Source organism: Rattus rattus, chromosome 1 (genome assembly GCF_011064425.1).
Source record: "Rattus rattus isolate New Zealand chromosome 1, Rrattus_CSIRO_v1, whole genome shotgun sequence".
Lineage (NCBI taxonomy): Eukaryota > Metazoa > Chordata > Mammalia > Rodentia > Muridae > Rattus > Rattus rattus.
Window position 1 is genome coordinate 2,893,461 of NC_046154.1, and position 121,896 is coordinate 3,015,356.

At 50.1% G+C, this 121,896-nt stretch overlaps 10 protein-coding genes across 18 annotated transcripts; 6 read left to right on the forward strand and 4 right to left on the reverse strand.

Annotated features, from left to right (window-relative positions):
• Window positions 1-19,604: 19,604 nt before the first annotated feature.
• On the forward strand, window positions 19,605-20,667 carry Msmp (microseminoprotein, prostate associated). Its single transcript, XM_032891694.1, has 3 exons — window positions 19,605-19,734; window positions 19,952-20,060; window positions 20,380-20,667. Exons 1-3 carry the CDS (start codon window positions 19,605-19,607, stop codon window positions 20,558-20,560), a joined length of 420 nt encoding a protein of 139 aa, XP_032747585.1. The 3' UTR covers window positions 20,561-20,667.
• A 62-nt stretch (window positions 20,668-20,729) lies between these two features.
• On the reverse strand, window positions 20,730-25,027 carry Rgp1 (RGP1 homolog, RAB6A GEF complex partner 1). Its single transcript, XM_032891672.1, has 9 exons — window positions 24,914-25,027; window positions 24,420-24,554; window positions 23,910-24,046; window positions 23,575-23,658; window positions 23,328-23,477; window positions 22,955-23,101; window positions 22,640-22,767; window positions 22,276-22,465; window positions 20,730-20,996 (listed from the first exon to the last, which is right to left on the reverse strand). The coding sequence occupies exons 2-9, from the start codon at window positions 24,533-24,535 to the stop codon at window positions 20,773-20,775; spliced, it is 1,176 nt and encodes a 391-aa protein (XP_032747563.1). The 5' UTR covers window positions 24,536-24,554; window positions 24,914-25,027; the 3' UTR covers window positions 20,730-20,772.
• A 37-nt stretch (window positions 25,028-25,064) lies between these two features.
• Window positions 25,065-36,686, forward strand: Gba2 (glucosylceramidase beta 2). The gene is made up of 17 exons (XM_032891660.1): window positions 25,065-25,906; window positions 29,523-29,614; window positions 29,768-29,883; window positions 32,233-32,451; window positions 32,723-32,962; window positions 33,142-33,244; window positions 33,409-33,562; window positions 33,638-33,763; window positions 33,946-34,118; window positions 34,320-34,424; window positions 34,581-34,688; window positions 34,789-34,940; window positions 35,058-35,164; window positions 35,283-35,425; window positions 35,505-35,620; window positions 35,704-35,895; window positions 36,143-36,686. Exons 1-17 carry the CDS (start codon window positions 25,554-25,556, stop codon window positions 36,377-36,379), a joined length of 2,736 nt encoding a protein of 911 aa, XP_032747551.1. The 5' UTR covers window positions 25,065-25,553; the 3' UTR covers window positions 36,380-36,686.
• Creb3 (cAMP responsive element binding protein 3) lies at window positions 36,618-41,157 on the reverse strand. The gene is made up of 9 exons (XM_032891683.1): window positions 40,792-41,157; window positions 40,550-40,706; window positions 40,405-40,475; window positions 40,210-40,299; window positions 38,243-38,349; window positions 38,076-38,144; window positions 37,390-37,474; window positions 37,219-37,303; window positions 36,618-37,132 (listed from the first exon to the last, which is right to left on the reverse strand). The coding sequence occupies exons 1-9, from the start codon at window positions 40,966-40,968 to the stop codon at window positions 36,810-36,812; spliced, it is 1,164 nt and encodes a 387-aa protein (XP_032747574.1). The 5' UTR covers window positions 40,969-41,157; the 3' UTR covers window positions 36,618-36,809.
• Window positions 41,158-41,224: 67 nt separating this feature from the next.
• Window positions 41,225-71,261, forward strand: Tln1 (talin 1). 2 transcript variants are annotated; one of them, XM_032891647.1, is made up of 56 exons: window positions 47,007-47,169; window positions 47,380-47,477; window positions 47,785-47,914; window positions 48,014-48,166; window positions 48,354-48,496; window positions 48,585-48,712; window positions 49,384-49,444; window positions 50,168-50,272; window positions 50,589-50,744; window positions 52,546-52,647; window positions 52,795-52,871; window positions 53,608-53,788; window positions 53,934-54,047; window positions 54,138-54,246; window positions 54,367-54,575; window positions 54,712-54,810; window positions 55,768-55,935; window positions 56,108-56,402; window positions 56,936-57,102; window positions 57,841-57,969; window positions 58,124-58,240; window positions 58,325-58,438; window positions 58,628-58,762; window positions 58,906-59,034; window positions 59,203-59,305; window positions 59,408-59,616; window positions 59,953-60,072; window positions 60,233-60,430; window positions 60,550-60,689; window positions 60,847-60,940; window positions 61,039-61,128; window positions 61,239-61,361; window positions 62,152-62,295; window positions 62,822-62,983; window positions 63,184-63,324; window positions 63,412-63,593; window positions 63,757-63,889; window positions 64,182-64,283; window positions 64,474-64,644; window positions 64,730-64,879; window positions 64,984-65,085; window positions 65,165-65,284; window positions 66,229-66,375; window positions 66,493-66,659; window positions 66,749-66,932; window positions 67,021-67,146; window positions 67,243-67,359; window positions 68,107-68,292; window positions 68,376-68,483; window positions 68,856-68,961; window positions 69,136-69,260; window positions 69,376-69,501; window positions 69,613-69,675; window positions 69,787-69,969; window positions 70,464-70,592; window positions 70,699-71,261. In XM_032891647.1, the coding sequence occupies exons 1-56, from the start codon at window positions 47,040-47,042 to the stop codon at window positions 70,822-70,824; spliced, it is 7,626 nt and encodes a 2,541-aa protein (XP_032747538.1). In that variant the 5' UTR covers window positions 47,007-47,039; the 3' UTR covers window positions 70,825-71,261. The 2 variants fall into 2 exon arrangements, with proteins under 2 accessions (XP_032747531.1, XP_032747538.1); XM_032891640.1 differs by lacking the exons at window positions 70,464-70,592; window positions 70,699-71,261 and adding an exon at window positions 41,225-41,637 and having other exon boundaries at window positions 69,787-69,981.
• An 8,046-nt stretch (window positions 71,262-79,307) lies between these two features.
• On the forward strand, window positions 79,308-88,629 carry Tpm2 (tropomyosin 2). Of its 4 annotated transcripts, none has more exons than XM_032891739.1 (9): window positions 79,308-79,650; window positions 80,120-80,245; window positions 83,204-83,337; window positions 83,441-83,558; window positions 83,650-83,720; window positions 83,875-83,950; window positions 84,493-84,555; window positions 84,675-84,744; window positions 88,470-88,629. In XM_032891739.1, exons 1-9 carry the CDS (start codon window positions 79,537-79,539, stop codon window positions 88,550-88,552), a joined length of 855 nt encoding a protein of 284 aa, XP_032747630.1. In that variant the 5' UTR covers window positions 79,308-79,536; the 3' UTR covers window positions 88,553-88,629. The 4 variants fall into 4 exon arrangements, with proteins under 4 accessions (XP_032747630.1, XP_032747614.1, XP_032747622.1 ...); XM_032891723.1 differs by lacking the exon at window positions 83,875-83,950 and adding an exon at window positions 84,242-84,317 and having other exon boundaries at window positions 79,309-79,650; XM_032891731.1 differs by lacking the exon at window positions 88,470-88,629 and adding an exon at window positions 87,199-87,519 and having other exon boundaries at window positions 79,309-79,650.
• Window positions 88,630-90,174: 1,545 nt separating this feature from the next.
• On the reverse strand, window positions 90,175-96,182 carry Ca9 (carbonic anhydrase 9). The gene is made up of 10 exons (XM_032891794.1): window positions 95,570-96,182; window positions 94,677-94,706; window positions 94,259-94,429; window positions 94,014-94,156; window positions 93,839-93,931; window positions 92,729-92,795; window positions 91,325-91,482; window positions 90,894-91,188; window positions 90,395-90,476; window positions 90,175-90,293 (listed from the first exon to the last, which is right to left on the reverse strand). Exons 1-10 carry the CDS (start codon window positions 95,958-95,960, stop codon window positions 90,227-90,229), a joined length of 1,497 nt encoding a protein of 498 aa, XP_032747685.1. The 5' UTR covers window positions 95,961-96,182; the 3' UTR covers window positions 90,175-90,226.
• Ccdc107 (coiled-coil domain containing 107) lies at window positions 92,971-110,910 on the reverse strand. 5 transcript variants are annotated; one of them, XM_032891758.1, is made up of 7 exons: window positions 110,686-110,910; window positions 110,469-110,620; window positions 108,974-109,031; window positions 108,803-108,893; window positions 108,613-108,725; window positions 108,318-108,532; window positions 92,971-93,019 (listed from the first exon to the last, which is right to left on the reverse strand). In XM_032891758.1, the coding sequence occupies exons 1-6, from the start codon at window positions 110,795-110,797 to the stop codon at window positions 108,333-108,335; spliced, it is 726 nt and encodes a 241-aa protein (XP_032747649.1). In that variant the 5' UTR covers window positions 110,798-110,910; the 3' UTR covers window positions 92,971-93,019; window positions 108,318-108,332. The 5 variants fall into 5 exon arrangements, with proteins under 5 accessions (XP_032747649.1, XP_032747643.1, XP_032747659.1 ...); XM_032891752.1 differs by having other exon boundaries at window positions 108,974-109,034; XM_032891768.1 differs by having other exon boundaries at window positions 108,974-109,034; window positions 110,692-110,909.
• On the forward strand, window positions 104,418-108,057 carry Arhgef39 (Rho guanine nucleotide exchange factor 39). The gene is made up of 9 exons (XM_032891704.1): window positions 104,418-104,640; window positions 104,785-104,879; window positions 105,089-105,209; window positions 105,398-105,516; window positions 106,070-106,140; window positions 106,383-106,511; window positions 106,785-107,014; window positions 107,225-107,313; window positions 107,435-108,057. The coding sequence occupies exons 1-9, from the start codon at window positions 104,503-104,505 to the stop codon at window positions 107,475-107,477; spliced, it is 1,035 nt and encodes a 344-aa protein (XP_032747595.1). The 5' UTR covers window positions 104,418-104,502; the 3' UTR covers window positions 107,478-108,057.
• A 7,308-nt stretch (window positions 110,911-118,218) lies between the features above and the next one.
• Window positions 118,219-119,618, forward strand: Sit1 (signaling threshold regulating transmembrane adaptor 1). The gene is made up of 5 exons (XM_032887224.1): window positions 118,219-118,626; window positions 118,749-118,887; window positions 118,975-119,033; window positions 119,157-119,218; window positions 119,309-119,618. The coding sequence occupies exons 1-5, from the start codon at window positions 118,584-118,586 to the stop codon at window positions 119,540-119,542; spliced, it is 537 nt and encodes a 178-aa protein (XP_032743115.1). The 5' UTR covers window positions 118,219-118,583; the 3' UTR covers window positions 119,543-119,618.
• The last annotated feature ends 2,278 nt before the right edge of the window (window positions 119,619-121,896 follow it).

A 121,896-nucleotide genomic window follows, 5' to 3' on the forward strand; every position in this document is an offset into this window, starting at 1 on the left:
CCAGTGGAGGGAGGGGGACACCACTCCACTCACAAAACCTTCAATCCAAAATGTGTCCTGCCTACAAGATGTGCAGGGATCAAGACTGAGCAGAGATTGAGGGAATGGCTGACCAATGACTAGCCCAACTTGAGACTCATCCCAGTTGGAGAGAGCCAACCCCTGACACTATTAATGAGACTCTGCTATGCTTGCAGACAGGAATCTAGCATGTCTTCTGAGAGGCTTCATCCAGTATCTGATGGAAACAGATGCAGAGACCCACAGCCAAACATCAGGCAGAGCTCAGGGAATCGTGTGGAAGAGTGGGATAGGATTGAGCGAGCTGGAGGGGTCAAGGACACCACAAGAAGACCTATGGAGTCAACTAACCTGGGTCCATGGGGCTTTCAGAGACTGAACCACCAACCAAAGAGCATGCAGGGACTGAACCTAGGCCCCCTACACATCTCAGCAGATGTGCAGTTTGGCCTTCATGGGTCCCCAGACAATTGAAGCAGGGGCTGTCTCTGACTCTGTTGCCTGCCACTGGATCCCTTTCCCCGAGCTGGACTGCCTAGTCTGGCCTCAGTGGGAGAAGGTGTGCCATACCCTGCTGTGACTTGATGTGTCAGGGTGCTTTGGTACCCACGGGGCGGGGGGGGCTGTGATCAGGATGTAAAGTGAATTTTAACGAAAAACCATTAACAGTCAATAATAAGGACTAAACATTCATGTTTATAACGCGGAAAATATTCAGGCTTGAGTTTCTCAAGTATAAGGTTCTGGTAGTGAATAGGCATGTGGAAAGATGTATCACTGACCACTTAGGAAAGTCACAAAGCAATGCCTGCAGTGTGTTCAGTCCCTTGCTAAAACAACGTTTAACAACAGACAAACCTGATTAACACTGTGTTGAGGCACAGAGTGACGACCCTACCAAGCACTGGGTTGCACAGCCACCCCAAAAGAACAGCAAGTTATTCTGTCTGTTTGTTTTGTTCTGTTTTTGAAAAGCAGACTCTCCATGTAGCCCTGGCTGGCCTGGAAACTGATATACAGACCAGGTTGACCATGAGTTTGTGGAGAGCCTCTTGCCTCTGTCTCCTGAGTGCTGGGATCATGTGTGTGTGCCACCAATAATTCTGTCACACACACACACACACACACACACACACACACACACACACACACACAAAACACAGTCTCATATAGCCTAGACTGTCTTTCAAGCATGTGATATAGCCTAAGGCTGGCCCTCCTGCATCTTACTATCCTAGGCTATCCCAAGTACTGGAATCCTCTATTCTTTTTCAAATAAAACACCTCCAACACTTTCTACAAGAATGTGTACACACAAAGACTCTTCTGCAAATGTCGAAAGCAGCTTCCAGAGAGTAGAAATGATCCAAACCACCACAGAGAGATGAGAGGAGAAACAAATCATGGAGAAGTACATTCTCACAATCTAACACTGCCCATCAACATGAAGAGAAGCTACTGATATTCACAAAGCCTTGAGGAAACATGAAAACATAGTGTTCTGAGTTAAAGAAGCCAAAAGCAGGTTAGATCAGCGTGACTCCTTGGATACGAAGGTCAACAACAGGAAGAACAACCGTAGGAATGTAAATCAGGAGAGTGGGGGGTGAGTGGATGTCTGGGTTCCGATGGAAGAGGATGACTCTGAAGGTGAGTATGCACACACCTGTAGTCCCAGACATGAAAAAGGTTGAGGCAGGAGGAATGCCTGAGTTTGGGCAACATCAAGATCCAATCACACACACAAAAGGGAAGGCTGGGACTGCTCTTACAGAGCACAAGTTCAGTTTCAAACACTCACGTTGGACAGTTCCCAACTGCTTGCAACTCCAGGGCATATGATACCTTCTTCAGGCCTCCATAAAAACCTGAACCCACGTGCTCACACCCACACACAGGTGCACACATAATTAAAGATAAATTAATCTTCTAAAGAGCAGGAGAGCTGGACAGTGGTGGCACAGGCCTTTAATCCCAGTATGCAGAGGCAAGAGAATCTCTGAGTTCAAGGCCAGCCTGGTCTACAGAGTGAGTTCCAGGACTGCCAGGGTTACACAGTAAAAGTCTTGAAAGACCAAATATATATTTTAATTTAAAAAAAAGAAAAAGGAAAAGGAGGAAGAGGACTATTCTGTGCCTTTATGGGAGCTAGATGGCCACATAGGCACATAGGCATGCACATCTGTCAGTTTGTCACATCATATATTATAGTACTAGTCATGGTGGCTCATTCCTGCAATCCCAGCACACAGGAGGCTAAGACAGAAGGATTGCTGAGTTTGAGACCAGCCGAGACATATAGTAAATTCCAGGCCAGCCTGGAAGACAGAACGAGATTTTGCCTCAAGCCTCCTACAACTGGCAAAGTGTAAATTGTGTATTGATACAGTTTTTAGAAAAATCATTCTGGGACTGGAGAGATAGCTCAGTGGTTAAGAGCGCCGACTGCTCTTCCAGAGGTCCCGAGTTCAAGTCCCAGCAACCACATGGTGGCTCACAACCATCTGTAATGAGATCTGATGCCTTCTTCTGGTGTGTCTGAAGACAGCTACAGTATACGTATATTAAATAAATATTTTAAAAAATTATTCTGAAGCAGTAAAAGAGTTACTTTTAAGTCATTGCCGTTATCAATCGTGGCTGGCCAAGGAAACCACTGGCAAGGGTTTATCAGGTAATTAGAACATGGTTGGCTTGTTGCTTTGATTATCTCTTCAGTGCACACAATAGGTCAGGGGAGTCGTACGACCCCGATGAGTTAACCTAAACTTTATTCATTTACTTACTTATTTAGACGGAGTTTCACTCTGTAGCTCAGGCTTTCCTGGGACTTCCTACCTAGCCCAGGCTTGCTCTGAACTCAGATCCCATGCTTCATCTTCCAGACTGCTGGCACCACCGGTTTAAGCCCTCACATCGGGATGTTTAAAGACCGTCTCCAAGCTTCAGCGAGTGGCAGGCAGGCATCCTCAGAAGGTTGATGCTTCCAAAGTAAAGACTCCATTACGGCAAACAGAGCATTGTTGACCGTGTAATCTCCCTGGATCCTGAACCTTCCTAGAGAATCACCTGCTAGATGTTAAGGCAGGAGACAGACTTGACTCTGCAGTCAACACGACACAGGGAGGAGTGGTTTGCCATTGGACATGCAGTTGTTAGAACAGCTGGATAGACATGGGATTTCTTTGTAACTTAGCCAACTTTGACTGCCTGACACCGAGAAGACCCAGGAAAGCAAAAACCAAGCTTAAACCCACTCGCTCCCCTACCTGCTCCTCCTGTTGTCCCTTCCCAAGCTGCTCTCAGCCACCAGCGTGTCTTACCACCACACCAGGGGGGTTTCGGCTCGACAAAGGTTTAAAATAGAAAGGCCTAGGGCCAAGGCATTGAGATTAGAAAGGGGAGCTGATGGAATTCAGTGCACTGGACACACCTGCCATTTTGTGTCACAACATACAGGCCACCTTTCTGTGCCCTCCCCGGAAGTCTCCACCTTCTATGTACTAACCTTCTTGGAAGAATAAAATCCTCAGCTGTCTCCCTCCATAGGAACCTGGGGACTCCCTGGGGTTCCTCCCTTCAGTTAGCTGCTTTTAAAAACATCTAGTATTTTTATTTGTGGGTGGGTGGCGAGTATGTGTGTGCTGGTGCCCGCAGATGCTTGAAGAGGGTGTTGGATCCCCTGGAGCTGGGGCTGGAGCTACAGGCAAATGTGAGCAGCTGGTCACAGCGGCCAGATGTGGGTGCTGGGAACTCCGTAAGAGCAGCACATCTTCACCACTTGCCAGCCCTCCCACAAGGGTGGCATCTGACCAGATTACCCACTGGCATTTCAGGCTTCCCCATGATGGAAGAATCGAGGTGAAAGTCAGCAGTGGCAGGAGCCTGGCAGGCCACTAAGTAGTCCTGCTGTCCCGCCTCCCCGTCAGTTCTATGCCTGGTTCCTTGGGTCCTCTCCTTCATGCTTTAGGGTAGTATCATGAATACTTTAGGGCTGGAGACATGGCTCAAAAGTGGAGTGCTTGCCAGGCACTGGGTTCAACTTGTAGTCTGGAAAGACAATGACCTGAGGGCCCTGAGAGATGCCCAGCAGGTTCACCCTGTGAGACTGGCCACCCAAGTGCCATTCCTGAAACCAACTCCACATGGCACTCTGGCATACGATCGTCCCCTGTAAATAACATGGGCCACCTTACACACAGTAACACTAATAAAATACTCTCCAAATCTCCGTCTTGTATCTGCCCCCCACACACACACACATTTTCTTTCTTCAGAATTAATATCTGTATTCGGTTTAATGTGTTTTCTTCCAGATAATTTTCTGTCTCATTCTTGTGTTTTGAAATGATGTATGTTTGATATAAGTAGGGTTATTTATACATGTTGGTATGTAGCCTTTTACAAGCCATGATATTCATTTGCTCGGTTGGGGTTTGAGGCAAGGTCTTGCTAGGTAGCCTTTGCTGGCCTCCTTACTTAGATCAGACTGCCTCTGCCCTTTGCATTCTGGGATCACGGTCATGTACCATCAGATCTGGCCCATGTCCTATCTTCCTATCATGTTAACAAAAACTGCACATTGCACACATGGCTCTGGGGTTAGAGGTCAGTGATAAAGCACTTGTCTAGCATGTGTGAGGCCTGCCCTAGTTAATATCATTACTACACAGCCCATTGATGACTCATACCAGGATGAATTTGGGCTCACACTCAGCCAACAAGGAGCATCCTAAAGAATGCTAAGTAGGAGACGAAGTAGAGGAAACAGTCACCAGACTATATTGTATAAAAGATCATTTTCAATACTAAGAAATACTACGTGGGGTTGGGGATTTAGCTCAGGGGTAGAGCACTTGTCTAGCAAGCGCAAGGCCCTGGGTTCGGTCCCCAGCTCCGAAAAAAAAAAAAAAAAAAAAAAGAAATACTACGTGATCCTAAAGTAAAATGAATTCCTATATGTCAGTGTTTAGGGGGACAGTCAGAAAGCACAGGACCCCACTGCCTCCTTCAACAGCCTAAGGAGTTACACTTGATGCTGGGGGGCCTGGACTCAGGGCAAACTGGGATGTGTGACTTCAATGCAGACAGAAAGCTCAGGACCAGCTAATAGTAGAGCTGGGGGTGGATATCTGTATCTATATCTATATCTATCTATAACCAATCTATATCTACATCTACATGAATATTAGTATCAAATATCAATGTCTATATTGAAATGTCCATAGCTACATATAGATATTGATGAAGGTTTCTCTGTGTAGTCCTGGCTGTTCCGGAACTTGCTCTCTAGACCAGGATGGCCTCAAATTTAGATATCTGCATCCCTGGCCTTAATAAAGATATTTCAATATTGATTTAATCAGAGGGTTAAGAGGAAAGAAGAGAATGTAGAAAGGTAAGCCAGAGCTGTTCAAATAGGTACGGGCTGTGCTGGGTCAAGCACTGTTTCCTACAACAGTCGTATATAGGGTATCGGTGAGGTTTGAAGTTAACATCTCCCATTGAGAAACATAAATGACATCAAGGGGTGCTTCCTGGGGGGGTACCTGTCAGTATTACAATTGATAAGACAAATTCTAGCTCTCAGGGTTAGAGGAAGGTAGGCCATCTGCACTGTAAACAAAGGTAACACTTTTGTTTGAGATGACCAGAAAATGTCTGGGGGAAAAGCCTGAGGCCCAGATCAGATAGAGACCTTAAGCTTGATTCATTGCCAATTTAAAATTAAATTTTGGCTGGTAAGATGGCTTAGTGGGTAAAGACACTTGGTCTCTAAGCCTGACACCATGAGTTTGATCCTGGAACCCACATGATAAAAGGAAAGAACTGACTCCTCCAAGCTGTCTTCTGACCCCCACATGTGCTGTGACTTGAGAATGCACACGAACGCCTGCACACGTAAGACACACACACACACACACACACTCACTCACACACTCTAAACAAATTCATGTGACTTTAAAACTTTTTAAAGAGGGCTGGAGAGATGGCTCAGTGGTTAAGAGCACTGACTGCTCTTCCTTCCCTTTCTATTCTGCCTCGCTATAGACAGTAGACAGTTTTGTTACATTGTATTGTTATTTCTATTATTGTGACTTGCATGGGTGCATGACAGGGACACAATGTACAATGGGTATGGGAAGCAAAGGACTCCCAGGTGAGGCAATGTTTCAAGAGCTGCAACAGTAGCAGAGTAAGGAGCTGCTTCAAAGCATGCAAACAAAGATAGCAGTGGCATATGTAGTACAGAACAAGACCGAGGTTGGATAGCAAGGAGACGGGCTAAACATACGATAGATCAGAAGGAGTGCTATTCTAGATTACAGTGGTGGCCAGCAAACTCATGAGTCATAAGGTAAACTAGTAAAATGAAGGAGGCAATCTCTAATTAGAAGAGTTGAAGACATGGGGACATCGTTTAGTGGCAGAACACGTGACTAGCTATCACCTACACAATCCCACAATCCTCAGCACCACCAAGAAAAAAAAAAATATGGTGAGACTCGAAGGCCACTTCTAAAATTTATTGGCTGTGTGGCTTTTGAGACAGAGTGTCCCTGTTCCTATCTCAGTTTGTCAATAAAATTATATTACAATATCAGAGGCTTTGACTTGTATTTTAACAGCCCCCCTCCTTTTTGGAAAAAAAAAGTCTTGAAAAAAATCTAATTTGTAAAACTAATAGGCCCGGTGAGATGCAAGCTTGGCTCCCTAAATTTGATCCCCAGACCCACAAAGGGCGGGAAAGAACTGACTATATAAAGTCGTCCTCTGACCTCCACTGTGGTTCCCACACCCATACAGCATGCACAGAAGTACACAATAAAAAATAAAATAAAAGCAAGATTGTTCCAGTTGGAAGGAGGGTAAACGCCCCAGAGCTTTCTCCCACGCCTCTCCTCTCTGGCACGTCTAAGGCACACTTGAACCTCCAGGCGGCCAGGGGCAAAGCTTAAGAAATCTCTAAAGATCTTTCCAGCTCTATCATTCAATGGCCCAAGGAGTAAATTTGACAGGGCTACCTAGAAAAAAGTTTATTTGAATGCTATTGCACTGGAATGCTTGAAAATCTCGAATTGAAGCTGGACGTGAGAGCGCATGCCTTTAGTCTCTGCATAATCTCGGCAGAGGCAGAGGCAGGGGGATCTCTGAGTTGGAGGCCAGCCTGGTCTACAGAGTGAATTCCAGGGCAGCCAGGGCTACATAGTGAGACCCTGTCTAAATAAATAAATAAATAAATAAATAAATAAATAAATAAATAAATTTGAATAGTTGATAAAAAGTCATGTAATAGAAAAAACTAATTGAGTTTTGTTAAATTTACCTGACTCCCCTTGTAACAATTTAATGCCCTCCAAATGTCTGAACCTGTGCAAATGCTTAACTTCTATATAAGCCATGATCTAACCAGCATATGTGGTCCACATAATCACTTCCTAGTAATTTTTACTCATTTTTTTTTCTTTTTTTCTGAGCTGGGGACTGAACCCAGGGCCTTGCGCTTGCTAGGCAAGCGCTCTACCACTGAGCTAAATCCCCAACCTCAATTTTTACTCATTTTAACCTAGCATCCTTATTCAGAAAGTCTTCCTTAGCAAGCCAAAATTCCTCCCCATCACTGTCATTCATATACATATACATATACTATACATACATACATACATACATATATGTGTACACACACACACACACGGTCTCTCTTGTTCTACTGTCTGGAGCTAAAACAAGGGAATCCAATCCACCCCACACATCTTCTCCAGAAGAGAGCTGTCACGTCTGCCTCACTACTTCTCTTCTCCCTTGCCCCCTCCTGCCGTGAACAGTCCATGAGGATCACCCTCGTTTCTTCATTTCAGATCTTACAACTCTCCCCTCCCCTACACACACTAGGGTTTTGCTCTAGTCCAGCTGTACTGGGATTCACTGGTTTTGAAGACATCATGATTCTTCTGCCTCACCCTCCTGAGTGAGAGCTGGAATTCCACGCATGAGCTAAACCCGGCTTGACTTCAGCATTTTCAAGTATTTAAGCGCAAGCAGATTTTCATTTACTCGCGGCTTTGAAAGAACCTGAGCTTAAATGACTGGCTCTGATAATGCTACGCAAACGGAAGTCACATTTTATTATCTGCCAACTATTCTTTGTTGGCTGAGCCTTAGCCTCTCTGTGTATCAGAAGTAGGAAGTTAACTCTTGTGTCCAAAGCAAATTATGAAGACATCTGGGCGGGCGGGGGGGGGGGCGCTGAAAAAATGTTCAAGACCCAAGGTCCAATGAAATCCATCACCGTCCCTCACCAAACCAGTTAAGTCCCACCACCTGAGGAAGGCAGGGTGTGGTGAGGGCTGGGGTACCTTCTAGCCTCCGGACTTACGGAGATAAGGTGTAGGAGGCATGGCTTAGTCTCTAAAAAAAAAAAAAGCAAGCAGCTCGGTCATTGGCCTTGATGCCTGTGGGGGTGGGAACCTTTATGGTTTCCTGTGCTTCGGTTGTCTCGGTAACCCGAGGCCTCCCTATTTGCATTGGCACCGGAGGCCAAGAGCGGAAGCAAAGCTGGAGTACCAGGAAGATGTGCAGGAAAAAAAAAATGCAGGCAATGTAACAGTTATGCCACAGGAGGGTCAAGCCTAGGTCAGAAGTACTTGGTTGAGGGTTGAAGGGGGTGTCGTATAAAATTCAGACCTGTGGATTTCACCTCTAGCATTTGATTCATACCAAGTATGTCAAAGACACTGTTTTGTCTTATTTTAGACAGTGTTTGACTATATAACCGTGACAGGTACTTATTATATAGCCTAGGCTGGGTTAAACTGAGGCAACTCTCCTGCCTCAGTCTTCCAAGCTCCGGGATTACAGACAGTGTCCGTCGCTGGCCTGGAGATTATTAAAACCTTCTCTTGAAAAAAAAAATCTCTAGCAATTTCTTTTCATTCCAGATCCTAAAGCTTAGACACACCCTGAAGCTACTTCTGTACACAGTTTTTAGTCTGTTTTGGGATTGTGCATCTTTTTTTTTTTTAATATTTCTTTTTATCTCGTATGCTTGAATGTTTACCTGTGTGTATACATACGCCTTGTCTCTGCGCAGTGCACATGGAGTCCAAGAGGGGATCTGATCCCCTGGAACTGGAGTTACAGATGGCTGTGAGCTGCCACGTGGTATTGGGAACCAAGTCTGGGTCCTTTGCAAGAGCACCCGGTGCTCCTGACTGCTGAGCTGTCTCTTTGGCCCCTACGCTTGCATTCTTCAAGTCTGTTAGAGGTCCATCATCTCATTGCGGGTCTTCTGAGTATAAGTGTGCTCCACCCACTGAGAACACAGCAGTAGTGTCCCTATGTGTCACCTAGTGTCTCGTCCTCCCTTGATTCTTTTTTTTTTTTTTTTCTTTTTTTCAGAGCTGGGGACCGAACCCAGGGCCTTGTGCTTGCTAGGCAAGCGCTCTACCACTGAGCTAAATCCCCAACCTTGATTCTTTATGTGTCACTGTCATTGTCTGACTCCCGTCCCCCACTGTCTGTCCCTCCCATCTGCTTCCCCATCCCTTTGATGAAATTCACAAACAGTCGTTTCCGGGAAGTTGGAGAGATGACTTAATGGCTAAGGGTTCTGGCTGCTCTGCCAGAGAACTCAAATTTGATTCCCAGCACCCACCTGACAGTCATGGCAGTCTCTAACCCAGTCCCAAGGTGTCCCATGCCCTCTTCTGGTCTCGGTGGACACCAGACCTGAGTGTGGTGCACAGTTATACAGTCAGGCAAGAAAAAACCACCTAAACATATGAAATAAAAACTTAAAAATTTAGCTTTGAGAAGTAGTCTCTGAATTGGGAAGACAGCTTAGTGGGTAAAGTGCTTGCTACACAAGTGTGGGGACCCACGTTCAGCTCCCCAGGACCCTTGTAAAAGCCAGATTGATTGTGTGCACCTGTAACCCCAGCCCTGGGGGGATGGGAACAGGTGAATGGATCCAGCCGGTCTCGCAGAAGCGCTTCAGCTGAGAGACGCTGTCTCAAAAGTGAGACAGAGGCCTGGCATAGTGTGCACCTGTAACTATGACCCCAGCACTGGGGAGGCAGGGACGACGAGGAGGCCTGTGAGTTCAAGGCCAGTCTGGCCTGTCTATATAGAGATCTCAGCCTACACTGTGAGACTGTCTCAAAACACAACAAAAAATTACCACAAAAACAAAAACAACCACAGAAGCAGTCATGTTGTAAAAAGAATTCTCCCGAATTGTTTCCAAAAGAACTAAGAGAAAAATGCAGAGATGAGCAAAACCAGACAGACCGGCTCCTCCGTGCAGCAGGAAGCAGCCCGTCCCGTGTAGAAGACAGCCCAGTGAACTGTTACCAGCAATGAAGAGAATCATAAATCAAACAAAAGACTGGAAGCCTTCTTAGGAATCTAGTTTTATATCTTTTTTAAGAAATGGGAGTGGGGTAGATATGGGAGGAGTTAGGGGAGGAGTGGAGGGAAATACATTGTATGCATGTGTGAAATTCTCAAAGAATAAAAATATAATCAATTTACAAGTGTGATCTGCAAACTACAGATTGGGGGAAAAAAATCTTCACTAACCCTGCCTCTGATAGAGGGCTAATATCCAAAATATATAAAGAACTCAAGAAGCTAACCTCCAAAAAACCAAACAACCCAATTTTTTAAATGGGGTATAGAGCTAAACAGAGAATTCACAACAGAGGACTCTCGAATGTCTGAGAAGCACTCAAAGAAATGTTCAAAGTCCTTAGGCATCAGGGAAATGCAAACCAAAACAACCCTGAGATTCCACCTCACACCAATCAGAATGGATAAGATCAAAAACTCAGGTAGTTCCTCAGAAAATCGGAAATAGTTCTACCTAAGTATCCAGCTATACCACTCCTGGGCATATACCCAAAAGATGCTCCAACATATAACAAGGACACATGCTCCATATGTTCATAGCAGCCTTATTTATAATAGCCAGAAGCTGGAAAGAACCCAGATGTCCTTCAACAGAGGAATGGATACAGAAAATGTGGTACATTTACACGATGGAGTGCTACTCAGATATTAACAATGACTTTGCAGGCAAATGGATGGATCTAGAAAATATCCTGAGTGAGGTAACCAAGTCACAGAAGAACACACATGGTATGCACTCACTGATAAGTGGATATTAGCCCCTCCCCCCAAAAAGCTCTGAATACCCACAATACAACTCACAAACCATATGAAACCAAGAAGAACGTAGACCACACCAAAATGTGGATGCTATAGTCCTACTCAGAAGGGGAAAGAAAATAATGCCAGGAAGTAGAGGGAGAGAGGGATCTGGGAGGGAGAGAGGAGGGAGAGGGAAAGAGGAGGCTGGTTCAGATATGGGAGGAGATGGGGGAGAAATACAGAGAGTCAGGAATTTGAAAGGAGGTGGGTAGCAGTCGGGGAGGAACTAGGAGTAGCCACTAGAAAGTCCCAGATGCCAGGGACCCAAGAAGTTCCCAGGACCCAACAGGGAGGACATTAGCCAAAATACCCAACAAAGGGGAGAGAGAACCTGTAGACCATATCCAGTGGATAGGCACGGCTCCCAGTTGAGGGATGGCACAACCACCCACCTAAAAAATAATCCAGAATTCCTTCTGTCAAAAGGAAATACGGAGACAAAGTGTGGAGTAGAGACTGAAGGAAAGGCCATCCAGAGACTGCCCCACCTAGGAATCCATCTCATCTTCAGACACCAAACACAGTCATTATTGCTGCTGACAAGAAGTGCTTGCTGACAGGAGCCTGGTATAGCTGTTCCCTAAGAGGCTCTGCCAGAACCTGACCAATACAGATGTGGATGCACACAGCCAAATATCAGACTGAGTGTGGGGACCCCAATGGAGGAGTTAGGGCAAGGACTGAAGGAGCTGAAGGGGTTTGCAACCCCATAGGAAGAACATTATCAACCAACTCGACCCCCCACAGCTCCCAGGGAGTACACATGGAAAGACCCTTGACTCCAGCAGAGCATGGCCTTATCTGGCATCATTGGTAGGGGAGCCCCTTGGTCCTCTGGAGGCTGGATGCTCCAGTGTAGTGTGATGGCAGGACAGTGAAGTGGGAGTAGGTAGGTGGGTGGGGTAGCACCCTCACAGAGGCAGGGGGAAATGATATGGAATGGGAGAGTTGTGGACAGGAAACAAGGGAGTGGGATGACATTCAAATGTAAATAAATAAAATAACCAAAGAGAGAGAGGGGGAGAGAGAAAAAAACACAAGAAAGAAAGAAAGAAAGAAAGAGAGAGAGAGAGAGAGAGAGAGAGAGAGAGAGAGAAAGAAAGAGAAAAGAAAGATAGATAGACTGGAAATACATCTATCTGAAGACCCAGCTATACCACTCTTGGGCATATACCCAAAAGATGCCCCACCATACACAGGGGCACATGCTCTACTATGTTCATAGCAGCCTTATCTGTGGTAGCCAGAAGCTGGAAACAGCCCAGATGTCCCACAACAGAAGAATGGATACAGAGAATGTGGTTCATTTACACAATGGAGTACTACTCAGCAACTGAGAACTAGGACATCATAAGTTTTGCAGGCGAATGGATGGAACTAGAAAATATCCTGAGTGAGGTAACTCAGACCTAAAACGATATGCATGGTATGTACTCACTGACGAGTGGATATTAGCCAAAAAAGTACAGAATACACAGGATACAATCCACAGAACTCAAGAAAGATTAGTAAGTCAAAGGGCCCAAATGAGGATGTTTCAATCCCACTTGGGAGGGAGAAGAAAGCAATCACTGGGGGTAGAGGGAGGGAGGGATCTGGGGGGAGAGGAGACAGGGAAGGGAAAGGGAGAACATGACCAGGTATTTTGTGTGTGTGTTGGGGAGATAGAGACAGAGAGACAGAGAGACAGAGAGAATGAGAATTAGGGCTGAAGCCCTGAGGTCCAGCAGAAAGAATGGAAAACAGGCCACCTTGGGAAGTAGGAGCTGGGGAACTTCTAGAATGTCCCAGAGACCTGGGAGTAAGAGACTCTCAGGACTCACAGGGAGGAGCCTTAGATAATTGCCCTACAGTGGGGAGAGGGAAATTGTAGAGCCCACCTCCAGTAGATAAACAGGGCATCAAGTGGAGGGATGGGGTTGCCATCCCACAGTCAAAAACTCTGACCCAAAATTGTTTCTGTCTAAAAGAACTGCAGGGACAAAAACGGAGAAGAGGCTGAGGGAAAGGCAGTCCAATGACAGCCCAAATTGGGGTCCAGCTCCAGGGCAGGCTCCAAGGCCTGACACTATTACTGATACTATGGTGCGCTTACAGAAGCGAGCCTAGCATGGCTGTCCTCAAGAGGCCCAACAAGCAGCTGACTGAGACAGACGCAGATACTCACACCCAACCATAGGATTGAAGTTGGGGACCCCTGAGGCTGAATTAGGGAAAAGCTGGAAGAAGCTGAGGAGGAGGGCAATCCCATAGGAAGACCAGCAGCCTCAACTAACACTGATCCCTGAGATCTCTTAGACACTGAGCCACCAACCAGACAGCGTACAGGAGCTGGTCTGAGGTCCTGATACATATACAGTGGAGAACTGCCTGGTCTGGCCTCAGTGAGAGAAGATGCACCTAACCCTCGAGAGACTCAAAGCCCCATGGAGTGGGGCAGCCTTGGGAAGCATCCTCTTGGAGATGGGGGAAAAGGGATGAGAAGAGGGCGGACTGGGAGGGGGACAACAACTGGACTGTAAAAGAGATAAAAGTAATGATGGTGGTGATCATGATGATGGTGATCATGATGATGATGGTGATGGTAGTGGTAATGGTGGTGGCGATGATGATCGTGGTGGTGGTGATGGTGATGATGGTGGTGATCATGATGATAATGATGGTGATGATGGTGGTAGTGATGATGATGGTGATCATGATGGTGATCATGATGGTGGTGGTGGTGATGATCATGATGATGATGATGATGATGATGGTGATGGTGGTGGTGGTGATGATGATGATAAAGAGCCACAAGTGGAATTTTAAGACTTTATTATTACACTCAGATCATGCAGCAGGGTAGAAAGAGAGAGCAGAGATAAGCAGAGAAGCTAATAAGGGTTAATGCTGGTTAGTTATTAGTTATAATTATAATAATCATCATAAACATTAATGGTGATTAATTACCGAGGTAGGGACTAACACAAATGTAATAACTTACAAGCTAAAAATAATGTAAATTCTGATAAGAGGGGCTCCAATGGCTCAGAGACAGGAGGGAAATTTTCATGAGACAGGATCTCACTCTACAGCTCGGGCTGGCTTCAGACTCAGAGCAATCCTCCTGTCTTAGCCCACTCCATGCCCAGCTTTTGCAGTCTGTCAGAACAGCGGGCTGTTTGCAGATAGCGGTATCCATCCTCACAGGTCTGCACCCACCTCCAGGGTGCTTCCTCCACCACAGCCTTAGCAGCCGTGCTCACCCTGAAACTCAGCCTCCTCAGGGACGTTCACACTCCTCTCACCATTTGTCCTCTCACAGTACCAAGGGGCTCGCTGCCACACTTGTAACTATACATTTACCCAGTGTCATCTCCCATGCCCAGACACATTTTGTTTGACTCTAATGTGATATATTAAATAAATTTTTATGTATTTGCTTTGAAGCTTTGTGTATGTGCATATAGCAGCATTCATGCACATATAGGATGGCATTTAGGATCCAACACCATGATTATGGATTCTCTACACAGTGCCGACCACCAAGGCCCATCTTTTAACTGTCACTCATGAGCTTTGCTGTAATTCTGGATGGACACACGGTGTTAACGGGACAGTTTGTAGAGGAAATGGGGGCTCTTAAAATGTCTTTTTTCTCTTGAGACAAGGCTTTACTAACCTAAGCAGCCCTACGGAGATGAGGATGAACTTGAAACACCTGACCACCCGGCCTCCGCCTCCCGAGTGCTGGACTACGGACAAGCACCGTCAGGCCCAGATGACTGGAGCCTGAACGGACCTCGTGCGTGTTAGGCAAGCATGTTGTTAGCAACTGAACTGTGTCTCCAGCCGCTGAGAACTTTTAAAATACAATAAAAAATAAAAAAAATGAAATAAACACCAACACCTTTTACGGTATCTGGAGGAGGAATTTTAATCGCAAGGAGAAGGTAACAGCTGTGGTATTTAGAAATGGTCTAGCATGAAAAAGAAAAAAGGGCGATCGGGGAGGAAGGAAGGCAGAAATGGACCGTGCAGAATAAATAACCAAAGCGTAGCCTTTTGGAGACCAAAGGACACATCAAGGAAAAACAGCATTTCAACGAGGGTGTTAAAGATGGACAGGAGCCAAAGAGGGCCCAGGGCTTTGAGGAAGGAGGGGTAATAAGTAGTGGTGTATGTTGGCAGAAAGAAGTGAAGAGATGAGGAAGGAGAAAATTTATAGCAGAGGAAGTTGGTGTGGAGTTTTCCTCTCAAGAGGTCCAGCAGAGCAAAGGAGAAATAAAAGCGCAGGCCACTGGGAAGGAGGCAGGGTTGGGGCTGGAACATCACGAACAAAGCCACAGGGCCCAAAGCCGGGCATTTTCTTTTTTTCATTAGCTGACCCAGATTTTCTTGTTTGGGACCAAAGACAACTGCAGAATTTAAAGCTCTTTAAACTAAATCACAAAGATCTTAAGCCTTGCAATTGCCTTTGGTGTAAGGAAGCACAAGTCATAAGGCTCGAGATAGAATTCGTGTCCGTTCCCGAGACAGAACAGACAAATCCCGACTTAGAAATCAGAGTGAGTGGCCGTGCTGTACCGTTTGAGTTACTCAGCTCACCTTCCTCTCTTACCAACCACAGAACAAACAGGAGTACATGGTTCCACACCAGCCCACATTAGACAGTCGGGAAGCTAGCGGACACAGCAGGACCTGCTTTCCTTTGCAGACGGGAACCCAATGCCCCCCATCCCAAGAAACCTTTTACTTAGGTCAGGATACACGGGACAGGCTAAAGGCTTGTGGAGCAAAAGTTAAGGTTAAAAATAAAGACAAATAAAGGAAGGAGAAGCAGAAATGTCCTGCTGATAAGAACCGAGACCGACACCAGTGCAGACCAAAGCCCAGGAGCTCAAATCATCAAAGGGAAACACTCCACACCGCAGAGCCAGCTCTCGCTCTCTGAGTCTGCTCCGTTCCAGATGAGCTTCCCACCTCAGCCTCCCACCCCACATGCTGAGTGTACACGAATGAGCCACTATTTTGGCCATATAACCAATCTCTAAAATGTCTTAAGGTTTACTCAGGTGGCTAAGTGTTTACATCTGTGTATCTATGTGTGTACCATGTGTGTGCTCGATGCCCAAAGTCAGGAAAGGTATCAAGACGTCCTGGTACCGGACGGATGGTTAGGGACAGCCACGAGTTTGTAGTTCCAGGGGCACTGCTGGGAATCAAACCCAAGCCTTCTGCAAACACGAGTGCTCTTAGACCCAAAGTCTTCTTTCCAACCCCTATAAAACTAACCATAGCGACCTAAGTTTGGGTTGTAAATCAAACACTTAACACTGATTTTCAATCTTTATTCAAAATTTTAAGGTTTAGTAAGAGCAAATTGTTTTTAAAATAGGGTCTCACTCTGTAGCCCCACCTGGTCCTCATACTCGGGCAACACTCCTGCTTCTCTGTTGGGACAGGTATATGGAAACAGCCCTATCAGTGATAGCCTTCCTTTGGGGGCTTGGGCGAGAGGTAGTAGGTGGCAGGTTGGGTAATGGGAGACACAGGACTTTGTTACTACACCATCCACTATCTTTGTGGTCATAGACCAACATGGTTCCAGTTTACCTGAGAAACCCAAACAACTATTCCAGCACAGAAAGTCTCTTTAGACCCAGGAAGTACTGCAAAGATCCAAATAATCTAACCCCTGACACTCCCTGGAGCCCTTCCTTCACACGGGCCCCTGGCAGACCTAGCCGGGCTGTCATACCCTCTGACTTGCATGGATGGTGAACTCCTTATTCTCAGAGGCCTCCCACCTGCCTCGGCTTCCCTGGATCCTCCACTCCAGCAAGACTCTGGAGGACCTTTCCTCTGCCCTTCCTCTCAAGCCTCCCAGCTCTAACCTGCCTGCCTCACTGCCTACTCAGTTGCGAGCTATGAATTTAGGGGCTCTGCAGTTTGTTGCCAGCTGGGCAGAAAGCAGCCCCTCCCATGATTTCTTTGGGTTCTTGTCCCCAAACCTCCCTGAGCCACCATCTCCAAACACAGTGCTCTGTCCCATTTGGGCAAAGCAAGCTGGGTTGGGATGACTCAGCCCCGGAATGTGCTCACTTCCTTGCCCTGCGTGCGCACCTGCCTGCACTGCTGGAACAGTCTGGCCCAGCGCTGGCGGATGTTTTCCTTGTCCCTGCATAGGTGGCCTGTGCCAACCCTCACCCTGACCCTGTCCTGCCCCTTGCCCCAAAGGCTACTCCCCTGGGACTCAGTGGGCTGGGCTCTAACCACTGATGCCTCTACACACACCACCGCCAGGCCATCAGCCAGTTCCCCACTGCCCTATAACCTCAGGAGGCTAGTCCTCACTGCAGTCTGGTGTGGCTCAGACACTAATGCCCACCAGGTCCCACTTCCAGTACCTCCTCTGCCTCCGGGATCTCTAGCCTCACGTGCACTGTGTCGAGCTACTGCAGAAAATGGTCTATGCTCGGCCTTCAGGTGGGTTCCCCAGGCAGTGGCAGAGCTCACTACTAAGCAGACTGCTAATCCCTTCTCCAGCCAAGACAGCAAGGAGTCGAGACTGTGTTCTCCCCTCCACACTCCCAGGAGCCTACCTGGGTGTCTCCTAAGTTTTCCTTTGTTCTTATCTTGGTATCAATCTGAAAAAAAAAAACCACTTGTTTTCTTCCACTTAATGGGGGGGAGGGTGTTAGGGGTGGAACCTGGGACACTGGATGGTAAACACTGTCACCCAACTACATCCCTAGCCAATGCAAAAGGCATCCCAGAGGTGGGCTGGCGTGACAGTAGCAGTTGAATGAAGAGGTGACAAGTAGGGGGCTCCTGAAAAGGTCTGCCATTAGTAAGATGTATCTGCTGTGCTAGATGAGTAAAGCGAGGGGTGAACGGGACTGCAGGCATGGATGGAAAACCACAACAAACGTCCTAGGAGTAGGAAAGGAAGAACTGAACAACACTGGGGACTCCGGAAGGTAGAACAAAAGAAGTCCAGGGTCACAAAGTAGTCACAAAGGAGACTTGGAGTGCACATGAGGGGATGAGGAGGAAGTCAGAATTCAAATAAGAAAAAGAGAGTCCTAAAGTTAGCTGAAGGGAGGGTACGGCATGATCCCTCTTCCCAAGGTATGGAAACGCAGATTTGTCAACACCACCTTTCAACCCACATGTCAAGGACTGAATCTAAAACACTCCCAGGACTACACAGGTCTTTGAAGGAGGCAGTAGGGATACCTTGGAGCATACATGTGAAGGCAGAAGCTGGACCCGGGAGCCCACACCAGAAGCCCTCAGCTGTACAGAGCTACTTACTGCCGTCCAGAGGAAAGAACATCGTTTTTGCCTGAGCTTTAGCCTCCGTCAGCGGCTATTTTCTGAGGGCCATGGGCCAGCAATGGTGTTAAGAACATCCCACGTGCTATCTATCTCACAAGCCCAAGAGCTGGCACGTCTACTCTCAATACGGCGAGGAAGCGGGGTGGCAGGTGAAGTGCCCTGTGCATGGCCAGACAGCCAGTGGGCAGGCACTGAAGCCCAGCACTCCTGCAGAGCCTGTGGAAACTCGGACGTTAGAAAGCTCCCATCATGAGGAAAGAGGGGGCATCTCTGTGAAGTGGGGTGACATCCGTTAAGGTATTTGGAGATACTTCTCTTGGAGGGGTGCAGAAGCATTGTCAGGAATGGGACGATCTTGCATCTGTTGTCCACTTGGGGTAAAAATGCAAAGTTTGGGGTGCCTATGGATGAACCCCTCTCCTCACAGTGCACCAGGGAAACCCTGCCCTGGGATGTGAAGGAAACTCCATTCCAGATGCCTGCCTGCTCTCCTGGAGACTGGCAGCTGCACCCTTCTGCAGCTCCTTGGTTTGGCTGGGGCACAGGATTCGCCATCCCCAGGAAATGCCTCCCTCCGGTTCAGGCAGGGATCCCAGCACACACGCCTGCTGCTGGTGGAAGGAGGGTTGATGGAATGCTTCCTCTCTGCAGGTCAAGGAGATCTGGGGACCACCTGGGGCCTTCGCCCCTCCCCTCCTGGCTGTATTAGTGCCCAGTCCAGTGCCCCTTGCATGGCTGCCTCCCTCCTCCTAGCTGTGTGGGGGCATGAATCAGCTCTCACAGCTTGTTAAAAGCCGGACCTCTTGTTTTCATGCCCTCACCTCAGGAAACAGAGTTACAGCCTGTCCGGCTCTACTCAGCAGGGGGCCAGGGTCCCCACTTTATAAACATTCCCAGCCTGCAAGAGCAGAGGGCACTGCCATGGTGTGAGTCAGGAGTCCAAGGAGAGAGAAACTCAGGAGGCCAGGAGCAAGGCAAGAAGAGCGAGGGGATAAAACCAGAGGAATCTGAACAGAAGCCAAGGCGGGTCTGAGAGCTGAGCTGCAGGAATGGCTCTAAGGATGCTCTGGGCTGGACAGGCCAAGGGGATCCTGGGAGGCTGGAGGGTCATCTGCTTGGTGGTGTCCCTGGTCCTGCAGCACCCAGGAGTCAACAGCAAGTGCTACTTCCAAGCTCAAGGTAAGGTGGACTGATGCTAAAGGGAAAGGGGAGGGCAGTGGTGAAGGCTTAGAGATGCCCAACCTTGGGTTAGAACATCCAGGCCTTCAACCTGTTAAACAGGAAGGCTGTATGGAGGGTTAGTATGCATGGATTCTCCTCTACCCCAGACCAGAAGAGACTTCTGCCAACACTCCAGTTCTCATCTGCTAACACAGCAGTTCTCATCCTTCCCTAGCTCCCTGCCAGTACGAGGGTAAATATTTCACTCTGGGTGAATCTTGGCTCCGCAAGGACTGCTTCCATTGTACCTGTCTGCATCCTGTTGGTGTGGGCTGCTGTGACACGTGAGTAGCCAAGAGTGGCCAGAGGGAACGCCTCTGGTGTGCCTAAGGGATGGCCAGGGAGTCCTTAGATTTCTGTGAGGCGAGAGTAAACAGAAGGGCATCACGAGATGCAAATGTGAAGGCACCAAGAGGGGAGTCGAGGTAGATCCGCAGGGAAAAGTCCTGCTTGGGAACACTAGAGGGTCCTTATGTGGGAGTAGAGAGCTCAGCTAGGGATGCTGGGACACTGAAGGAGGGTGTGGGAGGATGGCTGAGTGGGAAGGGCAGGCCCCTAAAGGTGGCTTTTTACTGTACTGACTTCCAGTCTTTGGTTCACTAGGTCTCAGCATCCCATTGACTTCCCTGCTGGGTGTGAACTGCTACAGGAGGCCGGAACCTGTCAGTTTTCCCTGGTGCAAAAAGCTGACCCTCGGCTGCCCTGCAAAGGGGGAGGACCTGACTTAGAATGGGGCTCGGCTAACACCCCTGCTCGTGGGGCTCCTGCCCCCCACTCCAGCTAAAGGCTCACCCATCTGCTGACTGCTCACTGCTGCTGCCACTTCCAGGGAAACCACTAGCAGCTGCCAACTTCCTCCAAATAAATAAATTAATGCTACAGCTGTAAGTCCGTTCCTCACTGCCTTGCTACAGGGCCCCAGGTGGGAAAGTGGCCCCACTGGAGTCCAGGTGTCGAGTTCTCAGTTTCTTGCCATGGTGGGCATGCGAGCCAGTTTCAGATAGTTATACTGCTGGTGCTAGGGCCTGGGGCAGCATATGAGACCAGGGTGGGGCTTGTAGGAAGCACTTTGATGGGGAGGTCCCAGCTGAAGGTGTCTACAGGCACCTGTTCAGGCCCTGTCCAGGTCGCAGGCTCGGGCTGCTCCAATGGAGGCAGAAGCACCAATCCTGGTTCTCGGGATGTTACAAATTCAAAATGTAATCGCCACTTCAAGGACACTGTGAAAGAAAAAGACAGGTAGATGCTCTAAAACTGGGGTTCTCACCTGTGGGTCGTAACCCCTGGCAGTCAACCAACATCAGAAAACAGAGATATTTACATTATGATTCATGACAGTAACAAAATTACAGTTATGAAGCAGCTACAAAATAATTTTATGGTTGGGGTCAGCACAACAGGAGGAACTGTATTAAAGGGTCACAGCGTTAGGAAGGTTAAGAACCACTGCTCTAAAAGCCAGAAAAGGGCAGGTTTGGTGGCACACACCTATCCTAGGACTGGCTGAAGGCAGGACCACAAGTTCAAAGTCAGTTTGATGCCAGCAGCGGGGAGGGGGGGGGACTACATATCAAATATATCCCTAATGTCAAAAACCAAACGAACAAAAGACCATCAGCTGGAAGGCAGTAAAAGCCAGTGACAGGAAACTAAACTAAAAAACGGAAAACGCAGAACCATCAAGACAGCTCTGCAGGTTAAAGGACTTGCCACCAAGCGGATGACCTGAATCTGGACCCATATGATATGGTAGAAAGAACCACCTTCAGCGGGCTGTTCTCTGACCTGAATACATGTGGCAATGCATGTGCCCGGATCCACACGGGATAAAATGATTATGTGCATTGTAAATTCTCTGACCAGGAAAAGGAGGCAGAGCAGGTGGGTCTCTGTGAGTTTGAATCCAGCCTGGTTTACATAGGAACTCCAGGCCAGCCAGGGCTACATTCACAGTGAGAGAGCCTGCCTTTAAAACAAACAAATAGGGGTTGGAGATTTAGCTCAGTGGTAGAGCGCTTGCTTAGCAAGCACAAGGCCCTGGGTTCGGTCCCCAGCTCCGAAAAAAAGAAAAGAAAGGAAAACAAACAAACAAACACACAAACCAAAAATACTTCCTAGAAGAATAGATTGTATCCATACAGAAGAGAAGACACAGGTCAGAGAGCTTTGATCAAATCCTTTAAGAAACCTGGTGCTAACCAGAGATGCTACTAAGGATACTAGTTTAACTACCTAGTAACCCAGGATGGGGATGGGCACGACTAAGTAACCTGAAGCGAATGTGCTAAGGGACCAGAGATCAGTGCAACACAGGGGTAAGGAGCTGTATTTAGAGGTCAGCACATCTAAGACACGGGGGTGGGGGTGAGTGGAAAGATGTGAGAAAATGCAGAGGGTGGACTAGATGTGGATGCTTTAGGGATCAAGGCCCACTACACCCTACCAAGGCCCAGCATTTACTTCCCCTACTTCTTTCTCCAGTAGTGGTCAGGTTCTCACCAATGGCAGTGCAGAAGCCAGGGGTAGAGCATAGAGGGATGGGGAGAGAGAAGCTGGTTCTGGTTGTATGTAGGCAGGACTCCTGGTGCTGGGCATGAGTCACATGAGACACAGAAGGGGCAACTCCGGTCCCGCGGCGTCGCTGGTATTCAGGCTGTACCCGCTCTTCAGTTTGTAAGCTTACTGAAAACTGGGAGCAAGCAGGGAGAGATGTAAACCAGCAGACATTTGGAATGCGGACTGCAGGTTAGAGGTAGCCCTGAGGAGCCCCAGTTTCCACTTCTACAATGCACACGTCTTTATGCAGGTCCCTTTTCCACCCTCCCCCTCAGGCTGAACACAATAGAAGCTGCTCCTTTCTCACCTGCAGACAAGCTACAGTTCCTTCCCCTAAGTTTAAGGTCCCCACCACGTCCTCGCCGAGTCTGTACACAGATTTGAAGATACCAAATGTCCCAACTTTCCCTCGGCCATCGCTGATATTATACAGATCTAGGGAGAATGAGATATAGTTCATACTGGGGAACACGTAGGACTGAGTCTCAGAGGCAAAAAAACGAGGCTTTTCTTTGTGATGGGGGTAAAATGTTAGTGGACCCCTGAAGAGATGTGGTAAGACTTCTCAGACAGGAATACACAGAGGGAAGGTTGGTGCAGGGTAATTTGAAAGGGTTCTCACGGAGGCTGCGGCAGGATGTAGCGGCCATGAGGCGCTCGCCCGCTAGCTCAGCCAGCCATGAATCTTTCTTCCCACTGTCGTCCTCCTCTAAGAATGGACTGGATGGAGCCACAGCCTCATCCTGGGGAAAGTGGACATCTTGAAGACCTAGAATGAATGAGCAGGGGTAATGTTGGGAGGAATCAGAGATGTAAACAGACAACTGGTTTTAGTCTCTGCCCTGAGAAAGCTGAAGGGGAGCTGTGACTGAGCTCTGCATCTTAACTTACCTCTCATCCCCAGCACTGTCCCTAAAACCAGGAGTCTCCGAGGGTCCCCCCACAACATGCTTAGTAACCCTCCCCCACCCCATCTCTCCAGGAACCTAACTTACCAGTCAGCACGAGAACTCTCAAAGGGACTCGGAGTAAAGTGATGGGTGAGTTGACACGCTGGCAGCCAATGGTCAATTTGTAGACATACTTGACCGACTGACCCCGAAAGGAAGGTGGCCCCTCTGTGGGCAGCACTTCACTGTAGGAGTCTGGTTGGGAAACAGTAGTCAGGGCAGCTAGAGGCAGCCAGGATCCTCCCTCCAGGAGACTTAGAAGGCAATCTGGGGTGAGGAGACAATCACTCACATGATTTGGACTCTCCAGGGTCTAGCCTCAGGTCACAGAACAGAATTTTTGGTGGAGTAGACAGGATACACTGGCCCCTCTCACCTATGACAAGTCAGAAAGACTGCAATGAGATGACTCCATTATGCATTACTGACCAGGGTCACACAGCAAGTGGAGACAGGGGAAACCGCCAACTCCTGCTGTAATATGGGAAGTCTTATAGCGGCAAATCAAGTCATCTTCCCCTCCACCACTGATAAGTTGGTGAGCATGTCATACAAGAATGACTTAAGTTTACCCTTGGGTGACAATGACATCGCCTCCTTCCATGACAAACAAACACACTCTCTAACCTCGGTGAGGCAGGAAGACAGTCTGGCTGTCAGGCTGGACATCTGGCTGACTAGAGTCAGGGGGTGGCAGTGCTACTCGACTCTCGCTGGCATGGAACTGGCAGTGGATCTGGGCACTGGCCCAGGCCAGAGCCTCACTGTGGAAAAGGGAAACGAAGGAATAAGGAGCTAGTTCCTGACTTTACCAATGCTTTCTCTAGAATATTGTCTGACAAGATCACTGAGGTTAGGCGACTATCTTAGTGACCAGGGAATCCGGGACCCCGAAATAAAACCATTACACAACGGAAAAATACACTGAGTTCAAAAAGGCGCGACAAAGGGAGGAGCAAAGGAGGGTAAGGGGTCTTGTCATCCACATCTTTTGTTTAAATGCCCTTAATTACAATGAGAGCACAATGAACAAGGTGGTGATGGTCGTGTAGTTACAGAACAACCAAAGCTCTGATTTAGAAGGAGTGATACCAGGCTTCCTCCTGGAGGGGTCACCTTCAGTACCAGCATCCCCACCTGGATGCAGAAGTGGCGGTCGGGGGCAGGGGGTTAGTAACAGTCACCACACATTCCAGAGCCTCCCCGGCCAGAAATACAGGACCTCGGCTCAGCTCAGCTACCACTTCAATCATGGCAGCTCCAGAACCAAATCTAGAAGGAAACAGAGTGCCAGAAGTCAGTACAGGGGAATGGAGGAAAGAGTGTTTAAAAACTAGGGTAATGTCTAGACCTGGCTCCCAGGGGTCAAGAAGTAGGGTTTTTTTTCAAGTTTCAGTGAGGGTGGGAACACTAGGATTTGGGGACCTGGACACTGACTCTGTACTGCCTACGGGAAGGCGTCGCTTTAGCTCTAGACCTCGCTGCGCCCAAGGTTAGGGCCCCTTGCGCCGCCTCCCAGGCCTGCCTCTGTCCCCGCTTCCTTCGAGGCTCCATGTCCTAGTCCAGGACAGTGTCGCGCGCCTCGTCTCTGAATCCAAACTCAGACTCTTACACATGGAGGTCGTCCTCACCTGCCCGCCCCTGCGAGACCGGCTCAGAGCTCGGTGGCATCCGCGGAGTCTGTCGCGCGGCAGAGGCGGGACTTCCTTTGTCACATCTCAGAGTTGAGGCGCCTCTTCCGGTCCGACCTGCGGGGCGCTTCCGGCCGGAAAGGGATCGGGTGGTACCAGGGCTGCGGGTCACCTTCCCAGAGGTGGCACCTGAGCGCGGGAGCTGGGGATCCCGGCTGGAGGGACCCGGTACCCAGCCCTGGAGACCCTGGAGCCGCGGCCCGGGGCGGGGCCGAGGGTTGCCGCGAGCTCCCGGGCCGGTCCCAGGGGCGGTGCTTTGCGGGCAGGTAGCGCGGCTCCGCCCCTGTCCGTGGAGCTGGTCGGCCTACAGCCGGGCGTGCTAATCACCGCGGCCCAATGACAACAAGGCCCAACCCTTCCCGCCTAGGATCTAGAGACGCGACCCAAGGAGAGCCCGCGGCGACTTTATTGCTGTAGCCGCTGCCGCTGCAGCAAGAGCTCTCTGACTTTACTCAGATACGAACTTCCGACGGCTTGACCCCATCATCGGGCCCTCCCGGACTGCATCTAACTGCAACTGGCGCCGGCGTTTCGAAACCTCAGAAACTTGTCAGAGGGAACCGAGGCTACCGGGGTCGTGATGACCCAGGATCCCGTGAACATGGTAACCTGCGTACCTGCCTCCGAGCAGATCGGCTGTGCGGAAAGAGATTCACAAATTTATAGTGAAGATACCGGAGGCACTGAGGCTGTGCGGGTTACAGACTGCGGGAGCCCGGAGGACAGTGGACCCCAGAATGAGCCAGGCTACTGCAATTCAGAGGACTCTGGGCAGCTGATGGCCTCCTACGAGGGTAAAGCTAGGGGCTACCAGGTGCCTCCTTTTGGCTGGCGGATTTGCTTGGCTCACGAGTTTGCAGAGAAGAGGAAACCTTTTCAGGCTAACAACGTCTCTCTCAGTAATTTGGTAAAGCATTTCGGTATGGGCTTGAGGTGAGTAGATTCCGTTGCCTAGAATGCCTTGATTCCTTTGTTCCCACTCAGACTCCCTAAGTGAGAAAGGGTAGGCAAGCAGGTGGGCGCCTGGTTCCAGTCAAGTATGCCATATCTTCTGCATTCCTTAGCCCTGCAGTTTTTGAGGGTGGAACTGAAGAACTTTTCCCCCCATCGCTTCTTTCCTAGCATCTTGTCCTTCTGCAGGAAAAAAGCATTTAGTCCTGAAGTCAGTTTTTCCTATTTAGGCACACAGCACCACCACCCCGTGCACTTCCTCTTTCCCAGCCTTCCCTTTGAGATTAACAATACTTTGTGACAAGGTAGGAGAAGTCCAGTCTCTGTTGTGCTTGATACAGTGTTTTCTTTTTTGAGGAGGAGGTTCTCCGGTCTACCTTACCCTCAGCAGCTGAAACATTCTGTGTACCTTATTTAAGCGCGTGCTTCTTTAGTCCCAGAATCCTCCTGCTTCTATCGTCAAGCTCGGGTTTCAGGAATAGTTGATTGTGTCTGGCTGTTGTCAACCCTTAAGAGAGGGTGAGAAGTTCACTCTGTTCTGTGACAGATGGCTTTGATACAAAAAAAGCAAAGTTGGAATTGGTCAAGGTCCTAGAGTGCCACCTACTTGGGAGGCTGAGGCAGGGGGATAATTTGAGCCTAAGAGTTCAGAGCAAACTTAGCTAGGGATATACTGAGCATGCATTCCACCACTGAAATACGTTCCCAGACCTCTAAAGATGACTTCTAGCCAGCAGTGCTTTTTCCGGTCTTCCAGAGCCAGCCTTAGCTTTTCCCCCTATCTCAGAGGTTTCAGACACTCCAGAGCAGGTACTATAGAAGCTTCTGGATTCCCCACTGAGCTGAATGACTAGTGATGAAGAACCATTCCCATTAACAGAAACAGACTGATATAAAGGCAGAGCATCATTCTGAGTCACTTCACATGTAAATACAGTACCGGGGAGGGAAGCATAAGAGTTGCCAAACTCAGCCCCCAAAGCTTCCAAAGTAAGGCACCCTTCTCTGCCTCAGTCAGTGCTGTGGTCCGGTGGTGGGAAGGCCACTTACATAACCCTAGCCCTATGAGGAAGAGGGCCTGGTGCTGCCTGGACATTTGGCTCCTGTGGGTGGCCCATCTCAGAGATCCATCCCTCCAAGGTCTTTATGAAACTAGCTGTCAAAACCAGACAAAAGTAAGTTAAGGAAGAGTTTATTTTGGTGCACAGTTTGAGGGTACGGTCTATCCCATGATAGACCATGATAGAGAAGTAATGGTGGTAGGCACATGGTATCACAGCCAGGAGCAGAGAGCAACGAATGCTAGAGCTTGGCGCTCTTTCTCCTTTCTGTCCAGTCCAGGACTCCAGCCCATGGCATGGCGTCACCCACAGTCAGGTGCATCTTCCGTTTCAATTCATCAAGTAAGCATTCCTCATAGGCAGGCCCAAAGGCTTGTGTCTTTGGTGATTCTAGACCTGGCCAAGTTGTCAGAGTTAACAATCATATTGTTCCAGCCAAACTCTAACTCCAAAAGCCTTTGTGTCAAAGTGGGGTCTAACACTGCTGAGATGGGCACGGTGGATTGCATGTGATCAGGATAAGGTCAAGAACAGGTATGCGTTCATCCCAGCCTCTAAGCCACCAAGTATGAGCTGAGTCACAGAGGCTTCAAGCTCTTGCTCAGCCCCTTGGACCTCGGCTTCCCATACTAGGATAGGGTGGGAATCACCACTCAGAGCTTTGGAAATGGGATGAGGCCCTACACTGCGGAGAAAGCAGAGGCGAGGATTCAGAATGATCATTTTTGGGCTGGAATTGATACTATTGAAAAAAACTGAATATATCAGGAATGACCAGCAGCCAAACTAGAGGAGGAACCCCTCAAGAGTTGAACTGAGGGGCGCCATGATAGGGGTGCTGGCAGGATAGCTGTTGGACTCTTAGCTTGAGTTCAGTTTTGATTGTTCTTCCTTTCGCCAGTTAGTTCACTTAATAAATGTTTACTACGAGAGAGTCCTTTGCTCTGCCCATTTTTGTATCTTGTAATTGGTCTCTGACCCTTTCTGACTTCCCATTGCTGTCCTACTTCCTCTAAACTGGCAGAGGGCCTTCGGCCTTGCTCCCACCCCATCCTTGTCTTCCATACCTTTTGCCCACCCCTAGAATGTGCCATTCCTATTCTTTTTAATGTATTTCTCCCTCCCAGTCCCCGATGCAGTCTGTCTTGCATTGCTCTTTCTGTGTCTACTGTTCGTACATCCATTCACACATAATTCATCGAATACTGTGGGCTGCAGGCCCTGTGCCTTGCCCTGTGCTTAGAGCTGTGGGGAACATTCAACTAGTCTTGGTCATTGTCCCTCTCACGTAAGGAACACTGACATAACAAGGCGATAGTCATACCTGGCACACATATCCCACTTTATGGCTTTCATATCTGTTAGGTTATTTGATCTTTCCATGATTACATGAGGCAGCTACGGCAGAAGTTATTCCAATTTTGTAGATGAGGAAACAAAAGCTTGGCTGACGTAACCTAATTACTTGTTTAGATGTGACTGAGTGTTGGGCATAAAATGATTGGTTAGAGAGGACGGTGGGAAAGACTGGTGGGCAGGGCTTGCCTAGTGACCCATCCTGAATGAGAATAAGGAATAAGGAATACGATTAGAAGGCAGGCTGAGGCAGATGTCCTAGCCTTGATACAGACATCTACTCCTGTGTGACAGTCCTGATCATTTTCCTGTTGGCTACAGAGCAAGGAGCAAGCACAGGAGAACACTGCCTTTTAAGAAAGATTTACTCTAATGGATATTCTGACTTTGTTTTGTTGAGGAGGGCTCTCACTTTGATGCCTAGGTTGTCCTGGAACTCATTACTAGCCCAGGCTAGCCTCAACCCCAAATGTTGGTGTGACAGGTATGAACCATCATAACCAGTTCATTTATTGGGTTCATTTGGAAGAACAAAGTCTGAAAACTGAAAATTAAATGCTGAAGCAAGGATGAGACTTAAGAGGAAATGGTCCAGGATATATAAACACCGGTTATCTCCCACTGAGGTGGTCTCCCTTCACCTGACACATTTTCCAATTTTTCACCTCTCATAATCATAAATGAGATCATTTTTTAAGAGGAAGTCCTTTTGGCAGCCTCTGCTTGTTTGGAAGTTGGGTGGATGTGTGGAGGAGGATGTAGCTAGGGAAGGCAACTGGCCCTCTCAACACAGACAAAAGCTCCTGAGGTTGGAGCTAAAATAGCGGTAGTGGAGTTAAAGAATCACCTCTCTCAGAATAGAGAAACAAGGGCATCCTACACTAGTACTTGGACCACTGGGACAGTAAGGGACCTTGAACTGGCGTAATCAGGAAGACGGTTTGGAAGATAATAGTGATGTGTCCTAGGTTGTTGTCTCACACAGTCTCACCATATAGCCCATGCTGGCCTCAAACTTGTAATCCCTCTGTCTCAGCTTTCAGAATACTAAGATTATAGGAATGTTCATGGAGCCCGACATCCTGGGGACACTGAGTTGGAGATCACAGTGAGGTGACAAGGGAGTGCTTTATAGGAAACAGTTCACTCACCTTACACTCACACAGACACTTGTTCCTCAGGTACTTGAAGTGGTGGTACCGGAAGACGCAGGTGGAAAAGAAGACCCCTTTCATCGACATGTTCAATTCTGTACCCCTGAGACAGATCTACGGTGAGTCTCAGCCCAGCTGCCCTCAGAGAGGTCCGACTGCTGTGCTTCTAGCTTATGCCTGGCTCCATCCCCTAGGGTTTTCGAGCCTGGACAGGAGATGTGGCCTCGCTTTCTTCTTCCAGTTCTCTACCAACTGTCTAGATTTTCTTCTAGGTTGCCCCTTGGGTGGCATTGGAGGAGGCACCATCACCCGGGGCTGGAGAGGCCAGTTCTGTCGTTGGCAGCTTAATCCTGGAATGTACCAGCACCAGACAGTCATTGCAGACCAAGTAAGGAAGAGGGCTGGCAGGCGGAGGAGTGACTCTTGGCTAGCGTAGGATGTGACAGTTAGACATCCACATGGTCCAATTCAATAAATGCTTACAGGAGGCTGTGCCCCGCCCAGGACCAGGATGGACAATAAGTTAAGATGAACACAGAACCCACACTCCTTGAAAGAGTAAACAAACAGCCCTGCTAAGTCTCTCGGAAGTCTCCTGCCTAATCTTCTGAGCACTGACTCAGCCACTACCCACCGAAGACTAGAAATTCCTAAATCGTTTAAACTGGCTAAAAACATTTGGTACTGCGTGGGGTGGTACATCACTAGAATCCTAGTATTTGAGAGGCCGATGTAAAAGGATCAGGAGTTCAAGGCTAGCCTGGGCTACTTCAGGCAAAACAAAGGTGGTGGGCAGTGAGATGGCTCAATAGGTAAAGCCACACAGGTCTGACAGCCTGCATTCCATCCCTGGACCCCCAGGGTAGGAGGAGAGAACCAGGCCCTAAAAATTATCTTCAATGCTTCTTCACGCATAACTTCACTGTTCACTGCGGCATCTGCATGCTGTAGCATCGGTGTGAAGGTCAGAGACAGCCTGTAGGAAGGAGTGGGCTCTCACCTACATGTGGGCTTGGAAGATTAAACTCAGGTTGTTAGGCTTGGTGACAAGTGCCTACACTTGCTGGTGACAAGAGCCATCTGGGCTGGCCCTCAATTTAAAAAGAAAAAGAAAAAAAAAAGAACATTTGAAAAGGCTGGGAGAGAAAAAGTAAAACCTATAAAGTCATGGAGGAGAAAGGAGCACTGTGCTGAGTCTCCTTGCCTAGATTACCACTGTAGCCGGTGGTAGCTCCCCGCGCAGATCTCTGACCGTCTGCCCAGGACTCCCTTTAGCCCTCTCTCCAGCCTTCCTCACTCTTCTAAAGCTTCAGGTTTCTCATTTCTGTTTCCACATCATGTCGGGGCCTTAATTGACAGTATATGACCTGCTTCACCCCTGCTTCACTCAGATGACCTCCCCTCCTGAGTTAGCAAGTTCCCCTTTCCTGAGGGTACCTCCAGCTTATCTCTGAAGGAGAGACGACTGGCAAATCTCAAACCCCTGATGACTGTACCCTTCTCAATTCAAGTCACTGTCCAGTCTCCACCCCAGGCCCAGCCTCGTCTCGTCTGCTTGGAAACATGGGTCTGCGAAACAGGGTGCAGAGGGCATTAGTAACCTGCTCACAGCAGCATGGCAGCCAGTGTTCTCTGTGACAGAGAGTTGGTGGTCTTTTTTTTTCTTTTTTTTTTTTTGGAGCTTGGGACTGAACCCAGGGCCTTGCGCTTGCTAGGCAAGCGCTCTACCACTGAGCTAAATCCCCAACCCCGAGTTGGTGGTCTTAACCATTTGTATTTTACCAGCAACATGAAAAATTATTTTATGGCTGGGCCCATATTTGTAATCCCAGCACTGAGGCAGGAGGATCACCAGCTCAAGGCCAGCCTGAGCTATAAAGCAAGAGCCTATCTCAAAAGAGATAGAAGGAAAGGAAAGAAAACTTTATCAGTAAAAGTACCGAGTGTAGTTTGGAGTAAGGGAAGAGATTAAGCCCTCAGCATTCCTCCTCCCTGGAGCCTAGGGTTTTACTGGAGAAATAAGACTTGGAGAAAATGGAGTCTGCCACCATGAGGTGGGCACAGAGTATACTGAAGGAGCAGACAGTACTACAGAGGCTTTACACACATCCGGCTCTGGGAGGTCCACTTTAGTAAGCTAGAAAGGACCCCTGCCTTCAGAGTGATCCATGGACAACTGGAGACATGGGACAGAAAATACAAATACGGTGACATAATTCACCAAATACTAAAGAGGAATAGAGCATAACAGCATGGTGCCCTGCTGAAGAGGAAGTGTCTGACTCAGGCCCTGAAGGATGAGGGGATCTGACTGGATGGAGATGGGCAGGCGCATGAAGAGGAAGTGAAGGATGTTCATAGGCTGGAGAATATCTGTATTTGTGTGACCAGGTTAGAGTTTAGCGTTCAGCCTGAATGCTATAGGAGTCACTAAAACACGCTAGGCAGGGGTTAGCACATACTGACTTGTTACGTCATTCTCTGCTACCAAGCTAAGAGGCAGGGCTACTGTAGCCTGACTAAGGTACTGAGGTCAGGCATGAAGGGAGGAGGGCTCGGAGCTGGCTGGAGGGGGAGGAAGTGGGTCAAGATGCTGGCTCACTGAGCGGGGAGGAGGGCCTGGAGACAACCTAAGGCTGGTGGTGACAGGGTCTGAAAAGGAGTGCTGTGGGGGAGGGGACCAAGTGTGTGTTGCTTGTGGATTACTTGTTCCAGCCTGTCTGCTCTCTTGATCAAGTTTATAGTATGCTTGCGTCGAGATGGGCGGACTGTGTATCAGCAAGTCCTGTCCTTGGAGCTTCCGAGTGTCCTGCGCAGCTGGAACTGGGGCCTGTGTGGTTATTTTGCTTTCTACCACGCCCTCTATCCCCGAGCCTGGACAGTCTATCAGCTTCCTGGCCAGAATGTCACCCTCACCTGTCGCCAGATCACACCTATCTTGCCTCATGACTACCAGGTGAGGAGTCCTCTGGCTTCCTCCACTCCACTCCCCTCCCCAGATCCAGTGCTGCTAGAAATGTTAGACTTGTGAAGGGAGGGGCTAGAGCTGTAAACATCACGCTGCTTCCCAGACCAGTTCATCCTAGCTGTCTAGACCCCCTGGTAGGCTGCCTTCCTGGGAATGTCTAGTGCAGTAGGGAATGTTTGAGGAGGTTCTCTCTGGCCAACCCGGACGCTCAGAGCCAAGCATGGATACACTGAGACTGAGTCCAATCTCTTATCCCCAGGACAGCAGCCTCCCTGTAGGAGTGTTTGTGTGGGATGTAGAGAATGAAGGAGATGAGACTCTGGATGTGTCCATCATGTTCTCCATGCGGAATGGACTAGGAGGTGAAGATGATGCTGCTGGAGGTTTGTGGAACGAGCCCTTCCGTCTGGAACAGGATGGGACGACTGTACAGGGGCTACTCCTGCATCATCCAACCCCTCCGAACCCCTACACCATGGCTGTGGCTGCACGACACACGGTAAGGGAAGCCCGCTCTTTACCTCTCCCCGTGAGCCCCTGCCCTCACAGCCTGAGCCAAACCTACTTTACTTCTCATGGTCTGCTCCTAGGACTTGGAGGTGACAGTGCAGGGGGTAGATGAGCTAGTCAGGATCCAGTGTGCTTGGACTTCCTTTACAGGCTTTGGCTTCTTAACAGGCAGATACCACGGTAACCTACACCACAGCCTTTGACCCCGACAGCACTGGGCAGCAGGTGTGGCAGGACCTACTTCAAGATGGACAGCTGGACTCCCCTGCTGGTGACGGGGGGCTTGACTGGGAGGGGTTGGGAAGAAAGGCTCTATCCTGTCTTAGGACCAGGGTGGAAGACCTGAAAATAAATAGACCTTCTCTTCAAATTAGGAGTCCCTAGCTTTGGGGCTCAAGACGGTGGTGCCTGTGCTGACTCTTCTGTGCTCCTTAGGCCAGAGCACCCCGACACAGAGAGGAGAGGGTGTCGCTGGGGCTGTATGCGCCTCCAGCAAGCTGCTGCCACGAGGCCGGTGCTGCTTGGAGTTCTCACTGGCTTGGGATATGCCTAGGATCATGTTTGGAGCTAAAGGCCAAGTCCACTACAGGTAAATGCCGGGATCCAAAGGCACAGGGGGCTCTAGCCTAGGGCATCTGTTCTCATGTCTTTCTTTCCATCCCAGGCGGTATACACGGTTCTTTGGTTCAGATGGTGATGTGGCGCCTGCCCTGAGCCACTATGCCCTGTGCCAGTATGCAGGTTGGGAGAACAGAATCTCAGCGTGGCAGAACCCAGTACTGGACGACAGGTACCAGTAGCGCCCTCTTGTAGGTTTTCCCAGGCATTTGCTCCAAAGAGGACCTGACCTGTTTCCCCAGCAGTCAGTGGGGCTGTGCTGGGCTTCACGTAGTGCTCCACTCCTTTCAACTCTACCATCCCTTCTGTCCTGGGAGGCTCATTAACAGCTATTCCCTCCTCTCGGCTTCCCAGATCCTTGCCTGCCTGGTACAAATCTGCACTGTTCAATGAACTATACTTCCTGGCTGATGGAGGCACGGTGTGGCTGGAAGTTCCTGAAGACTCCCTCCCAGAGGAGCTGGGAGGGAGTATGTACCAGCTGCGCCCTATTCTGCAGGACTATGGGCGATTTGGCTATCTCGAAGGTATGGAGTGATGGTGGATTGGCACGTGTCAGGCTAGCTGCTGTTCCACATAACTCGAGATGACAGATTTTGCCTATCCTGAGATGCCGACAGGATAAGGGATGAAATAGTAATACGGAAAGATGACTGTGCCCTACTTGCAACTTTTGAAGAACTACCAAAGCTGGGATTCTGGCAACAGTGTGTCTCTCACCCCTCCAGGCCAGGAGTACCGCATGTACAACACATACGATGTCCACTTCTACGCTTCTTTTGCCCTCGTCATGCTGTGGCCCAAACTTGAGCTCAGTCTTCAGTATGATATGGGTAACTTCTCTTAGCTTTCTCTACCCTTGAACCTTTACCGTCTCTCAGATAATATGTCCTCCCTTCCTCCTGAGCAGGCCTGCATTTTGCTCGTGCCCCGCCCCAGGCCTGCCCATTCCCTGCTTTCCCTCACGTACTCGGTCTCTGCTCCCTCAGCTCTGGCAACTTTCAAGGAGGACCTGACACGGCGACGGTACCTGATGAGTGGAGTAGTGGCGCCTGTGAAAAGGAGGAACGTTATCCCTCATGATATTGGGGATCCAGGTAAGATTCCACTACCCCAAGGCCAACTTCCGTCTGTCAGTCCCTGTACCCTCTGTCCTATCCACTGATGCAGTTAAGCAGGTCCCCTCCCCTCCAACAGATGATGAGCCATGGCTCCGGGTCAACGCATATTTGATCCATGATACTGCTGACTGGAAGGACCTGAACCTGAAGTTTGTGTTGCAAGTTTATCGGGACTATTACCTGACAGGCGATCAAGGCTTCCTGAAGGACATGTGGCCTGTGTGTCTGGTAAGGAACGAGTACATAGTTTCCAGTATACCAGGGGCATGGCTGAGTCTTGGGAGAACCCAGATGGCTAGTATCTTTCTTAGAACCCAGGTCTTCAGTGTCTTCATCCCTCTCTAGGCTGTGATGGAGTCCGAAATGAAGTTTGATAAGGACCAAGATGGACTCATTGAGAATGGAGGCTATGCAGACCAGACCTACGATGGATGGGTCACCACAGGCCCCAGGTTTGGGGATAGGGATCTCCAGGTCTGAGGTGGGGGCCCGGGCATGTTAGGATGGTAGTGCTCATGTGTGGGAGGGACCGGAGCTGCCAGTCTCACCCCAGCTGCTGTCCCTGACCAGTGCTTACTGCGGAGGGCTGTGGCTGGCAGCTGTGGCTGTGATGGTCCAGATGGCCATTCTGTGTGGGGCCCAGGATGTCCAGGATAAGTTTTCTTCCATTCTCTGCCGAGGCCGGGAAGCTTATGAGAGATTGCTCTGGAACGGTGAGTAAAAGCAACCTGGGGCATCTTAAAACCCAACCTCAGGATACAGCAACTTTACTCTGCTCCCTCTCTATTCCAGGACGCTATTACAACTACGACAGCAGCTCCCAGCCACAGTCCCGCAGCGTCATGTCTGACCAGTGTGCCGGGCAGTGGTTCCTGAGGGCCTGCGGCCTGGGAGAAGGAGACACTGAAGTGAGCGAGTAGAAGACCCAGAGAAGTGTGGGTTTCCCTGGAGGTGGGAGGCAAGTCTGACTCTGCCTTTGCTGTTCCTCCAGGTATTCCCTACCCTCCATGTCGTCCGTGCTCTCAAAACCATCTTTGAGCTCAATGTCCAAGCCTTCGCAGGAGGAGCCATGGGGGCTGTGAATGGAATGCAGCCTCATGGTGTCCCTGATAGGTCCAGTGTGCAGTCTGATGAAGTTTGGGTGGGCGTGGTCTATGGGCTGGCAGCCACCATGATCCAAGAGGTAATGTACTTTCTTCCCATCCCCTCACCGTTGTACCTTAGTCCAGAAGACTTCCTCAGCCATTCAGTTTATTCCAAGAACACCTAATGCCATCTTATCCATCCATAGAGCTCCCTCTTCCCGGATATGCCTTCCACCTCTTGCCTTTTAAGTTCTTGCCTTTAGGGCAAACAGCCTACTGCCTTATCTGCTAAGGAAATTGTACTGAGAACTAGCTATTATGTGTGGCTTCTACCTCTCCCCACAGGGCCTGACTTGGGAAGGTTTCCGGACAGCTGAAGGCTGTTACCGCACTGTATGGGAACGCCTGGGCCTGGCTTTCCAGACCCCAGAGGCATACTGCCAGCAGCGAGTGTTCCGCTCCCTGGCCTACATGCGGCCCCTGAGCATCTGGGCCATGCAGCTGGCCCTTCAACAGCAGCAGCATAAAAAGAACAGCAGCCGGCCAGCAGTCACACAAGGCACAGCACCCAGCACAGCCTGAATGCGGACCAAAGAGATCACTGCAAACCTACGTCCAGAGCGATCCCACTGAGCTGTGGAGGCCCAGCCTCCGCACTGGGCTTCCCTGCCTCCTCCCACAAGTCCTGCAGCCCTGAGCCAATAGGACAATCATGCCCCTCCTCTTCCTACCCCGCTGTGCCAGTAAGAAGGGGCTGAGGAACCACTTATTTATTTCTTACCCTTCCCATTCCTTCTGTGGATGAAGTATTCAAGGCCAGTAAATTTCTCCAAATCTATTCATGGGACAACAGATACACATGGGTATAAATAAAATGCTCATACAACTAGTTAGTGTGGTGAGTTCCTGGGCATCCTAACAGGCCCGTGAGCAAAGGCTGGCTCTCCCCTACTCCTTTTTATGTGAATACCGACAGGAGTCCTTGGGCTGAGGACACCCCATATCCTCACACCTAACCTGAATACCTGCCCTGTAAGATGATCGAAGAAGGGCTGTGGGTAGGGAGCCATCCTCCACTTTCTGTAAGATTTGCCTGCAGGAGAAGGTCGGAGCCTGAGAAGGGCATCTCTGAAGAAAGATCAAGGAGTAGCCAGTGTGGGGGCTGCTCTGCTTGAGCCATGTGGTTCAGGCAGGAAACATTGCTGGGGGCCAGGAATGTATGTTCTGAGCTCTCCAACTGGTTTGTGCTGCCCATTGGTAGCTCTGGCTGTAGGGCAGACAGCTTCGGCTGATGCTGGTCCTCGCTGGGCAGGGCACGAAGCTTGCGGTGCAACACTGAAGAGAAAAAGACTGGTCAGGAGACAACACAGAAGAGGCCCTCTACCACAGCCCACGCCTCAAGGTGTCCTCAAGCCTCTTACCAACATACTCAGCGGGCACACTCCCCCTCGCATCAGAGGAGTACATAGCAGGTACCAGAAGAAGGCAGAAGGACAGCAGGAGGACCTAGAACACAGGGAAAGGGAGGTGATGGGCTCTGGGTCATACACCCCGGCCCTGCCAAGGAAAGTGTCTCTTGTCCCCCTCCTCACCAGAACGCAAGTGCTGCCACTGCTGGTTTTGTTTGCTATCTCAGTCACCATGGCCTGAAGTTTTCTCAGCTGATCTAGAAGGGACCTAAGAGAAGAGAGGAAACTGGTGGGCATGCTCCGGCCTAGCGTCCAAGTCACAGTGAAACCCTCCTGTTTAAGCCACCCTCTCCACTGGTGCTGTGGACCCAGCCTCCACTTCCTTGCTCCTTTTTCCCTAAATGACTTTATTGTGCACAGATGCCTGTGATCCCTTAGTGAGACAAAAAGTAAAACTTCTCTGCCCTGACTTAAACAAACTCCACCTCCTGTGTGGACATCTCCACAGGACAAGTGTCCAGCACTTAAAAGCCAGAGTTTTCTTATTTTAAGGTCTCTAATGCCTTAAACTCTGCATGTGATCCTCACCAAGCACTGTGTTCTCTACCCTGGGCCAACACCCCAGAGCTAGTGTCCAGCCAAGCACAAATATGTGTCTTCTCCGAGTCCCATGCCCATGACTGCAACCGCTCTGATGCTGATGACCTGCATTCAGCCTTTTCTTACTTCTTTAACTTGGTACTTACTGCTCCTTAGCTACCTGTAAGTTTATCCTCCATCACTCTGATGTCTGCATTTAGAAGTCGCGTGGACCAGGGGAAAGAGTAAAAAGGCATTAAAGACATGAATGGCTTCAAATGGCCGCTTACAGATTCTGTTCCTCCAGATGCTGCACCTTGTTCTGAAGCTCCTGATTCTGGGCTGTGTATTTCAAGACCCTGGAGGACAACATGGATACAAGGACACATGGATATCCAAATATTGTGTGTCCTCCCTTCGAAACCTTAGGTCTCTAGCTTCCCCCATGCCCATTTACCTGCTCTCTAGCCCCACTACATACACCTTCTTCTTCTTGCGGCTTTCTTGAGCTGCTCTCTTGTTACGAATCTTCCTCCGTACTCGTTTTAGAACTTGTTCCTCCACCTAAAAGAAGATGGGGAAAAGGTCACCCATGGGATATCATTATATGCCTGTATGTCATACCTTTACATATTACATAGGTGTGTTGGATGGCAGCTAACCTTCCCAATGAAATTCTCTCCACAGCTTTTCTGCCAGTAGGCATTCACCTTCTGTGTGGACATCTCCACAGGACAAGTGTCCAGCACTTAAAAGCCAGAGTTTTCTTATTTTTATGTGTATAGGTGTTTTGCCTGCATGTCTGTATAATGTATATGTATAATGTGTGTGCCTGGTGCCCACACAGGCTAGAGGACAATGACAGATCTCCTGGGACTGAAGTTACAGATAATTGTGAGCTGCCATGTGGGTGCTGGGACTCGAACTCACGCCCCACGGAAGAGCAGAAAGTGCTCTAAACCACTAAGCCATCTTTACAGCTGCCAATTAATTTAAAAAGTTCCTCCTAAGCGAGGTGTGGTTGTACATGCCTGTAATATCGGCACTTGGGAGGTAGAGGAAGGAGGTCAGGATTTCAAGACCATCCTTGGTTAGGGAAGTTTTCAGGACAGACTGAGTGAACTACAGTAGACTATGTCTCAGAACTAACAACAACCACCATCCTTATCCTAAACCCACATCAATCTTCTAGTTTCCACCCATTGGATTTTCCTAGGCGCTCTAGAATGATAAAGAACATCTTTATCTTAAGTACTTTAAACTCTTTTTTTCAGAAATTAAAACTGAATAAAGTTAACTCTCATAGTCTCTGATAATGCTTGTCAAACCTGGACAGTCGCCAGGAGTGATGTCATACACTTGTAATCTGGTCCTAGGAAGCTAGAAGCAGGAGAACCAGGAACTCAAAGGCATTCTTTACCTACTACACAGTGTGAGGCCAGCCCAGCCTGGGCTTACAAGACCCCGCCTTACAAACCAGGGCTGGAGGGCGTAGCCAGTGGTAGAGCACTTGGTGAGTATTCCAGAGGTACTATATTCCAATCCCAGGGGTAGGAGAATTATGGTATGCTTTGGCCAGTGTAAAGGAGGACAAGACAGTTACTGTCCTAGGGACGGAGCCACTATTGATAATTCCAAAACTCCATTTTCTTTCCTATTAACTATTATACTGCTCATTCATCTTGTAATGGCAGTAGAGGGATAGGAGAGGGTTTATCATGTGGGCCAGGCTTGCTTAAACTCAACATGAAGCTAAGTCTGGCCTTTAACTCCTGATCCACCTGTCCCAAATAAGTCAATACATACATAACAAAAGAAGTAAGACAATAAAAGGGGCACAAAAACTAGATGCAGTATGCTTTCACTTGGGAAGTGACCTTGAGCGTGGGAGGACCTTCCTGCCTCTGCCTCCAGAGTGCTAGGGTTATGGCAGTGTGAGCCCCTCAAGTCCAGCTTTGTTACAACTTTGTTACAGCTTTGTAACTATTGTTGTTAGACTGCTTCAGCCTCTCCAGCATATCTACTCTACCACTGAGCAAAAGGCTAAGTCCCAAGATAGCAACGAAATCTGTCAAGGCCATCATTTGAAGGCCCTTTCAAGGCTCTGTTCTAAAGTTACTCTACATTTAAAAAATTATCTTTTGTACATGGGGGTCTCTCCTTCCATCACGTGGGTCCTGGGAGTTAAGCAAGGCCTTTTCCTACAAAGCCATACACTGATAATTTTGAAACCAAAATGTATATCAGCGCCACAAGATCAGGATCTACCCTGGTATCTACTTGTCCCAGGTTCCCACTACCAGCAAATCAGCTTCCATTCTGACCTCAGTCCTTTTGTAAGTGATCGATATGAAATAAACTGAGTTTGCCTACTTGGGTTATACAATCCCCCTCCAGCTTTTGCTCTACTAACAGAAGCCTTACCTTAGTGAGAGGAAGTGTTGAGGGCAGAGTGAGCCCCTCCTTCTCCAAAAGCCTTTTCTCTTCCTCCGTCAGTATCAGTGTAGAAAGTTCCTAAGGTTGGAGGAAGAGAGCAGAGTTGCATGGTGATGTCAGAGCAGTATGGGGGATTCTTGGCCGCTGCAAAGTGAGGTAATCCTGAAACACCAAGCCCAGTACCTGCTCTGCTGCTGTCTCCTCCACACGCAATGGATTCATGCGGAACCCCTCCTTTTCAAAGCTCCCAGGATCTGCAAAAGCGAAAGTAGGGCTAGCAAGTTCAGTGAGCTCTCTCTTTCCCCATAACTTAACATTTCACACTCACCTAGATCTATGGAGACGTGCTCCTGTGGAAGGGAATAGTTGTGATCATGGAGAATAGAAGAACTAGAAGAGTTGAGAACATCCGGCGATGACGAGGGACTGAGCAGAGAGCTCAGTAAATCCTCTACCTCCCAGTCGCTCAATTCTTGCACGGAGTTCTAACAAAATCAAAGGCCTTGTTTTATCTCTGTACCTTGGGTCTCAGGGACATCGCTAGCTTCCCCACTCAGAACACCCACCCACCTCGGAAGGCGACAGCTCCAAGTCCAGGGGAGTCTCTATGTCCTGCTCAGTCGCAGCCCACAAATCTCCACTTTCCTCTAGCAGGAAGCCCAGCAGGTCCTGATCACCAGGATCCAAAGCTAGCAGGTCCTGATCACCAGGATCCAAAGCTAGCAGGTCCTGACCACCAGGATCCATTTGGAATATCTATGGATAGAAACTCCTCCGCGCAGATCCAATCTCCGAACCTTAGGCACGACCCCTCAGTCTGTCAAGTCGCATCGACTTAACCTTAGTCACTCCCGGACCAGGGCCTAGCTGTTACTCTATATGCCACACCCGCCTCTCAGCTTCTATTCCCCTCAGCGTCCAACATAACGGAAGTGATGCACATAGTCCCGTGGAATCCTGGGACTTGGAGTTCCCTCCAACTCGGAAGTGGTTTGTGTAGTGCGCCACGTCCCAGGGGCTATGCAAATTATGGGGATGTCCCTTCAGCTTCCCACGCCCCAGGGCGGGGATTCTGAGGATCCGGATCCGCCTTCGCCGCGAGCTATTAAAAAAACCCTAAGAGTCTAAAAGGGAACTCCTGCTTAGTTCTGGCGTTCTCTCCAGTGCTGTGCACCCTCGCTTCCTGCCGGGGAGGGGCGGCCAGGCTTCGCGGGAGCCCGAGCATCGAGAGCTGCGGCCAGAGCAGCTTCCTGCAGTCTCTGCGACCATAGAGCGGACCGCCGGCGGGTGGGGGACGTTTCCAGGACGGAAGTGGACGAGAGTGTGTCGAAGGGAGGGCGAGGCCGGAGCCCCAAAGCGACCGGGAGAACGAGCGGGTAGCGGGCCCAGGGCGGGGCGCAGAGCTGGGCAGCGCAGGTAGGCCGGACGGGCTGGGCTGAGGTTCTAGGTGGGGCTGCCGGATCAGGCCGGCCCGGGAAGCGGCGGGCGGGGCCCCCAATCCTCTAGCATATCCTGTGTCCGGTTGGGGAGGTCAGGGTCCAGTACGTTTCAGTTTAGGTTTGGAATTAAGCCAGCCGTGTTGCGAGAGACAGGCCCCTTTCGCGGGAGTAGACAGTTCTCTGTCTCGGCTAGTTTTTGGGACGGGTAGAAATGGGGTGGCAGTGAGGCATTGGGCGGGGATGGGCTTTGGTGTTAGCTGATAGTGAGTATGTGGTTAGGAAAACTTTGGGTGAGTTTGAGTTAGGTGCGTCGGGTTTAGGAAGCAAGGATCCCATTAGAAGTTAAGAAGCTGGACTACATTTTAAACATGCATGAGTCAAGTCTCTTTCGTGTTTGTGACATTTAAACTGAGGTCATTATTTTCTGGAATGACCAGCATAAGTCAGAGTACAGGATCGGGTTAAGGATCAACAACAGGAATTGGCTTAGAAGCTCGTTTCAGGGATTAAAGGCCATTGTCATGGTCAGTATTAAGAATAAACAGTGAGAAGGTGAATTAAGAATCAAGGTAGAAATGAGCTTTAGGACTGGGGAGAGGGGCAGTATTTAGGGTTAAAGTTAGGGGATTTGGGCCTAAAAATAAAAGGCAGATTAGTATGGTTGTGTGCTAGGAAAGGGGGAAGTGTCAAAATATAGGGAATTAGGATACAAAATAAAGTCAGGGTTAATGTTAGGAATTGGTGATAGCATCAGAGTCAAGGCTGCAGCTACAGCTGAACAAGTAAAATGTAAGAAGTTGGGCAGCAAGTAGCTGCCTTTGTTTTGTAGTGAGCTCTCTTATTCCTGTGTGATCACAGAGGCTCCTTTTATCCAAAGAGATGACAGAGCTCTGGATGTCAGCTAGAACTGCCAGCATCTGGGACTCCACTTTCTTTACTCTCCTGCCTAAGCCCAAGACTTCCAGGGGCCACCATCACTGGGAGACAGGGATTTCTGGACTCTGTTGTTTGCTAGGTGGGAAGTGGGAAATGCAAAGAGACTCAAACAAGGTCCTGAGTGGGGAATGAGAAGATGAGGCCTGTGACTGAGGGGAACTGACCAAGAAAACACTGCCCACCGAATGCTGACAGTTTTACTCCACAGCCTCCCTCATTCTCCACACACTGCCTTCTCTGTCTCTACATTGCACCCCTTTATGCTTCCTTATAGATACTTCCATGGTCTTTAGCTTGCTCTCCCCCTGCTGTTCATCTGAGCCACTTACCATCCTCCTTCCCCATCACTCAAACCTGAGCTTCCCCATCATTGGGAAGCACTTTCTCATGCTTGCACACCACCTGGTCAGCTGCTAAATATCCCCCTCCCCAACGCTCCTCCTACGTGTACCCCCTGGTTTCTGAGCCTCCTTTAACTTCTAGATCCAGTTGTAGATCCCCTTCCCCCACTCCCCAACAGAAAAGAGGAAATGATACCCAAAGAGGAAACTTGGTCTTACTGATCCCACGCCCAGCCAGGCCGCTGACCACACCCCCATGTCACTCCCAGCTTGACCCTGCCACTGACCACAACACTGTCCCTTCCCCAGCCTGTTTCAGCCGCTGGCTCTGCCCCTTGCTGCCTCTCCTCCAGCGTTGTTTAGACGCTGTCAGAGTCCTCTCACTCTCACACCCTAGCCTAATTTAGCTGCTTACCACATCCCCAGCTCTTCTGAAGCTCCTGACCCGGCCTCCGAACCCACTCTGTCATCCCCAGTTTAGTCAGCATGCATGGACTCATGCTTCTCCCTCCCCTCCTGGCTCAGTCGCTCATCATGTGTCAGTTTCCTACCATCACCCTGTCATCCCCAGTCAGCCTGACATTGTCAGTAACCCCACCTCTGTGCCCCTGCCTGTGAATACTTCATATCACATCCCTATCCCTCACAGCTTCATTCCCACATCCTAACTTAATCCCACCCGCTTCCCTGGTTATGTTAAACTGAAGCTGTCTAGTCAGTAAATGGGTACTGGTCATAGAAAGCTAACTTGGGCCTCAGTTTTCTGGGATTTGACAGAAGAGTCTCATATGTCAGTTCCACTTTTCTTCTGAATGGCAACTTCCTCCCGATGCAACTTTAACTCTGGCTTTATTATCTCTTGTACTAATACATTGTCCTCCTAACTTGGCCCCAAAGTTGCCCTAAAACCCAGTTCTGGGGGTGTCGCTGTTTAAAGCTTCCTTGGCCTCCTGTTCCCCTCTAGTCAGTTAGGTTCCTCATATTCTTCTCTCTGCTTTTGCCTTTCCATCTTAACCCTGACTTTCCCACCGCTGCTCCCTTGCAGGTGCCCCGTGCTTCAGCCAGCTTGCCTACTCACTTTCCTGGGCGCTCCTCCACGATTTCCTGCCTCTCCACCTTTGCTAATGCTATTCTCTGTGCCTGGGACGATACCTTTGACTCATCTTCGACTGACCTAATGGAGAGAGCTGGGGCTCTGGAGGCAGAGAGACCTGGGTTTGGATTTTGGCTTCACCCTTATTACTTGGACAAGTACTTTGGAAAAGCATTTAACATTCTGGAGCCTCCCTCGGTTTCCTAATCTGTAAAAACGGAGATAATCACACCTACCTTGCAGGGTTGTTGTAAGGGTTAACTGAAATTATGTGTATACTGCAATTAACGTATAGTCAATAAATGACACATCGCTGTTACTTCTTACTATCTTCATGTTCTTAAAATTCTAACTTCAAATGATAGCTTTCATGGATCCTTCACTCCCCCTTCCCTAGCCTACGGATCCCTTTTCCGAGTGTACACATTTTGGCTCCTTTAACAGCCTGCCTTCTCGGTAGCTCTGTATTTAGCTTTTTCACCCACCTGGAAGGCCGGCAACCTACAGAAAGCAGAGTCTAGATCTTACTCATCTCAACGAGCTTCCTGGCCACTGAAAGTTTGGCCTCCGGCCTTCCCACCATGGGCCGTGCAGAATGCATGGGGGAAAAGGCGCATAATGGAAGTCGAGATGCTGGGAGCTGGGCAGTGGGCCTGGTGCACTGGTGGGGAAGCTGTGTGTGCATGTGCTACCTACAAAAAGATAGATCTTTGTAGGGGCTGTGAAACCAGACAAGATCCGTGTAGACTGCACAGGCAGTTTGAGGGAAGGAGTCAGTCCTGTGTATAAGCTGAGGGGCCTTGGCGAGAATGAGAATGCATGTGTGGATATGAACACAGACCCTGTGTTGAAGGAAGTCAGACCCAGCCCTTCAGCTGCCCGGTCCAGCCCAAAATGAGCCTCCAGCAGCCTGGGGCCGGATATGTCAGTCTCACCCACAAGCCCCTCCCTCCTCCCCTCCCGGCGGTTGAGGACTCAGAGGCCAAATTTGGTAACAGACTGAGTGTTATTCCCCCAACCCTCTTACATTCTGACTCTGACTTCAGCTTTCTCTCTCCATTTGTCCCCTGTAACTCCCTATCTTTCTGTAGAACCCCTTGTAGGTACCTGCACTGGTGATATTCTCCATGTACCCCAAAATTCCTTAGCCCTAGTATACTTGCATTCCATTCCTTGCTGGGATTTGACCTCCTGTCCTCCACACCCCCCCTCCAATTGCCCAACGCCTCTGGAATGCATCTCAGGAATGTATTGAGGGAGGAGGAGTTCTCTGGGAAGGGGACATGGAGGGGGGTGTTGTTGCTCTTGATAAAACATGATAGAAAGGGATCAGGGCTCTCAGATCCAGACAGGAAGCAGGTAGTTTCTACTCCTAGTCCCAGGGTTCTTGTTCTTTGCCACTGCTGGTCCCAACTCAATGTCCAATTCCTTGACTTCCTTCACACTCAATTAGTTGTATAGATAGCTACTCAGCCTGGAGGAGGACAGGCATGACTCAACTCTCTTATCGGGATCTTACCAGAGGAAGAAGTGGGTATCCATATGTCCGGAGGAAATGGGGGCGGAGGGGCACACATGCAGTTTCAGCTTAGGCTGAAGTCCTTCAGTCCTGCTCTGGTTCCTTGGACTCTGCTTCTCTGACCAGCCCTCACTCTCCACAGCCAGGTCTGTCCCACTGCTGGAAAGGTTCCCCTAGGAGCAAGGAGAGGGCAGAGAGGCTGAGGAGGTTGGGAGGTGCTCTCATTGGGGTAAAGATGGGGAGTGCAGGCTATGCTGCTTTTCTTTGTAATCCTGAACTGTGTATATGGTCAGGAATGTCCTCCTAGTCATTGACCCTAGTGTTTCCTACATCTGGATCTGGTTTCTCTTAAGGCTGTCAACTTTCCCACTCCATCTTTCCTAGCCTCTTTTTCTCTGCCCCTTCTTAATTTACCTGATTCTGTATTGTGATACCTGCCTGTTTCCTAGTCTTTCCCTTAGTCCTGCTTTCCCCCTTGGACTAGCCGTTTGTCAGGTGAGGAATGGGGAGGCCACATTCCCTCCTTTTTTAGTTAAGAGGCACCTAGTCCCATACCACACTGGGTCAAGCATCAGGGCAGACCTGTCATCTTGGGGCTGTGTACCACCTGCTACTCATGGTGCTGAAAGGTAGAGGGAAATTTGGCCTTGCAAACACTGAGCTGCGCTGAAAGCATCACCTGGGTACCTAGTTAAGATGGGGGGCAGACTGGGCACAGCTTGATGGAGAAGAGTACAAGAGACTGCAGTAAGGCTTGAGTCTCAGTGTCTGGGCTGTTTGCCCCACTTGCCTTGAAACTTTCTCCTCTCCAAGAAGTATTGACTAGGTCATTTCCGAGGTCTCTGGACAGAGAGTCATAATTGTACCGTGACTGACAGCTTATTGGGAGGCCCTACGTGTACCATTCAGGTTGGAAGAAAGCAGGGATACAAGTAGGTCTCCCTGACATGCTAGCCACAGGAAGTTTGCAGGATTCAGGAGCCCCTGGGATGCTGCATTTTGCCAAGAAGAAGGCAAAAACTGTAAGAGGGAAGGTCACATGAGGTCAGCGTCGTGCTCTGAAATCCCAGGGCAGAGAAAAGGAAAAAAACTGACCCTGGAAAAGTAAAAGACAAGGCAGAGGCGGGGTTGGGGAAAGAGGTGAACAGAAACAAGAGGCCAAGGCACTTGGAACCAGAGAGGCACAAATTCCAGTGGTGCAGGCAGGACAGTGTCCTCAGGTGACATTGCATTTCAGGCCTGCTATTGTACTCTATAGAGACCAGATTCTCTCTGGGATGTCTTAAATGGTCTAGGCTGGTCCATTCGATGTAAGTAATCTTTCACCTTTTGAAATTAATAGGACAAAAGAACTTACTATTATTTTCTGTCATGGTGATTCCCTTAACAATCTTCTCTCCGGGACTCTGAGGCACTCCAGTGAGGGTGTGTTCTAATGCTCTGGTGCTACTGGCCAGGTATCGCCAGGCCGAAGAGCAGAAGCTGCCACCATGGTTGCGCTTTCGCTGAGGATCAGCATTGGGAACGTGGTGAAGACGATGCAGTTTGAGCCGTCTACCATGGTGTACGATGCCTGCCGCATGATTCGTGAGCGGATCCCAGAGGCCCTGGCTGGCCCTCGTGAGTCTGACTACTGAGGTGGTGGGGGCAGGAATCCTTCATCCCTTACTCTCTTGGTCTTGAGCAGTGTCCCCATTGTGTTCTAAGTTCCTCACCCCTCAGACCTACGCTCCAAGATCATGGGAGAGAAGAATATACAAAGCCAGAGGTCTGGCTGTTTGGCCACAGTGAAGTTTTTGTAAGTCTAAGGTGATCTACCATCTCTTTTAGCCAGCGACTTTGGGCTATTTCTGTCAGATGATGACCCCAAAAAAGGTATCTGGCTCGAGGCTGGGAAAGCTCTGGACTACTACATGCTCCGAAATGGGGTGAGTAACTCCATCATCATTGGCCACCCACGTGCTCTCTACCTGCTGTCTCACTTGTTCCCAGCACCCATGTTGGTGTCTACTCCTCCTCTCTCTTCCTTCCTCATACCAGTTCCTTCCCTGAACCCTGGGCTTTTCACATACCAGGCCAGCACTGTGGCTTTCTGACACAGGCAGTCAAAATGGCCTCCTTTTGGATGAACCACTGTAGTCTTCCACTTAGTAATTTACTTTCCTTTCCTTCTCCTTGGCTGGGGAAAGAGAACCAGTTTAAATAAGCCCTGACCACCTCTCCGTGCCCCAACAGGACACCATGGAGTACAGAAAAAAACAGAGACCCCTGAAGATCCGGATGTTAGATGGAACTGTGAAGACTATCATGGTGGATGACTCCAAGACTGTCACAGACATGCTCATGACTATCTGTGCCCGAATTGGTAAGGGATCTTGGTGGTGACAGCCTGGGCCAGGAGGTTCCCACTCTGTCAAAAGACCTTTATGGTTGGGGAGTTAACCAAACCTTCCCTTTTCCCTAGGTATCACCAACCATGACGAATATTCACTGGTTCGAGAACTGATGGAAGAAAAGAAGGATGAGGGGACAGGGACCCTAAGAAAAGACAAGACCCTGTTGCGAGATGAAAAGAAGATGGAGAAACTAAAGCAGAAGTTGCACACAGACGATGAGTGTAAGCAGAGACGCGTCCTGGGAAATGTAGGGAGAGGAAGGGCAGCCATTTATTTCCTATTTACCCTGAGTCATGCAACGTACACTTCTATGAGGAAAGGCCGGCACTGAAGAAGTAAAAACTCAGGCACTGGGCAACAAGGGGCTATGTGGGGTCGGTGCAAAGGGTCCTACGCTCTGTGTTCCAGTGAACTGGCTGGACCATGGGCGGACACTGAGGGAACAGGGAGTGGAAGAGCATGAGACGTTGTTGCTGCGGAGAAAGTTCTTCTACTCAGACCAGAATGTGGACTCCCGCGACCCTGTACAGCTGAACCTTCTTTATGTGCAGGTGTGGAGAAGAGTTGGCTGGTGGGTGGGGGTAGGGCAGAGTTAACAGGGAAATCCCTGCCCATACACTGGCATTCTATGATCTCCAGGCACGAGATGACATCCTGAACGGCTCCCACCCTGTCTCCTTTGACAAGGCCTGTGAGTTTGCAGGCTTCCAATGCCAGATCCAGTTTGGACCTCACAATGAACAGAAGCACAAGGCTGGCTTCCTTGAGTAAGTGAGCCATGTCCATGTTATGGCTTGAGACCCCCTTACCACTGTGACCCAATGACCTGTCTGCACCCCAAGCCTTCTTCCCTTATTTCCTCTTTCAAGGTCTGAGGGTTGACACCCGCAGATCATCACCCTCTCAGCCACCACCGTCCTTTGTCTCCTCACTGACCCCATCAAAGTGGGAATGTTCAGTGTCTCTGCCCTTTCCCCCGGAACTGGCTTTTGTTTGTTTTAGATTCTCTGGGAATTTGTTCTATCAGCCAAAGTAAAATAGGACATTTTCCTTGCAGGAAACATTAAATTAAAAGGGTCCCCAAATCACATTCACTGGTATTTCTCAGGATCCAAAGACTTTAATGAGACTTACTTAGTTTCCTAAGTGCATGGTCATCCTTGTAGGGAGCTTTCTCTCTTCTTGGCTCCCTCTCTTTCTCAGAAAACTAAGCCTTCAATTTAAGTTTCCTCAGTTCCCTTCCCACAGAAAGCACAGTTCACTCAGGAGCTCATGTTGAGTCCCCAGTCTTGCAGAAGCCAGTGCAGACCAGTCTCCTCAGTCTTTCTCAGAGATGATACTGTCCTAGACATTTCCTCAAACCTCTAGGCCCACAGTTCATGGCCCACATGCCCCTGATGCTATCCACTCCATGCTGACCCTCCCTTTTCTGGTGTAGCCTGAAGGACTTCCTGCCCAAGGAGTATGTGAAGCAGAAGGGAGAGCGTAAGATCTTTCAGGTGAATGGGGTAGGGGAAAGTGTCTGGGATGACCTGGGAGCTTGGCTGCTTGACTCTCCTGGCTAAGTGGACCCTACCTTCTCCATCTCTGCTCACCTCGCTTCTACCCTCCGAGCTGTTCTCCTACCTGTCTTATGCAAAGAAAGCAGAAGATGTGGATTTTAGTCCCAGCTCATCAGCAATTTTGCTGGGGAATTTCCATTTTGGGTTTTGCTTTTTGTTTGAGACTGGGTCTCACTTTGAGGCCCAGGCTGGCCTCTAGTGCACAGCAATCCTCTTACCTCAGCCCCTTAAGAGTTGGGATTGTGAATATGAGTTACCATGCTTGGCTCAGCCTGGTATTTTCCTTGCGTTTTCTCTGTGGAAGCCGGATAGGAGCATCACTGAGCTATTTCACCTGAAATTACTGTGAATGTAAAGTCTTATCCGACTCTGAATACTCAGCCCCAAAGGCCTTCTCCTTTGAGCTCTGATGATCCGGGCCTCTCCTACTCCTTAACTCTCTAGTACCATCTGCAGACCGTCTGCAAGTTCCTTAACCGCATTTCTTACGTTGTTGCTTCTGCTCCTTAGCCAGCCCACGTTGCATCTCCTTATCTCGTGCCTTCCTAAACCCTTCTGTGTGCCCATAATCCTCTGCCATTACAGTTAACATCCTAGCTTGTCTCCTGCATTGTAACACTAGCCCCACACGGCTAACTTTTCCCCCTTTCCTACTTGAAGGCACACAAAAATTGTGGGCAGATGAGTGAAATTGAGGCCAAGGTACGCTATGTGAAGCTGGCCCGTTCCCTCAAGACTTACGGTGTCTCCTTCTTCCTAGTGAAGGTGAGTTCTGACCCTTCTTCCTGCCTGCCTTATGTCATTCTTCCCTTTCCTGTCTCCCTGAACTCCTTGACTTGGCTTCATCCTTTCCCATCGTGACTTCCTCTGACCGTGTACATCTTGTCCCTTGTCACTCCTCCATTGCTATCACTCCCTCCTTTCCCTAGGCTATGCCTCTGTCCCTAGTAGAGCTTGTCCTGAGCCTGCCTGTGAACACAGTAGCTTAGCCCTCCTGGCCACCGCAGCATCCCCTTGTGGTCTAGAGCTGATCACATTTGACCTTTAACCTATAACACCAATTCCAACCTCTGTCTCACAGGAAAAGATGAAGGGGAAGAATAAACTAGTGCCCAGGCTGTTGGGCATCACCAAGGAATGTGTGATGCGTGTGGATGAGAAGACCAAGGAGGTGATCCAGGAATGGAGCCTCACCAACATCAAACGCTGGGCTGCCTCTCCCAAGAGCTTCACTTTGGTGGGTGCTAGGATTCCAATGGGAAAGGCCTTGGGGTTGTTCAAGAAGCGCAAGTACAAAGGTCTTTCCCCCTCCTTTAGGGCAGAGTGCATTGAATATGACTCCAGAACAGAGTTGTGGGAAGTGGAGGTCAGAGGAGGTGGAGAAGCTCTTAGAGAATGAAGTGTGTTGATGGCTAGGTGACCGATGCACTCTTTAAATGCAGCAGAGCTTGGAGAGTTACCGTCTATTGCTATGATAAAACAACATGACTATGGCAGCTTACAGAGGAGGGTTTATGATCATAGTGGGTTGAGAGCCCATCACCATCACAGTGTGGGAGGTGGGGCAGCAGGCAGGCATAGAGGCAGAAAGAGCTGAGGGCGCCCATTTTAAACTGCAGGTAGGAAGCAGAGAGCAAACTGGGGAAAGCCTGCCCCCTATGGCATACTTTATCCAGCAAGGACCTGCCTTCTCATCTTCCCTAAACAGTACAGCCAAGTGATCAAATGCCTGAGACTGGGGGAGGGGTGGGGACGGGGAGGTATCTCATTCAAACTACCACAGGGGTTGTGTCCTCAGTGATAAAGCACTTGCCTAGCATATGTAAAGGGACTTCAGTCCCTAGTACCACAACATACATAAAACTATTTTTTAAAAAAGGGAAAGAGAAGAAAAGCAAGTTGGGCATGGTTATGTGTATAACCCCAGCACTTAGCACTCTGAGGCAAAGGGGTTTGCTGTGCATTTGAGACTAGGCTGGACTAAGTAGTGAGGATCAGACCAGCCAGTGTCAAAAAGGCAAATAAAAGGAAGTTGACAGGGGCTGGAGAGATGGCTCAGCGGTTAAGAGCACCCTACTGCTCTTCCAGAGGTTATGAGTTCAATTCCCAGTGACCACATGGTGGCTCACAACCATCTGTGAGGAGATCCGATGCCCTCTTCTGGTGTATCTGAAGACAGCTACAGTGTTGTGGTGTTGTGTACTTATATATAATGAATAAATAAATCTTTAAAAAAAAAAAAAGTTGAAAACATAAAAGCCAAGCTGAGGTTTCATGACGTGTAAGGACAAGCGAATAGAAAACAAGCCTCCGGGCTGGGGATTTAGCTCAGTGGTAGAGCGCTTACCTAGGAAGCAAGGCCCTGAGTTCGGTCCCCAGCTCCGAAAAAAAAAAGAAAAAAAAAAAAAAAAGAAAGACAAGCCTCCCTTCTTCAGCACCAGCTGTTTACAGTTGTTCTTTTCCTCCGGTTTTCTGGTTCTGAGGTTATGAATTAATTAACTGATACCAATTTGATAGAGTACCACATAATGAAAATAGAAATGATCGATGCTGTTTTCTACTTTGGATGTTTTTGCCAGTCTTCAAGGACGGTGATTTAATAAACTCGCTGATGTCTTCCCAATTGTATCCTCTGGGGAGGAGTGAAGAGTCTAAATGACATGTGTATGAAACTGTAGCAGAAAGGCCACTGCCCGCGCAAAATATCCCCTCAAGAGGGAGATAAACCAATGGTGGGGCTGGAGAGGTGGTCCAGAGGTTAAGAGCACTGACTGCTCTCCCAGAGGTCCTGAGTTCAATTCCCAGCAACCACATGGTGGCTCACAACCATCTGTAATGGGATTCAATGCTCTTTCCTGGTGTGTCTTGAGGACAGCTACAGTGTACTCATATACATAAATAAATCAATCTAATGGTTGAAGGATGATGGGCCAGCTTCCTAGAGGGTCGGCGGCACAGACAGTGTCTATATCAAGTGCACGTGGCACCTTTCCTCCTCCCCACTTCCATGCTGCTCAGTCCCCACCTTGTCACTGTAGGACTTTGGAGACTACCAGGATGGCTACTACTCAGTACAGACGACTGAAGGGGAGCAGATCGCACAGCTCATTGCTGGCTACATCGACATCATCCTTAAGAAGGTGAGTGCCTCCACCCAGCTTGACAGAGCATTCTCAGGCCCTCTGCTCCCTGAGCCAGTCCTCTACAAACAGGACCCAAGTTCTAGAAAATGGCTGACTGCCTCTTATTTAATGGCCTCAACTCTTCTTCCTTTTTCCTTCTTACAGAAAAAAAGCAAGGACCATTTTGGGCTGGAGGGAGATGAAGAGTCTACTATGTTGGAGGACTCAGTTTCTCCCAAAAAGTAGGAAGGGAGTTGGGCTGATGTCGTTCCTTGAGTAGGGAAAGTACGGCTTGACTATAAGGACTCACTGGGTGTTGAACATCCTTTGAACAGTTTGGGCACATTTAGGTGCTTGCAGGCCAGAACAAGTGTTGGGTCCCTTGGAACTGGAGTCCCTGTGTCGTGGAACAGTGGTTGTAAGCTGTCTGATGTGGGTTCTGGTCCTTGCAAGAACAGCAGGTCTTTTTTTTTTTTTTTTTTTTTTTTTCCTTTTTTCTTTTTTTCGGAGCTGGGGACCGAACCCAGGGCCTTACCACTGAACTAAATCCCCAACCCAGCAGGTCCTGTTAACTGCCGAGCCATTGCTCCAGCACATGGTTCTTCCCTTGGCTCAGGCTTTATTAACAAGAGTTCATTAATCCCTAGATCAACTGTTCCCAACCTGTGGGTCTTGACCCCTTTAGGGGGAGTCACATATCCTATAACCTGCATATCAAATGTAAAAGACATTTCAATTTATTGCAGTATTTCAATTAATAATATTACAGTATAACAGTTTGTAGTAATATTTTAGTTGGGAACTAGCAATGTAATAATTTTATGGTTGGGTACTGGGGTTATGGTTGGGGATATGGTTTTGGTATGGTAACCACAGCATGAGGAGCTGTATTAAAGGGTGGTAGAATTAGGAAGGTTGAGAAGCCCTGCCCTAGATCCTACACTGCAGAGGCATTGTAACTGCTCACCATGTCCCCAGGTCAACAGTCCTTCAGCAGCAATACAACCGAGTGGGGAAAGCGGAGCATGGCTCTGTGGCCCTACCAGCCATCATGCGCTCTGGAGCCTCTGGCCCTGAGAATTTCCAAGTGGGGAGCATGCCGCCTGCCCAGCAGCAGGTTACCAGTGGCCAGATGCACCGCGGACACATGCCACCTTTGGTAAGAACGCTCCCACCTGTGTCGTGGCACACAGGTCCCTGTCCTAAGTGTCACGAGTAAGCAGCCCTTATACTCCTCCCCCAGCCTTTCTTGACCTTTGCTTTCTTGGATGCCCCATTCTCTCTCTTCCTCTTCTCTGTCTTAGACTTCAGCCCAGCAGGCGCTCACTGGAACCATTAACTCCAGCATGCAGGCTGTGCAGGCCGCCCAAGCTGCTCTTGATGACTTTGATGCTCTGCCCCCTCTGGGCCAGGATGCTGTGAGTATGCGGTAGAGAAGAAGCCAAGTGGTTCCAGCTGGGACTCTAAGGAGGAGAGAGGGGGCCTAAGGTTCTGCCTTTTTCTCTCAGGCCTCCAAAGCTTGGCGTAAGAACAAGATGGATGAATCAAAGCATGAGATCCACTCCCAGGTAGATGCCATCACAGCTGGCACTGCCTCCGTGGTAAACCTGACAGCAGGTAGGCTGTGAATGTGTGACTGCCGTGACTCGCTGTGGCAGGTTGTGGGTGTGTCCACCTCTAACTGCAATGGTGCCTCCCCATTCCATCTCAGCGTCTTCCTCTGCTCTCTGTCTTTAGGAGACCCTGCAGAGACAGACTACACCGCAGTGGGCTGTGCAGTCACCACCATCTCTTCCAACCTGACGGAGATGTCCCGTGGGGTGAAGTTGTTGGCTGCCCTGCTGGAGGATGAAGGTGGCAATGGCCGGCCCCTTCTGCAAGCAGCAAAGGGCCTTGCAGGGGCAGTGTCAGAACTGCTTCGCAGCGCTCAGCCCGCCAGCGCTGAGGTCAGAGGCCACAGGGCTGTGGTGAGGGTGGACACAGGGTTCCACCCCAAGAAGGAAGTGCGGCCCAGGAGCTAGTGAGACCTGTGGGCACATGGCCAGCGTCACGCAGCTTCTGACAGGTGTCCATTCTCCACAGCCCCGTCAGAACCTGCTGCAGGCGGCTGGGAACGTGGGCCAGGCCAGTGGGGAGCTGTTGCAGCAAATTGGGGAGAGTGACACTGACCCCCACTTCCAGGTTGGTGATAAACCCAGCTCCCAGAGCCCCCACTCCTAGGAGGTGATCTCTGATCCGAAATCTAGACCTTAGCCCCTTTTTCTGTGAGGTAACCCATCCAGACCAACCCAATCATGCTTCCAGATACAGTACTGAAAGCGCCTGTTCTCTCGGGTGTAAGAATTCAGAACTCCTGAATACAGATATAACCTCCTGGTTCAATTTGGCACTTATCGATGATGTCCTTAGCCCCGACTTCCCTGTACATAGTCATGGCCCCAGCTTTAAGCTCTCTCAAGACACCCTCGCCACATTGAGGGTGATGTTCCTCTAGCTGCCCCCTTCCTTTCCCCTACCCTAGGCAAGTTGCCTCAGCTGACTTTTCACCCTGAATTTCCCATACAGATGTTTGTACCCAGAGGGGCTGGGGCTCCATCTCCCCCCGATTCCCCTACGGTAACGGTCTCTGGCCTGGGCCTTCCCAGCTTGGTCCTCTCTGAGCCGCATACACTCGCTTCCATGCCTCTTCCTCAACCCCCTAGGGGAGCAGACATGATGGGAGTTGGGGAGGCCTAGACTGACAGGGTTGAAGAAAAGAGATCAGATAGGGTAGGACAGGGTCTTGCTCCAAAAACTGCAGATGACTCCTTGCACACTGAGATTGAGCAGCATGGAGACATGAAGCACCTCCCTCATTGAACCACCTATTCCTCCTTCCCCGTAACTGTCCGAGTGTATCCGCCTCATGCATCTCTCCCTTTGGTATAGATTCTGTTTCTATTGGTGAGGGTTTGTTCTTGGTGAGTGTCTCTCCTTCTGGGTGCTCAAGGTAGAGGGGCTTGGGAGAGGTTCTAACTGCTTGTGCATATACTGTCCTCTGATTGGAGTCAATGGGAATAATGAAGCAGCTTAAGCCAATGAGAAGTGTCTATGACCGCAGGCTCAGTCTCAGACCTGACTGGCTGCTTTCTCTCCCAGGATGTTCTGATGCAGCTAGCAAAGGCAGTGGCTAGTGCTGCAGCGGCCCTGGTCCTCAAGGCCAAGAGTGTGGCCCAGCGCACAGAGGATTCAGGGCTTCAGACCCAAGTTATTGCTGCAGCTACACAGTGTGCCCTGTCCACGTCCCAACTGGTGGCCTGCACCAAGGTGAGCCCAGATTTGCCATGTCCTTTGCCTCTGGGTAATAGGCATACAAACTGCTCGTTTTATCTCTGACTCTGAGGCCTCACCCCCGTCCCAGTGACTACTGTGAAAACCACAAAGACCTATCTCACAGCCTCCTTCTCTCACCTGCACGTCTGAAATCGTTTTCCCACAGGTGGTAGCTCCTACGATCAGCTCACCTGTCTGCCAGGAACAGCTGGTAGAGGCGGGACGACTGGTGGCCAAGGCTGTGGAGGGCTGTGTGTCTGCCTCCCAAGCAGCTACAGAAGACGGACAGCTGTTGCGAGGGGTAGGAGCAGCAGCCACAGCTGTCACCCAGGCCCTCAATGAGCTGCTGCAGCATGTGAAGGCCCATGCCACAGGGGCTGGGCCTGCTGGTCGATACGACCAAGCCACTGATACCATCCTCACTGTCACTGAAAATATCTTCAGCTCCATGGGCGATGCTGGTAAGAGTACTCACCTCCAGGAAGACAAAAGTCCCAGGGTGGGTACCCCAAGACCACTGGACATTTACCTTACAGACCTGGCCACCCAGCCTCTGAGGATCAGCACAGTGGCCTTTAGTTACTCTAGCTGTGTATCTCTAGGCTCATTGTTGAATGGAGAGCCTCCACTTCCCATTGGTAAAGCAGAAAGAAACACAAGCCTTGTGCTGTCTTCCTTAGAGTATTTACAAAAAGATACCAGGTTATGCCCAGCAGTAGGTGGCACGTTGCATGGTTGAGAGCTCACTAGACTTTTGAAAACAAGGAAGAAAAGGAGGGACAGTAGCTTCTCCACTTCACCTACCTCAAATCATTCAAAGAAGACTGCCTCATCCTCTCAAGACATGTACTAGAAATACTAGCTGGAAACTGCCCTTCCTCTCAGGAAATCGTTTGAGACCTTTGCCCGTCTCTTCTCTGTCCCTGAAAGCCCAGACTACATCTGTCTCTTTCAGTATCTCTGGCTTTCTTATTGAGGCTATCCTGTGTTCCAGGGGAGATGGTGCGACAGGCCCGCATCCTGGCCCAAGCCACCTCAGACCTGGTCAATGCTATCAAGGCCGATGCTGAGGGGGAGAGTGATCTGGAGAACTCTAGGAAGCTCCTTAGTGCTGCCAAGATCCTTGCTGATGCCACCGCCAAGATGGTGGAGGCGGCCAAGGTAGGAATAGTTTTCTGTACAGACCCTAAACTGGACCCTGAAGGGAAGTAGCGAGGACCTTGTCTGATGGGCTGACCAAGGAAAGTGGGAAGTAGAAGAGACTAGATAAGGAAACAACTCCCAAGGAAGGTTCTGGCTCCCAGCCTGCAGCTGGGCCACCAGCCAGGCATCTAGCCCTGTGACTCCGGTGGACTCTGACCATAAGGGTCCACATTCTGTTTTTCTTTCATGTTGAAGTTCTGCTGTTCCCACTTCCCTTGTGTTGCTACCACATCTGCTTGTATCTGCTCTTGGTCCCCTGTGAAGGCGGATAGCCTTTTGGTCTAAGGGTCTCCAGTAGCCATACAGAGTCAGGTCACATTAGACATTGACACACTAGGTGTAAAGACCATCAGAAGGCATCACCAAGGTCCCCCGAGGTCCGTTCTCCAGAGAGTCTTCTTCCCCTTCCCAGGCCCTCCTGCTCACACTGGTTAGTACAGAATTCTGAAGATTCTGTAGGACAGGCAAGAGTTCCACTGAAAGATTCACATCCTAGTGGGAATTAAGTACCCCGGGACTTCCAACAACCTGTCCTTTCTGAAACAGTTTTCAGCTCTCAGCAGTTAAAGCCTCAGTGAAGGTAATTCGAAATTAGACCAGGAAAACAGATTAGCTTTAAACTGGATTTAGAGAAGTCAGAAAAGAGTGCGTTTTGAAATCAAAATGATGATGGATAATGGTTGTGTCTCCTCTCAGGGAGCAGCTGCCCACCCCGACAGTGAGGAGCAGCAGCAGCGACTACGTGAAGCGGCTGAGGGGCTCCGCATGGCCACCAATGCAGCTGCACAGAATGCCATCAAGAAGAAGTTGGTGCAGCGCCTGGAGGTAAGGCTGGTGATCCGGGCAGGGGCCGGCATGGAGACAGAGGGAGGGGTGCCAGGGATGGATGGGTCAAGCCAGTGTTTCCTTAGGGTACACTGAGAGCCTGGTAGGCCAGGGCCTGGGAGTGCCTGGCCTTCTGATTACTCTGTCTTCCTAGCATGCAGCCAAACAAGCTGCAGCCTCTGCTACACAGACCATCGCTGCAGCACAGCATGCAGCCTCTGCCCCCAAGGCCTCTGCAGGCCCCCAGCCACTACTGGTACAGAGCTGTAAGGTAAGTCTCCAAGAGGTGTGTGGGAGTGGGGAGGGGTGAGAAGAGGGGTTCCAGAACGAGGTACTCATGACCTTTGTCCTTCAGGCTGTGGCAGAGCAGATTCCATTGCTGGTGCAGGGTGTCCGAGGAAGCCAAGCTCAACCTGACAGCCCTAGTGCTCAGCTCGCCCTCATCGCTGCCAGCCAGAGCTTCCTGCAGGCAAGACACTCCACTCCTAAGACCAGAGCCTCCCTCCTATGTTTCCCTAACCTTACATTCCCCACAACCTGAATATCTGCTATTAGCCAAGACCAAACCCGACCGAGTGCTTACTGTATCCTGACCAATGTATATTCAAAGGCTAGAGGGAGGGTGACATACCTCATTTGCATATGTGTTCTCCAACAGCCAGGTGGGAAGATGGTGGCAGCAGCAAAGGCCTCAGTGCCAACAATTCAGGACCAGGCTTCAGCGATGCAGCTGAGTCAGTGTGCAAAGAACCTAGGCACTGCCCTGGCCGAGCTCCGCACTGCTGCCCAGAAGGTAGGGCAGCCATTTCTAGCTGTGGAACATAAGGCGCAGCACATAGACGGCTGGGATGGGGAGAAGTCGTAGAGTAGCCTCCAAGAGGGTCGACTAATCTGCGGCCCAGGAATACAGCCTCCCTGTGCTTCTCACCGCCACAGGCTCAGGAGGCGTGTGGACCTTTGGAGATGGACTCTGCACTGAGCGTCGTACAGAACCTAGAGAAGGACCTGCAGGAGATAAAAGCAGCCGCTCGCGAGGGCAAGCTTAAACCGTTACCCGGGGAGACGGTGAGGATTCGGCCTTCATGCATGCCCTCGCTTACCCACAGAGTCTGCTCAGCCCTGCTGTAGAGCCCTCATGCAGCTGCCAGCCTTCCTTCCCCAAGGACCTTCTCAGGTGCCCTCCCCCCTCTTCCTTCCCCTCCTCCACCTGAGCCTTCATCCCCTTATCCGCAGATGGAGAAGTGTACCCAAGATCTTGGCAACAGCACCAAAGCGGTGAGCTCTGCCATCGCCAAGCTGCTGGGGGAGATTGCCCAGGGCAACGAGAACTATGCAGGTGTGTAGGCACAGGGCTGGGAATGGGACGAGGGATGCCGACTGGAGACGGGGAACTTGTGGGGGAAAGGCTGACAGAGCAAACCTTTCTCTGTGTGCCCAGGTATTGCAGCTCGGGATGTAGCAGGTGGACTAAGGTCACTTGCCCAGGCTGCACGGGGTGTAGCTGCACTGACAACAGATCCTGCAGTGCAGGCCATTGTGCTTGACACAGCCAGTGACGCTCTGGACAAGGCCAGCAGCCTCATTGAGGAGGCAAAGAAAGCCTCTGGCCATCCAGGGGACCCGGAGAGCCAGCAAAGGCTTGCCCAGGTCAGTGCTGGGAAGGGGCCCACCCCTTGCTTAGGTCTCTTCACAAGGCCTGCCCAACAGGGCGCACGCTCTTCTACTGCACGTGTTCTCAGTCCAGCTCACAGAAGCATCTGTTAGCCTGAGGCACAAACCTGGCTGAGCAGTGGGTTTGGGATGTTTGTGGGTATTTTGGGATGTGTGATTATTGTCTGTGACCCTAGCCTCAGTTTGTTCAGCTACAGAAGTTCCTTTCTTCCTGTTTTAGTGCCAGGACCTCTGGTTATCTCCTATGTCCCAGAGTAAAAGGGGCTCTCCCAAATCACTCCCTTTGGCAACCCTGTTTCTTTCCCACCTCAGGTGGCTAAAGCAGTGACGCAGGCCTTGAACCGCTGTGTCAGCTGCCTGCCTGGCCAGAGAGATGTGGATAACGCCCTAAGAGCTGTTGGAGATGCCAGCAAGCGACTCCTGAGTGACTCGGTAAGAGGACTGTCTGTCTCATGACCTGTCCTTTGACCCCGCTGTCTGAAGCTTCTTACAAGCCCAGGCTTTGCGCCATCCTCCCTAGCCTGCCTGCCCTTCCTAAACTCTCTTCCCATCATCCCCACTCATCTGTCTGACTTCCCCTCGGACCCTGCAGCTTCCTCCAAGCACCGGGACGTTTCAGGAAGCACAGAGCCGACTGAATGAAGCTGCTGCTGGGTTAAATCAGGCGGCCACAGAGCTGGTGCAGGCCTCCCGAGGAACCCCACAGGACCTGGCTCGGGCCTCAGGTCGATTCGGACAGGACTTCAGCACCTTCCTGGAAGCTGGTGTGGAGATGGCTGGACAGGCCCCGGTACGAAGGGCAGAGGGTCTAGTTGAGAGCAAAGTAGGGTGTTCAGGATCTGGGTCTGCTCCTAGTTCCTTCATCTCTAGTCTAGTAGAACAGAATAATGTATGCCTTCCCTTCAACAGAGCCAGGAGGACCGAGCCCAGGTGGTGTCCAACTTGAAGGGCATATCCATGTCTTCGAGCAAACTTCTTCTGGCTGCTAAGGCCTTGTCCACAGACCCTGCTGCTCCCAACCTCAAGAGTCAGCTGGCTGCAGCTGCCCGGTAAGCTGGACCTGGGAATCTCAGCTCTGGGGACCTGTGAGAAGGCCAGAGGAGATATTTCATGAGACACCCCCAGCTTAGCTGTAGTAAAACAAAAGAGAAATATATACAACCCCATGCACCCAGGACTCAGTTCCACACTCCCCTTCCCAATCAGGGCAGTGACAGACAGCATCAACCAGCTCATCACCATGTGCACCCAGCAAGCCCCTGGCCAGAAGGAGTGTGACAACGCACTTCGGCAGCTAGAGGTGAGCCTTTGTCGTGGGAGCTGGGGCGGAGGAGCCGGGGCTGAGGAGCCGGGGCTGAGGGAGGGTCAGTCGAATGTCATGTCGCTCTCCCTGCACAGACGGTCCGAGAGCTCCTGGAGAACCCAGTGCAGCCCATCAACGACATGTCCTACTTCGGTTGCTTGGACAGTGTCATGGAGAACTCTAAGGTTAGTGGGCCAGGGAGCTCCAGAGAGGCAGGGAGGGAAGGTGACTTAACACTGGTACATTGCTGCTCAGTAGACATGATCAGAACCTCCTGATACCCACTCTTCCTTAGGTCCTAGGTGAAGCCATGACTGGCATCTCCCAGAATGCCAAGAATGGAAATCTGCCAGAGTTTGGAGATGCCATTGCCACAGCCTCCAAGGCTCTCTGCGGCTTCACTGAGGCAGCCGCACAGGTAATGTCCTAAGGTGGACCAGAGAGCAGCTCTTGCTTCCCATTCGTGCTGCTTCTCCCTTTCACGGCTGTCAATCAAGAATCTAGTGTGAGATGGATCAGGGTCTCCTTCCTGTAGGAGGGCGGTCTCCCTCCTGTGGGGGGGGTACTCTCCTTCCTGTAGGAGGGTGGTCTCCCTCCTGTGGGGGGGGGGGGTGGGGGGGGGCTCTCCTTCCTGTAGGAGGGTGGTCTCCCTCCTGTGGGGGGGGCGTGCTCTCCCTCCTGGGGGCGTGGTCACCAGAAGCTGTCGGAAGCCCAGGTTGCTGGGACTCTGTTTTGATCACACTGACCAGCTGTAAGACTTTTATTAACATTGCTGAGGATTGAGCTAGAGTTCAACAGAGCACTGCATGCACATGCGCGTGCACACTCGCGTTCTCGCTCTCTCTCTCTCTCTATCTCTCTCTCTCTCTCTCTCCCTCTCTGTACTTTGTTTTGTTCATTCTGTGATCCATAAACACACATACTTCTAATGAAGCTCAATAAAAATTGTTTGTTTGAGGTGGGGACTTACTACTCCCGGCAAACTCACCATCCCCTTTGTCTCCTCGGCATGGGATTATGGGAAAGCGCCACCATACCCAGCCTATTTGCCTTTTAATCTTCTGAAAAGTTTGGGTCGGTTTAACAAGAGGAAAGTTTGTTTTAGGCAGGTTAACTGTGGTTTCTTATAACTGCTTCTCTCCGCACAGAAGAGAAAGAGAAGTCTGTTCTCTAACCCCCTCCCTCCACCACTGTTCACTTCTCCCCAGGCAGCATATCTGGTTGGTGTCTCTGACCCCAATAGCCAAGCTGGACAGCAAGGACTGGTGGAACCCACACAGTTTGCCCGCGCAAACCAGGCAATTCAGATGGCCTGTCAGAGTCTGGGGGAGCCTGGCTGTACCCAGGCCCAGGTAATGCAAGAGGACAGGTACCATGGGCAAGGCTGAGAAAGGACTCCAAGAGGAAAGAGGGAGTGGAAGCACCTGTGAGGGAGGAGGAGGCCGGGACACATCCCTCACCTTCCACACAGTGCTTGTTTCCGAGTCTCGATGTACTTCCGCATAGCACTGAGGAAACATCTTCTCTAGAGATGCCTGAGCCCCTTCTCCCACTTGTCCCATTTTGATTTCCCTCCATTAATGGATCTATCTGTTGTCCGCTTCTCCCATCTCACGTCCAGTTCATCTTTTTTTTCCTTTTCTTTTTTTTTCGGAGCTGGGGACTGAACCCAGGGCCTTGGGCAAGTGCTCTACCACTGAGCTAAATCCCCAACCCCCCAGTTCATCTTTGAGCACCTTTTTCTCCACACCTCCACTTTGCTTCCTATACCGACCTCCGCAGGGTCCATCCTTTGTCTCCCACCTCTGACATGGCTCCCTTAGGTTTGCGGTCCTCCCTCCAGCTCTTCTCACAGCGCCTCCACCTCCGTCTCCTCAGGTGTTGTCTGCAGCCACTATTGTGGCCAAGCACACTTCTGCCCTGTGTAACAGCTGTCGCCTGGCTTCTGCTCGGACTGCCAATCCTACTGCCAAGCGCCAGTTTGTACAGTCAGCCAAGGAGGTGGCCAACAGTACAGCCAATCTTGTCAAGACCATCAAGGTTTCGAGTGTTTGAATTTTCAGGTTCCCTGACCCATGCCACCTTCTCTGCCTGAAACTCCTACTCATTTTCTGGGGTCTTTTTCAAGATTCTCTTATCCTTGCCTATCCAGATTCTTTAGTCCTTTGAGCCCTTGTGGGTAGCCTGGGTTCACTTGTGCGCCTGCTTACTTAGTCCTAAGGCTCCCTGTTGGCTTCCAGGCACTAGATGGGGCCTTCACAGAAGAGAACCGGGCCCAGTGCCGAGCGGCCACAGCCCCTCTGCTGGAAGCTGTGGATAACCTGAGTGCCTTTGCATCCAACCCTGAGTTCTCTAGCATTCCTGCCCAGATCAGCCCTGAGGTAAGGCACTGGAAAGAAACTCCTGAGCCACTTTATCTTTGGAAGCTTAAGTCATGAGACTCACCTCTGTCCCACCTCTCTCCTCAGGGCCGAGCCGCCATGGAGCCCATTGTAATCTCTGCTAAGACAATGTTAGAGAGTGCTGGAGGGCTCATCCAGACAGCTCGGGCATTAGCAGTCAATCCACGGGATCCTCCACGTTGGTCAGTGCTAGCTGGCCACTCTCGGACTGTCTCAGATTCCATCAAGAAACTTATTACAAGCATGAGGTACTAAGGGTTAGAAAGCAGGTCTAGGGACAAAACCGTGGCAAATGACTGAGTTGGAATGAGATGGCGCACTGTCAGAGGACATTTACTGCAGATTTGGGGGGGGAGGGTAGGATAAATAGCAGCTTGCAAAGAGGTAGTGGAACCTGTGATGTGTCTGCAGAGACAAAGCCCCGGGACAGTTGGAGTGTGAGACAGCCATTGCAGCTCTGAACAGCTGCTTGCGGGACCTGGACCAGGCTTCTCTTGCTGCTGTCAGCCAACAGCTGGCTCCCCGTGAAGGAATCTCCCAAGAGGTGAGGAGAAATGTATTCAAGAGTAGAGATTTCAGGTTCGGGGAAGGGTATGTAGGGGGAGAAGGAGTTCAGAGATATCTTGACAAAGACATCCGAGGGCCGGAATCTTCTGGGGCCAGGTAAGGAGTTAGATATGGAAGGAAGCCTGCGGCTAGGTTGTAACTCAGTGATAGTGTGTGAAGCACATCCAGAGCTCCCGGTTCTGTCCCCACTACCATCACATACGCAAACAGTTGGAAGGAATGGGCAGTGTTACAGTTACACTCAGAACCGATGTCTGCTTCCTCTCCAGGCTCTGCACACCCAGATGCTCACTGCAGTGCAGGAAATTTCCCATCTCATTGAGCCACTGGCCAGTGCTGCTCGAGCTGAAGCCTCCCAGCTGGGACACAAGGTATGGAAGGAGTCATGTGAGGAGTCTAAGGGCATAGGTTAAGAGTACATGATGCTGGGGTTGGGGATTTAGCTTAGTGGTAGAGCGCTTGCCTAGGAAGCGCAAGGCCCTGGGTTCGGTCCCCAGCTCCGAAAAAAAGAACCAAAAAAAAAAAAGAGTACATGATGCTAAACCCAGTTTCTTGTTTCAGGTATCCCAAATGGCCCAGTACTTTGAGCCACTCACCCTGGCCGCAGTGGGTGCTGCATCTAAGACCCTGAGCCACCCGCAGCAGATGGCACTTCTGGACCAGACGAAAACATTGGCAGAGTCTGCCTTGCAGTTGCTATACACTGCCAAGGAGGCCGGTGGTAACCCTAAGGTAGGACGGGGGCTGGGAGTGGGGAAGGCTTTAGCACAATCCGGAAAAGCAGGAGCTACAGGCTCTCTTCCTCTTGTCCCCATAGCAAGCAGCACACACCCAGGAAGCCCTGGAGGAAGCTGTGCAGATGATGACAGAAGCTGTAGAAGATCTGACGACAACCCTCAACGAAGCAGCTAGTGCTGCAGGGGTCGTTGGTGGCATGGTGGACTCCATCACCCAGGCCATCAACCAGGTTAGAGCCTTGGGTACCTGGGGACACACAGGCTTACCAGAGGGACTCTGGGTACAGAAGCAGTGACTGTGACAGTCTTTCTCTGCTTCATCCTCCTCCCTCAGCTAGATGAAGGACCTATGGGTGAACCAGAAGGTTCGTTCGTAGATTATCAGACAACCATGGTGAGGACAGCCAAGGCCATTGCTGTCACTGTTCAAGAAATGGTAAGTTTGGGACGGAAGGGACTGATTGCCCTGGGAGAGCTGAGCTTGGTCAGAACTTCACTTTTTCCCTTATCACCAGGTAACCAAGTCGAACACCAGCCCTGAAGAGCTGGGCCCTCTTGCCAACCAGCTGACCAGTGACTATGGCCGACTGGCCTCACAAGCCAAGCCTGCAGCTGTGGCTGCTGAAAATGAGGAGGTAACCATGGCAGCCACACTGCCTTCTCTCAGGAGATTGCAGTTCATGGTGCTTCTTCCCATGGCAGCCTCAGGGGTGTCCCACACTCCCTACTCTAGCTAGTCAGACAAAAGGCAGCACACCATCAAGGCTGCTCCATAAAGGGCGAGCAGGCTGTGTGTAGACATGAAGGATTCGAGCCTTCAGTCACAGGGTCAGGGACAGCTCAGGATCCAAAGGCTTCTGGGTTCTGCTTCTCCAGCCTCTGTCAACCCTAGTAAGACCTATGGTACCGCTGCTGGGCCGAGAGTCTCCTGGTGCTTCCGTGTGGCAAATCCACACAGCTTGTCCTTGCTTAAGCTCTTGGCTCTCCTCCCAAGAAAGTGAGTGACTGGATCTTAGTAGGACATGCCTAATCCCCAAACCCTCCGTAAACCCAAACAGGCTCTGGTTCAAATACCCAAGCACAGTTGCGTCTCCCTCCTCCCCACGGTGCTTAGCACAGTCCTTACCCCATGGTGCCTTCTCACTACTGAATGTGTAGGAGGTGACTCCTGCTTGGATATGAAACCAGAAAAGACTGTGTGGGGACTTTTCTTAGAGCTCCCTTAGTCTGTGAGACATGGTTCTTTTTAAGCTGTGTTTGTTTATCATTATTAGTGTGTGTGTGTGTTTGCAGTGTGTGTATGAGTGCAGGTGTGCACATGTCATAATGCACAGGTCAGGGGACAACTGGGAAGTCAGTTCTCTCCTTCCACTGTGAGTTCCAGGAACCAAACTCCGGTGGCCAGGCTCACACAAGTGTTTACCCACTGGTCCATCCCACTGCTCTAGGTTTTTAAGCATCCTCAGTGGTTCCATCCCACTGCTCTAGGTTTTTAAGCATCCTCAGTGGTTCCTCTAGGTGCATTGGAGGCTCCTGAGCACTCTTATAAAATGATCAATGTCCCCTCTGCTATTCACAGATAGGTGCGCATATCAAGCACCGAGTACAGGAGCTGGGCCATGGCTGTTCTGCTCTGGTCACCAAGGCAGGCGCCTTGCAGTGTAGCCCCAGTGATGTCTACACCAAGAAGGAGCTCATAGAGTGTGCCCGCAGAGTATCAGAGAAGGTGACTACTGATCTCCTGGGGCGGCGTGGCTTTCCCATCTCCGTGTACCTCTCCAGCCTGTTTCCTTGTTCTCTCAAGCATAGGCAGCTTTGACTTTCCCTTTCCCTTTGCCTACAGGTCTCCCATGTTCTGGCTGCACTCCAGGCTGGGAATCGTGGTACCCAGGCCTGCATCACAGCAGCCAGTGCTGTGTCTGGTATCATCGCTGACCTTGACACCACCATCATGTTTGCTACTGCTGGCACACTTAACCGTGAGGGTGCCGAAACTTTTGCTGACCACCGGTGAGGAGGGAAGTGCCCGGAGGGAGGCAGGTTGGCATGGGCTGGAAGGTTGGGACTCTGAGGAAAGCTGACTGGTGGGGCCTCCCCAGGGAGGGTATCTTAAAGACAGCAAAGGTTCTTGTGGAGGACACCAAGGTCCTGGTACAAAATGCAGCTGGGAGCCAGGAGAAGTTGGCACAAGCTGCCCAGTCCTCAGTGGCCACCATTACCCGCCTCGCTGATGTAGTCAAGCTTGGTGCAGCCAGCCTAGGAGCCGAGGACCCCGAAACTCAGGTATCTACCTAACATCTCTAATTCTGCCCTAAGCCTCACTTCCTGTTGCCCTTCCCCCTCACAAAGCAGAGTAACCTCTCCCTCACAGGTGGTGCTGATCAATGCAGTAAAGGACGTAGCCAAGGCCCTGGGAGACCTCATCAGTGCAACAAAGGCTGCAGCGGGCAAAGTTGGGGATGACCCTGCAGTGTGGCAGCTCAAGAACTCTGCTAAGGTTGGCAGCAGTAGGAGCAACAGCAGGAGGAGGGATGGTTAGCGCACTTCCTCCTGCTTTAAAACATGGTCTCCCCCACTCCTCTGCTGCCCTCAGGTGATGGTGACTAATGTGACATCGTTGCTCAAGACTGTGAAGGCTGTGGAAGATGAGGCCACCAAAGGCACCCGGGCCCTAGAGGCAACCACAGAGCACATACGTCAGGAACTGGCGGTGAGCACAGCCCGGGGCACTGGGTGATAGACTGTGAGTTGGGCCTCTCCTGCATTCCTCAGCACTCTGCTTGCTTAATACCGTACTTCCCACATGATCCCGTCATGTCTCTGCTGCGCTGCATCCCGGCCAAAAGGCACTACTTAAATTTCAACAGTCTCTCTCCAGTCAGAACCGTGACCAGCACTGCTCTCTATGAGCTTTGATGTAGGAATATCTGCAGGGACTTGACCCACAGTGCCTACTCTAGAAAAGCTGTTTGCATCTCACAGAATCAACTAACCAGGGCCCCTAGGGGCTCACAGGTTGAACCAGTCTGACCTAGTTCCTCTGTGTCCATGCTCTGGTTGTGTAGCTTACTGATCTTTTGGGATTCCTAACAGTTGGGAAGTGGGGGCTACCTTGGCTCTTTGGCCTGTTTTGGGGACCCTTTTCCTTCTATTGGGTCACCTCATCCAGCCTCACTGTGAGAGTATGTGCCTAGTCTTGCTATAACTTGATATGCCGAATTTGAATTTGGTTGATATCCCTGGGAGGCCCACCCTCCAGATCTGGAGGAGGGGGAAGTGTGGGGGGGGGGACGGGGAGGAGAGGAGGGAGAGGAAACTTCTGTTAAGATGTAATATATGAGAAAGGAAAAAGAAAAGAAAAAATGCTTTTTGAACACATGGATGCGGAAACTAGACCCTGGCTGTGTTGCCTTCCCATCTTGGACACTGTATAGTCTTTCTTCTTTTTTTCCAACAGGTCTTCTGTTCCCCAGAGCCCCCTGCCAAGACCTCCACCCCTGAAGATTTCATCCGAATGACCAAGGGTATTACTATGGCAACAGCCAAAGCTGTTGCTGCTGGCAATTCCTGTCGGCAGGAAGATGTCATTGCCACAGCCAATCTGAGCCGACGTGCTATTGCAGACATGCTTCGGGCTTGCAAGGTAGAAACGCTGGTGGTGAGGTGGTGAGACCACAGGGGTTCGGGGGCCGGAAGCTCTAAAGCTAATCTGCACCCTGTGGACAGGAAGCAGCTTTCCACCCAGAGGTGGCACCTGATGTGCGGCTTCGAGCCCTACACTTTGGCCGGGAGTGTGCCAATGGCTACCTGGAGCTGCTGGACCACGTGCTGCTGGTAAGGAGGCGCTGCTCCTCATACCCCAACCCAGCCACTCTCACTTCAAACCTCCTGTCTGTGGGGCCCCACTGTTGTGATGGTCTTCGCTCCTCCCACTTACCTCTTCCTCCTCTCTTGTCTTCTTCCCCTGGCCTCCCCTCTCTACCTTCACCTTCTCATCACTGCTTTTGCCTGTCAGCCGGTGAGTGGCCCACCACCCTTCACTGTGGGCGCATGATGCACCGCGTGTGCCTGAACAGGCTGAAGTGGAAAGGGCTGTGCTGTGCTGTGCTCTAGCGGCTGGGGTCGGGAGCATGGGCTGCCCTGTTTGACAGATGAGTGTGAAACCTAGACCTGACACTCTGTGTCATGAGCTCTGTCCCCACACAGACCCTCCAGAAGCCAAGCCCAGAACTAAAGCAGCAGCTGACAGGACACTCAAAGCGAGTTGCTGGCTCGGTGACTGAGCTTATCCAAGCTGCTGAAGCCATGAAAGGTAAGAGACAGCGAGGGAAGACAAATTCTTGTCAGGGTACGGTCTCTGCTTCCTGGTTGGCTGTGAGCTAGCCTGTGTCTCCAGTCCTCATGGGTGAGGTGAGGCTAAACCAGCTCCCCAGTGCCCCCACCTCCCTGCCCTGCCTCAGCCTCCTCTCCTGTCTCCTTCCCACAGGAACAGAGTGGGTGGACCCCGAGGACCCTACTGTTATTGCCGAGAACGAGCTTCTGGGAGCCGCAGCTGCCATTGAGGCTGCGGCCAAAAAGCTAGAGCAACTGAAGCCCCGGGCCAAGCCCAAGGTCAGGGCTGCTCCTCCCTTCCACCTGTCACAGGGCCGAGAGAGAGGTCTCCACCTTTGTCCCTTTTCTTTCCGCCTCCCCCACTCCCCACCGCTCTGTAACCTTCTCCCTACAGGAGGCAGATGAGTCCTTGAACTTTGAGGAGCAAATCCTGGAAGCTGCCAAGTCCATCGCCGCAGCCACCAGTGCACTAGTAAAGGCGGCCTCAGCAGCCCAGAGGGAGCTGGTGGCTCAGGGAAAGGTCAGTACCTTAGCTCCAGAACAGGACAAGGCGCTCACAGCCTTAGCCTCACAAGCCGCTCTGAAGTAAGGACGGCCTAGGTCTAGGGGAACTCACTCCTTCCTTCTGCAGGTGGGCGCCATTCCAGCCAATGCACTGGACGATGGGCAGTGGTCGCAGGGCCTCATTTCCGCTGTGAGTGTAACACCGACTGTGTCTTTCTGAGTTGGGTAGACCCGAGGAGGCTGGAGTAGAATGGACCAAAGCAGGAGGCATATTCTTACCTTAACTCTTTGTCCCCACTAGGCCCGTATGGTGGCTGCGGCCACCAACAATCTGTGTGAAGCAGCCAATGCAGCTGTCCAGGGCCATGCTAGCCAGGAGAAACTCATTTCTTCAGCCAAGCAAGTAGCTGCCTCCACAGCCCAGCTCCTGGTCGCTTGCAAGGTCAAAGCAGATCAGGACTCGGAGGCAATGAAGCGGCTTCAGGTAAGAAAGTGATGACCCACTGTCCTGTCTGCCGCACTGCTTTAAACTGCCGTGCTGAGGTCTTCTCATCTCTTGACGCTAACTGTAAATACCCTAACGAGCAGTTTAAGGGAGAAAGTCTTTGGCTCACAATTCTGGGTTGTAGACCATCAATGCTGGGAACTCAAGGTGGCAAAACGAGGCAGTTCATTAAATTGCATTCACAGGCAAGAGCAAGAGCCATGAGTTCCTGGCTGCATGCTAGTGGTCAGCTTTTCCAGTCATAGACTCCAGAGTCCCTGCCCAAGCAGTAGTGCTGCCCACAGGTGATAGATAGTTCTGCCCCCTTAGTTAATGCCGTCAAGACAGTTCTCACAGGTACAACCACAGGCCAACCTAATCCAGTCGGGTGTCCTAGGCTGTGGAAGGTTGATGGTTAGCACTGCGTACCCGTGATAACGGTCTCTGAACTAGAACCCTGAGTTCTCAGGAGTTGCTGTTGGCTCTCTCGGCAGGCTGCTGGCAATGCAGTGAAGAGGGCTTCAGATAACCTGGTAAAGGCGGCCCAGAAAGCTGCAGCCTTCGAAGACCAGGAGAATGAGACGGTGGTGGTGAAGGAGAAAATGGTTGGGGGCATTGCCCAGGTGAGCCTCCCAGAGGACACTTTTGGGGACACTGTTGCCTGCACTATCCCCCTGCCTCTGCCCCTAATGCACGTCTTCCTGAGTCCCTCGGCCCTCCATCCCTCAGATTATCGCAGCACAGGAAGAGATGCTTCGGAAGGAACGAGAGCTGGAAGAGGCTCGGAAAAAGCTTGCCCAGATCCGGCAGCAGCAGTACAAGTTCTTGCCTTCAGAGCTTCGAGACGAGCACTGAGGAAACCCCTGTATTTAATGCAGACCCAGCCCAGAGACTGTGCCTGCCACTACCAAAGCCTTCTGGGCTGCTCAGGGCCCAAGCTGCCAACCCCAGCACTCCCCAAAGTGCCTGCCAAACCCCGGGCCTGGTCCTGCCCAGTCCCACTGCAAGCCGTGTCCTCTCCCTGACTCCAAGTGCCTTCACACCCTAGGGCCCCAAGTGCCTGTCCCCTCCAGAGTATTAACGCTCCAAGAGTATTATTAACGCTGCCATACCTCAGTTTACCCTGCCAGGGCTCCAGCTGCTCCAACCTGCCAGCAGCTTCAGCCAGTCCCTACAGCCACAGCAGCTCAACTCATCCCTTTTTGATACTCTATCCCTGCCCCAGCTACCTGTGGAGCCTGAGGGTTACAAACCCAACAGGTCAAGCTCCAATAAAGGACTCTATGGCTACAGCCTGGCTTTGTGAGGAGACGGGAGATCTTCCTCAGGGGCACTGGGGTGAGTTGCTGAGAGCAGGCTGCCCATCAGCACCTTGTGCCTGCACCCACGAGTCAGTCACCCTACTTGGGAAGCTGCCTGCAGAGCCGCTTTCCATTGTCCCATCTCACTGGCCACACTTAAGCTCCATGTGCCCTGGGACAGCACCTGTCGCTGTTCTCTGTGGCTAGCAGCACACTTTATTCTTCATAACCAGGAGAGAGTACATAAAAAGAGTGCAGATGTAGTCCGTGGCCAAATTCCATTTTTCAAAAGCAACTGTACCTAAAATAATAGGACTAAAGGACCGGAGAGAGCTCAGCAGCACTGGCTGCTCTTGCAGAGGATACGGTTCCGTTCCCTGCACCCACACAGCAGCTCACAACTACTCCATTTCCGGGGAACTCAGTGCTCACTTCTGACCTTGTGCTCCTTCACATAAACTCACTTAGACACATACACATTAAGTAAAGGAAAGCTGGAATATAAATGCCCACTTCTGGCTCCTAGAGTACACACAGATCCTTTTTTAAAAAATTGTGTGTGTGTGTGTGTGTGTGTGTGTGTGTGTGTGTGTATGTGTGTGTGCATACGCATGCACTTGTATGGGTAAGATTAGCTGATGCAGTTATCAAGCAAAAAATCCAGATTCTGGCTTCTCCGTTGGTATAATTGTTGATTGGGTTGGAGTATGTTTGTTAAAAAACAGGTGAACTTGATCATGTCTGAGACTTTCTAGTTAGAGGGACAGAGCGCCGCCTAGAGGCCAGGCAAGACTTGGTTACTGATTATAGCTGCCTGACTTACCTGGAGGTTCCAGGGAGGAAGCTAGTCAAGGAGGTATATACACAGTCTCCCGCTTTTCTCTGCACTCACTACCTCTGCCCAAAGCATGACAGTCCTCTTATGTTAAGAGTGTTTTTATGTGTGAGGTTTGTTTGTCCCGCTGCCCAGCGTATTTCAGTATTTCTCCCTCCAAGTAGAAAACACCTTTCATATGCTGCTGCTCTGGGTACCCATCACCATCAGCTCCCTCCCCAGTAAAGTGGATGGAAATGCTCTGTCCTCCCCAGGAAGCCTATTAGGGACAGTGCCAACTTGCTACCATCACTCCTGTCCCCCGTGATTCATTCATTCAATATTTACTAAGCCAGGCCTGTGCTAAGCACTGGGAAATCAAGATGCATTATCACTTCTCTGACGCACAGACTGGTCACTCCACTGCACACTGCTGCGGGCCCTGGATCCCAGATTCAATGTCATAATACTGTGACTCAAGGGCCTTAGAGATCAAGTCTCTCCCACATGGACGGACCGTAATCTAGACTGAGCTCCAGCTACAAGCCCAGGACAGCTGCTCGCTCCAGCCAGCACTTCCTTGTGGTGTCCTCAGGAACAGCCACAAATTGTGCATCTCCACAGCTATAGCTTGGAGACCTGGGGGCATGCTCCGGCAGCCTCCGGCTGTTCCTCAGTGAGGTCCACTCTCTGGAGACTCTCCAAGACCCTTTGAGCTATCCAGATGTCAACATTAGTTTCATAATGAAGCTCTGAAAAGAACTTCCGTTTTCACAGTCTTCGACAGCACACAGCACAAAACCACTATTGAGTAAAGCCATATCAGCACAGAACAAGGCAATGTCCCCAAATCACACCAATGGTCATATAAGACATAAATGCAACTTCATTTAAGAAGGCGACTTTGGCTGGCCCAAAACACATAAAGATCCACCTGCCTCTGCCACCGGAGTGCTGGGATTAATGATGTGAACTGCCACATCCTTATTTAAGAGTGTTCTTGAGCCGAGCAGTGGCAACACACCTTTAATTCCAGCACTCAGGAGGCAGAGGCAGGCAGACCTCTGTGAGTTCGAGGCCAGCCTGTTCTACAGAGCAAAGTTCCAGGACAGCCAGGGCTACACAGAGAAATCTCATCTTGGAAAAAGAAAAGTTCTTGAGTACTGTAGACATGTTGACACTCTCTGGAATTCCAGTATGAGGCAGAAGAGTCAAGAGTCCAAAGCCAACATAAACTATATACCATATGAGACCTTCCCTCAGAAGAAAGGAGTCCTGAATACATTATAAAAACTGATTTTACTGTCTTCTAGATTTTTGGTGTTTATGCACTTAATGTGTATAAATGTAGTACATGTTTGTATGTGCATGCATGCATGTACATGTACATAACAGAAGTATGTGCATGTGAGGGGCCAGAGGACATTAAGTATTCTGCCCTATTCCTCTCCATCTTATCCCCCAGAGACTGACTCTGTCACTGATCCTGGCCTAGGATGGTATCTCCACCACTCACAATGCTGGGCTTAACGTTGCATTGACAAGCTCAAGGCCCTGGGTTTGGTCCCCAGCTCGAATAAAAAAAAAAAAAACAAAACAAAACAAAAAAAAGTGCATTGAAGGGCCAGCCACACCTAGATTTTTATGTTGGTACTGGGATATGAATGCCAAACCTCACACTGGTTCTGTGAATTCTTACCCACTAAGCCATCACTCCATTCTCAGGGATGGGGAGATGCCTCAAACCTGAAGACCTAAATTTGGGATCTGTAGACACCCCAGAGCTGGATGTGTGTACCCTATTGCTGGGAGGGACTGGCGGGTACTAAGGCCTCAGTGGCCGGCCAGCCTAGCCTAACCGGCAAGCTTCTCACTCATTGCAAGATCCTGTCTTGAAAATAAAATGCGCAATAGAAATAAGGTAGAGGGGGCTGGAGAGATGGCTCAGTGGTTAAGAGCACTGACTGTTCTTCCAGAGGTCCTGAGTTCCCAGCAACCACATGGTGGCTCACAACCATCTATATTGGCATATGATGCCCTCTTCTGGTATGTCTAAAGACAGCTACAGTATACTTATATATAATAAATAAATCTTTAAAAAAATAAAATAAAATAAAAAAAGAAATAAGGTAGAGGGCAGTAAGTGAAGACGCCTGGCGTGATATACATAGCACTCCATGCTCCACACTCCATGCACAGGTGAGCACACACATCCGGATAAGCAGGGTCGCTTAGGAGATCATGAAACCCAGGCTGCCCTGGCCCTCACTGTAGAGCCAAGGATGACTGTGAATCTGATGTTCTCCAATTTTAAAGTGCTGAGGTTAAAGTGCTGTGTAGCATCGTACCCGGTTTATTTGGTTCTGGAGATTGAACTCAATGCCTCCTGCTTCACGCATGATAGTCAAGCACTCTGCCAAGTGAACTACATCTTCAGCCCTGAATCATGCTTGTTTTTGTTTTTTTAAGACGGGTCTCACTATGTGGCTCTGGGTTGACTGCAACTTGCTATGTATATCACGCTGGCCTTGAACTCCTAGAGATCCACCAGCCTCTCCCTTTCAGGCACTGAAGACTTTTATTTGACATTTATATGCATTTGCCCACATGTGCTGCACTTCAGTGTATACATGTGCACACTTCACATATGTGAAGTACCTGCATAGGTCAGAAGAGGGCGCCGTGTTCTCTAGAACTGAAGTTACAGGCAATGGTGAGCCCTTATGGGAACCAAACCTGAGTCCTTTGCAAGAGCAGCAAGTGCTCTTAACTGAGGAGCCAGCTCTCCAGCCCTGAATCTTTTTTTTTTTTGGTTCTTTTTTTCGGAGCTGGGGACCGAACCCAGGGCCTTGCGCTTCCTAGGTAAGCGCTCTACCACTGAGCTAAATCCCCAGCCCCTCCAGCCCTGAATCTTAAATTATTTTCTCCCCTTAAACTTTCTTTTTTTTTTAAAATTTATTTATTATATATGAGTACACTGTAGCTGCGTTCAGACACACCAGAAGAGGGCATCAGATCGCATTACAGATGGTTGTGAGCCACCATGTGGTTGCTGGGATTTGAACTCAGGACCTCTGGAAGAGCAGTCGGTACTCTTAACCGCTGAGCCATCTCTCCAGCCGCCTGGTTGCTGGGATTTGAACTCAGGACCTCTGGAAGAGCAGTCGGTACTCTTAACCGCTGAGCCATCTCTCCAGCCGCCCCCCCCCTTAAACTTTCTATGTGCATTGCTGGTGTTTGCTTGCATGTATGTCTATGTAAGGACGTCAGATCCAGGAACCAGAGTTATAGACAGTCGTGAGCTGCCATGTGGGTGCTGGGAATTGAACCTAAGTCCTTTGGAATTGTAGCCAGGGCTTTTAACCACTGAGCTAGCTCTGCAGCCCCTGGATCTTAATTTGTAAACAAAGACTTTTCTTTTCTATGTGTGTGTGTTATTGTTGTTATAGTCATTTGAGACACGGTCTCATGTAGACCAGGCTGGCCTCAAATTCACTATGTAACCAAGGCTTGCCTTGAATTCCTCAACTTTCTGTTTCTACTTTCCAAGTGCTAGAATTATGACCACACTAACTACTCCTTTTCTGCAATCATTCTGATAAACTCTGAAATATGCTCGGAGCAGTTCTACATACTGAAGTGTGATGGCTTTCCTGAGAAAAAGCAGCCCACTTTTAAGTGTGATCCATTTGGTCTGATCATGAGTGAGTGTGTGTGGAATAGCATGTTTACTTGAGTGTCTGACAAAGTGTGGCTCTCGGACTTGGAGAACTGGTAGACCTGTTCTCAAAAAAAAAAAAAAAATCTGACAGTATTTGTTACCAATTATACAATTCAAAATTTCAAGTGAAAATTCTAATTTTGAGTAACTTTTCTCTGACACTATGACTTCACAGCTTACCTAAACTTAAAACATATTTGTATACTCTCCAATGAAACAAGTCAATATATTAAAGAATGTGATATTTTGATATAGTACATTTATTGAGATGTGTCAACATTTGGAACATATGTGTGGCTCAATGAATCAGTATTTTCCAAATGACCAATTAATGACATAACAAAATTATGTATGAGTAAATGATTACCTAAAAAGACAGGATAAGAAGTTCAAGGTGGACCTGGTGGCACACGCCTTTGGTCCCAGGCAGAGAAAGATAGCAAAGAGTCCCAGGCTAGACCAGTCTACATAGCAAGTTCCAGGTTATCCAGGGCTACATAGAGAGACCCTGCCTTAAAAATAGACAGACAGACATAAAATTCAAGTCGATCCTCAGAAATTCAAGACTAGCCAGTGTAGGTAGACCCATAAGACCCTGTCTCAACCTTTTTCCAGATAATGAAAATATAATAATTTCTTGCCAAGCGGTGGTGGTGCATGCTTTTAATCTCAGCACTTGGGAGACAGAGGTAGGCAGATATACGTGAGTTTGAGGCCAGCCTGGTCTACAGAGTAAGTTCCAGGACAGCCAGGGCTACCCAGAGAAATCCTGTCTCAAAACAAAACAAAACAAATATATGTACATTTGCCAAGCTTCACTAATTTGAGGAAGGAGGATATACTCGTTTAACTCAAGTGTTATTTATATTAACATGATAGTGTGTAATGGGTGTGTGTGTGTGTGTGTCTTTTGTCTGAGATATGTCTAACTGTAGTCCAGATTGGCCTCAATCTGGATGTGTAGTAGAAGGTGATCTAGAACTTTCGGTCCTCGAATCCCCATCTCCTGAGTGCTGGGATTACAGGCTTGTAACGCCCTGATTAGTACATGCTGTGCTAGGGTGGAACCTAGAGTCTGGTGCATGTTAGGCCAAGCTACATCTCTGGCTTTAACTTCTGTGATTTTTAATGAATTCATAAATATCATCATATTTCCTGGGCTTCCAGCGTAATACAGTAACATCCACTTTAATGAAAGCTATTGAGGAATCTTCAATAAGAGCATAAGGAGGTCTAATACCAAAAATATTTGAGAAGTTCAGCACTAGGCTGTCTTGTTCTCTAAATTCTCCATATTAATTGTTACATTAACAATTAATACACACACACACACATCTGCCAAATGTTTATCACTGAGGACTCACCGAGAATAATAGATCTTTCTCTGCAGAAAGAGACAAGACAAACAGGTATGAGCGTTTGTAGGAGGAGACTGGGCTGAGAAAGCTCGCACAGGAAAACAAGCACCTAGTGGATGGGAGGGCCAGGAGCGGAGCAGCCAAGGAAGACTTCCCAGAAGAGCGGACACTCGATCTGAGCCTTAAAGGCCACTAGGAATTAGCTTCGGGGAAGGGTGTTTTAGAGAGAAGGAACAGAATGCATAAAATGTGGACGCTGTTCAGAAAGGTATGGGTGGCTATTTCCAGCCCCTGTCCATTGCTCAGTATGAATGTAAGTCTGAGTATAGGAATGAGGCTGGGAACTGTAGATGAGGCTAGCGAAGTGGGCAGGGACCCAAACAAGAGTGTTCTACCATATTTAGAAATATGAGTGCGTTTCTTCTTCTTCTTCTTTTTTTTAATCTTGAAGGCACAAAAGGAATAGGGAGGGGACACTTGGAAAATTGGAGGATTTTCTATTCCACTAAGTTTAAAAAAAAACAAAAAACAGCACACACGCGGGGGCGCGCGCAGGCGAACACACATACACACACACACACACACACACACACACACACACACACACACACTAATTTTGGCAACAAAAGCCAGGCGAATTAGAGAACCAGGAACAAGGAAGGCCATGGCCCCGCCGGCCAACCCAGAACGTGTCAGGAACTGTGCAAGAAAAACAAGCCCAGAGCCCACATCGACTTCAGGGAGCCATCTGATTAGTGACTAGAAGGATCTCCAGGGGCTTGTGTGTATGAAAAGCGAAGGGAGGGGGAGAAAGCTAAACCCTAGATGTCTAGCACAGTCTTATTGGATGGATGAGACATCTTTGTGTTGCACTGAGTTTAGGGAACACACAGCAGTGGGCTAGAGTCAACGGAGAGGTCAAGTCACACGTGCTCTAGTCACTGTGCGTCTAGTTCGTAGACAGCGAACCAGATGGGGATTCGCTCCATGTCCCCTTCACACCGCCAGTCCCCCTTCCCAGGATTCCCATGCTGGTTCCCAGCTCACCAGCAAATCTAAGGCCTCCAAACCCCTCTGCATCCGCTGGTCCGGGAGAGATGCCTCCCCCGCAACCCCCATCCGCCTGGGACGCCGCAGCGCTCCCTACCCTCGCCTACCCAAGAGAGCCCCGCCACCTTCGCCCAGCTCCACCGCTGTTTGTAGGAAGCCTCGGAGGAGGGGACCTCTTACCGCCCACTCCCTGCTCCCTATGCCTGGTGGCTGCGTAATTCTTCCCCGCTTTGCCTTAGGCTCTCGGTGGCCCGGCCCCGCCCCCCCACGGGAAACATCCCAAAAAAGGGAAGAAAAGAAAATTTGGAGTCAAACTAGCCGGTTGGGGAAGACCGCCGAGTCCGCTGGGAGAAAGGAGGAGGAGGGCGGGCGCTAGGGAAAGAGAGAGAGACGAAAGGGGGAGCAGTCAGAGCCCGAGGGGGCGGGAGCGCCTTGTCCCGGGTGGGAGTGGGGGTGGGGAGAGCGCCCTGGCCAGCCCGGCTTCAGCCTCGTGGAAAATATGCGGGGCACGTGGGGGGCGGGGCGGGCAGGCGGTGAGGATCTGGCTTTAGGCACTGAGACTGGGAAGGAAAACTAGGTTAATAGATGCCAGGCCCGCCCTCAGGGGCAACAGTCCTCCTGCCTCAGTTTCCCTAAGCACACGAAAAGACGTAGAAAGACTTAGCCACCACCTCCACGTCGGTAGCGCAAACCTGGAGTCTGGGACCCGGGGTAAACTGAGGCACTCGAGGCGTGCAGGAGATCCGCCTCCCAAGAGACATTTAATCTGGGGGGATTTACAGGAAACTTCTAAATTAAGGGTAGCGGCTGCTGCTAGCTGAGGGAGGGCACGCGGTCTCTGTGCCCAGGCAGCTGCCGTGAGCTCACGCCCTGAAATAGCCCCGGGGGCCCCAGCCGCAGCTGCCGCTGGGCCGGCCTGTCACTCAGAGGAAGCGCTGAGCCCCCGGCCCAAGGGTCTTGTAGCCTCTGCTGACCAAGGTTTTTACAGCCCGCAGTGAGCCAGTTTTGCTTCCGACGGCTGGCTCGGGAAGAAGGAGGCGGGGCCGGGATCTGAGGGGGCGGACCCGAGGGGTGGGCGCAAAGGGCGGCCGCGCCCCAAGACCGGGCAGTGCGTCTGCCCCTACAAGGTTTGGGCCTTGGTGGGGGAGGGTCCTGGTCCCCCGGCTCCGCCCGGCTCCTCCCCGCCTTTTAGGCGCCCGCGCTGCTGGGACATCACAGTCCCTCTTGGTCCTCCTAACCTGTCCCGGGTGCATCAGTGCTCTCGGCTAGCCCGGTCTACCTACTCTTCACCGCTCGCCCGCCGGCCCACTCCCCACCGCAGCCATGGACGCCATCAAGAAGAAGATGCAGATGCTGAAACTGGACAAGGAGAATGCCATCGACCGCGCAGAGCAGGCCGAAGCCGACAAGAAGCAAGCTGAAGACCGATGCAAGCAGGTGGGGCCCAGTGTAACCTCCCCTGCCCACCACCAGCCTTGAGTCGGCTCTCCAATGCCAACTCATCAGTGTGAGGGCTGAGCTTCACAGGACCCTCCACAGCTCAGCCCTAAGTAGAGCCTTCACCCCACCCACCATGACCTAGGGAGTGCCCAGTTACTCCTGTCATTACAAAGCTACAATGGGTCTCAGCGCTTTGAGGATTGTCACTTTCTCCTCCCAGAGCCTCCTAACACTACTGACTGGGTTGTCCCGTTTACCCTGATTCTCCCCCAACAATCTCCAAGTATCTCCTAGAACCCACCCTACCCACCCCGGCCCAAGACATACAGACACACACACACACACACACACACACACACACACACACACACACACACACACACAGAGCCTTCCAGACCTTCTGTCTCCTTTCCTTGCCTCTGGGCCCTGACCCAGAGCCGGCTGATCAAATCCCCTTCTTCCACAGCTGGAGGAAGAGCAGCAGGCCCTCCAGAAGAAGCTGAAGGGGACAGAGGATGAGGTGGAAAAGTATTCCGAGTCTGTGAAAGATGCCCAGGAGAAACTGGAGCAGGCCGAGAAGAAGGCCACCGATGTGAGTGTGGGCTTGGGGAGGTTTAAAGGCGCTAGGACGCTGGGGAGGAGCCCCAGGCATGGTTGAGAAGGGAGAAAGGGACCAGGTCTTAGCAACAGCACAGACAGGTTTCCTCTCTGTAACACCACCGAGGGCAGGTTGACACAAGTAACCCAAGACACTAGGTAAATCAAAACCACCTACTACTTCCCGCTAGGACTCAGCCTTGTAATTCCTTTGGGTTCCAGCCCTTAGAATGTGCAGTGATGGAGTGGTGAGTCATTGTAGAGTCACTGTAAGGGTGGGAGGTGAGAGTTTACCCTCCCCCTTAGTTAATCCTCCCTCTGAGAACGCAGAGGAGGGGGCTGCATCTGAGTCTGGTGTGTATGGGGGCTGGGGTTGGGCATGAGGAACCAGCTGGCAGGAGAGGTGAGGTGCTCCAAAGATGAGGCTCTGATTTGAGTAGCAGCGCTAAGGGGCCTTCAGGAAGTCCCCACCCCTGACCTCTGGCACCAGCAGGACTGCTGCCCTGGAGCCTCAGCTCAGGTTCTAATGGCTCCTCATTTACCCTCATTAAGCTGTCAACCTCAAGCCCAGGCCAGGCCACAGGGCAGAGGGACAGGGCCACAGTTGCCAAAGCAGCCACCCTGGCAGGCTCTGCTTACCCTGAGGTTTCTCTGCCCGTCCCCAACCAGACTTTGCTACTTCCCAACATTCCCAACTCACATCTTCAGGCAGCCGGGCCATGTGACTTCAGATGCGGCCTGGTCATGTGACTTTAGATGCTGCACTTTCACCATTCCTCGCCTCAGTTTCTCATTTTAAATGTAAGATGCGTCTGTCAGGAGGGCCTAGGGCGTAAGCCACGGTGTGAACACCTGAGACGGATGTTTGTATTGGTCATCCTCCACTCTCCGTACCCGACAGGGCTGGGCTTCCTTCACCTCTAGTCTCCAGTTTTGGTTCCCCACGAGCTTGGGCACTTGGGAGGGAATTGACCTGCAGCTGCTAGCAGAGCTGACCCTGGGCATCTGATACTCTATAAATAACCTAGGCTCAGTGCAGCTGGAGGCAAGACTGGAAACCCAAGGAGCTTGGAGCGAGGGGAGGGGGGCAGTTGGGGAAGCGGCAGCCCTGCCAGTCATAAATAGGAAACGCGGACCAAGTTTATAGTGGTGAACACAGTCGTTAATTTAGGCGATGCCTTGATTCCTCTCCTCTCTTTTGTTTGTCCTTCATCTACTGGGAACAGTGGCATCCCCCTGTGGTGGGAGAGCAGCCAGCAACCATAGCTTAGAAGAACAGACATGGCAGGTATCAGTCTTATAATGACCCCAAGACTTCCAGGACTTGGCACATGTTGCCCTACCACTACCATCTCTCTAGAATAATCCCCCAGTGTCCCCCAAAGCCGTTCTTCTCCCCTATGCTGTCCCCAGAGTGTTTCCACATTGAGTCACTGGGCCCTGTGCCCGTGATGGCCTCTTGTTCTAGGTGGCCAAACTCCAGGTACCGAAGGCACCTGGAGGACAAGCTGTAAACCGCTTTCTATATATGGTGATGTGTTCTCCTGCTCTGCAGTGCTGCCCAGCGGCTGCCATCTCTGCCAGCCCCACCCCCCAGCGCTACCGCCCGGCTCCTCCCCTGCACCCCCCCCAGTCTAGTCCTTCTTTTTGGCCTTAAACCTCTACAGGAGTCTCTACATTTTTGTCTTGGAGAACAAGACAGGGCTACCTGACATTTATGCGGGGAGGACTCTGAGCAGGCAATGTATTCGGAATGTTATATCTGCAGAGTGTGTCACTCTTTCCATAGGTGGCTTATCATTAGAACCAACTGGAACTTTAAAAAACAAAAAAAGTGGTCGGGGGGCTAGAGAGAAGGGCTAAGAGCACTTGCTGCTCTTGAAGAATACCTGGGTTCAGTTCCCAGTGTCTCACAACCGTATGGGCACTGGGCATACACGCAGTGTACACACGGGCAGGCAAAACACTGATACACCTAAAATAAAAATAAATAGCCCAAGAGTCCCAGACCCCTCCTTGGAGAGCTCAGTTGAGCGAGTCTAGCATGGAGTAGAAAACCTGTTTAGTTATTGGCCTCCCCTGTGGTCCTGTGGATTAATAGTGCATTATCTCAGACGAGTCCTAAGAAGCTGTTAACTCTGATTTATGAAGGAGGAAACTGAGGCTCCGGGAGGCCAAATGTGTTGCCCAAGGTCATGTAACAAGTGTGGAGTAACTGAGCCATGGCTCTAAGACGACAGACAGTCTGACTCTGAGCCAATGCACGTAAAAAAAAACCACACTGCTGTTGTTATTTTCCTTTATGGGCAATCCTGCTCCTCCCCATGTCTCTTTCTCAGGGTAGCCTGGGTCTCTGTGGACCTTCTCCAAAAGTTCTTTCTATATTCAGAGTCTGAGTATCATCAGTTGTTCTCCCTTCCCCCAACCCCACTGTCACCTTGGCAGGGAGCCCCTTGCCACAGCCACAGTTCCTTACAGGCCTGGCTTGCCTCTGAAGTCCCTGGCTGGGAAGTCTGCCTAGCAACTGGTGATACCGCAGAACTTGGTTTTGTGATTGGCTGCTTTTTAGTAGCGGCACAGTCTTGATTTTTCCCCATTCCCCACTTTACCTGAATCAGGCTCTGCTTTGTGGGAATCAGATCTACCTCAGACTGAGGTGTTACCGTTTGAAGTGCTCTCAGGGGAGCAACCTGGACCGATCACCTAATCGCTAGCCCCCACCCCCACCGACCCATCATCATGCCGGTAGAGGCACCATCTCAGGAGAACGGAGCTTGTGGGGAATGCAGGTTTTTACCTAGGTAAAAAGGTAGAGGATTGTTTACATATGGAAAATAAGTTGAAGACCTAGAAAGCAGAAAGCTAAGATTCTGGAGAAGAAATGTACTGTTCTTGGATTTTAACAGATCCTAAGGCATAAAAAGTCCTTTGACCTCTGCCCTCTGACCCACAGGCTGAAGCAGATGTGGCTTCTCTGAACCGACGCATTCAGCTCGTAGAGGAGGAGTTGGATCGGGCACAGGAGCGCCTGGCTACAGCCTTGCAAAAGCTGGAGGAGGCTGAGAAAGCCGCTGATGAGAGCGAGAGGTGGGGAAGGGGGCCCTGAAGTAAGGCAGGGTAGGGACTGCAGAGGGAGGGCTCCGTCTCTGGTGGCACTGGTCCCACACGCACTTTTGTCCCTGCTTCTCAGAGGAATGAAGGTCATTGAGAACCGGGCCATGAAGGATGAGGAGAAGATGGAGCTGCAGGAGATGCAGCTGAAGGAAGCCAAGCACATCGCTGAGGACTCAGACCGCAAATACGAGGAGGTGACGGCCCTGTCCCACTCGCTGTCACCAGCAATCCCCAAAGTTCCAGGTGGTCACCACTGACCTACTTCTCCCTCCCGCTTCCCCTCAGGTGGCCAGGAAGCTGGTGATCCTGGAAGGAGAGCTGGAGCGCTCTGAAGAGAGAGCCGAGGTGGCTGAGAGGTAGGAATACCCGGGTGTGAATGGAACGAATGGGATGATAGAACTCGGCCTGAGGGCTCAGCTGTGGCACCCTGGGCACAGGCAGTTCCCCAGGCCAGAGGCCACAGGAATAGGCTTTGTCCTCTGATATATGCCCGCTGCCCCCTGCCCCCAGCCGAGCCAGGCAGCTGGAGGAGGAGCTTCGAACCATGGACCAGGCTCTCAAGTCGCTGATAGCCTCAGAGGAGGAGGTAGTAGCCTCTCTGGGCCTTTCTAGGCAATGGCACCTTTTCTCACTTCACGTCCCTCCCCAGCTCAGCATCTCAGGCTACTGTCTCTCTCCTGCGATAGGAGGGGGAGGGGGCGGAGCTTCCAAACAGCCTGCTGTCTCTCTCATCACTTTGCTCTTCTCTTTTCTCCTCCTCCCCTCCTCCACTGTGCCGCCCCTCCCCCCAACCCCACCCCCTCACCCCGTGCGCGCACCACCCCACTGTCTCACCTCACTGTGCCCTCACGCTCCATCCTGCCACACGCCCCTGCAGTAAATGTGGGGACCTAGAGGAGGAGCTGAAAATTGTTACCAACAACTTGAAATCTCTGGAAGCCCAAGCGGACAAGGTATAGGGGGGGAGGGGCCGTATGAGGAAGGGGCTGTGCCGAGAGGAGGGGAGGGCTTAGGTAGGGAGGGCTAGGTGCTTAATGAAGGTCGACCGGAGCCTGAGGGGTTCAGTGCCTGCGAAGGTTTCAGGATCACTGAAGCGGTTCACTGACAGCACGTGTTTGTCTCTTAAAGTATTCCACCAAAGAGGACAAATACGAAGAAGAGATCAAACTTCTGGAGGAGAAGCTGAAGGAGGTGAGACTACTTGCGGCGGGAAACTGAGGGTAGGGATGAGTCAGAAGGGTGACTTAGGGGAGACTCTCTCTGGGGAGGCCTCTTTCTTGGCTGTGTCTCCTATCCCTTCTTTATTTCAGGCTGAGACCCGAGCAGAGTTTGCTGAAAGATCTGTGGCAAAGTTGGAGAAAACCATCGATGACCTGGAAGGTAAAAAGGATGCTCCTCGGCACCTGTCAAGTCAGCCTGTCCCTTATCTCAGTGTCTGTTAAGTGAGTTGGGTTACCCAGGGCTCTGCAGACTGACGGAGCAGCCCACAGCCCAAGCAGTTAGTTATGTAAGGCCACACATTGCGTCTCGGTTTGCAATAGTGAGGATTATCTGGAGTTAAAAACAGAGGGCAGGGGGCTACAGAGACGGCTCAGTGGTTAAGAGCACTGGCTGTTCTTCCAGAGGGCCCCGGCCTAAGTCCCAGATTCTACATGGTGGTTCACATTCTGTAACTCCAGTTTTAAGGGATCTCACACACTCTTCCGGCTTCTGTGGGAGCCAGGCATGCACACAGTGAACAGACATGCAGACAAAACACCTATACATTTTTTCAAGACGGGTTCTCTGTGTAGCCCTGGTTGCCCTGGAGCTCAACGTATAGACAGACCAGGCTGTCCTCAAACTCACAGAGATCCACCTGCCTCTGCCTCCTGAGTGCTGGGACTAAAGGTGCGCGTCACCATCACCTGACATTTTTTAAGATTTATTTTATGCATATGAGTACACTGTAGCTGCCTTCAGACACACCAGAAGAGGGCATCGGATCTCATTACAGATGGTTGTGAGCCACCATGTGGTTGCTGGGAATTGAACTCAGGACCTCTGGAAGAGCAGTCAGTGCTCTTAACCACTGAGCAATCTCTCCAGCCTCACCTGACTTTTTTTTTCAAATCAGAGGTCAGGGGATGGGAAGACAACATATTCCTGGGCTTGGAAGTAGCTCAGTGGGTAAAGCACTTATCCCACAAGCTGAGGACATGAATTCCGATACCCAGAAGTCATATAAAAGCTGCATACAGTAGTCTGTGTCTGCAATCCCAGCAACAACTCCTATCACCATAGGATAGAAACTGGGTGGTGGAGACAGGAGAATGGCTAGAAGCTCAACTGGCCTGACATTTGAAGAGGTGATAAGACTCTGCCTCAAACAAGGTAGAAGTTAAGGACCAAAATACAAAGCTGACCTCTGACCTTCACACAGACACCATAGCATACACACACACACACACACACACACACACACACGCACACACACACACTCACACACACACACACACACACACACACACACACACACACACACACACACACACACACACACACACACACACACACACACACCCCACCATACATATCCACAAAATTAAGTTGAATTCCTGAGGGCTCCAGTGGTAGATCACACAGGAGGCCCTGGTTTAAAAACAAAACAAAGCAAGAGCCCACATACTCTCGATTCCTCTCCAAGTTCTTGCTGACTTTGACTGGGCAAGGTCTTACTGTGTAGACCAGGCTGGCCTCAGATTTGTGGCAGATACTGGCTCCACTATGCTGGGATTACAGGATCAGGCTACAAGCTCCTTAATGCTGGTGTTGATGGCCTTGCATAAACTAATGTAGTAATTACCATCTCTAAGCACAAAGCAATAGTGATATTAGAGAGAGCACTGCCCCAGTGCTGGGGATGGAACCAAAGGCCTCACATGTTTTGACAAGTGCTCTACCACTGAACTATCTGCAGCCCCAAGACTTACACTGAACTATTTGATTTTCAATTTTTTTAAAGGTCTATTTATTTATTTTGTATATGAGTACATTGTAGCTGTCTTCAGACACACCGGAAGAGGGCATCAGATCCCATTACAGACGATTGTGAGCCACCATGTGGTTGCTGGGATTTGAACTCAGGACCTCTAGAAGAACAGTCAATGCTCTTAACCACTGAGCCATCTCTCCAGCCCTGATCTTTTTTTTTTTTTTTTAAATTGAGTGCTAGGGATTGAACCTAAGACCTAAGGCCTCACACGTGCTAGGCGAGCTCTCTGCCACTGAGCTATATCCCCAACCGCTATTTGATCAGATGTGGGGGTTTACACAATGCTGTTCTTGGGAGATACTGCTTTGAGTTACACCCGGCAAATCAGCAGTGCAGGATCTTTCTGGCCTGTGGTCGGATAATAATTCCTATTATCAAAGGTGGCCTTTCCCTTTCGCTCTGAAAAACGTTTACTTTCCTTATTTCTCGTGTCTCCTGTTTTCTAACTTCTCAGGCAGGCAGGAATCTTATCTCCAGCGTTAGGACTTTAGCCTCCTGGTCAGCACCCTTCCTTCCCTCTTATGCATGCTGGCCTGCCTGCACAGAGCACTGCCACAGGCTCCTGGGAGACTGCAGGGGTTGGGGGGGAGTGAGAAGTTGTGGTACAGAGGACAAAGAAGCCAGCATAGAGCCGGGGAGAGGAAGCCCTGATTGCCTTCTAGCCTGTCCTCTGGCCTCTCTCCTCTGTCCACCCCTCTGATTCTGTTTTCCATTTCATCATCTTCTCCCTCCTCTCCTCCTCCCTCCTCCATTTCCTCTCCCCGTGCTCCCTCCCCTCCTCCCCGCTTCGGACTCCCCAGATGAAGTCTATGCACAGAAGATGAAGTACAAGGCCATCAGCGAGGAGCTGGACAACGCGCTCAATGACATCACTTCCCTCTGAGTTCCCACTGTGGCCATCGAGGGCCCCTTTCTCTCTTCTCTTTCCGTTCTCTCTGAGGGGAGGGGGCAGCCAGGAGGAGCACAAACTGGCCATGTTGCACAGCCAGCCTGAGGGCAGCCTGAGGAACACGCCTGCCACCCCTGCCACCCACTCTGGCACTGGCTCTCTCCTGTCATCTATCCACCATACACTGACTTCCACCCCTCCTCTACTTAATAAACTCTGAACTTGGTCTCCATGCTGTTTTCCTCCAGAGACTCTTCCTCACTCTCGAAGCACTGGCTCACTCCTGAGGCCCTGGCTTTTACTGCCACCCTCAATCTGTGCTGCTCAGCCCTTTGCACTCAGCCCTCCTCCCTCAGCACACGGTGGCTCACACAGACCCTTCTGCATGGCACTCCCAGCCTGTCGCTTTGATAATCACTGCATGTAGCTGTATACACCTTTCCTCCCCTCTCAGCAGTCCATCACAAGCCTTTGCACACCAACCTGGGGTTCCAGGATCTGAGGGAATGGCTGAAAGGGAAGTGGGGTGCTGGGTCAGGGGAGGGGGCCAGAAGGTCAGGAAAGGTCTGGAGTGAAGGTCGTTAAAATATTGGATCGCTACAAGAGGGGCTTTCACAGCAGCTGCAGGTCTGTTTTCTGTCCCAATTCTGTCTGTCTGACCTTCCCTTTCCTGGCTGAAACTTTGTGTTTCCTTTGGTTTCCAACTGTCCTAACCTTCTAAAGGAAGGCACCCCATTTACAATACAGGTCTCCCCATCCCATTGTCACTACTCCAGCCGAAGCCTGGAGCAAGATTTGCGTCTAGGCAATCCACCCATCTGCCCCTACCATAGGCCCCAGGTCTCCTAACACACCCCAGGTCTCCTAACACACCCCAGGTCTCCTAACACACCCCAGGTCTCCTAACACACCCCAGGTCTCCTAACACACCCCAGGTCTCCTAACACACCCCAGGTCTCCTAACACACCCCAGGTCTCCTAACACACCCCGGGTCTCCTAACACCACCCCAGGTCTCCTAACATACCCCAGGTCTCCTAACACACCCCAGGTCTCCTAACATGCCCCAGGTTTCCTAACAGGTCCCAGGTCCATAAAGTGTCTCTAACATATTTTTTGTCTGTGTCACCTGAACCTGTCCATGTTTACCCTCCCCCACCTCACCTGCTGCTTCCCCTCACAGAGACTTTGGCTAGTGCCAAGGAAGAGAACGTGGAGATTCACCAGACCTTGGACCAGACCCTTCTGGAACTCAACAACCTGTAAGGGCTGGCCCTGCTACCTGCCTACCAGACTACATAGATGCCTCCTCAGGCCAATAAACGGATGTCTCTGGCATGCTAGGGCCCTTTCAGCCTTTCTTTGTTGGCAGTGGAGCTGGAAAGACCCTGACTGAGCAAACCCTGACTCCATTCCTGTAGCGGGGTCCCATTTTCAATGGGAGCTGTGAAGCACGGGTACCGGGCTCAACAAGTGAGCTGCACGAAGGGGTTTTCTAAGGGTGTGGGAACTCTCCCGGCCTTTAGTCCCCACAGGGCAGAGCCACCATCCACGACACACCTCTAAAGGCAAAACTACGAGAATGGACAGATTTGCCTCCAACAGGGTAAAAGCCAGAAAGACTCACACAGTGTGAATCCAAGTCTAGAGGTGTGGCCAAACCAACCTCCTAACACACACTGCTAGGTGTGCTTGTCCCAAAAAGGTTCATATTGGAATCCTGGGAAATGCCACATTAGCCAGAAAGAGGGACTTATTTGGATGAGCAAAGAATTTGAAATGGAGGAGGCTCTCTTAGGTTAACGGGTCAGGCTCAGAATATTCACAAGGTCCTCAAGGGTTAGAAGAGCAAGCATGATGGTGCAGACCTGTAATCCCAGCACAATGGAGACTAAGGCTAGGAAGGACTGAGTCTTGATCCAGTGCGGGCTACAGAGTGAGGCTGTAAAGGAAAGAAAAGATTGTGGGGGTAGGGATAAGGTCAGAGGCAGTAGGGGAAGATGTGACAATGGAAGCAAGGACTTAGAGTAATGTAGGGAAGGGGCCAGGAGTGAGGAATGCTGGGAAGGGGCCAGGAGCGAGGAACACAGGCAACATCTAAAATGGAAGAATACAGCCCATGCCACCTGGCCTAATCATAAAGTTCATCCAGACTTCCAGCTCTGGGACTGTAAAAGTTATAGGAGCATGACACCCCTGAGCTTGTGGAAGTTGTTTTGTTTTCCCAGCAGCCATAAGAAATTAATATAACATCCTTTTGATCTGAGGAATAAAGGTAACAACACAAGTTTTATAGGAAGATTTATATATTTTTTTTTAAATAATTGGGATGAGCCAGGCATGATGGTGCATGCCTGTAATCCCAGCATTCAAGAGGCTGGGACAGGAGAATAGAGGGTTCGAGGGAAGGGACTGGAAGCCCCTGGGTTCAAACTCCACCACTAGACACACGCAGTTCAAGGCCAGCCTGGCTCCACAGTTAAGATCAAGGGGTGTGTATGCCTCAGTGGTAGAGCATAGTAAGAGCAAGAGTTGTGGGGTGGTGGTAGTGGTAGATACCCTCTATCCCGGCACTAAGAAGGCACAGGCAACTGAATCTCTGAGTTCAAAGCCAGCCTAGGCTACAGAGTGAGTTTGAGGACAGCCAGGGCTACACAGAAAAACCCTGTCTTAAAAAAATCCTCGGGGTTGGGGATTTAGCTCAGTGGTAGAGCGCTTGCTTAGAAAGTGCAAGGCCCTAGGTTCGGTCCCCAGCTCCGAAAAAAAAAGAAAAAAAAATCCTCAAAACCCAGTGAGAATTGAGTCCAATCTTGGCTGTTTTCACTGTTAAGTTCTTATCGCCATCGTTTAAGGAAAGGAAGAAAGTTAAAAAGACCCTTCTTCGTGGTTACAGAGAAGCCGTATAAAGGTTCCCAGACTCCTTTAGCTGGCTTCTCCTCATTAGGCCCCAGTTTCTGTCATTTCTGCAGGGCTGTAGGTAACTCCATCTTTGGTCCCACTTCTGTGCCTGTCGAACAAGGAATGAGAATCAGAAAAGCCAACTCCGAATGAGAGCTCATTCGCAGTCCTGGAATTCTGAGTTACACGAAAAAAGGAGGCCACAGATACCTGTGCTGCCTCCTCAGCTGTAGGAGGAAGGCGATGCTGGTGGCAGCAAAGAGAAGGCCAAACACCAAGGCTAGGATGTCACCTGGAAGGGAAAAGGGGCTGTCTGAGAGGATGCCAGGGGTCTCCTCCAAGCTGGCTTCCCATACTCCTGCCTGACCTTTCCCCAGTGAGTGTGCAGGTGGCCCTCAGGGCTTCGGTCTCCAGAACAGGCCATCTGGAGGCTGACGCCGGCAGGGAGAAGGGGAAGGCAAGCACTGTTCTCCCTCCTAGCAGCTAGGTGACAGGCCTGCTGGGGGAGGGGCTCCGCAGGAGATTTCTGGAGTCTCATTCTGACAACTAAGCCAGAGAGGTACAGGTCTCTTACCTATCACACTGATTTGAGGATGAAATTTATTCTATAAGATAGTAAAGACTAGCTCCTGCACTAAAATACTAAAAGGGTGTGCTCCCGTGCCCGCTCCCCGCACCGGCATCGGGAACAAGAGGGACCCAGACTCACCAGCAGAGAGGCAGGAATTCACGTGGACTGAAAAGATAAAAGAAGTCATTAGAACCGGGGCCCATGAGTACCTGTGACAGACTGGTACAAAGGAGACACAGGAAGAGGTGGGACCCGTAGCTGGGTTGTGACGACACGGGCTATGAGATAACTGGGCACCTGGCTCAGGGCTGCTGTCTGCTACAGCAGGGAAGGAAGCCTCGATCGTTCGCCCATTCAAAGGTTGTGTGGCTCGGAAGTTCAGTTGTAGCCGAGAATCACGAAGTCCCCACAGGGAAACGGAGAGCGTATGGAGCTGGGGAAGGGGGTTAATAGAGAATACAGGCTCAAGACAAAAAGAAACAGGGGTCCCCGACCCTCTGTCTATCTTTACTGCATGGCCCCTTCCCTCATTTCTTTCCACATTCCTGTTTTCCAACGCCCACTCTTACCTGTTTAGCACTCAGCTTCACTGTCTCATTGAACACCGTCCAGATGACACCCTGGCTGCAGGGAGGTGTGGTCAGAGACCCCTCATATCGGTAGTAGCGACTGAGGTCCGAGGGCAACAGTGCCGATACATCCAAACCTGGGATCTCAATCTTGGAGCCTACAGGACAGGGTCTGTGTTGGGGTCTCACCTAGATCACCCCCAACTCGGAAGCTTCCGGGACAAGCATAGTTTCGCTGCTTCTCACTATGTGTGGTTAACGCATAAAGGAAGTAAAGGGCTTTGGACATTAGAGGAGGCCATCTCTCCAGCCTCAAGAAAAAAGCTCGTAAGCCCTCCTTTGGCACCTTCGATCATCCGAATACACAACCATACCAGGCAGGACTGCTGACTTAAGCCCAGACTGGAATAAAACGTAATTGGGATATAGCCCCATGGTGGGGGCCTTTATTCTATCTAGTGAGCATACTCTCGTGAGTACACATATGAGTAGAATAACTTGCAAATGTATATAATATTTGCAACAATAAAAAACAGACACAGAAGCTCTATGAGTTCCAGTTTATCAACACACCTAAAAGTCTAGTAAAGTGAGATTTAAAATGACTCAGTTACTGGGAAGGGAGCGAGCTTTGCAACTGAAGTGTTTGTGCACTCTGGACCTAAGGTTTCATGTGTGCTATGTTCTTGCTCTACTCAGAACTACAGCCCTTGTCTTTTTTTTTTTTTTTTAAGTATTATTTATTTAATGTGCACTATGAGTGCACTGTAGCTCTCTTCAGACACACCAGAAGAGGGCATCAGATCCCATTACAGATGGTTGTGAGCCACCATGTGGTTGCTGGGAATTGAACTCAGGACCTCTGGAAGAGCAGTCGGTGCTCTTAACCGCTGAGCCATCTCTCCAGCCCTAGCTGTAGTCTATATGAAGACATAATCTCTGGTAACCTATGCTGGCTTGGAAAGTAGCTAATCTCCCAAAAGATGGTATTATCAGCATGCACCAGCATGCCCTGCTCTAAAACACTCATAATATTTTATAAATGATAGACAGAAAGTTCTCAAAAAAAAAAGTTTAGCTTTCTGTACTTAGTCCTATAAGTTTTAAACATTTTCTTTGGCTCGTTTTTCTCTATTTTGCTTTTTGTTTTTCAGACCAGGTCTTACTATGTAGCCCTGACTGGCCTGGAACTCACTGTGTAGACCTCGTAGGCCACCATGGCCAGGCTCAACTTAGCTTGCTTTGAATAATTTTATGTTCAGTTTGGCTTTGATTTCTCAGGGACAGTGGACAGTGGTTTCCCCACCCCCATGTGTCTCTCGTTAGTTTAGTTGTCACCAGTCTCCGAGCCAGCTCACCCTCAGCTCCTTCCATATATGTCCACTGGGCAAGCCACCAACTAACCTTCCTCTGCGATTTCTTCCAAGTGGGACAGCAACTGTTCGTAGGCACTGTTTTCTTCTGGGCTCTCCTGCAGGGGTAGACATAGGATACCCATTTCTAGGACTGTAGCCAGAGGCCTGAACACCACGAGGGGTTCCCATAGTCTTTCCCCATTCCTCACCTCTAAGAATGCTGGGAAATATACAATCTTTTTTTTTCTTTTCTTTTCTTTTTTTCAGAGCTGGGGACCGAACCCAGGGCCTTGCGTTTGCTAGGCAAGTGCTCTACCACTGAGCTAAATCCCCAATCCCAGAAATATACAATCTTATTCGAATTCTATTACTTTTGCTTTGCAAATGAACTAGCAATGGCAAACTGAAGGAGGAGAAAGTTTCCTAGGCTGCCCTGTCCCTCTCCATCTAGGCCCTGCTAATTTCCATAGTTTCATTGTATACACACACACACACACACACACACACACACACACACACACACACACACAGAGAGAGAGAGAGAGAGAGAGAGAGAGAGAGAGAGAGAGAGCATGTGCATCATGGTGTGCGTGCATCATGGTTTCCTGAAGAAAACCATTCACGTATTTTGTACTTGTGTTACCTCTGTGTTCACTTTAGTAACTCATGCCTGCACGCAGCTCCCAAGGCCTCTGAACTTTGTGCTGTGAACGTCACACTGGTGAGTCTTATAGGTGTTCTCACTTCCTGGCCTCCTCCTACTGTGGCATGTGTGTTCTTGATTACTACAGGTACAAAGAGGTCACTGAATGCTGCACTTCATGGAGGAGAAATGAGTGCATGTGGCACTCCCTGACTGGTCCCCACTCTAGCTTTGCTCATGCTGTCCTATCTCTGTGCAGTATTCCTCCTTGTTTCCCACCAGGGAAGGTCTGTGGCCAGTTTCTAGTGTGCTTCACTTATGACTGTCAAGCCAGCCTTCCTCCTAAAGGGAACCTTCTGGTAGTCTACTTCCTGGTTCCCGGCTGGTGCCTTAGATGAATGGACAAAGGCTTGAATGGGGCGGACAGCTAATTGACCAGCGTGAGCTTGTACTGGAATGGTGTCTCTGCTGGCGAGATGCATGAACCCACAGGATGTGAATGTCAAAGTGGGGTACCTGCAGAAAGGCAGCCAAAACCGCCAGGCCTCCCGGGCGTCCCAAGGCTTCATGAAGTTCTGAGAAGGCTGTACTGAGGTGAACCACATGGATCTAGAGAGGACATAAGGATCAGATAGCCGCCAGACCTCTGATCACACTCTCTTTGTTCCTCTTGGGATAGCCCAGTGCCCACCTCAGCAGGGAAACGGTGGCCATTGACTGTGTGTTCTGAGCCTGGGTGATCTGAAGTTCCCCAGTGTAGATGCAACTGCAGGGCCCGGTATTCCTGCCCAGGTCCCAGAGCCATCTTCAGCCCGGGCGGCAGAGTCAGCTGTACTGCGTGGGGAGTGGCAAGTGAGGTGTCTACCCACCGGTGAGCAGCTCCAAAGCATAGTTTGATTGCCACTCCCCTCCATAGGTCCCGCCCAGACACCTCACCCGTGTGGCCATTGTTGCACAGGCTCAGTTCCGGGAGAGACTGGAGCTCATAACCCAGTAGTTCCAGGGGTTGCAGAGTGCGGCAGAATGAGGTGAGCTCCAGTCGAATGTCCACAGGGGACTGAAAGCGGCCAGCACAGGCTGGGGACACCTGGGGCCAGAGTACGGTGCCTGGGATGAGAGGAAAAGGTGCAAGAAGTCTGGCGATTTGGCCGGGAACCGTTAGGATGAGTGAGGGGTGGAGTCAGGACGCTTGGAGGCGGGGTTAGGGATAAGGGGGCGGCACGAAGGAGGGGAGGGGTGGTGGTGGTAGAGCGAGGACCTGGGTCCAGTCTAGAGCTAATACTGGGAATGTTGGTGTGGCGGATCACCAGGGCTGAGCTCCCAGATTGGGTCTGTGTAGCCGGTGGTGTCTTACCTCCATAGCTCCAAGGACTGTGGCCACCCCCTGCATAAATGAGAAGAATTAATAAGCCAGTCCCTACCCAGTGCCCAGAAAGAAAAAGATTGCCTCCCGCTCCGACAAGGGGGTCTCACAGACCCGGATGTCTTACAGGTAATACAAAGGAATGTAGCAAGGCTACATTGGATTACCATCAACCGTGACTCGGCCACCGGAGGAGCCATCAGTGGACCTACTGATAGTTTGCAAACTAGGGTCTGTAGCGCGGCTTCAGTTTGAGACTCAAATCATCCTTCCTTTTCCTTTACTCACCCACCTTCCCGCTTATCCCTCTTTCCTTTCTAAAGTTCCTGGCTTAGAGCCCAAGCACAGTGGCGCACAGACCTGTAATCTCAGAACTCGGAGGTAGAGGCAGGTAAATGGCAGAAAACAGTTCAAGGCAAGCCAATCCGAGGAACACAACAAGACCCTATCTCACCCTCGGTCCCAAAGCAAACCAAAGTTCCTCCACTTGTCAATTGCTTCTTCCCACACCGCAAATCATAGGTGAGTGATGGCTGTGAGCTCCCTGTGTGTTCTCCAGAACCCCCTTCTCTCTTTTCCCTTTTCATCTTCTCTCTCTCTCTCTCTCTCTCTCTCTCTCTCTCTCACACACACACACACACACACACACACACACACTTATTTTCAAACCTCTGTCCACTCCTCAGTTCTATTTCTTCTCCAGTTTCCCCCTTTTTTCTTCCTTATCCCATCCAACTATTCTCGGCTTTTTTCTTCTCCCCCTTTAGGGGAGAAAGGCTACCTATTAGAGTCCAATTGCAGAATGATCTCCGCTAGGGTTGCGGTGTGGGGAGGGGAGGCATGAGCTTTCCTGAGCTTAGATTTGGAAGGTAATGACCTCTTACCTTTTTCATCCCTGTGGGAACCTCGACTGTTCTCAGGAACCTCAGGAGTCGGTAGGTCCTCTAAGGCGAGGGAATCCTCCTTTCTGGCTTTAGAATTAACTTCAGGTGGATCCTCCCCACCGGGTGGATCCGCCTCTCCAGGTGCATCCTCTTCGCTGGGCAGATCCTCCACGCCCAGATCATCCTCCCCAGATGAACTTTCTCCCAAGGAGGGCACCCCCTGCATCCCGGACAGGCTCTGGGGATGAGCGGACACTAGGAGCAGCAGCAACAGCAGCAGCTGCACAGTAGGGGCTGGGGTCAACAAAGGGACCCAGGGGCTCAGGCCCAGGGAAGCCATGCAGCTGACTGGGGTGTCCCAGGACACAGTGTGGACGGGCTGTACGTGCATCGGAAATAGGAGCTGGGGAGGGGAGGAGCAAGCCTTGAGGGGAGCAGACTGACTCACAGTGCCCTTTTGTAGAGATGGAGCCAAAGTCCTACAGGTTCTGTCTGGCCCTATGCCCCCTCCCCGATACCAAAGCCTGGACACTGGTCAAGTACTGGGTAGGGTTGGGGTGAGAGGCGGGTGTGTTCATAGGCAGAAGGTTATCAGGATCACCAGCTTAGCTTGGAACCCAAGGCACCACCTGGCACTGTATAGGTTCCCCCTGGCACCACCCAGCTCCTGGCCAGCCTCTGCTAGGCCTGGCCTGCTTCCCGGCCCTGGCAGGGAAGGAGAAAGAAGGAAGCTGGGCCCCCGTGTAGTTGGGCTGAGGTGGCAAGAAATCCATGCATATATCCTGGCCCAGTCAGGTCTTGGGTAAAGACACTGGAGGAGGCTATGGTTGAGGGACTTGCAGCTAAGTAGAAGGCAAACTTGAGCATGAATGTTTGAGTATACACAGGAGAGAGACTCTGATGGGCTCCCCCCACTGCCTGCCAAAGGACAACCACTTTCTTTTCTGACTCCCAGGTTTTCAAAACCTCACCCAAGAAATCAGTCTTGTCTCTTGCTTTTCTCCCTAATGTTCTGGTCAGATATTGTGTGTGTGTGTGTGTGTGTGTGTGTGTGTGTGTGTGTGTGTGTGTGTGTGTATGTGCGTGCGTGCATGTGTGTGTGTGTGTGTGTGTATGTGCATGCGAGCTTTTTGCTTTGTTTGTTTGTTTTTCAGTGCTGGAGACTGAATCCTGGGTGACCTGGTACCATGCAAGCACTCCTTCACTGAGCTAAGCTCCCAGATCTAAACTATTCGTTTTTCTCTCCAAACTTTGAACTGCCTTTGTTAATCTCAGTCTTGGTGGCTAGAATGCCATTCGTGCCTGCACCCTGTATTTGTTTAATACCTACGGCATGCGAGGCACTGGACTGTGGATGAGGGATACAGAAATGAAAATGAAGTCTCCCTATCTGAGGAGCTCTCACTCCAGAGACTGAGGACAAATACAATTCTGCCTCAAGAAAATATGGAAGTGGGTAAAAACTGTTTCCGTCTTTGAAGCAGAGGTAGAAGCCCCGGGGGGGTGATAATCACAGTAAGGAGAATGGTGTTCTGGACAAAAGAGACATGGAACATTTTGAATAGAGGCTGGCCAGATGGCTTAGTGGGTAAGGACACGTGCCACAGAATCTGATGATCTGAGTTGGAACCCCAGAAAAAAAATGGTAGAAAGAAAGAATAATCTCTTACAAGTTGCCCTCTGCCCTCGACGTGTGCCATGGCACATGCATGTGCACGTGCGTGCACACACACACACACACACACACACACACAAGTAAAGAGATATAAAAAGAAATCTTTTGAAGAATGTGACAGAGCCCCAGTCCTCATATGAGGTCACATGGGAGACAACTGTGACCATGGATTTCACAGGGAGGCCGGGTGTAAGAATCAGGACAGAGTGAGAATGGAGGGGGCTCCCAATCTGTCCGAACATTTACCGAACCTCTCCAAATCTCCCCGATACTGCTGATGTCTCCCAGCATGCAGCATAGAATACGAGACGGCCTTCAGTTCTGCAGCTCAGATTCCCAGGAAATGGCCCGAACAGTCGTAAAAGAATAAGGCCATTGCACGCCCTTATCTAAGATTATTCAATGAGTATGCACCAGTGTGGGTGTCTAAGTTAATTGAAAGCACCGAGTTATTTTTAATTCCTGTCACATACATATACGACTCCAGCTCATGGCTTGAGGTCTCTTGCTACCCGAGCTTCTCTTTGAGAGCCTTCTAGATGATTCCTGATCTAAAGAAAAGGTAGTGCCTAGTACAGAAGGGTCCAAGGAACCTTATTTGAGAGGCTCAACCAGGTTTACATTTGGTTATTTTTATGTCATGTGCATTGGTCTGCATTATATCTATATGAAGGTGTCAGATCCCCAGAGCTGATGCTTCAGACAGTCGTGAGCTGCCATGTGTGCGGTCAGGGAACAGCCAGCGCGCTCAACCTCTGAGTCATCTCCCCAGCCCTTCGCTTTGGTTTTTAGTGTTTAAAGTTTTCATTATCTTACTTTTCTAAATCCCTTCTATTCTTTGACTCAGCTCCCAGGCAATTTTTCCAGGAAGCTTTTTTCTTTTCTTTGGAGTTTAATTATTAATTGCATGTGTGTGTACATATGTATATGTGTATGCATGTGTGTATGTGTGTATATATGTGTGTATGTATGTGTGTGTATGTGTGTATATATGTGTGTATGTATGTGTGTATGTGTGTGTATGTATGTGTGTATGTATGTGTGTATGCATATGTGTATGTGTGTATGTGTGTGTATGCATGTGTGTATGTGTGTATGTGTGTGTGTGTGCATGTTTGTGTGTGTGTGTGCATATGTGTATGTATGTATGTGTATGTATGTATGTGTATGTGTGTGTGTGTGCGCATGTGTATGTGCGTGCATGTGTGTATGTTTGGATATGGAGGCCAGAGGACAACTTTATGGAACCGATTCTCTCCTACCTTTGTGTAGATTCCAGGGATCAAACTCAGGTTGTCATGGGCCACAGGAGCACAGAGGACCTCACTGTTAATTGCACTTGGGGACTGCATTGATACCTTCCTCCAACATCAATCTCAGCTCATACTCACTTTCCTTCTTTCTAAATATTCCAAACATTTCAGCCTTGTCTGGAGTTTTGTCTGCTTCCCGGTAGCACGTGACCCCACACCTCCAGGCACATGTCTTCCTTCCTTTGTAGGCTTCCTACCGTCATGTCGGTCATGCAAGACAAGTGGCTTTATCTGCCGAACCAACCACCTCATTAACCCAAGGAAGCCTTTCTTTTTTTTTTTGGTTCTTTGCCTTGTGCTTCCTAGGCAAGCACTCTACCACTGAGCTAAATCCCCAACCCCCAAGGAAGCCTTTCTTAACCAACTCTCTGCCCCTTCTGTCTGGAAGACTTTAGTGATGCCTCTGAACTACCACCGTTCTGTACTTGACCTCAATCGTAATTTTGTTCACAATTTAATTCATATTAAGGTGATTTATGACATTTTTATCTGCTCCTACTGACCTTGTGCTCCATGAGATCATAAACTCAATCTTTTATTGAACAGCTATTATCAAATAATTTCTCCCTGTCAGGTACTCTTTTTTTTTTTTTTTAAGATTTATTTATTTATTTTATGTTTTTTCATACACTGTCACTGCCTTCAGACACACCAGAAGAGGGCATCAGATCCCACTACAGATGGTTGTGAGCCACCATGTGGTTGCTGGGAATCGAACTCAGGACCTCTGGAAGAGCAGTCGGTGCTCTCAACTACTGAGCCATCTCTCCAGCCCCCCTGTCAAGTACTCTTATCTTAGGATTTCATTGTCAATCACAGGGCTGGAGAGATGGCTCAGCGGTTAAGAGCACTGACTGCTCTTCCAGAGGTCCTGAGTTCAATTCCCAGCAACCACATGGTGGCTCACAACCATCTGTGATCCGATCCGGTGCCTTCTTCTGGTGTGTCTGAAGACAGCTACAATGTACTCACATACATAAAATAAATAAATATATCATTGTCAATCACAAACCACAATGACACCTCCTAAGCCCCCATTTGTTGCTGTTTGGGACATGGTCTCACTATGTAGTCCAAGCCTGGAACGCACTTTGTAGCCTCAAACCCTAACTAATCTTCTTGCCCTTCTCCTGTGTACTGAGATTTCAGGTGTGTGTGATCATGCTAACATGATACACTTCATGGTACTTCACATTGTCTGCCTGTCTGTCATGCTGTACATCAAATTTTCTATGTCTGAATAAAGCTGTCCTCCATGTACTCTCCTTAGAAGGCAGCCAGCCAAGGATTCTAGGCTGCCTTTCTGGGAGTAGAATGTGGTCACCTAGCATGCACAAAACCCTGTTGGCTTTTCTGAAGCTAAGGTCAGCGCCATCCACGACATTTTGATGCATCACTTGCTCTGAATAGTAAGCTGTTTTCAGAACCTTGCTTGGACTCTGGCCCATGGAAGAAACATTGTAATATCTGAATTGGATGGACATGTCAAGCCTGTGGTAATAGCTAGTTTAGTCTGGGAGGGAGAGCCACAGGAACGGAGAGGACCACACAGTTAACCAGTGCTTGGGGGCTGCATGGATACCTTTCTCCAAGGCTGATCTCAGTTTGTATTCATTTTCCTTTCAGAGCATTTCAGTCTTGTCAGGATTTTTGTATGCTCGCTGGCAGCACATGGTCCTGCCCCCCTAGATACAGCTCTCCCTCCTCTATGCAGAGCTTCTCTGTGTTTCAGAGCACAGATCTTATAGGCATAACATTTGGTTATAGTTTATTGACTTTCCAAACGTTCTTCTCTATAGTTCCGTGTCCCTTAGTCTTCTGCCTGCCCATGTAGCTTTTTCCCTGGTTTGGGTGGAGATGTGGACTCTGATCCTGGATCGCACCTTTATAACTCGGGAGACTGCCAAACCCTAAAACGAGTTAGAGCTCTGGGTTCTTGTATCCTGAATCTAACCAACAGGGACACTTCCTGCCTGGCACAGGGCACCTCCACAGTTGTGTAAAGCCAAGTCTTTGGTCACTTGGTTCTGTGGTTTTTTTTTTTTTTTTTTTTTTTTTTTTGTGTTTTTTTTTTTGTTTGTTTTTTGGTTTTTTTTTCGGAGCTGGGGACCCGAACCAGGGCCTTGTTTCCTAGGCAAGCGCCTACCACTTAAATCCCCAGCCCTGGTTCTGTGTTTTTAAAACTTGGTTTGCAGAAGATGGAGTTACTCATTGGTAGAGAAGGAGAAAAGCCCCCCTTCTCCCTAGTCATGGATTGGAAGCAAAAATCAGGGCAGGGGATGGTGGCACACGGTGGTGGCACACTCCTTTAACCCCAGCACTCTGTGAGTTCAAGGCCAGCCTGGTCTACAGAGAGAGAGTTCCAGGACAGTCTACATGGAGAAACTCTGACTCAAAAAAGCAATTAAAAGGAAAAAAAAAAAAGAGGAAGAGAAAGCAAACATCAAAGCTATAATTCTAGCCCATTTCACCCGTATTCCTAGGGCTACCATAAGAATTACCACAAACCATAAACCAGGCGTCTTATTGCAAAGGAATTTTTTATTTTATTTCAAAGTTTTGTTTAGAGTGTACTGGTAGGACCAGGTTACCTCAGAGGCTCTAGGGAAGCCTCTCTCATTGCCACTTCTGGATTCTGGTGGTGCACACCATTAATTCCAGCATTTGCTGTGCAGAGGCAAGCAGATCTCTGTGAGTTTGAAGCCAGCCTGGTTATATATGAGTTACCATGTTACATGGTAAAACCCTGTCTCAAAATACAGTAACAATAACAATAAACAAATGTGACGACAGCAAGCATTCTCAGTTGTACCTGTGAAAAACCCTTTTTCCAGGTAAGGTTACACTTGCAAGTCTGGGGGTTGCCATGGATACAGAAATGGACATGTCATTATGTAGCCACCATTTAGTCCATCAGTGTAGAGGAACTAAAGTGGATGCATTTCAAGGTGTCCTCAGGGTGTCCCCTCAGCCTCACCCTCTTCTACCAAATGGACAGTGCTACCAAGCCCAGTTCACAGTGGGCTCTGTTCCCAGCTCCCCTCCCACCCTCCTAGAGAATACTCACAAGCTGGTGACATACTCAAACATACCCAAGACCAATTGTGCCCCAGGGGTTGACCACTACCACCTCCTCCTCCTCCTCATTCTTCGATTCTTCCATTTGTGTATGTGTGTGTGTGTGTGTGCCACAAGCCACTTTGTGGGTGACAGGAACTGAGCCCAGGTCCTCTGCAGGAGCAGCCACTGCCTTTCACCTCTGAGCCACGTCTCCAGTCCTGCTCTGTTCTTCCGGTTTAGGCTTACATGATCCATGTGTCATTATCCGTGCTTGTCCACATCTGAGCTCTACAGACAGTCCTTCATTTGCTTCTCCTTTGGTTTGATTTTTTGAGACAGGGTCTCACTACATGGCCCAGGCTGGCCTCCAACTTGCAGCAGTCCTCCTGCCTCAGCTTTCCATGCACTGGGATTATAGACGTAAGACACCAGGCCATGCTTTCTCCATTTCTCCTGAGACTGGTGTCACCAGTTTTCTTGGAGTCCAAACTGAAGAAACAGTCTGGTCCAAATGCCCCTTTTCTCCAAGGCTTTCAGGTTGTCCTTCTCTTGTCTAAGTGAAGCATTTTAACATTTTTAGAATTCTTAGAATGTCAGAGCCGGAGGGAGCTTAGAACCCTGGCAGTCCCCTGCTTCTTGGCTGGGGGCCCAGATTCCTAAGAGCCCAAACTCGGTCTAATGTTTCTTACAGTTAGTTTTCCAATATGACATGTGTTTTATAGTTACAAAATAGCACATGCTCAAGGCAGGAAATGTGGGGAGATGCACGAGAGTCTTGGGGAATTTAAAATATCTCCCCACTTGTCCTGTTCTTTGTAGACCCCTAACGTCAGCATTCCACTGTCTGGTGCAAGGAGACATCCATTTGTCCAGTTATCTTCAGTCTCATCACCCAGAGATTAAAAACCACAATTAGGTTTGAGAGCTTAGCTTTCAGTCTTCTATGTTTGTTTCTGCTGGGGATCCCATTGCATAAGCAGCTCTGTGGGGCCCCTTTGCTTTCTCGGCATTTTACTCACAGCGTGTTTTCCCATTTTGATAGTTTTAGATCTTTTTTTTATATTTAAAATTATATATAATTATAATTGTGGTGTGTGTGTGTGTGAGTGTGTGTGTGTGTGTGTGTGTGTGTGTGTGTGTGTGTGTGTGAGTGTGTGTGTGAGTATATGTGTGTGTGTGAGTGTGTGTGTGTGTGTGTGTGTGTGTGTGTGTGTGTGTGAGTGTGTGTGTGTGTGTGTGTGTGTGTGTGGGTGTGTGTGAGTGTGTGTGTGTGTGTGTGTGTGTGTGTGTGTGGGTGTGTGTGGGTGTGTGTGTGTGTGTTTGTGTGTGTGTGTGTGTGTGTGTGTGTGTGTGTGTGTGTGTGTGTGTGTGTGTGTGTGTGTGTGTGTGTGTGTGTGTGTGTGTGTGTGTGTGTGTGTGTGTGTGTGTGTGTGTGTGTGTGTGTGTGTGTGCATTTGTGTGTATGTATGTGTGTATGTGTGTGTGAGTGTGTGTGTGTGTGTGTTTTGCCTATGTGTAAGCTTGTGTATCATGTGTATGTCTGGGGCCTATGGACAAGGTCAGAAGCGGGTATCTGATCCCCTGGAACTGGAGTTGGGGATGACTGTAGGCCACCGTATAGGAACTGAACCTGGGTCCTCTGGAAGAGTAGTAGCCAGCACTCTTAGCCAATAAACTGTCTTCTCAGCCCCTACCCCTATTTAAACATATTTACTTTTATTATTTTAGAATTGTGTGTGTATCTGTATGAGAGAGGGCTAGGCAGTTAAGAGTGCTCCCTGCTTTCCTGGAAGACCCAGATTTGATTCCCAGCACCCACCTCAGGTAGCCACAACTGCCAGTGACTCTGCCGGCTCCAGGGAGATTCCCAACACCCACACTAAGTGACCACAACTGTCCATGACTCCAGCTCCATTCCTCAAAATCCTAAGGAAAACTTAGAGCATTCTCTTTTTAATAAGGTAATGCAATTAGCACAGCAAAGCCTTTGCCTTGTATTGGAACTGGGGGAGGAAAAGGTGGGGAGAGGGACTGAGGGGAGAGGAGGGAGGGAAGCTGAGGTTGGGATGTATTGAGAGAGAGAGAGAGAGAGAGAGAGAGAGAGAGAGAGAGAGAGAGAGAGAGAGAGAGAAACCAAACTACATCACTGACTCACTGGAAACTACTTGGTGGTCAAGCTTAGATCAGTATGAAATGAAAAAAAAAAATCACAACAAGGGATGTACACCACAAGTGCTTGCCTCGTGTGGGTGAATGGGTTCATCCCAGCACTTCATAAGATGATGGTGTGAGACTAATCTCAGCACTTGGAAGCTGGAGGTGGGAAGATATAATCAAGGTCATGCTCAAACACAGTTCAAGACCAGCCTACATTACAGGGCCCTATCTCAACGATGGCAGAAAATAAAATGAAGAAACAAACATTAACTTAAATTTTACACACTTTTGTCCAAAGCTTTGTTCATAGTTAGTGAAAGCACTGGGAATGACTGGCCAAGACTCGCTTTACCGTCTGGAATGGGCTCAGGACCTAGTAGGCACCTTAATTATCCCCACTTTCCCAATTCTGCAGTTAGACACTGAAGCCTTGTCAATGTCTGCATTTTGGAGTCTCCTTTCTCCCTATTCAGATCGTTGTGTCACCTTAGCGCCTGGCACCGATGCCACACCTGGGACTCGCGCGACCTCGGCGGGCACTTAGAGCGCCGCCCTGGCGAGTGGGGCGGACACAGGCAGAGGAGCCCCGCCCCGCTAGCGGCTGCCCGCGCATGCTCTATGCTGCGCGCTCCGCTCCTGGGCCGCACCCCCGCGGCCCCGCCCACCGAGCGGTTGGAATTTGAATCTGCGGCGCGACGCTCTGGGAAGCCTAAACTCCTGGGTTAAGCATGGAGAGTCTCGGTTCCTCCGAGTGCTGCCCGGTGCGACAGCAGCGTGCTCGTTGGGAACGGAAACGCGTCTGCACCGCTCGGGAGCTGCTGGAGACGGAGCGGCGCTACCAGGAACAACTGGGGCTGGTGGCCACGGTGGGGCTCGGTGCGGGTGTGGGTGTCGCAGACCTTGCTTCCCGGAGGTCGGGAATTCAGAATGACTTCTACTGTTTCTGGCTGCACCTGACGTTGGCTTCCTCTTGCTACAAATCAAGAAAGTTGTATTCTTTCCCTCCACAGTACTTTCTGGGGATCCTGAAAGCCAAAGGGACACTACGACCACCTGAGCGCCAGACCCTGTTTGGGACCTGGGAGCTCATCTATGCCGCCAGCCTGTGAGTGGAAGAGTTGCAGGGAGAGGGAGCAGCAGAAAGGCAAAGTTCTGCAAACTTTCTCACCTGTGGGGTTGGCCCAATGCCTTAACCTGGCCTCGTCTCCAGCTGTAAAATGGGATAATAGCACTCCCTCCGAGGCAGGGTTACGGGAAATGAGGGAGTGTAGAGTAGTTGTTGGCTTGCTCTTTTACTGCCCTTTGCCCACACAGAGAGCTGCTTCCCTACTTGGAAGAAGGACAGTGGGGGCCTGGGCTACAAGGCTTCTGCCCCCACCTAGAGCTCTACATCCAATTTGCTGCCAATGCAGAGAGGTCTCAGACTACCCTTCAGGTAATCTGCAGTCTGTCTCTTCCTCCTTTTCCCTTATTTTAGAGACCTAAACTAATTAGTTTCTTGCATTAGAACCCAGCTCCTTGCTAACATCTCTAGAACCAGGTTTCCCGCGGAGTGCACAGCTTGCTGGCTGTAATACCAGGAGTGACTTCGTTCCCTGATGCGAACTCTTCCTCTTAACCCAGGAGCAGCTGAAGAAGAATAAGCGGTTTCGGAGGTTTGTGCGGCTTCAGGAAGGTCGCCCTGAATTTAGGGGTCTTCAGCTCCAGGACCTGCTCCCTTTGCCTCTGCAGCGGCTCCAGCAGTGAGTAAACCCCTCTAGGCTGGAATTAGCCACCCCAGCATCACTGAGGCCGACAGTTTTGTGGAGATGCTGTAGGCTCTGTCGCAAGTCTGCTCTCCTGGGCCAAATTGCTTCTAAGAAGCTTTTACCAGAGAACGTGGATCCATGGGTATCCAGGGTCTGAAGCATCAGGTCCAGCGCTGTAGGACTATATCCTGAACGGGGGTGGGGGTGGGGGGTGGGGGTGGGGGAATGGACGGGGACGGACCTGCACCAAGGTCTGAGACAGGCTCTCTGGAAAAGCTCAGGGAGATGCGGGGTTGTCTGTGGGAGCCTCCTTGGTTTGATCTGGTTTCATCCTCTGACCCAGCCTCCTGAGTCTTCAGCCTAGGATGGAGGTATAATGGGAGCCCAGGCTCGGAGTCCCGGGTTAAAGAGGGGCAACAGAGGAGCTGGGCCTTTCCTGACCCACAGTTAAGAAGTGAACGTCAGGGAGCTGACCTTCAGGTCATCTGAAGCCAGGGCCTTTGCCTGACTCTGCTTCCTTCCTTCCCTTCCAACTGTCCACTTTCAGGTACGAGAATCTTGTGGTGGCTTTGGCTGAAAACACAGTTCCCAACAGCTCTGACTACCAACAGCTCACACGTAGGTTCTAGTTCCTCAACTCAGGCAGGGGCTGCCTGCCCTGACTGCCTCTCTGGTTCTAACCTCCAACAGTGTCTGGTATGTCCCCATCTCCCATTGACTGTACAGTGTCCCTTACTGCTCCAAGAAGCTAGAATCCGACTCAGAGCCCCTCCCCCACGCCCAGACTAGCTGCCATTTACCTCCAAGAGCCACTCAAAGCCAACGTTCTGTTGGAAGTGAGGCACTGGGTGTTGTTCCAGGGGCTGCCCGCCTGGTAAGCGAGACTGCCCGGAAGGTCCACGCCATCGGCCAGAATCGGAAGAATGAGCAGCATCTGCTGCGTGTTCAGGCTCTACTCAGTGGACGCAAGGCAAAAGGGCTTACTTCAGGTAGACCACGGACTCTGCCCCTTCGGTCTTCAGTTGCCCCTTGATATTCATTTCTCTTCCTCTACAATGCCAGCATGTTGGGCTGGCAAGATGGCTCAGTGGGTAATGCATATGGACCCCACATAAAGGTAGAGGAGAGAACTGACTGCAGTTGTTCTCTGCCCTCGACATAGGCACAAATACCCTCTCCTCCCCACCCCCCTGCTGCCCCAACTTCCTTTCTTGTGTTCCTGTGGATTCTTGAGCTGTACAGTAATGGCTCTCTTTTTCAAGGACGCTGGTTCCTACGACAGGGTTGGCTTTTAGTAGTGCCTCCCACCGGGGAGCCTCGGCCCCGGATGTTCTTCCTTTTCTCGGATGCGCTCCTCATGGCCAAGCCCCGGCCCCCACTGCATCTGCTGAAGAGTGGCACCTTTGTCTGCAGAGCCCTGTACCCTATGACCCAGTGCCAGCTTAGCAGGGTCTTTGGCCATTCGGGAGGACCTTGTGGTGGTTTGCTCAGTGTAAGTAGTAGATGGGACGTCTGGGCCCCAAATATACCTGAAGTAGTTGTAGACCAGCCCATCACTTGGGCTAGCTCCCTTTTCATGAGGATATGGGGATTGTTGGGGCTAAGGTTTCATACGTAGTCAAGGCCTCATCCCTGAGTTAGCATCATGGAACCAGTGAGGCCCTCCGCCTGACTTGCTGTGAACTAAGTGGTTTCTCCCCAGCTGTCCTTTCCCCACGAGAAGCTATTGCTTATGTCTACTGACCAGGAGGAGCTGTCACAATGGTACCACAGTCTGACTCAGGCTATTCGGTAAGCCGTGGGAGCGTGCTGTGAAGGGCAGGGGAAGGGGGCAGCTTCTCTCACAGCAGGGCCTCCCCACCTCTGTGAATACAGCACGTGTTCTAGTGCCCAGACTGTTTTCTTCCCACAGAAGCCAGAAGAACTCAGCCCACAGAAGTGTCCCTGCAACATGACCTCGTCACCTACAAATGTGCTGGGCCACATTCACAGCTATCCTGGGGTACACGTGGCAGCTGGGCATGCCTACGAAGAATCTTACCAATTCCAGAACTCGGGATCCTCCGGGCTAGGGCAGAGCCAAGAACAAACGGGAATGCACTTCAGTTGAGCCTCAGTTGAACAAGCCCCTTTAATGCCATGCCACTGGGGGTGGGGTGGGGTGGGGCTGTAAAGCTCCTGTGGTCTGTGGCCAGCTGTTATCACATTTGCGGCTTTGTAAAGGAGGCCATTTTGTTGTTGCCTATGGTTTGTTTTATTTTTGAGAAAGGATCTTACTATGTGACCCAGGCTGACAGTGAACTTGAATCAAGCCTCCTGCCTCAGCCTCTCAGGTGTTGGGTGTATAGGTGTGTGCTGCCGTACCTGGCTACTGTACATAGCTTTGTTTTGTTTTTCTTGAGACAAAGTTTCATGTAGCCCAGGGTGGCCTTGAACTCCAGATCCTCTTGAACTACCTCCTATGATGTAAAAGTTCTATAATTTATTTCCTCACTGGATTTTAATAAAGTGCTGCTGTTTTGTTTTTGCAAAGGCCCTTTCTGTCTAAACCATGAGAAAACTGAGTTTGAGCCTCGGTGGCTGGCACATCGGTAGCCTCGGGAACACAAGGGAACTGTAGCTCCCACTGTCTGTCTTCTCCATTCACATTCTGGAAGGCAGTCTCTCTTTTCCTAATAAGGGAAGCCCGCTTGGCTTATGCACCGCGTGTGTGTGTGTGTGTGTGTGTGTGTGTGTGTGTGTGTGTGTGTGTGTACAGCTGGGAGTAGGAAAAGCACAGAGGAAGACCTAGTACGAGACGACTGTTTTTACTAAACCTTCAGTGCTTGTCCCCCATTTCCTGCTGGACCCTTTGTCTTGTGCCACCTTCTCCTCAGCCCCTGCTCCACTTCCCAGGAAGGAGCTAGGTTCCATGTCTCTGAGCTCCAGTTTATGGGCTCTTCCCAGGCCTGACTGTTTCCAGCATCCTCTTGGTCTTCTTTCCCCAGGTCCGGAAAGTGTATGGGGGCTTCTGTGAGGGAAAGACCAGTTTGCTCCAGTTTCACAGCCATTGTCTCCCAGCCATCAGATAGATACCTCCCAACCTTTTACCTGGTTCTGGAACGTCCACCCCTATGCCAGGCTTGCAGTCTTGTAGAAGGTGGTGGATGGTCTTTAATTTTGCGTTTAGAAGTTCCCGCTGGGTTCCAACCAAAGTCGTCACCCTGTAGAAACATCCACGCAGGGGGGCTGCTCAGTCGGTTTCCCTGGCTCCCGCCTCACCCACCCCACAGATTCTCACCGCTCAAAGAGGGGATCCAGCTGGGTCATCAGGTTGTTCAGGTGCTCTTCTGTCTGGGCCAGCTGTTGGGTCAGCTGCACCAGCTGTTGTTCTGGGAGAGAGGTAAATGGTATGGTTACTCCTGCAGCCTCCCATCTACTCCACTCCCAGAAACCACCACTAATCGCTCACCTGACTGTGAGGATTTCTTGTTTTTTTCCTCTCGGGGGACAGCAGCCTCATCTGGGCCCTGCTGTGGAAGCAGATAAAGGCACCTCAGAGCCAGTGGAGAGAGCTCTGGGCATCCACCACAGAGAATCACAGATGTTTCTAGCCCAGCTGCTTACCCAGAGCATGAAGCGACACGTCCGGATGCCCACACATGGCCAGACTGCTGAAGCATGCTCCGGAATGTGAAACTTCAGATTCCTGCAGTAGAAGCCTGCTCCTATCCCTGCCTCCTTATTTAGCATCCCTACCCTTCGCTGTCTTTGAGATAGAGTCTTGCTAAATTGTCCAGACAGGCCTTGGAACTTACAATCCTCCCCCAGAGTAGTTGGAATAACAGGACTGTGTCACCAGGTCCTGTTCCTGCAGTCTTTGCTGGTTTAAAAAAAAAAAAAAAAATTCTCAATCTGTTCAATTCGCATTACCCCCATTACAGATTAAAACAAAAAACAAACAAAAAGCCCCCCCCCCAAAAAAAACCCAAAACTAACTATATAGTGCTCTTTGCTCTTAAAGGCGGTGCCCTATGGTTTATTTTTAGGATACAATTCTCCCAGTGTTCTGATGGGTAGATAAAGCACAAGCCTCCATTCAGAGCCTTTCATTGGAAAGTGGGCTATTATAACACACCGTGAAAACGTCAGCTGCAATGCCTAGATCTCTTCCACGGGTCCTGAACCTCTTCTTCCCGGCTGCTTAACCCCATGCATAAGACAGGAATAGAATAGGACATTTTTGTTTTGGTTTTGATACAGGGTTTCTCTGGGTGTTCTCGAACTAGCTCTGTAGAGGCTGGCCTCGAACTCATAAAGCTCTTTCTGCTTCTGTCTCCTGAGTGCTGGGATTAAAGGCGTCCAACACTACGACCCGCTAGTATTTATTAATCTATCTTTAAATTCCAGTCTTCATCCTAGCCTGTCAAGTCTGCTTGTGCTCGTTAATCTCATCGAGTTTTATGTTACCAATTAGTTCAGTCTCTATTTCCTAGTGCAAGTAATTGACCAGAGGCAAAACCAATTCAACAGTTTCAAATCCAGCCGAATGTACTGTCAGTTCACATTTCAGGGCTTCCTTCCCAAGGAGAATACGAAACCGCTTGGTGGTCTGGTACACTAGACACTGTTCCTGCAGTGATTAACCCCTTGGGCCAAGGTTGGTGCCTTATCAGTAACTTCATTTTTTGCATATTGATACAAGTTGGGTTAAAATCCCACTTACATGAGCTCCAGTATGAAAATCGCTCTTCACTGGAGGGAGGAGTAAAAGTAACGGTTATTAGCTACAATTTCTCAGCCCCCTTATATCCATTACCTCTCTGGATCCTTGAATGCCCCTATAATATGGAAAAACCAAGGAACTAGTCTTCATTTTACAAGTAGTCAGGAAGCGGTGTCTTGGCACCGTGGCGCCCCCAGGAGATTAAGGCCCAGGAACCCCACAACCCACAGCCGTACGGCACCTGCAAACACTTGAACAGCACAAAAGCCACGATGGCTGCGGTGTACAGCGCGCCCAAAGACAGCGATCCGGCCCGGGCCCGCTCGCGCTGGTCCTTGGGTGGCGGCTGCCGCCGAGGTTCGGTGGCCCCGGGACCGACCTGGGAGCGGCGTTCTGTGGATTAAAGCCATCGGTCAGCTTCTACCAGGCAGTCCCAGTTTCCCTCCAGCAGCTCTCGCTGGTACCTGGGTGTGCCCCCAGATCGGGGTTGGGGTGCTCTCCGAGGACGCCAAACAGCGCAGACACAAACAGCAGCCCCAGAATACTCAACACCGGGCCAGCGCCCGCCATGCCTGGCCCACCAGAATAGTGCACGGAGGTCCCCGCGTTCCACCGCTGGGCCTCCGGTCGTAGAGCGCACGCGCAGGAGACCACAACTACTCCAGTTCTGGATCACTCACGGTAGCCACGCCCATCTCATAGTGGGTTAAACTATATTTGCATAAACCACACCCACCTAACTTTCCTACATTAATTAATGCCCTATCTATTTATAGTTTTCTTAAACAATTATGTATCCGGGATCTTTCGGCCGAAAGTATGCCTAAAAACAATGGCTCGTTGCTTTTAGACCTAAAACGACCAATTTTCTCACCACAAACATAAAATAATGCGTCTCGTAGAGCCATAAAATGGCCGCGCCAACAAAACAAGGAAGCTCGCTCTGAAGGCCTGTTTCCTAGGCTACATACGGGGGACTTTGTTCCTTATCCTTTCGCCTAGGGGAAAGTCCCCGGACCATGGGCAGAGAGTGCCGCGTGCACACGCGCGTAGGCTTCCCCCGCAAGTCACTGTTAGCCCGCCAAGAAGCGACCCCTCCGGGGCGAGCCGAGCGGCGTGCGGCGGGGTGTCATCCGTCAGTTCTCCTAGTGACGCAGGCAGTGCGACCTTGTACGCACCAACCACACGGGGCTCATTCTCAGCGCGGCTGCTCTTTTGTACAACGTACAGATGAAGAAAGAAAAAGGAAACAAGTCTGACCTAGTTTATTCGTTCTTTAACAGCTATAATTCTTTTTTTAGGCTGTTAGTCCAAAGAGAGTAGGACTATGTCTTTTTTCCCATTTTACTGTCCGAGCCTAGTCACTTGTTGCTAGAAGAACTTGACAATGAATAAATGTTCACAACGACCCAAAAGGTAAATAGAACTAGGTTCTTCTGGGTCTCCTTTAGCCGAGGCTGGCCTAGAACTCCTGACCCTTGTGCTTCTGTTTCTCAAATGCTGGGATTTTTGTAGTAGCACGAGATTCACAGAGCTGCCAGATATGGCACCACTTTCTCTAATCCCAGCAGTGGGGAGACAAAGGCAGGCAGATCTCTATAAATTTAAGGCCCGGTCTACATAGTGAGACCCTCTCTCAAAAACGAACAAAGAACTAAGACAGGGTGTTACACTGTCTGCTCCACGCTGTGTTGTTTGAGACAGTCTCAGCAGCCTTCACTGGCCTAAAACCTAAGATCCTCCGGCTCCAGTCTCTGGAGAGCTGGGCTTACTAGAGATGCAGCGGGCACACCCCTCTTTCCTTGTTATCTTTTGCCTGTGTTACACAGGGCCATCTTCCCACCTAGATCGACAGTTCTCTGACAGAAGAAACACATTCCATTAGCATCTCTGGCAATCACCAGGCAAGGGGTGCATGTGACTAAATGACTAAAACAGGGAGTCTTGTTTTTCCATAGAGGGGGGCAGAGGGCAGGGCAGGGCAGGGCAGGGCAGGGCAGGGCAAGGCAGGGCAGGGCAGGGCAGGGCAATAGGAATTGTTAAAGTCTGATTGCTCCGAGATAGCTTGGATGGGAAAGAAGAGAGGTGGAAACCTGGAGTTGTTGCCAGTTTGGGGTGAATAAATTCAAGTCCATTCTACTGGTACAAATGATTCTCCCTGATGGCTGCCTTTTCTTTTCGGAGTTTTGAGTGAGGTAGTCCAGGTTGGCCTCTGAACTCCCTATGTATACAGCCAAACATGCTCTAGGACTTCTGAAACCCCTGCTTTTTCTCCCCGTGTGCGGGGACTATAACTGTGTACCACCAAGCCTGGTCTTCGGAATAAGGTTTTGTTGTTTCATTTTGATGGTACAGAGGCATCTAGCCAACGTCCTCACACATGCCAGGCAAATAGTCTACCACTTGGCTATAGCCCCAGCTGCTTGTCTTTGTTTTACGTTTAGTTTGAGAAAGGGTCTCATGCTTTAGCCCAGGCTAGATCCAAACGCATACTCCTTCTGCCTTAGCTTTCTGACCTGTGTCACAATGCCTGGCTCAGATGGCTACTTAGAGAACTCTCGGCCACTATTGCCAGATCTTCTACCTCTGGCCCCACCCCCAAAGAATCAGTCGATCGAGATTTTTATGAAACGTCAGGGCACAGTGGCTCTTGCTTTAACTGCAGCACTCTGGAGGCAGAGGCAGGTGGATCTCTCTCTGTGTTTGAAGACCGCAAGGTCTATAGAGGGAAGTTCCAAGACAGACAGAGCTACACAGAGAAACCTTGTCTCCAAACTTAAAAAAAATTAATAGTTGAGAATTTTACTTATTCATTTTAAAAATTTAGTCTTCTCTCATACAATACATTCTGATTGCAGTTTCCCCTCCCCCTCTTCTGCCATCACCTCCATTTCCCTTCAGAAAAGAGCAGACCTCCTAGGAATATCAACCAAACACGGCATAACAAGATACAACAAGACCAGACACAGACCCTCATATCAAGACTGGGTGAGGCAACCCAGTAGGAGAAAAAGGGTCCCAAGAGCAGGCAAAGGAGTCAGAGACACTCCCACTCCTGCTGTTAGGAGCCCACAAAACCACCGAGTTAGCAACCATGGCATATATGTGAAGGACCTAGCACAGATCCACGCAGGCTCTGTGATTTCTACTTCAGTCTCTGGGAGCCCCTGGGAGCCCTGCTTAGATGACCTGTGGACTGTGTTCTTGTGTTCCGGACCCTTCCCTGGCTTATACAGTTCTTCCCCCTCTTCCTCGGGGGTTCCCTGAGCTCCAAGGGGGAGGGGCTGGATAGACAGCTCCGATTTGGAGCCTCTCTGCCTAATGTTTGGCTGTGGGTCTCTGCATCTGCTCCCATCAGATGCCAGAGGAAGCTTCGCAGAGGACAATTGTGTTAGCTATGTGACAAATAGGAGTGACTTTTTTTTTCCCCCCCGGAGCTGGGGACTGAACCCAGGGCCTTGCGCTTTCTAGGCAAGCACTCTACCACTGAGCTAACTCCCCAACCCCTAGGAGTGACTTTATTGATTTCTCCCCCTGTATGCTAGGTCTCTGGGCTATCCAACCTCTAGTCCCTGGTCATCCAGGCAGTGTCAGGCATGGGCTACCTCTCATGAGAGGGTCTCAGTTTACACCAGTTATGGTTGGCACTGTTACAAAGTCTGTGCCTGCTTTTCCCCTACCCCTGCACATCTTGCAGGTGGGATAGATTGTAGGTCAAAGATGTTGTGGCTGGGTTGGTGTCCCAGTCCCTCCACTGGAAGCCTTGGTTACAGAAGATGGCCGGTTCAGGCTCCGTATCCTCCAGTTACTAGGAGTCCTCCCTAAGGTCACCCTCCACATGGGTTCCAGGGAGTTTCCATTGTCCTGGGTTCCTACCTCACCCTGAAACGTGCACCCCCTCCCCAATTCACCATCTCTCCCAGCGCTCTCTCCCTCCATTCCTCTCCTGCTCCCATCCCCACCCACCCTCAGCAACAGAACCAGCACATCTATTCCAGTTCCCCTTCCCAGGGAGATCCATGTACCCCGCTTAGAGCTCTCCTAACTACTCGGCCTCTCTAGGTCTGTGGATTGTAGCATAGTTATCTCTTACTTAACAGCTAAAGTCCACTTGTGTTACTATGTTTGTCTTTCTGGGTGTGGTTACATTACTCAGGATGATTTTTTCTAGTTCCATCCATTTGCTTTCAAATTTCATTCCCTCCCCTCCTCCTCCTCCTCCTCCTCCTCTTCTTCCTCCTCCTTTCTTCTTCTTCCTTCTTCTTCCTCTTCCTTCCTCCTACTCTTCCTCTCTCCTCCTCCTCTTCTGCTTTTTTTTATTCAGTTTTTTTTTTTTTTCTTTTGGAGCCGGGGACCGAACCCAGGGCCTTGCGCTTCCTAGGCAAGCGCTCTAACCACTGAGCTAAATCCCCAACCCCTGCTTTTTTTAAAAAACAAGTTCTTGCTATGTAGTTTAGTCTGGATTCGAACTCATAACCCAAATTGGCTGCCAACTCACTCTCCCACCATCTCACCACCCAAGTGCCTTTTCTCATCAGCTCTTTTAAGTGCTGATAAGAAAATCAAGGCTATACTTAGTGCATTTGACACCCAGGCAAAAGTCAATGCAATCCAGTCTGGCCTTGAGCATGCTATATAGGCAAAGCTGGCCTTGAACTTCTGATCCTCTAGGTTCTACTACCTCCTGAGTGCTGGGATGGCAGGTGTGCATTCATTAGGTACTGGCTGTCAACCGCCAGCCTGTCTGCTTATTAGGCAAGTATGCTATCAATGGGGTTACATCTCCAGTCCTGAGGAGATATTTTAAAAAATTCTCTAAGTGGCAATATCATTTTCAATAAAATAAAAAGAAAAACCAGGCAAGACACAGATAGGAAACATAATTTTAAAAATATTGAACTCTGGGGCTGGAGAGATAGCTCAGTGGTTAAGAGCACTGGGTGCTCTTCCAGAGGTTCTGAGTTCAATTCCCAGCAATTACACAGTGGCTCATGACCATCTGTACTGAGATCTGATGCCCTCTTCTGGCATATGGGCAGAACGAACATGCATACATAATAAATAACTCTGTAGATATATAAACACAATCTTAAAAGTATTGAACTCTGTAGATACATATAGTATAAAGATGTATATAGTTAGCAATTTTAAATTAACTACAGAACAAGAAACAGTAATGGATCTTAATGACTTTAGTGATTACATGATTACATTTTAAAGAAAGTAGGTTGATCTTCATGTTGACAGAAGTGGTGAGCAGTGTTTTAAGTTTTGCTTTTTTAGAGTTTATTTCTTTTTGTGTGTAGTGTATATGGATGCGTGCACCCATGCACACACAAGTGGAGGTAAGAAGGTCACTGAATGTCTTCCTTACCATTTTGTCCAGACTGGCAGGCCAGAGAACCCAGCTCCCAACACAGGGGTGAGTGTTGAGGATTCAAACCCAAGTTCTCATACCTCTATAACAAACAATCTTACTGAGCTACCCGGAGGCACTTAAATTTCACTTTTAAAAGTTTCTCTTAGGGGCTGGAGGGATGGCTCAGTAGTTAAAAGCATTTCTTGTTCTTCCAGAGGATATGTGTTTGGATCTCAGCATGTAGGTCTGGTGGCTAAAAGTTACTTGTAATTCCAGCTTCAAGGCCTCCAAAGGCATATGTACACACACACACACACACACACACACACACACACACACACCACACAAAACCCATACACATAATTTATTAAAAAGTTTCTTTTATATGAAGCAAGATAGATAATGACTAGAAAATGTCTTAAATGTAAGAAAAATTTAGCAAAAAATTCACATTTTAGAATGAATTTCAGAAAACCTTAAATATAAATTAAAATGCCAAATGATCACCTCGAATGAAGAAATTAGGAATTAAGTAACAGGTTTATTTTTTTTCTCAAATTTATAATCACTATTCCAAAATTTTTAGTTTTATTTATTTACTGACTCTGGGGATCGAAGCCAGGACCTGGTCCCTGTATGTTGCAACCTTCACTTTTCCCTGTTTTTGTTTGTTTGTTTAGATTTATTTATTTTATATAGTGTTTTCAAATATTTTTGTTTTTTAAGATTTTTAAAAATTTTTATTTCATAAATGGTTTGGGTGTTTTACCTGCATATCTGTCTGTGTATCACTTACATGCCTGGTGCCCAGAGCAGCCTGAAGAGGGCGTCAGGTCTCCTGGAACTGGATTTAGAGATGGTTGTCAGCGACCGTATGGGTGCTGGGAATCAGACTCTGGTCCTCTAGAAAAGTAACTGGCACTCCTAACAGGGCTGAGTCATTGGGATTTTTTGCCCTCATGGGTGCTTGCATGACACGTGCCTGCCCGGTACCCTTGTCAGTCCGAAGAGAATGTTGGATCCCCTGGAACTGGAGTTACAGATGGTTGTTGGCCTTCAGATGACTGCTGGGAATCAAACCTGGGTCCTCTGCAAGAGCAGCCAGTGCTCTTAACCTCTGAGCCATCTTGCCAGCCCCAAATTTGTTTGTCTTAAATTTTGAGCCAGGGGCTGAGGCTGGGGAGGAACCCAAGGTCCTAAACACAGTCGGGAGGAGCTGTACCAATGAGCTGCTGCCCTTAGCCCATCCCTATTTATTTCACGGATCTATAGATGCTCCTATATAAACATTTCATAGCCTTGTCTGGGCTGGAACTTTCTATCACAGACCAGGCTGCACTCATAGAGAATGTCCTGCCTCTGCCTTTTGAATGCTAGGTTTAAAGGCGTGAGCCATCACACCCAGCTTGACTTGGTTATTTTAAATTGACTGGTTGAAGAGTAAAAATATTTAGTTATCTATGGTGTTGAAGGCACTGTGCCCAAAACAAAACCAAACCTTAACAATTTCAAACTCTTCAAAGACCTGATTCTAGATACAAACATATGTAGAGGGATCTGCTTGTGCCAAGGGCCCCTTGCGTAACCAGCTGCTCTGTAAATCAGCTTCTAGATAGAACCAATGTTTTATTCACTTGTTTATAGCTCCATGTATAGTCCAGCCGGTCTCTAATTTAGTGTCCCGGGATTATACATAAGCCACCACACACCTGTTTTACAATATTTTTTTTAAAAAGAGAAGCAACAGAGCTGGATTTAGCTAAGTAAGGCTTCGGTGCCAGCCCTCAGGAGGTGGAGCAGTTCAAGGCCAGTGTCCACTGCACATTGAACCTGGGTTACATAAGACCCTGCTCCCACCCCAGTGCTAAGCTGAAACAAACAAACCATAGAAACTCATCATTGTTCAAAGCAACTTAGAACCAAGATCTGTAAAACAATTAAAAAGCTGTGTGTGTGTGTGTGTGTGTGTGTGTGTGTGTGTGTGTGTGTGTGTGTGTGTCCTGGAAATTGACTTCTTATGTCGTCTCTCTTACTCTCTATTCTTTAAGACAGGGCCTCTCACCTGACAGGGAATTCACTGATGCAGTTAGACTGGCTGGCCGGTGAGCCATAGCGATCCACTCTGTCTCCCCTCCACCGTGAAAGGCTGAAGTTCCAGAAGTGTGCCACTGAGCTTGGTTTTTATGCGGGTGTTGGAGACTCAAATTCGGGTCTTCACAATTTCTAGGCAAGTCCTTCACCGACTGAGCTAGCCCCTACTCAGCCCCAGCCCCACCCCTGAAACAGAGCCCTGGAGCCCTCTACTAGTCTCTCTAGCTAGTGAATAACTGCAAAGGAAGGTCTCTAGCCTCCTCTACCTTCCTACTCCGGATTACAACACTAGCAACAACAACACCACACACAGCTATTTCTCAGCTGGGTATAATGGTTCTCCATTGGCTGTAATTCCAGAACTTGGTAGGTGGAGGGAGGTCAGGAGTTCAAGTTCATATTGAGTTTGAAGCCAGCCTGGGCTACAGAAACAAACACAACCATTTCCGGTAGTGGAACTGAGAATTCTAAAGCCACGCCCACCGAGGCATACATCTCCTTCATGACAATGTAAGCCAGAGAGAAATGGTGGTCATCCCATGGCTAAGGGCTCCTGTCCTCGTTAGTCCTGTCTCAGTACTCTCTGCTCTTCAGAGTCTCCGTGGACTCAGCTGCAGGTGGTACGGAACACTCAGGCCCGCGCCTGCTCCCTGGCGAAGGGGACGCAGGGCCAGGGGACTTTCAGAGATTTGAGAGCTCAGGGTGATGCAGGTGCAGGCGCAGGGCGGGGTCTTTGTTCTTTTGCTCATCCCTCCTCTGTGCCTTCCTCTCCGGAAACCAGCAACACTGTGAGTGTTGGTGATGCTGAGCTGTGGAGGCCCAGTTTAAGGAGACATTGGGGTTGTCGGGGCTGTGACAACTGGGCCATAAGTGGGACTGACCCCCACTCTCACACCAGCAGCAGTCATGAGCAGAGAGAACAACTGTACCACTGCTGATCTAGCATGGGGTAAGCTGGGCGGGGCAGGGACTCCTGGGGGAGGGGTTATGTGGTTCCGCGTTCCATCTGATACTGGCTGGGGAAGGGGTTTGTGTAGGGTAGTAACAGCCCTCATCCACTTGCATCCACAGGGATTCCCTCCATCACCCAGGCGTGGGGACTGTGGGCCCTCTTTGGGGTTGTGACAATGCTGCTTCTCATCTCATTGGCTGCACTCTTGTCCCAGTGGACCCGTGGTCGGAGAAGGACCCAGGAGGAACAGAGACCACCGTGAGTGAAGAATAACGGGGATGGGTTAACTGAGAGCTCCCTCTTAACTAAAAAGTACCCCACTCACTCCCAAACTCTGTGCTGCAGCTCCGGAAGGTCCGTGGAAGAAGTTCCCCTGTATGGGAACCTGCACTATTTACAGACAGGTAGGCAATGCGGTCGGGGAGGAACAGGGCTCAAGGGCCGGCTCCTAGTTCATGGGATGAAGATGGGAATGGAGACGCCTGGGGCAATCAGAAGTTGACGAGACTCCTGTGCCCTTGTCCCAGGACGGCTGTCGGAAGAATCAAGGTCAGAAGAGCAGGACACATCCTCTGGAGGCCTTGCTAGGGTGAGTCAGCGGTGCTGAAGAAAAGGGGAGGGAAGGAAACGGGGATGATCCCCAGGGTGTAGAGACCAGCTAACAGCCTCGCATCTCCAGGGAGCAGAGGAGGCCACGTGTTACACCAGTCTGCAGCTGCGACCAGCCCAAGGTCGGATCCCCAGCTCTGGGACCCCCATCAAGTACTGCGAGGTGGTGCTGGACTCTGAGCCAAAGCCCCAGGCCTCAGGCCCTGAGCCAGAACTTTATGCCTCCGTGTGTGCCCAGACACGCAGAGCCCGTGCTTCGTTCCCAGATCAAGCCTATGCCAACAGCCAGCCTGCACCCAGCTGAGGAGGATCTGGAACCGTGGGCGCTCATGGCTCAGCTACTGGGTCAGGGACTCCTGCTGCCATGGCTAGGGTATGCCTAGTTTCTAACCATCTCCAGGACGTTGAGACTTTTTAGAGTGACAGGTGATGGCCTACTCTGAATGACGACATACATACATCTCAGAGTAGGAAGGCTCTAGGTTTTCTGAGGACAGAATTGCAAAGGGAGATCCCCTCCGCACTTACCTTTCCTATGGGCTCCTGTAAGCCCCCAAAGTCGTTGGTTCACACCTTTCGCTCCTTTTAGGCTTTAACCAGGTTCCCCATGTTCTCTCTAAGCTTACCCAGATACCTCATTGTCTCCTCAGACACAGGAAGTGGGCAGGGAGGAGTGGGTAAACGCCAGGGAGGATGTGGGTGGTTGTCATGCATGGGAGCCCACAGCTGGAAGGCTCCTAGGGTCCCAGGTTTGGTTTCTGACCTGAAAACCCTGGCAGAGAATAGCCTTCATGCTGTGGCCTCTGGCGTCTCCTGGTTTTCGAATAAAGCATCTCAAAACATGTTTGTCTTTTAACCAGAAGCTGCAGGTCTGTAACAGACTTCTTCTTTTTTTTTTTTTTCCTTTTCTTTTCTTTTTTTTTTTTTTTTTTTTTCGGAGCTGGGGACCCGAACCCAGGGCCTTGCGCTTGCTAGGCAAGCGCTCTACCACTGAGCTAAATCCCCAACCCCTGTAACAGACTTCTACAGGGTGTGTGTGAGTGGGAGCTTCGCTTGGCATCTTGTCCAGCATTTCTGAGGGTACCTAGCTGGGAAAAGATTGAAGAGGTAGATGCTGAGGGTGAAGGTCTGGAGACCTCCTTACCTAGGTGCTATTCCTGATTCTAGACATTTGCAGCACTCATACTCTGAGCTGCCCCATTGCTAGTGGGGTCTGAAAACTCACCAGTCCTGAACTACTCTATCCATTACTGCGCCCCTGCTTTCTGGCCTAGCTCTTTCATCGACTTCCACAACCATTCTCTCACATCCCATATATGGGCTACCCATGCCTGTACTGACTTCAGTTGACGTGGTTTTATTCTGTCTACCAAATTCCTCTATTGGTCTCTTGTCTCCCCATCACTACGGCAATGGTCCAGTGTTTCCTCCCCTCTCCCCGCACTGTAGCTGTCTTCAGACACACCAGAAGAAGGCACCAGATCTCAGATGGTTGTGAGCCACCATGTGGTTGCTGGGAATTGAACTCAGGACCTCTAGAAGAGCAGTCAGTGCTCTTAACCACTGACCCATCTCTCCAGCCCCCAATCCACCTTCTTAATTGTCACTCATAGTCCTGGCCACAGCTTTGCTTGTCACTAGTTTAAAACCTCTATCCAGCTTGCCCTGCGGGCCACCCATCTAGTGCTTTAGTCTTAGCCTGCGCTTCCCGCTCTGTGAGGTTTGCTGTAGTTGTTGGCATGTCGGCCACAGATCAGGACTGTGGGCGTGGGAGCCAGACTGCCTGAGTTCAAAGTCTATGCCTTCCACTCATTGCCTGAGTGCTCCTTAGTAACTGGGCCTCAGTTTCTGAGTCTGTATGATGGGGAAGATATTCTTGTCGTTCATTATTATTTTTCTGTGTGTATGTACGTGTTTATGAGGGAGAGCACTGATGTGACTCGTGTGTATGTGTGTGTGCATACATGTGGAGGCCAGACGCTGTCTCTCTTCTTGGATTTCAAATGTTTAATATCACATTAGTAGTAGTAGTGATGGTGTTTGTGGGAGAAGGTGATGGGAGACAATTGGTGCAGGAGTTGGTTTTCTCCTTTTACTTTGTAGGTACCTGGGGATTGGGCTCAGGTTTTCAGACCTGTCAGTAAATGCCTTCACCCTCCCCCCATCCCTGCTTTACCCTCCCCCAAGCCACTTTGTGACCTATCTTTTTTTTTTTTTTTTTTGAAGCAGGGTCCCTTACTCGGCCCTGGTGCAGTCTAGGCTGGCCAGCTATGGAGCTCCAGCCATTCATCAGTCCCCAAGTCCTCCATTCTGGGATACAAACACCTGCCATTGTGTCCTCTTTACATGGATGCCGGGATCCCACTCAGATCCTTCTGCTTGCAAAGCAAGCACTTTACCCCCTGAGCTATTGTCTCAGCCTTTCTCAGCCCTTTAAACATTCTTATTATTTTTATTAACATTCATGTGTAGGGATGGGTGTGCTGTTTGCATCTGCCTGTGTACCACTTTTGTTCCTGGAGTCCAGGGAGGTCAGAAGAGGATGTTAGATCCCACGAACCTGGAGTTACAGATGGTTGTGAACCACCATGTGGATGCTAGGAATTAAGCCAGTGCTCTTAATTACTGAGCCAACTCTGCAGCCCCTGAGAATTGTTA

Coding starts and splice junctions, on each gene's coding strand:
- Arhgef39 (XM_032891704.1), top strand. CDS start 104,503: ATGGAGAGTCTCGGTTCCTCCGAGTGCTGCCCGGTGCGACAGCAGCGT. Junction 104,641..104,784: donor AACTGGGGCTGGTGGCCACG/GTGGGGCTCGGT, acceptor TTCCCTCCACAG/TACTTTCTGGGGATCCTGAA. Junction 106,141..106,382: donor TGACTACCAACAGCTCACAC/GTAGGTTCTAGT, acceptor GTGTTGTTCCAG/GGGCTGCCCGCCTGGTAAGC.
- Tpm2 (XM_032891739.1), top strand. CDS start 79,537: ATGGACGCCATCAAGAAGAAGATGCAGATGCTGAAACTGGACAAGGAG. Junction 79,651..80,119: donor CTGAAGACCGATGCAAGCAG/GTGGGGCCCAGT, acceptor CTTCTTCCACAG/CTGGAGGAAGAGCAGCAGGC. Junction 84,745..88,469: donor AACCATCGATGACCTGGAAG/GTAAAAAGGATG, acceptor TTCCCCTCACAG/AGACTTTGGCTAGTGCCAAG.
- Msmp (XM_032891694.1), top strand. CDS start 19,605: ATGGCTCTAAGGATGCTCTGGGCTGGACAGGCCAAGGGGATCCTGGGA. Junction 19,735..19,951: donor GTGCTACTTCCAAGCTCAAG/GTAAGGTGGACT, acceptor ATCCTTCCCTAG/CTCCCTGCCAGTACGAGGGT. Junction 20,061..20,379: donor GGTGTGGGCTGCTGTGACAC/GTGAGTAGCCAA, acceptor TTGGTTCACTAG/GTCTCAGCATCCCATTGACT.
- Tln1 (XM_032891647.1), top strand. CDS start 47,040: ATGGTTGCGCTTTCGCTGAGGATCAGCATTGGGAACGTGGTGAAGACG. Junction 63,890..64,181: donor GTGAAGGAATCTCCCAAGAG/GTGAGGAGAAAT, acceptor CTTCCTCTCCAG/GCTCTGCACACCCAGATGCT. Junction 69,502..69,612: donor AGCTGGTGGCTCAGGGAAAG/GTCAGTACCTTA, acceptor TTCCTTCTGCAG/GTGGGCGCCATTCCAGCCAA.
- Ccdc107 (XM_032891752.1), bottom strand. CDS start 110,797: ATGGCGGGCGCTGGCCCGGTGTTGAGTATTCTGGGGCTGCTGTTTGTG. Junction 108,894..108,973: donor CAAGAAATCCTCACAGTCAG/GTGAGCGATTAG, acceptor CCTCTCTCCCAG/AACAACAGCTGGTGCAGCTG. Junction 108,726..108,802: donor CTGGATCCCCTCTTTGAGCG/GTGAGAATCTGT, acceptor ATGTTTCTACAG/GGTGACGACTTTGGTTGGAA.
- Sit1 (XM_032887224.1), top strand. CDS start 118,584: ATGAGCAGAGAGAACAACTGTACCACTGCTGATCTAGCATGGG. Junction 118,888..118,974: donor CAGGAGGAACAGAGACCACC/GTGAGTGAAGAA, acceptor TCTGTGCTGCAG/CTCCGGAAGGTCCGTGGAAG. Junction 119,219..119,308: donor CCTCTGGAGGCCTTGCTAGG/GTGAGTCAGCGG, acceptor TCGCATCTCCAG/GGAGCAGAGGAGGCCACGTG.
- Ca9 (XM_032891794.1), bottom strand. CDS start 95,960: ATGCACGTACAGCCCGTCCACACTGTGTCCTGGGACACCCCAGTCAGC. Junction 94,157..94,258: donor GTGCAACAATGGCCACACGG/GTGAGGTGTCTG, acceptor CTCCCCACGCAG/TACAGCTGACTCTGCCGCCC. Junction 90,477..90,893: donor GAATTCCTGCCTCTCTGCTG/GTGAGTCTGGGT, acceptor TTTCCCTTCCAG/GTGACATCCTAGCCTTGGTG.
- Rgp1 (XM_032891672.1), bottom strand. CDS start 24,535: ATGATTGAAGTGGTAGCTGAGCTGAGCCGAGGTCCTGTATTTCTGGCC. Junction 24,047..24,419: donor ACCGCCACTTCTGCATCCAG/GTGGGGATGCTG, acceptor CCTTTTCCACAG/TGAGGCTCTGGCCTGGGCCA. Junction 23,659..23,909: donor TGTCTTCCTGCCTCACCGAG/GTTAGAGAGTGT, acceptor GACTTGTCATAG/GTGAGAGGGGCCAGTGTATC.
- Creb3 (XM_032891683.1), bottom strand. CDS start 40,968: ATGGATCCTGGTGGTCAGGACCTGCTAGCTTTGGATCCTGGTGATCAG. Junction 40,707..40,791: donor TGGAGCTGTCGCCTTCCGAG/GTGGGTGGGTGT, acceptor TGATTTTGTTAG/AACTCCGTGCAAGAATTGAG. Junction 37,475..38,075: donor CATCTGGAGGAACAGAATCT/GTAAGCGGCCAT, acceptor CTCTTCTCTTAG/GTCCCTTCTAGATCAGCTGA.
- Gba2 (XM_032891660.1), top strand. CDS start 25,554: ATGACCCAGGATCCCGTGAACATGGTAACCTGCGTACCTGCCTCCGAG. Junction 34,941..35,057: donor ACATGTGGCCTGTGTGTCTG/GTAAGGAACGAG, acceptor ATCCCTCTCTAG/GCTGTGATGGAGTCCGAAAT. Junction 35,896..36,142: donor CAGCCACCATGATCCAAGAG/GTAATGTACTTT, acceptor CTCTCCCCACAG/GGCCTGACTTGGGAAGGTTT.